The sequence below is a fragment of the Lethenteron reissneri genome, unplaced genomic scaffold (assembly GCF_015708825.2).
Source record: "Lethenteron reissneri isolate LAM-NWPU_2019-01 unplaced genomic scaffold, ASM1570882v1 scaffold_115, whole genome shotgun sequence".
In the NCBI taxonomy this organism is placed as follows: Eukaryota; Metazoa; Chordata; class Hyperoartia; order Petromyzontiformes; family Petromyzontidae; genus Lethenteron; species Lethenteron reissneri.
This window is the reverse complement of record NW_026890838.1, coordinates 1,721,551-1,865,729: the sequence shown is the minus strand read 5'-3', so window position 1 is coordinate 1,865,729 and position 144,179 is coordinate 1,721,551. Positions and strand designations below refer to the sequence as shown.

General features: G+C 46.6%; 2 protein-coding genes across 4 annotated transcripts; one reads left to right on the top strand and one right to left on the bottom strand.

Moving 5' to 3' along the window:
* Positions 1-24,252: 24,252 nt before the first annotated feature.
* LOC133361603 (zinc finger protein OZF-like) lies at positions 24,253-34,888 on the top strand. 3 transcript variants are annotated; one of them, XM_061580545.1, is made up of 3 exons: positions 24,295-24,312; positions 24,739-24,822; positions 29,660-34,888. In XM_061580545.1, exon 3 carries the CDS (start codon positions 29,670-29,672, stop codon positions 31,251-31,253), a length of 1,584 nt encoding a protein of 527 aa, XP_061436529.1. In that variant the 5' UTR covers positions 24,295-24,312; positions 24,739-24,822; positions 29,660-29,669; the 3' UTR covers positions 31,254-34,888. The 3 variants fall into 3 exon arrangements, with proteins under 3 accessions (XP_061436528.1, XP_061436530.1, XP_061436529.1); XM_061580544.1 differs by lacking the exon at positions 24,739-24,822 and having other exon boundaries at positions 24,253-24,312; XM_061580546.1 differs by lacking the exon at positions 24,739-24,822 and having other exon boundaries at positions 24,259-24,312; positions 29,630-34,888.
* A 45,098-nt stretch (positions 34,889-79,986) lies between these two features.
* On the bottom strand, positions 79,987-135,947 carry LOC133361588 (uncharacterized). Its single transcript, XM_061580512.1, has 14 exons — positions 134,352-135,947; positions 132,624-132,978; positions 132,037-132,533; positions 130,156-130,243; positions 129,693-129,717; positions 129,178-129,240; positions 127,990-128,251; positions 118,664-118,770; positions 117,951-118,100; positions 106,554-107,233; positions 91,050-91,153; positions 90,657-90,764; positions 84,036-84,205; positions 79,987-82,051 (listed from the first exon to the last, which is right to left on the bottom strand). The coding sequence occupies exons 1-14, from the start codon at positions 135,846-135,848 to the stop codon at positions 81,385-81,387; spliced, it is 4,773 nt and encodes a 1,590-aa protein (XP_061436496.1). The 5' UTR covers positions 135,849-135,947; the 3' UTR covers positions 79,987-81,384.
* Between the last annotated feature and the right edge of the window lie 8,232 nt (positions 135,948-144,179).

Below are 144,179 nucleotides of genomic sequence, written 5' to 3'. Positions count from 1 at the left end.
GCAGGAGGAGATTTCTGACTGTGAGGCAGAGCGAGGTAACTCCCAGCAGTTTGTGGAAGTGGAGGTGTGGGTGGACTTCTTCAACAGTACAAAGTGAAAGAGACCAGGTAGATGTGCAAGTTTGAGATAATGAAAATCCAATAGATGCACCTTTGTCACAGGGATTTCTAAAGAAAAGAATGAATTTGAACACTCAATTCAAGCTCCCAATCATTCACTATGTTATAATAATTGCATTGATACGGTGCTTGTTTAATTGCCTTAGCAACTCGAAGTTTTTTTTTTATCATATCTCATCTCAAACACTTGAAGAACATGTGTAGTGAGTCCAACTGAGTCGCAGACATTGTCTTGGGAGCAACACTATTTATTCCACCAACTCAACATAACATAACACAACCTACACTTGGGTGTTGAATCCCCATCTAGCCACTCTACGGCAGAACTAGACACTGTTCGCTATCCCGGCCCGGACCACAAGCTGGGTCCCGGACCGCGTGGCTAGAGGGTTCTTTAACCCGACGTGGATCTTCTTCACCAGCAACCCGAAAAAATCTGAGCCCCTCACGGGCCCCCCGTTATATCGGCCTGGGCTGGGGCTGGCTCCGCCCCTCGCCCCACCCACCTTCTAGATCTCTCGAGCTCTGACCCGAAGGCTCCGGAGAGCTATTTTACCACGTGATTGCCCAGCGGCCCCCGTCCAATATCATCCGGTCACGTGTCGGCAGGTCAACCAGCGTATTATGCCCCAACGTAACCCTGCCTGGCTGATGCTCCCTCTTGCTCCCTCACCGGGAGCCCGCACCGCACACTCTATGTGGTGCCTCCGCACTGACCAGCGCTCACCCAAGCCCCGCTTTGGCTCGTACTACGCCCAGTAAGCGGGCTACACGTAATGCCAACACATTATCTGCCGTGGCTTCGTAAGCCAGGCACCACACAGTGACATTCACAGTCACTACACATGGCCAGGAGTGGAAGTGGAAGACTCTACTCCAGGACGCGACCTCCATGTGGATGCAGGCAGCGTGAAGCAGGAGGAGCATTCGGACTGTGAAGGAGGGCGAGGCGACCCGCAGGAGTTTGTGAATGTGTGAGTGGGGCTTTTGGACACAGCAGAGTAGGATGGGCCTGCACGTGTGAAGTGGAGTCTGGGAAGATCGCCAACCAGGACTGACAAAAAACAAACTCATTCACAGGCTTTTCTCAATACAAGAATGGATGCAGCTGTAGGCGTCATCCAGTCAAGTTATGAGCTTTCAATAAATATGCAATCACAGTGTCGTGAAATATTTTCGAAATGCAAAGAGTGCCTTTTTTCGTAATCTAGTAGCATAATTTGATGGTTATGCATGAAGTGATGTTGATTCTATACGTTAACTGTTGGACATTACCATTAAATTGGCGGCCGTGTATCGTGTTGCCTTTCGGCAAAGCTCCCAATTTATTTCTTAATCGGTTTAATTATGATTTACTTCACACAGTGCGCTTGAATGCAATATACAAATCGCACTCGCATCATCTTTTCATCGACTGTGTTAAGCTGTGACGTAGTCAACAACCATATAAACAATTGCCGGGATCACTCATTAATGTTGGCCAGGTTACTAGTGCCTGTATGGTGGGTTAATTTGTGCGATTTGTTATACAACTTTTAACTTGAGGCGACAGTTTATTAACGTTGACTGTCTTTAATTATAGGCCAGTCACCAACAACATCAAGATCCGCCATTTAACACTAAGTGGTGGTGATGTCACCATGGCACTTGTGCCAGACCAGGTGCTTTTTGAAGACACGTGAAGTGTCAAAAGCTCACAGAGAGGAGGTAACGGGACGCCCAGGTGTCACGGGATGTCTGACTGAGATGACTTGGATCCACCACCTGTTCCTTTTATACATTTCCACATGATAGTGCAACTTCGAAGAGCATGTCACAAAACGTTGATTATGAATACAGTATCTTACAAGTAATAACCAAAAATATACATCCACTCAAACCTATGTCCGTGTCCGTTTCTGAACTCGTACACCTTTCGATAAGGCGACCTTAACCATCGTTAGCCATTCAGACTGTTTTCTATCTCCATCCTGATATGGGAATGTTCCCACTTCACCAATGGAGTGCGAGTCAAAGATTTTCGCACTTTAACCCTGCTCTCATTTCGTCTTCATGGTTCTGGGAGTGGTTGAGACCTCCGTAGGTCTTCCAAACATTTTATTTAAAGCAGACACTCCCCTACACCACACTACTCCTACTGGGTACTCGCACAGCAACCTCACGTGTCACCTTTGCACGAGAGTACATGCCACGCGCCATCGCTACACAATTTGGGTTTGAGATTACTCGCTAATGTTGCTTTCTACCACCTCGCCACAATTTAGTTCTTCAATCACAGACCATCACTTCTCAGCCACAATGACGACGCTCTGCAGAACTATCAAACTGAACGGCACGAGTTGGATAGTGAGAGCGGATTCCTGGCTTCTGTGGGCTCTGCTTAAATGCTTGCACCACTCCTTCCTACCGCTGGATGGCGCTAGAGGCCGCCTCCTTGCACTCGCCCCACTTATTAAATGTTCTGCGCAACAACCAGACAACCAAGTCTGGCTCTTCGCCATGGTCAACTCTCTTTGCTGCGAGCTGGATATTTGACAGATGCTCGTGGTTCGTTTCGTTATGCCGTGGTCTCTCCCCGCATCTCAAATGTGTGGGAGGGGGTTTCTTTACGAAATTTGGGCTGGGTTTTGGCAATTTTATTGGTTATTTTCCTAATGGAATTAAGCCCCGCACCCGTTCTGAATGCAACAATGCACGCACCTCTGCACATTCTAAATCAATCTCGGTGCACGTGGTTCCTGTGATAATTATGTAACTGAAAGCGCATGCTGCACCGCGAATGCAATGGTGGCATGAATGGAACTTATCAATTCCTTCATCACTTGACAAACCCAGGCGCTGCTCTTTCTGTGCCAGTTCACCATCCCCCTCTTGCAGACACGTGGCCGTGTGCCGCGTATTGATCCGAGGTGAAATTTGTAAATTATTGTTACGTTTACCGGAGAAAGCCTCGCTCCTCCTTTCCTTTTGAAGTGAATATCTATTGAGTAGTAACTGTGAATAGATTTCTAAGTTGTAATATTAAAACATCTCAACGAGGGGTCCCAGCCGTGCAGGACTAGTCTGTTAAGCTAGCCCGATGTGGTCTGGGTTCCCATGTAATTTGTCTCTGCCTGGCTTCTTGCTTTACCTCACTGAGTCAATACTCCTTTTCAGTAAAGAGGCGATTTTACCAAATGCATTTCGAATTCAATAATATCCAGGGACTTTTTCAGCATTGGGATATTTTGGCCAAAACAAGCTACGTTGTGTGTGTGTTTAGCCAGGAGAATATCCGAGAAAACCTGCGCAATTCCCATTCAACAAAGGGGAGAACATACAAAACCAACTCCCTCACACTCAAGATAAAGACAAAGATGCCCACTTAACAGACTGATGTTCGCGACTACAGATGAAGGCCAGGGTGGGTGGCCAGCACCACGCCCGACCGCGTTTGTCTTGTCTGTCTCTTGACTGAAGGTATCATTGTGTGCATGTGACAGTTTAAGACCAAACAAGGGAGAGGTGGCATACGCACCCCCCCCTTAGTTATATTTTTCAGAACAAGAGCCACTCCTTGTTTGGTCTTATCCTATGATTAGAGGACCGTCCACCCCTCGTGGTGACTAAAGCCAGATCCAGCCTCATTAGAACCCTATATATTCCACACATTCAGGCGTTATCCCAATATGAATGGCAGCCTCTTCTCCACTATGACTGTTAATAATTCCACGTGGCCAGCAACAATGCCTCTTATTTTTTCTGGAAATAAAGAGACATCAAAGACATTCGTCTCCTTGGAGCTGATGGTACATGCTGGCTTGCCCCAGTGGCAAGATGTTAACTACCTTGTCTGATAAGCAGGAAGTCGTGGGTTCGATTCCGACCTCCTTGGTCGTGAGGATTTTTCTCCGGGTCGTCCGGGTTTTTCCTCCATATTTAGAAACATGCATTTTTAGTATTTGGCTGCTCGACATTTCCAAGTGATAAGCCACTTGATTGAGCTATAATTGCTGGCCAGGTCGCTTCTGAAAAAGTGCTACATAGTTCAGTGGGCCTTACCTGGTAAAACAACATAGTATTAAATAGCTCACTTTGAAATATTTACATTGGTGTTTTAACTGACGTTTCTTGATGAAATAATGGACGAGTTTATCAGCTTGCCAAGAAGGTGTTGCACCGTGTCCAACAATCTATGTCGTAGAATGAGGAGGCTTAGGACAGCCGGTATCCGTCCAACACTGCAAGGATGCGGAGTGGTCATGAATTGTTGTGGTGATGGAAGCTGCTTCAGTAGCTCGCAATCACCAATAGCTGTTTAATTGAAATAAAGTAACTTGCAAACGTCGTGATTTGTTTTATTTTATTTCTAACTACGTGACTTTACCGAAAGAACAAGAGATTATAGGCTAAGACCAATTATATCAGACTCAAAAGGGATTGAAAACGAAAGTAAATGCCAAATCTATTAGTAACATTAAGAGAAATAACGGTGATGAAATGTGGCCTGATGAAACAAGTTTGTAGATTTACAGATTATTTGTGGGGTCTTCCATTTGGGAAAACCCTGTAGCCTAGGCAGCATCATGGTGCAAGATGAGGCTGTGCTGTCCCAGATTAGAATTAGTCACTCCACTTTACTTTGTCTTAAGTGTCACCTGTTGAGGTGTGAGGAGCCACCCAGAGCCTGCGAGCAGTTATAGTGCCGTGCATAAATGACTTACAAAACAAACTGCACAAGGAGGGTGGCAGTTTTTTCGCAGACTGCAGTACAGAATATTGCAAATGGGTGGATAAAATGATTGGCTTTCTGGGATAGGAAGAAGACCTAAAGACCACTTACTATGATGAGGATTATTCATCACTGGCTTGCCAGACCTGCTGAGACGAAGCTTGCAGACCATTGTGGCCAGGGCTTTGGGTTGCTCTTGTTATCATGGATTCTTCCCCTGTGCTCACTTGAATTAATCATTGTCATGATGGTGGACAGGGCTGGCCGCAGCTTTGTGACCAGGAGTCTGGGCTATTTCCTGTTCCACTTTGGGTGTAACAGGTATGTTCTCTAGCCCCTACATTGCATGATTTAACTAAATCATTAAATGGCACTATTAGAAGAATTCGCATTGTTGTCGTCAAGGGACCATTCCCTACTGGTCCACTATGATATGTATGCTCATGATGTGGTAATGGCTACTCACTGGAGTGTGCTACTAAGAAGTGGGACCTTTAATGTTCGACTTAAACAGAACATCTGCCTTGGTATTTCATGTCATTCAACACTCCACCACCTCAACTTTTCATGAGTAATCGGGCAGTTCTGCAGGTAGTGTAGAAGCTTCCATTGTTGGCTACTGTGCTCATGACCAGCTCTGGCTTGGCCACCAAAGACTAATTTCTAATTAGTCGAGAAAAATTACACTGTCTAACAATTTTTTTTTGCTCCTGGGTAGTAAGAATATGCCTCAAAAATACAGAAAATGGCTATTATTACCCACAAACTTTGCTTTTGTGACCAGGACAGGGATATTTTGAAATGTACCTATTTTCCAGAACATTCCAGATAGATTACGTGCCGAGTAAACTTGGAGTAACTTGGAAGTGTAAAAGGATGGGAAGCTACCATTCCTGGATGTTTTGATAGAGAAGAAACCTGATGGCTCGTTGGGACATTCGGTCTACAGGAAAGCCACCCACACGGATGCCTATTTAAAGCTGGACTCCCACCACCATCCAGCCCAGAAGAATTTCCTCATCAAAACACTACACCATAGGGCCCGTTGCATCTCCAACCAGCACCACCTAGCTAGTGAGTTGGAACACGTACACCAAGCCCTCAGGATGAACGGATACTCGGACCGTACAATCTGTAAAGCTGCTTCCCCAGCCATGGGGAGACAACCTTCTGAGGATCCAACCAAAACCATCACTTTGCAATACATAGCAGGGGTTACCAAAAAGATTTCCAAAATCTTAAACAAACACAGGGTCCAGGTTCCTTTCAACACAGTACACAAGATCCGTGATTTAATCCCATCTGTAAAGGATGTGATTCCTGATATGCAATACCCTGGTGTCTACAAACTGAGGTGTGGCTGCGGCAGCAGTTACATTGGGGAAACGAAACGATATGTCTCGGACCGCGTTCGTGAACACAAGGCGGATTTGAAACACGATAGGACTAATACCTCTGCCATTGCTGATCATTGTTTTAACGCTGTGGGCTCACAAGAAATAGATTTTTCTAAGACGGAGGTACTCTGCAAACCTCCCGACTACCTTCAGAGATTTGTTCATGAAGCCATCCAGATACATAAACACAGACACAACTTCAACCGAGAAGATGGGTACAAACTGAGCAATCACTGGAAGGACGTTATTAACCAGGTAAAGTCTTAACTGACTGATGTTTCCATCCTACCTGCCTACGTCAGCTGTTATTTCCGACTCTCTGTGTCTCTCTCTTTGGATTGCACTCTCATGGTGCTAATCTTTCATTAACACTGCTGTTTTGCGCATATGCGGGCATGATACTCTTATGCGGTGACTGAAGCTTATTCATGCTAATCTCCCTCTCTCTGTAATCCCTCTCTCCCTAAACCCCCATTAACACAACTGAGGTGCTTGCGTCCGGGGGTGAAATTCCTTTCCAGCTCAGACCCCGCCTGCTTGCCCATCGCCACATATATAACCTTGTTGTAACTGCTCTCTCGCTAGTTCAGCAGTTCCACTGCTAGATTATATTTTTTCTGCCTGAGGACGACCGCTTGTGTTGTAATGGAAACGTCGTGATTTATTTTATTTCATACCTACGTGACTTTACCAAAAGAACCAAAGAGTATGGATTCCTGCAGTCACGAAAGCTTAAAATCAAGATTGGAGTAACTTCTAGAACATTCTAAAACTTTCCAGTAATATGAATAGCAGTATAAAAACAGGGACCTTAAGCCCACCAGTTCAGTTAAGTTCCAGCTGCCTTAATGGATATATCTGCATTTTTTTTAGATAGCATCAAGAGGCTGCAAGCATCCAGCAGACGCATTTTACTATGTCTGCGACCAATTTATCAAGACAAGAGCGAAAACTTACTCTTTGGAAACATCTGCTAAGATGTGTGAGGCTTACATGGCATATTTCTGCATGACTGCTGGGGATTAAGACAAACCCTGGGCACCTCATTTCACCTGAGAGCAATGCAAAAAAACTCTGGAAGGTAAGATGGACAATTGTTGCTCAGAATTTTGTTATAAAATTTGTAAAACAATTTAAAATTGTAAAAGTTTGAATTTTTAAAAATATTTTTCAATTTTTAATATTGAAAAAATACATCATCTTTGAAAAATGTTGCGAGAATCTCTTTCACATTAGTCATGGGGGAAATAAATGTATTATTGTAGGATGTTACAGAGGGGAAAAGAGAGCCGTGAAGTTCGCTATCCCAAGAATTTGGCAGGAACCCACTGACCTCTCAAGCAACTGTTACGTCTGCATGGTGGACCCTTCCAAACGTCGGGCTGGAAAAAATGCACCTGCTACCACATATCCAGACCTTCCTTCATCCATCGCCCCGGTGCCACACTGCCATGAGCTCCCTGTACCCACTCCTCCGGAAATAGAGCAGCCATCTTTACAAGAGAGCAGCAAGTCAGAGAGCAAGCAAGACGTAAATCCAGATGACAATTTTAGAGGTGGAGCTGACGACAGAAACTACCCCAACCAAAAATACCTCAACGACTTGATCAGAGATCTTGGTCTCACCAAGTCCAATGCCGAGCTTTTGAAGTCTAAGCTCAAGCAGTGGAACTTGGATGAAAGTGTGCAAGTCGCAGATCAGAGGAAGTGTCATCAATCGAAGCAATCCGAAGTCATCGGAGACTTCGCAATGGTGGCATTCCTGATGGGTCTCCAAGGCAGTTTTACCAAGTTTCCCTGCTATCTTTGCCGTTGAGACAGCAGGGCCACAAAGGCGCACTACCACAAGCAGGACTGGCCACAGCAGACCGAGTTCTCTGTGGAGAAAAACAACGTCAGGTGTGAGCCACTGGTGGACCCCCGGAAGGTGCTGATGCCACCACTGCACGTCAAATTGGGCCTTATAACAATTTGTCAGAGCTGTAGATAAGAAATTGGCAGCCTTGAAGTACCTTCAAGACTTATTCCCTAAGCTGTCTGAAGCAAAGGTCAACACTGGTGTCTTTGTCGAACCAAAGATAAAGAAGATCCTGGAGTGCAATAAATTCTCCAAGAAGCTCACTGGTAACGAGAAAGATTCTTGGGATAGCTTTGTCGCAGTGGTTCGCGACTTCCTGTGCAATCACAAGGTCGAAAACTACGTGGAGCTGGTTGAGACTGGTGAAAAACTACGGCACAATGGGCTGTAGGATGTCCCTCAAAGTCTATATCCTTGATGCTCATCTTGATAAATTTAAGGAGAACATGGGAGCGTACTCGGAGGGGTAAGGCAACGCTTCCACCAGGATATACTGGACTTTAAACGCCGCTACCAAGGACAGTATGACGAGAATGATGGGAGACTACATTTGGGGGCTGATTCGTAAAAGTGATTTACAATATAATCGTAAATCTCGAAAAACGAATCACTTCTAAATCTTTTGTAGTCATTTTTGTAGTACTTTAGTATAAATACCTGTTAATTTTCATTCATATGTTTTTTTCTGACTTTATGTGAACGAAAATACACAAATTAGCTCGTTTTTTCAATGAAGATGGGTACATTTCTAAATATCACTGTCATGGTCACAAAAGCAAAGTTTGTAGGGAATAATAGCCATTTTCTATACTTTTTAGGCACAAGTATTTATGATAAACACTTACTACCCTGAAACAAATTGTGTTACATCGTGTTATCTTTGAGTTGTCTGCATCACACCATTTGGAATATTCCTGAACTGTTGGTCCATACCAAGCTCTGAGTCGTCTTGGCTAGTTGTCTTACCTTGCTTTATGAATGCGAAAGTAGACTGCTTTACATGAGCATTTGGGTTTACTTGGAAAAATAAGACTGGCTTGCCTACAATTCACCCTGGCTTTAACCAGGCTGGTTTGATCAGCCTGCATACCAAGATACAGCATGCTCAAGCAGAATCTTTTCATCTAGATAAGCAGTGGCTAAATGAGCGCAGAAACATGAAGAGAATATTTGTGCTAATGCCGTACATGAAACTTTGTAGCAGAGTCTACTTGCCCATGACTGGTATCAGAATTGTAAACATTTGCCTCTGGTGGAGCCTAATAAAAGATGCTACAGGACATTTGGAGATATTCACCCTGCCGCAACTATGATGGAGGAGCGATGTTCACATCAATTAGTCGAGCGACTGAGCTAAAGTGCAGTGAGGTGGCACAGTAGGGAGCACAAGTGGTGCATCAGCCAGACATCTCGGTCAGTCAATCCGTAACACCTAGGTCTGTCCAATGACGAGCTGACAAGTGTTAAAACACTTACATGGCCTCAATTTGCACCTACCTTGACACAAGCATTGTGATGTCACCACCTATTAGTGGAATGATGACTGTTATATTTGTTATGTCACTAACCGATGTGAAATGCCTATGTAAGAGTAAGTCTGCATGGGGAGCAGTGATGCAGTTGTTAGTGGACTGCATCATGAACCGAATAATTAGTTTTATTATTGCCGACAACAAACCAGACGTGATAGCTAAAAATATTCAACGAATTGGTGACGTGCAGGAACATTAGTTTTGAGCAGATGAAGGTGCCAGTATGTGACAATGTATAGTTGTTTTATTCTAACACGGATATTTTATCATAACCATTGCGCTTTTTGCCTCCCTGGCACTTTTTATCAGCATGGAAACAGTCAGGATAGGAACATGGCACATACCTAGCTGAAGTTACATCTGTTCCTCCGAGCATTCAAACAGTTCTAAACCTAGCTTCACACACAAGTTGCGATTGAACATGAATTTGTACATTTCGCAAAATGTGTGCACAGCACTAAGTTTTATTTTCAACACCCTTTGCTATGTGAGCTGAAATTGGCTTAAATTAACATTCCTTTCATAGCCAGACAACCGAAGTTATATGCTTGGAGTTTTTGGTTCACATAAATATTGAAGATACTAGGGCTACCAGGCATATTTCTCGCCACTTGCCTTCCCATTGTGTGCCTGAACAGCAAGTGTGATAAATTAGGGATGCTTTTTCAATATATCATGAATGTATGAATACGTATAGACGTGTAAGTCATGTGTGACTGTGTATATATGCATGCCAGGTGTGCTGCTATGCTGACGGAGATGGTGTGGATATTGAAATTATATATGCAGTTGATTCTTCCTGTGCCACTTTACTCTGCGGAATTGGTCTGATGGAGGAAAGACACTCAGCACAGCCCAGTACAATAAACAACCAGTGCGACCAGTGTCCTTACAGCACGGATCACACTGGAAACTTGAAGCAGCACCAGAGAACACACACAGGAGAGAAACCCTTCAAGTGCACTGTGTGCGGCAAGGCGTTTGCATGGCCATCTGTTCTTCAGAGCCACCAGAGAACACACACCGGAGAGAAATTCTTCAAGTGCACTGTGCGGGAAGGCATTTGGACAGTCATCAATTCTTCAGACCCACCAGATAACACACACAGGAAATAAACCCTTCAATTGTAGTGTGTGTGGGAAGTAATTTTCAACTTCATCTATTCTTAAACAACACCAGAGAACACACACAGGAGAGAAACATTTCAAGTGCACTGTGTGTGAGAAGGGATTTGCACGGTCATCAGTTCTTCAGAGGTACCAGAGGAGAACACACACAGGAGAGAAACCTTTCAAGTGCACTCAGTGCGGAAAGGCGTTTGCACATCCATCATCACATCTTCAAAGACACCAGAAAACACACAGGCATTAGAAGATCCCCAAGGAGCGGAGTCTCAAATCGGCTTATCAAAGTCAAAGGTATCAAGGTGAAATATAATGAGGCAAAGGTGAAATGTGAAGTGACAGTGAAGAGCGAAAATTTGAAGGTAAAATGTGAAGATGAAGGTTCAACTACAAAATTAGATGTTCACATCGATGGAGGCAACGTGAAGCAAGAGGAGAATTCTTACTCTGAGGCAGAGCGAGGCAACTTCCAGTAGTTTGTGGATGTGGGGGTGTGAGTGGACTTCTTAAGACAATACAAAGTCAAGTGGAGACCCAGTAGATGCGTAATCTCCAATAGATTCACCTTTTTCACAGGCCTTTAATGAAACTAATGTGAAGTTGAAAACTCATTTCCTAGGTTCAACCTGCAGAGTAAGAGCGGCCAGTATTTGTGGACCTATGGGATTTGGTACATGCCTAACCAGGAGCGAGAACCAATAAGCTCCCAAGCATTCACTATGTTATAAATATAATATTAGCATTTATATGGTGCTAGCTTAATTGCCTCAGCAACTCGGAGTTGGTTATCATATCTCATCACATACACTCGAAGAGCACCCCCAATTGGCAGCTGCCCCTGTGTGGCATAAGGTGGCCCTGTACCAGCCTGCATCTGGCCATAAGTCTGTCAGTAGGGGGCGATAATTGATGTGTAATCTCCGTCATGTAATATTTGGAATTACCCAAATTTTGACTGACACCAACATGCAATTACCTATGCATTTTCTTGGTTCTTTGGGTAAAGTCACGTAGAAGGGAAGTAATAAAATAATACAAATAAAACATAATAAAATAATTCTCACGACGTTTCGGCCACAACGCAAGCAGCCATCCTCAGGTGAAGAATGAAATTCTTCACCTGAGGACGGCTGCTTGCCGAAACGTCGTGAGAATTATTTTATTGTTTTATTTTTATTATTTTATGACTTCCCTTCTACGTGACTTTACCGAAAGAACCAAGAAGATGTATCTCTGCAGTCACGAAAGCTTTAAATCGAAATTTACATATGCATTTTAAATGCTACAATAGTATGTTTTACATCCACTGTTAAACAGACTGCATATTTTGGTTAATGTTACTGGAGTAACCAGGTTTGTTTTGAACCTTTAAACTCTGCAATAAATAGAGAATACGCTATCACTTGGCTTCCTTCAATCTGTAGGCTTGCCAGCCTAAATGTTTCGAACCAGTGAAGATGTTCCATTCGTGGGGTCCACGTTTCGCAAGCATAAAGAAGGGAGGGAATGACTCTTGCCGAGACGATCCGAAGCTCCGTGCAGAGCGACAGACCAGGTAGTTTCCACACAGCGTTACGCAACCAATGAAAAGACTGATTCGGAGTGACACCTTTGCTGTCAAACCGGAGCCAGTCATGAGCACACTGCCCAGGTATGGGAAACTCCACAACTGCCCCATCACCAATTGGGAGTTGTGTGGGTGGAATGTCCGATGGTACAAAATACCCAGGCAAGTGCTTAGTCTTGGTGGGGCTGATGGTAAGGCCTCACCTCTTCGTGGCAAGCGTCAGGTTCAGCAGCAGCGCCTCCAACGCCTCCTCTGAGTGAGCAGCAATTACCAGATCATCGGCATATATAACATGCTTGATCAATAGGGAGCCATCCCTTGACCGCACCGGGCATCGATCAACCTCCCATTGTATCTGTACTAGATGTAAATTACCCTGGTACAACTATTGAAGGCTTCACGAACTACGTGGTCGAAATAGATGTTAAATAATGTGGGAGCCAGAGGTCAGGGACTCCGAAAGCACGAAGAACAATCCAGAGACCATGCCTACTGATGGTATCATAGGCCTTGACCAGGTCAATAAATCAGAGATGTAAACACACCACAGTGTACACATACACAGAGTGTACACACACAGTTTTAGGCAAAGGGATCCCAAGACTAGCTGAACACTGTTAAAAGAACACTTACTAATTGTGGCAAGGTGACTTCTATAAACAAAAAGAAGGAGAAGCAATGGGCTCTCCTTTGTCTCCTGTGATAACGGATTTGTACATGGAAGACTTTGAAACAAAAGCAATTGCTTCAATTCTAGATTTGAAGCTTTCGTGACTGCAAGGATTCATACTCTTAGGTTTTTCGGTATAGTCACGTAGGTAAAAAATTAAAATTAATAAAAGTAAAATAAAATGAGAATCACGACGTTTCGGAGGCAACGAAGACGGAGGCTTGTGTTGCCTCCGAAACGTCGTGATTTTTATTTTATTTTGCTTTTATTAATTTTAATATTTTACCTACGTGAGTATACCGAAAAACCTAAGAGTATCAATTGCTTCAAGCACACTAAAACCATCTGCTTGGTTTAGATTTATGGATGACACATTGGTGGTCTGGCCACACGGCAAAGATACACTGAACGCATTTCTAAATCATCTCAACTCGCAAAACCTATCCATCCTATTCACCATGGAAGTGGAAGCTGACAGAACTCCACCATTTCTGGATATTCTGCTCCGACAGGGTCGAAATGGTAAAATAACACAGTGTTTACCGAAATAAAACACATACTGACGCCTATCTGAATGCAGAGTCACACCATCACCCCGCACATAAATCTTCTCTTATCGAGACGCTCATTCATCGAGCTAAGAAAGTGTCAGATGGTGACAGTCTGAGAAGTGAAATTCAACATGTTAAAGCGCTGCAAATTAACGTTTATAATTATGCACAACTCAACAGGGCATTGAATACCAAAACCAAATCAAATAACAAGAGCATTGAAACTGCTCAAGTAATTAAAACGATAAAAAGACCGTATATTGCACGAGTAACTGATAAACTAGCCAGATGTTTGGAAAAACAAAACATCCGAGTCAGATTTGGCACGGTACATAAAATGCAGAAATTTATATCTGGTACAAAAAATGTATTATCGAAGCTATCAACAGAAGATGTGCACAGGATTAACTGCACGTGTGGTAAATGTTATGCTGGGCAAACAGGACGAATGATGAGCACGAGACTAACAGAACATGAGAGACTCTATAAAATTATTCCAAATACAACTGTCAGTAGTAGCAGAACACGCTTGTCAACAAGGACACTCAATTGATTTTCATAAAGTTTAAATTTTGTGCAAAACTAGCTACTACTGGCCAAGACTATTTAGAGAATCTATCTAAATTGAAGGAAATAAAAATAACTTTAACCGTTTGGATAGCTACCGCCTTAGCGCTGCGTGGAAGCGAATCATCAAATAATACATTATCTAAATGCATGCCTACAAAGGGCAGTGTACTTCAATAGGGATTACCGTTGGTAGGGCTATTTTAATAAACACAATAGAAAGGAAGGACAAGTTCAAAGTGCTCACATAATGAGCATGCATAATATACCTTGCCTCAGTAATCCCCCCCCCTCCCCACATTGTGCAAGAGCGCAAAAGCGTGTCCACCACATCTACGCCTCCATTTAAGAAACTAAACAGTAAGACTTCTCCACAAATCTGGCTGTCGCCTGATGAAGCTACTTGTAATTACTGGCGAAACATCGTATTCAGATTTTATATGTGACTTGGCTCTCCAACACACCGATGTGCTGTGTGGGCGCCGGCGTCCACCCCACCCCCCTCGCTGGGCAGGTGGGGTGCGACGTCCGTCCCCTCCACTCCCTCCTCCACCGTGTCGATCAGCTCCCGCCGGAGCCCCGCCGACCGGGTGATCGGCCACCCCGCGCTAGCACCCTCTCTAATCCACACGGGATTACTTCACACGTGTCCGCGTACACACCACCACTAATGCTAACGCGGCAGCGAGCACGCGCGCGCACCTGCAGGCGATTATACCCTACCACGCACACACACCACAGCGCTCAAGCAGGGGTTGCGAACACGCCCTCCTGCTGGCAATTATATCTTACCACGCACACATACCACAGTTAATGCTCAAGAAACTAAATTCTAATATTATCTTGGGTTCTTTCGGTAAAGTCACGTCGGTATAAAATAAAATAAATCACTAAGTTTCAGGCGCAACACAAGCGTCCGTCATCAGGTGGGAAAGCAGGGTCTGCTGCTGAGGCAGACTTTTAAAAAGGTTTGAAATGGGTGTAGCCTAAGAGTCATAAAGATGTGACGGGGCTAGTTATGTTAATGTGAGAAATTAGCATGTAACTGTAAGATAGGAGAGCGGCCTCCTAGTCGAGAACTTGGAAGTGGCTATGTTAATGTGAGAGATTAACATGTTAATGTAAAATCAAAGAGTGGGGCAATCCAAAGGCATGAGTGCAACCCAACAGGTGCAATCCAAAGGGCATGTGAACATGAGAGTGAATTCCAAAGGCATGAGAGTGCAATGCAATGGACATGTGAGCATGAGAGAGGCATCGAGAAAGAGACACATAGAGTCGAAATAACAGCTGACATGGGCAGGTAGGATGGAAACATCACAATCAGTTAAGACTTTACCTGGTTAATAACGTCCTTCCAATGATTGCTCAGTTTATACCCATCCTCTCGGTTGAAGTTGTGTCTGTGTTTATATATCTGGATGGATTCATGAACAAATCTCTGAAGGTAGCCGGTAGGTTACACAGTACCTCCGTCGAGGAAAAATACATTTCATGTGAGCCCACAGTGTTAAAACAATGATCGGCAATGGCAAATGTATTGGTCCTACCATGTTTCAGATCTGCCTTGCGTTCACGGATGCGGTCTGACACATGCCGTAACCACAGCTCAGTTTGTAGACACCAGGGAATTGCATGTCAGGAATCGCATCTTTTACAGCTGGGATTAAATCACGGATTTTGTGTACTGTATTGAAACGAACCTGGATATTGTGTTTGTTTAAGATTTTGGATATCTTTTTGGTAACCCCTGCTATGTACGGTAAAGTGATGGTTTTGGTTGGATCCTCAGAATGTTGTCTCCGCATGGCTGGGGATACAGCTTTGCGGATTGTACAGTCCGAGTATCCGTTCATCCTGAGGGTTTGGTGTACGTGCTCCAACTAACTGGCTAGGTGGTGCTGGTCGGAGATGCAATGGGCCCTATGGTGTAGTGTTTTGATGAGGAAATTATTCTTGGCTGGATGGTGGTGGGAGTCAGGCTTTAGATAGGCATCTGTGTGGGTGGCTTTCCTGTAGACCGAATGTCCCAACGAGCCATCAGGTTTCTTCTCGGTCAAAACATCCAGGAATGGTAGCTTGCTATCCTTTTCCACTTCCATGGTGAATTTAATAGACGGGTGTATGGAATTGATGTGGTTGAAAAATTGGTTCAGTGCTGGCAGGCCATGCGGCCAGATGACAAACGTGTCATCTACGTATCTCTTCCACAAGGAAGGACGTTGGGTGGATGTCTGGATGGCATCTGTCTCAAATTTCTCCATGAAAACATTCTGTAGAAGGTACCATTCCAGGTGAAGTATGTGTTGGTAAGACAGTGCCTTACCAAAGTTGGTATATCTGGATTCAGTCTTTGTTGGACCAAGTCTTCAATGATTGCAATGGTGTCAAGTACAGGTACATTGGTGAACAGAGAGAGTACATAAAAACTGACAAGCAAATCATCCGGAGACAGTGAGATGTCCTTGATTAAAGAAACCAAGTGAGCTGAGTTAAGTACAGTTGAGGTGGTCTTGCCCGTGAAAGGAAGCAGGGTCTCAGACAGAAATCGGGCCAGTTTTTAGGTGGGTGAGTTAATGGATTTGAACACGGCAAAACTAACTCCTCAACCGTTGCCGACCATTGCTATAATGCTGTGGGCTCTCGTGATATTGTTTTCTCCGAGACCAAGGTGCTCTGCAAACCTTCTGGCTACTATGAAACGTTTGTTCATGAAGCCATCCAGATATATAAACATAACTTCAACTGAGAAGATGGATACAAATTGAGCAACCACTGGAATGATGTTATCAACCAGGTAAAGCCTTAACTGGTCGTGATTATTTCCAAGTTAAATGTCTTTACATTAGCAGACTATATCCCTCTGGCTAGCTCTCCTGTCGCCGCCGCAGATCTTACTCTGCCCCACCCCATCTCTAGCCCCGCCCATGTACCCTACCTATATAGTCTACTAGCAGGAAGTACCAGGCATTGCCCGGGGGAAAATATATTTCAAAACCTCTCTTAAAAACCTTACATATACATACACAGATACTAAGGTATTGTGAAAGCCCGGTGGGCCGTTTGTCCATTTCTCCACCAACAAAATTAGAAGAGGCTTGCACAAGTCCAAAAAGTTATTGAAAGTGTGGGGTAAATAGTTGATGTAAAAGGTTTCCAAAAATTATGGACCCCCCGCCTCAAAAAAGTATCTTTACCCTCGCGTAGGTATATATACCTACACACCCTACATACAACAGAGGAATTAGTATCTACTGACTCTGTAGTTGTATCTATGGACTGTACAGTAGTATCTACTGAGCCAGTAGTAGCTACAGACTGTGTAGTAGTATTTAGTGACTGTAGTAACTACTGGCCGTAGTCGTATCTACTGGCCCTACAGTCGTATCTACCGACTCGATAGTAGTGTAATAAAGGACTTCGCTGACACACTGCTTGGTCTCCATTACTCTTTATTCTGGTTGACACTCGCACCCCGCTGGTCCCGACAGCGGACCAGTTGCTCTTCGCGCGCGCCCCGCACGCGCTCTCCCGTCAGTCGCTCCGCTCCTCCGCCCCGCACACCGCTGGCCAACGGTGTGCCCGAAGCTCCTCCAGCCACGTGGCTGATGGCGCGGATCCCCTCCAGCCACCCAACGTGGTCCAGCTTCGTGACTCTACCAACTGACCCGGAGCCCTTCCGGGCTCCCATCTATATTCCCTTCACCACGTGATCCTGTCTCCTCCCAGATCTGGCCTCTGCATAGCGCCTTGCTGGCTCCGCCTTTAGGTTGGCCTCTGCTCACCTCGCATCTGATTGGACCCGAGGTGAGCGGCGGACCTTCACATACGCCCCCATACTGGGCCCAGCCCCCCAATACCCTGGGCCGTATGATTGGCCCAGAGCCGAGCAGCGAACCCCGCTTACGCTCGCATTACAATAGTAACGACTAACTGTAAAGTAGTATCTGCTGACTCTATAGTAGTATCCACTGACTATAGTAGTAACTACTAACTCTATAGCAGTATCTACTCACTCTATAGTAGTATCTACTGACTCTAGTAGCTACTCACCGTAGTAGTATGTACTGACTGTATAGTACTATATACTGACTGTAGCAGTATTGACTGACTGTTGTGGTATATACTGACTGTTTTAGTATCTACTAACTCTATATAGCAGTATCTACCAACTCGATAGCAGTATCTACTATCACTGCAGCAGTGCATACCGACTGAGGTGGTACCTGCTATCACTACAACAGTGCATACTGACAGTGGTGGCACCTGCTATGACTACAGCAGTGCATACCGACTTTGGTGGTACCTGCTTTCACTACAGCAGTGCATACTGACTGTGGTGGTACATGCTATGATAACAGCAGTGCATACTGTGGTGGAACCTGCTTTCACTACAGCAGTGTATACTGTGGTCGTACCTACTATGATTACAGCAGTGGATACTGACTGTGGTGGTATCCTATGACTACCGCTGTGCATACTGACTGTGGTGGTACCTGCTTTCACGACAGCAGTGCATACTGACTGTGGTGGTTCCTGCTATGATTACAGCAGTGCATCTTCTGGTGGTACCTGAAAAGATTACAGCAGTGCATCCTGACTGTGGTGGTACCTGCTATGATTACAGCAGTGCAAACTGATGTGGTGGTACCTGCTATGATTACAGCAGTGCATATTGTGGTGGTACCTGCTATGATTACAACAGTGCATACTGCTGTGGTGGTATGTTGTATATGTTGTAATTATTACATTTTTATGAAAATAATACAATTTAATGAAAAGTCCAAAAAATGCGCAAATCGCATAAATTATGTTAATGTGTGTAATTATATGCATTATGATAATCACGGAGATAATCGTAGTAATTTATGCGGATGCTTGCGATTATGTTAATGTGTGCAGTTATGATAATTAGGCTTAGCTTCGTTATCCAGAGTTGTATCAATCCGCCTCATCAGATTGATATTGTGGTCAAGAAATCCGCCGAGTGCGTCTTCGATGGCAGCTGGGTGAAGATCGTGTACGACTTTTTGGTGTACCTCCGCGCCCAAAACAACCTGATCATCAAGATGAAGGTCAAGTGCCCCAGGAAGGCTAACCGATGGGCCAATCTCGGGAGCGTGCTCAAGTTCTACAAGCAGTACCGCCGAGCATTGATCGAGTACACTACTGAGAACAACCCCGCGAAGCTGCCCACCGCCGATTGGTGGGTTCTTACCTACGCGCTCGCGCCCGCCATCGACGCCATCAACGTCACTATCGTCCAGCTCCAGAGCCAGTCGCTGCTCATCGCGTAGCAGGAGGAGCATATTCAGTCACTTATCGGGTCGCTCACCGTTTTGTTCAGTGTTGAGATTGTTGATGGCGTCAACAATCATGATGAGGCGTACGTGTCGTATCATGATCAGTCGATGCGCATCGCGTCTGCCGCGATCATTGCCCACATTGAGGACCAGGGATTGTTTGCGCAGGAGAGCTACGAGGGTCTCAATGAGGTCGACAAGACAAGGATCGTCAAGGAGATCTCGATATATGCGATGACGCTGATCGCGGGTCTCAACGACGTCAAAGCAGAGCGTAACGACGCCAATCGAGCTCTCGACCAGGATGCGGCGCCCGTGATGCCCGCTCAGCTCGTGAAGATGCGTCCTGGTGTGTTCGTGAAGGACGTGCTGGCAGTGTGTCGCGTGCATGTTACGAAATTCTGGTCAGCTGTGAAGGTCGACATGGTCGAGGAGGAGCATCGCCAACTGGTCAAGCTCTACAAGGAGGACACGATCATTCACGACGCCATGAACAAGCACACCAACACGACGACATTCAACGACGCGTGGGATGTGCTGCCGAGTGGTTTCGACAACCTCCGCGCTTTCAGCGGCGGGTTGGCATCGGTGCTCGCCAACACGACGGCGGTCGAGTCGGACTTCTCGATACTCAAGTGAGAACTCGACGAGTTCCGCAGTTCTATGATGCATCTGTCCCTTGAGGGCATCTTCCAGACAAAGCAGCGTCGCCTCCTGGTGTCGTTGCTTCGTTAGCGAGCGTAAATCAATGAAATAATGGGGCTCTATAGATGATCTACATTTATTCTACAAACTAATCCTGGCGGTGTCTACAAACTAAGCTAGTCTGTATAGTTTGTAGATATGCACAGTTTTAGGAGGCCTGATCAATCGGGATAAAACGATTATCTTTGATTGAACATTTACTGATTATCTTAGTGTGTTTATGTTATGTTAGGTCTCTAATTTCATATCTCATCGCAGGATACAGTTCTTAGGAATAAGACAGTTTTGCATGGACTGGGAAAGAAGCACTCGAACATTTGGTGTTAAGCAATTTTTATTCTAAACAAACATATGACCTCTAAGATGCAAAGGCAAAGTATACGTCAGTAGATTCATCGGCAAGATTATGCAATTAACGAAAATAAATGACTAAAACATTTCTTATTCTTGTAACTCGACGGCAGCAACTGCTTTGCACGATCAGTTGATATTGAACGCACCACCTTGAAATGGCAACCCTTTTTGAAACGCAAGATAACTTTTTGAAAGTCTTATTCGTGTGCGTGTTGTGTGTGCGTTGTCCCTTTGTAAAATTAATTACATTTTTCTTAGAGCCGGGAGTTGTGTCGTTAGCTTGTGGGGTGGGGGAGATACAACCAGCTCTTTAGAGGTTCCTCTCGCTTGGGCGTGGCCGCAGCGAGCCCGTGCTGTCTCCCTTTCTCCACTGCTCGATTGAGCGGCGTTGGCACGATGTCCACCGTCGTGGTGCGCGATGATTCCGTAGTCGGATAGCGCGCAGCTCCTCCACGAGTCGGCACGACGCTCGGTGACGCCCGAGTCGTGCTGCTCGTGCGCGCTCTCTCTCTCTACTGCTAGATGAGTGGCGTCGCACGATGCTCGCCGTCATGGTGCGCGATGATATCGTCGTCACTCTCTCCTTGATCGCTGCCCGCTTCACACGGACACTCGCCCTTACTTCAGGCTGTGTTGGCTCAGGCTCTGGACGACGCGGCTGTGCGCGCTCACTGGCTTGGAGCGCTCTGGCGATGAACGATGGCTCTTGTTGCTCATCCGCTGCTGCTCGTCCTTTGCGATGCTCGCTTGGTTGACGCTTGGCGATCTCCGCCCTTTCTACAGGTTGTTCGCTGGTCGTCACTCTGGCGATGAACGATGCTTCGTTCGTTGCTGGGTGGACGTTGGGTGTCTTTGTTGGCTCGAGAGTGATAGCTGGAATCTCCGTCAGCTTCACTCGCAGCTCGGCGACTCAGGGTAGCGATTCTTTTTAGGTGGTGCAGACCTCAGCTTGTCGATGCACGTCGCTACCCCGCGAACATCGTCATTCTGGATGACGGAAGAGCTTCTTCGTTGTCGGCGTTGAGATGAGATGGGGCCGTAGCCCTGGAGATCTCTGGTGGGGGCCGTAGCCCCGGAGACGAGATGTCTTGAATGGATTTTGCCTCGGCTTATATTGAGAAAATCCACTCGGTTTCCCGAGTTGTTCAAAGGCCGGGTCATATATCTTTTGTGGGGGTGAACACATCTGCGTCCGTGTGTGTCGTGTGCGTGTCCGTCCGTATGTGTTGCGTGTGTTTATTTGCTTTAAAGACACAGCTGTGTAATCATTCTGGAAGGAGGGGTGGGGGCTTCTTCACGAACTGGTGCCCCACACGAGTTATCCATTAAACCAGACCGACGATTCGCGTTCGCACCAAGGTTACATAATCACAATAATAATACACGTTTTTGATTATGAATAATATTTGTCGCGAAAACATACGCGTTAAGCGAGCTTAATGATCCCCTCCCTCGCTCTGGGCGTTATATCCTTTGTCTCACACAGCTTAAGTTGTTTTTGGTTTGGAAGTTAAAATGCGACTCATTTGGCTGTTTAGTATTATTGTGATTTGATTGTAAGTGACTCAAGGCGTGCTGTAACCGTGTTCACTGTATTTCATCGTGGTTTGATCTCCCTACGGGGAAGTGTTATTTGCTCGCGTGTGTTTAACTCAAAACGTGAACACCCTCTCCTCTCTCAGCAAACAAGAGAAACAGATGCCCTAGGAATGTCAGGCACAGACCCCCCCCCCCCCATCGCGACCCTTTGACTCCCTCCTTGCTCCCCTGCGTGGGTCTTCCCGAGGCCAGACCCCGCCATACGTACTTTATGGCACGCGTGTGTTTGTGCCAAACCGCGTTTAATGGCCCTCCCCGTTTCATAGATTCCTGGTGTGCTTGTGAGGAGTAGTGGGTTGTTTTCATTATTTAACTTAAAAATATAAAAAAAATGTTTTATTGTTCTTAATATTAATTTAAAAAAAGAGGTATAGACACAACAGGTACCTGCTATTATAGCAGTGCATACTGTTGTGGTGGTACCTGCTATGATTACAGCAGTGCATAGTGCTGTGGTGGTACCTGCTATTACAGCTGTGCATATTGTGGTGGTACTTGCTTTCACTACAGCAGTGCATACCGACTGTGGTGGGACCTGGTTTCACTACAGCAGTGCATACCGACTGTGGCGGTACCTGCTATGATTACAGCAGTGCATATTGTGGTGGTACCTGCTATGATATGTACTGACTTATAGTAGTATATACTGACTGTAGCAGTATTGACTGACTGTAGTGATACATACTGACTGTTTTAGTATCTACTAACTCTATATAACAGTATCTACCAACTCGATAGCAGTATCTACTATCACTACAGCAGTGCATACCCACTGAGGTGGTACCTGCTTTCACGACAGCAGTGCATACTGACTGTGGTGGTTCCTGCTATGATTACAGCAGTGCATACAGACTATGGTGGTACCTGCTATGATTACAGCAGTACATCTTTTGGTGGTACCTGCTATGATTACAGCAGTGCATCCTGACTGTGGTGGTACCTGCTATGATTACAGCAGTGCATATTGTGGTGGTACTTGCTATGATATGTACTGACTGTATAGTAGTGTATATACTGACTGTAGCAGTATTGACTGACTGTAGTGGTATATACTGACTGTTTTAGTATCTACTAACTCTATATAACAGTATCTACCAACTCGATAGCAGTATCTACTATCACTACAGCAGTGCATACCCACTGAGGTGGTATCTGCTATCACTACAGCAGTGTATACTGACAGTGGTGGCACCTGCTATGACTACAGCTGTGCATACCGACTTTGGTTGTACCTGCTTTCACAACAGCAGTGCATACTGACTGTGGTGATATCCTATGACTACCGCAGTGCATACTGATGTGGTGGTACCTGATATGATTACAGCAGTGCATATTGTGGTGATATCCTATGACTACCGCTGTGCATACTGACTGTGGTGGTACCTGCTATGATTACAGCAGTGCATAGTGACTGTGGTGGTACCTGCTATGATTACAGCAGTGCATATTGTGGTGGTACCTGCAATGATTACAGCAGTGGATACCGACTGTGGTGGTACCTGCTTACACTACAGTAGTACATCCTGACTCTATCTATCTTATACATAAAAGGCAAATTTTTAAATATGTGTGTTTGTTCGAAATGTTTAGCATACCGTGATGGCGGGTTGAGGCCGTGATGGCGTGGAGGATGCCGTGATACACTCACGCATCTTACACTGACTCACTCACACATCATACACTGACTCACTCACACATCATACACTCACTCCCACATCATACACTACTTACTCACTCATCATACGCTGACTCACTCACTCATCATACACTCACTCACACAACCACTGACCCATTCACTCATCATACTCACTCATCATACGCTGACTCACTCATCATACACTGAGTCACTCACACATCATACACTCACTCACTCACACATCATACACGGACTCACTCTTCATACGCTGACTCACTCACACATCATACACTCACTCACACAACCACTGACCCATTCACTCATCATACACAAATTAATTCATCATACACTAACTCATCATACGTTGACTCACTCGTCATACGCTGACCCATTCACTCATCATACACTCACTCATCATACACTCACTCATCATACGCTGACTGACTCGTACTTAAACTCTTATCCCGCTCTCTGACGTCACCACTGCATTACCTAATCGGCGTTAGACTCGAGGGGGAGGTGTACCCCGCGAGTGACGTCATGTCACCTGCTGCTGCCGCGTGACGTCATGCGATACCAGGAAGCTGCCGATCCTCGCGCGCGCTTACTGAGATCCGAGGTGAGAAGTTCACATTGTGATTGTTGTCGTGGTGGTTGTTGTTGTTTACCCAGGTAGAGCCTCGCTCCTTCTCCCCCTTGTAGGGATATCAATTGAGTAGCAGCGAGTATGAAAACCATGTCCAGGTTGGAACATTACAACGCGGGGCCTAGCCATGCGGGGCCTTGCCTCCTGCTTTCGCCTGATTGAATTTGCTTTAATTCTCGGCTTAAGTTTAATTTGTCTTCACCTGGCTCACTACTTTGAAACTGTTTTTTCTTTAAAATATTAAAAAAAATTGTTTTATCTTACCAGGCCAAGCCCACTTGAGCTACACCGCTCTTTTTCAGAAGCGACCTGTCCACAACAAAGTGGCTTATCAACGTGTGGAAATGTATATCCGTCAAATACTCTAAACGCGTGGTGATGTTGACTCTAAATGTGGAGGGAAAAACCGGAGGACCCAGAAGAAAATCCACGCGACCACGGGGAGAGAGACACGCAAACTAGAAATATACATCCTTAATTCAGGTTTGTTTGGGTTAGATCGCGTACATATATAAAGTTAAATCTGCCACCACCCAACAGCCAATTAGTAAGGTTTGTTAAGTAAACAACGTGGCCAAATCGTCACTAGTACAGCACACCGGTTGTGTGTTGGAGAGCCAAGCCACAACATTACAATCTGAGTAAGACGTTGGCCAGTATTTACAACCAGCTTAATCAGGCGACAGCCAAATGTTGTGGCTTGGCTCTGGGAATATAAATCAGGTCGCTGGGTTTATAGTGCAGCACGCGAACCATTGCACTGCCACTTTTCACTCATGCACAAACATCATCGGAAGTATTGTATTCAGTAATAACTAAGTTACCCGGCTTCGCACAAGTCTGAGTAATTAAACGTTACGAGTAATGTTTTGCAATGCTGGCTTTGTTAGAATTATTGGAATATGCCAATGAGGTCTGTAAATATGTGTATTGTCACGGTGTTTTGGTTGTGTTATACAATCGCAGGGCTTGTTTGTTTAATAATTATGACAGCTTTTAAATTCGTTGCCCTTGAAGAGCTTCAGGATAGACAATGTTGGATGTTTTGCCATCTAGTGGGTTTAATCGAATGAAGCTTCTATTTTGGCATAAATGTCGACAGCAAAATTAGTCTGGCAGCATCTCAAGAAGAGATTGAAGCTGCCTTTTCGCACCATGATCCTGAAGGCAAATAAGTCTCTATATAAGGAACGAAACAGTAAGATTCTTGATTTGAAGCTTTCGTGAATGCAGGCATCCATACTCTTTGGTTCTTTTGGTAAAGTCACGTACGTGAACCAAAGAGTATGAAACAGTAAGACTTCTCCACAAATCTGGCTGTCGCCTGATGAAGCTAGTTGTAATTACTGGCGAAATGTCGTACTCAGTTGGTAAATGTTGTGTCTTGGCTCTCCAACACACAACCGGTGTGCTGTACTAGTGAGGAATTGGCCACGTTCTGTTTACGTGACAAACCTTACTAGTTGGCTACGTCGGATGGTGGCGGGTTTTAACGACGCATATTTACACGATCTAACCCAAAAACCTCTTATGAACGAAGTAATTGTTTGTAGCGCTTGATGTAGGTATTCATAGTATGTGAGTGGTGGTGCGTGTACTTGTATAATTATTTTAACGCTAGTGCGTGTATATTCATGCTTTTTATTCCTTACCAGGCGATGTAGATTTGATGTATTTAGTCGTAGCTGTTGTTTCGCATCTATGTTGTGTCGAAGGAGGTCTGTAGTGTTGGCACATAGATGTAAATATTTTAGAATAGTACGTTTTTTATAAAAAACATTGCTGTGTGTTAGAGGTGAGCCGTGCACGTGCAGAGAGGACAGTAAGGAGCCGGAAGGGGATGAATTTGGCGGCAAAAACGCAGGGCTGATAATAGGGAAGGATAACGTGGTAAATATGAGATCAAATATAGCAGTGCAGTGGAGACACTCGTGATATGGTGAGTGCTTGGAATTGTAGTATATGTCATAATGTGTTTACATGTGTCGCAAACCGGAAGTAGTGAGAATGCCCAGGGCTTTAACACATGGTAAGAGAAAGAGAAGTGGGGAGGTGAGGAGCAGGGGGTGTGTGCAGGTGGTACAGATCTTGTAGGTGTTTAGTTAAGATTACAATTAGTGTGAACAACACACTAACACACCCGTGAGTATGCATGGAAAGTTTGGAGTGTGTTAGCACAATTTGATTCGCTAAAAAATATACACAAGCGCCAAGTTTGCTTTATCTTTATAGATTTATACTATTTTTTGTCTGGGAACATTTTTTGTGTTCGGTTTCTCCATGTTTATTTCAATTGTTTAGTTTATTTGGAATACAGTACAGTACTTATTTCAATTGTGATGGTGTAAATTTTAGTTGACGTTTACCCAACACCATTACTTAGGAAAGGCTTAAGTATTGAATATCGCGCTTTTAGCTTTCGCGCGGGAATTTCCAAGAATGTACCCTCAGCGATATGCAAGCGGCTGCTGTCTTTTTTGTCTATTGACTACAGCAGAGGCGTATGTATTTTCAACAGAAATTAGATCTCTGCATTCTTGATTTAATTAAGCCCTATAGTACCATGAAGAGGCTTGGGGCTTTGGATTGTTATTTGTTTTCAAATCTATGCCTCTGCTCACATTATTTGAGGATTTGTATGATTTTGGGCAGGATGATCTTAAGCTGTGTGACCAGGAGTCGGAGCCATTTCCTGTTCATCTTGGCTTGTGACCGAAATTCACTCTGGCCCCATGCATTACATTACATTGCATCTTCAATAAATATGTAGTTTGAGAAGCTCCCAATGGTCATATAAAAACTATTGCATTTGTTACGGTTACAATGATATGCTAATTGATGCCTGGTTATAGTTCAAGGATCGTTCCATGCTGGTCGACCATGTTACATCTGCTGATGATCTGGTAATGGCTACTTAAGGAGATGGAATTAGGGAATCTTGTTCTGTGGCTTGATAATTCCAATCATGAAATGGGGCCTTGAAAATGTTCCATAAAAATAAATCACCTGCCTGGGAATTTAATGTCATACAACACTGCACCTGCTCAACTCTCCATGAATAATAAGGCAGTTCTACAAGTGGTGGAGGAGCTCCCATACCTGTTTAATTAATTCATGACCAGCTCTGGTTTGGCAGCCAAAATCTCACTTAAAATTAGTCGGGCAGCATTCCTTCATTAGACTGTGTAACTCTGTGTGCAAGGTGCCTGGACTTTTGCTCTATACAAAGCTGTGAGTGTCCATCGCGTAGGTCGAGTCCATATGAGACCATCCCTCTCCCTGCCATACTGGCATCGCACCCGCCCCTCACCCTTAATCCTGCGGATGTTCAGTGCACAGGATGGTACCACGTAGCCATTTCGAGCTGGCCCGACTGGGTTACATGGGTCACGCGGCCACAAGTCGCTTGTTGGCAAACAACCCCTGGACCTGGCTCTAGCGGTGATATCAATATAGAATATATGTAAGGATGCACCCCAATAGACTCTCCCTGGAACTGTACCATGCACGTCCCACTGGGCGAAGACCTCGGGGCTGGCCCAAGACACGCTGGCCTGGGAACGCTTTGGAATTTCCCAGGTTGAGCTAGTCTGTCGCCAGGGAAAGGGAGGCCTGGACCGCCCGAATCTGTGTGCTGCCCCCACGAGCATCACCAGGACAAGCGTTTTTAGAAACGAACGAACAAACCTGTGATTCTTCTTGGCCACAGATATTACTCTATGGATGCAAAATATGAACTTATTTAAATGACCATCTGTGCTGGCTTCTACAATGAAGGCTAGCCTGCCTATGATTCATCCTTAATTCAACCAGACTATTTTGTATTCGAAGCTTACAGATCCTTAATATATCAATATAGAATATAATAATGAGTCTCTTTGACAGGCGAGGCTGCATTGGTTCATTCGTGAATCCTGCATTTCCAGTTACCACATGCTCAGGCAGCTTCTGTTAGTCCAGATATTAGGGGCTAAACAGGTGTGGCATTGGCGAGAGAAGAGATTGTAGGATGTGGCGGTGATCGTCACGGCCGATGACTGGTATAAGTAGTGTCAATATTGGCCTCTCGAGGAGGCCCGTTATCTATGCTGCAGGGCATTTAAGAGATTATTGCTCTGGAACAACGATTAGGTCAGAGGAGCGACACTCACATGAATGGGTGGAATGCTGGGTTCCTAAAACCCAGTAAGACAGTGGGGTGTGCAGCTGGTTCATCTGTCAGTCATCCCTTGACACCTGGATCATTCCCAATACATTCTGACAAGGAATCCACACGTACATGGCCTGGAATTGCAGCTATCATGGCATTACCACTGCGATAAGGTTACTTCCAATTCGTCATGAATGGTGGATGTTTTGTTTATACAATGTTAATGATCCTTGTGAAATGTATGTGTATTTAAGAGTTTATCTTTGTGGGGAGCTGTGGCGTAGTTATTTCACTGCATTTTGAACTCAACAATTAGTTTGATTATTGCCAACAGCAAACATGATTGATAAATGAAAGCTGAACTTATTGTGGGCCTCTGCTATGTTGATTGATCTTAAATGAATTACATGGTGAAGTGAGGAAGCATTAATACTGAGCAGATGAAGGTGGCCAGGCATGGTTCTGGACACACCACCACCACCTTTATACCATGCGGGTGTGTGACAGTGTCAAGTTTGTATTTTCAGTAAAGCATATTAACAATTGAACGTGGAGGTTAAATCAAAATAATAGTTTATTTTAGTTTTCCTCTGGAACTTTTTATAAGAATGGAAACAGTAAGGAAAGCATCTCAACACATGCAGCTGAAGTTAGATCTGTTCATCCGAGCATTCAAGCAAATCAGAGTCTGGCTTCACTTGTAAGTTTTGATCTTGATTTGAAGCTTTCGTGACTGCAGGAATCCATACTCTTTGGTTCTTTTGGTATCTAAGTTTTCATTGAACATTAATGTATGCATTTCTGCATAATACAAATAGTGTATTCAACACACTTTGCTATGTTGGCTGAATTTTACTGAAATAAATATTCCTTTCATACCTAAACAGCCGAAAGTGTGTGCTTGGAGTTTTGGTTAAACATTAATTTTGAAGATACTAGGGAATCCATTCATATTTTTGACCATTTGCCCTCTCATTGTGTGGCTTAACAGCCCGTGTGCTGAATTGGGGAATCTTTTTCACTATATCTTGAATATATGAATAAGTATAGACGTGTAAGTCATGTGTGACTGCGTATATATTAATTCTTCTGTGCCTCGATACTGACGTAGATGGTGTGGATATGTTTTTCTGTCTGCAGCTGATGCTTCCTCTGACGCTTTCTCTGCAGAATTGGTCTGATGGAGCAAAGGCACTCAGCGCTGCTCGGTACAAAAATGAAACAATGCGACCATTATGCAAACAGCACGGATCGTACTGGAAATTTGACACAGCACCAGAGAACACAAACAGGAGAGAAACCCTTCAAGTGCACTGTATGTGAGAAGGCATTTGCATGGTCATCATATCTTAAAAAACACCAGAGAACGCACACAGGAGAGAAACCCTTCAAGTGCAGTGTGTGCGGGGATGCATTTGCACAGTCATCAGATCTTCAGAACCACCAGAGAACACACACGGGAGAGAAACCCTTCAGGTGCCCTCTGTGCGGGAAGGCATTTGCACAGTCATCAGATCTTCAGAGCCACCAGAGAACACACACGGGAGAGAAACCCTTCAAGTGCAGTGTGTGTGAAAAGGCATTTGCACAGTCATCATATCTTAAAAAACACCAGAGAACACACACGGGAGAGACACCCTTCAAGTGCAGTGTGTGTGAAAAGGCATTTGCACATTCAGCAAATCTTAAAAAACACCAGAGAACACACACAGGAGAGAAACCTTTCAAGTGCACTGTGTGTGAGAAGGCATTTGCACAGTCATCACATCTTAAAAAACACCAGAGAACGCACACAGGAGACAAACCCTTCAAGTGCAGTGTGTGCGGGAAGGCATTTTCAAGTGCATTTTATCTTAAAATACACCAGAGAACACACACAGGAGAGAAACCTTTCAAGTGTACTGTGTGCGGGAAGGCCTTTGCACGGTCATCACTTCTTCAAAAGCACCAGAGAAAACATACGGGAGAGACACCCTTCAAGTGCAGTGTGTGTGAAAAGGCATTTGCACAGTCAGCAAATCTTAAAAAACACCAGAGAACACACACAGGAGAGAAACCTTTCAAGTGCACTGTGTGTGAGAAGGCATTTGCACAGTCATCAAATCTTAAAAAACACCAGAGAACGCACACAGGAGACAAACCCTTCAAGTGCAGTGTGTGCGGGAAGGCATTTTCAAGTGCATTTTATCTTAAAATACACCAGAGAACGCACACAGGAGAGAAACCTTTCAAGTGTACTGTGTGCGGGAAGGCCTTTGCACGGTCATCACTTCTTCAAAAGCACCAGAGAAAACATACAGGAGAGAAACCCTTCAAGTGCACTGTGTTGTGTGGGAAGGCATTTGCACAGTCACCATATCTTCATAGACACCAGAGAACACACAGGCATCAGAAGATCCCCAAGGAGTGTAGTCTGAAATCGACTTGTGGAAGTCAAAGTGCTGTAATGAGCTTATCCCTCCTGAAAAAAGAGCCAGAAGTAAATTCCAGCTTGGACACTACGAAATGTATAAAAGTGAAATGTGAAGAGGTGAAAGTGAAATTTGAAGAGGCGACAGTGAAGAGCAATGAAGTGAAGGTAAAATGTGAAGATGAAGATTCAACTACAAAATCGAACCTTCACATCGGTGGAGGAAACGTGAAGCAGGAGGACAATTCTGACTATGAGGCAGAGCGAGGCAACTCCCAGAAGTTTGTTGAAGTGGAGGTGTGGGTGGACTTCTTAAACAATACAAAGTCAAATAGAGACCCGGTAGATGTGTAGGCTTGAGATGGTGAAGCTCCATTATTAAAGGCCTGTGACACAGGTCTTGTATCTATACCCTTTTTTTTTTATTAATATTAAGAATAATTCTGCCAATACTATATTTCTTTTTAACAGCCACCGGTGGCAACTTGGGAGCAAACAAAGACGAGCGAAAAACCCGTTTCCCAACTCCACAGCAGATGCGTGCACACCTCGCTTCAAAGGCCAGAAAGCATGAAAGAGACAGCCATCAAATGTCATAAAACCTCCCCGACTTTCACACGAGAGGAAAAGGGGTCGCAAGAGGGTGTTAGAATAACACCCACACTTCCAAAAGCCCCCCTCACAATACAAGAACAGGCGCCACGAGGAATATATAATTATATTCTTTACGGCTAAAAAAATATATAGAATTAGGCCGTAAGGTGAACAAGGAAAAAGTGGCTAGAAAATAATTTTCGTTCCCACACCTGGGAACTACTTTTAAAATGAATTACAATTCTACCACAGATTCTTTACAGCTCAAAATCACCTTAAATTATAACACAGCGCATATTTACTCATCGGTATCATCCCTATCACTATCAGAGCCATCATCCCATGTAGGTCTTCTGTTTCCTGTGAAACATTTGCACAATTTTGGCACTGACATAAATCAGTACAAGACAGTCTTGCAGACATACAGTCTCACATTTGCTATGCTTGCAACTGCAGTGGACTGCCTGCAACACACTTTCAGGGGCAGGATTTCTAGTCATCCAGGTAACTGTTAACTCACCATCCTCGAGGTGCCATCCATTGCCGACGGGTGAAGGGGCACACATTATACCTTTCAGAGAATGTCTCATTATGGCTGCTTGGTAGTTTGCCCTTTTGCAGTGTTGGTACAGGGCGTCACTTGTAAGGGGCATGGATAGTTCTGGAAAAGCTGACGATGCCATACAGAATGCTTTGTATCTTGCATCGTTCACATTTTCGGCAGATGACTGGCCATACAGGTGGCACACATGTGTGTAAAGTAGCTCAAAGGTAGACTGGTCTAGGTTAAAACTGCTACCCAGATTTGTAAAAGCAGTCATATATTCCTCTTTCTCACAAGCAACAGAAAATGGCTTTCTTTGGCCTTTGCCATAAAAGGCACTTGTAGAGTCACAACCTGAGAAGGTATGGATCCCAATAAGTGCCAAACAGACACTTGTGCCAAGAGCTGACGACACCTTAGCTGAGTCAATGAGCCTTGTTTTGTTGCCAACCCCCGTGAAAAAATACAACCTACATGGTAAATCTGGCTGCAGACTTAAAGCAATCACTGCCACATCAGTATCAGGGCTCTTGATGACTACAGTTTGCTGTTCCTGTGCAGCATGTGCATGTAAAAACACCCTGGTGTCACATTCCTCATGATCACATGTCAGATCTTCAACAGCACTGAGAGTATGTAAATCCTCCGGTACAGTCACGCAGTGACACAGGTCTCCGTGTGCTATGTACAAGCTTAAGTCCTTTCCCACAGTGGTAAGATCAGCCTCTCGCCACACAACACAGAGGGATTCTGCCAGTGCTTCTTTGTTTGTTCCATCTGATATACACTTTTTCCATTGTGTTGATGCCTTATGATCCCGTCCATAAATTTTCACCAGTTGTGTACCACCACCAGCTCTACGTGACCGTTCTAGGTTTTTAATACTAATTTTTGGGATACTGGTCAATCACAAAGTCTATCCGTGTACAGTTTGTTTCAGAGAAAGTTTTACTATGTACTGCAGTATGGTCTCTGCAAGCTCTCCAAAGGTACTTGGTATTGACCGAATGGCTTGAATGACTGCCATGCCATCAAAGAAAATAGCTCTACTGATCACTCCATTGATGGATCCTGGGGCAACAACTTTGGACTCAATGAGTATGTCTTGCAGTCCTGCATCTCCAAACCTTTTTCCTAGAATGCTCAGGTAGGACATGCATGTGTGAAATTCACCTAGTCTAATCACTTTACGCTGAGTAAAGTCATCTTTCCAGCAGATTTGCTGAGCTTTGGCATATATAGCTTTGTCAAAAACTAACACTATATGGTCCAGTTCTAGCTGATTATGAATTTGGACACTTCGCTTCAGAATTGTGTTTACTGTTGACATCTGTCGGTGAAGCCTCAATGACTGGAAGATAATACAGTGCTGACTTTTGCAGAGTGCCATCACCTTGAATTAATGTATGTAAACCTGTCCAGCTTGGTATTGTGCATCTTCAGCATCTATGGACTTTACAAAAACATATGCCAGTTCAGTTTGTACAGCAGACACCGTGTTCAATTTGTATGTGTCCGCCTGTAATGGAACACTTTCCTGATGAAACAAGTTATGTGGTCCTTGTCTATTAGACTGATGGTACTGTTCGACAGGGATGCTAGGGGGTACTTTCAATGAGGTTTTTCCCTTCTGTAGTGGTTGTCTGTTTGTTGTTGACACAGGTTCAACTACAGAACTTTTCAGCATAATCCCATTTGTGTGGTGGGTAGTTCTACGACCTGACAGTGTCTCCTCCCCAAAGTCAATATTGTCCCACACAAGTACTGTAGGAACCTTCTTTGAGAATCCCTTTGGTATTTTGTCTCTGCCCTCTATTAGTTGAAGTTGGGCAAGGCTAGTGTCTAGACTGACAACTGTGTCCCATGCTGCACAATGTCCTAGTCTATTTAGAAGTGACACAATTTGTGATGAACCTGTTAAATGGCGAACCGTTAGACCAAGACAATGATTTAGGGGTCTGCCTCCAACCCTTAGATGCAAGATACACAATGTCTTGACAGATACATATCACTTTTAGGTTAAAATCATCTGGAATATCAACATAATGGGCCAGTGTTGGTTCCTCAGTTGCACCAATAATCCAGGAAATCAGATTGTACAGTTCAATTGGAACGACAGATTTTGCCTCGCTCACATTTAGATCATCTGATGTGGGTGGCCACGGGCATTTCATACCGGGAGAATCGCACAGAAGCATCTTTAATATTAATGCCGCACTGTAAAGTGTCCTCGTGTCCTCTGAAATATTGTTGGAGGCCATTGAACTTGGTCTAGCCCTGTTTTCACAGTCACTTTCGCTAGTTACCTCAGTTGACTGTTGTTTCTGTACCTGATGGATGTCTCAACGAAAACCATCTCACTTATGTTGCGCTTCTTGGGGTAGTGAAACACCAGCTGGGGGAAATCACGGGCCAACCTACTTTTGAAATGTGAAAATGTGAGGGAATTATTAATTAATATTTATTAATATAAAATATTGCTGACTCACTTCTTCTGAGGTCACAGTAACTGATGCACTAGACTTTGTCAAGAACCTGGTGTACGGTCTATAACAGGCCTTGTGGTATCGCACCTCCAGAGACACACAGTCTTTCTCTCGAATATGCACAAGAATGCTAGTGTCTTCCTTCATCTCAGCAGCTTTCAGCAAATTGCCTGTAAATAAATAAATACTAATTAAACTAATAAAAAACTGTGTTAAGAGTTAAACAATATTGAGTGTTCTGGCTGTAGCTGTATGCAAAACAATGCAAATCTGTCTCTGACTAAAATAAACATTACATAAATTATGTAATTGTAATTGAAAGTTAGCCATGGTACCCAGTATAAGGGAATAAAAGTTCAAACGTGTGTGTTTGTGTGTGTTTTGTTTTTACCTACGTGCTGACGTTTCTGCCTGTGAAAGATGGTCCTTCTGGCGTTTGCCTCCCACAGTAATGTACTTGTCCGTTTTCTTACAAATTATGCACAAGGCAGAAAGCACAGGACCAGCACAAGCTACTGGCAGGCCGGTCCTGGACCTAAGTTTTTTTGCGGGACAATCAACTGCAGCGATACTAATGTTACTACCCGATGGCACAAACTGGCCTTGATCTTGAGCTTCAGGACGCTGTGGCCCGTTTCTCGGCCGCATCCAAGCGCTTTTTGTCAATGAAACGCCTGTAGCAAGTGGAGTGAAACCCAGCGTCTTCGGGAACATTGTCAAACTCGATTTCTAGACAATGTTTGTATGTTTCTGCTATTCTCCGATTCTCACCTTGCAAAAAAAGCCACCGTTTGACGCAGTTTCTGAATGTATCCCACCGTGTGCGTGTAAAATCCTTTGCTTCTTCTTTTTTATGGACGTGATGTATGTAGCATTGTTTAAAATACTTTTTACAGACTTTTGAAGGAGGTCTGGCCGTAATTTTCTCCTCTTCACTACTCGATATTGACAACAAGGGCGCAGACATCTTGGACTAATGTTTACCTCTCGTCCCAAAAAAGCGGCCACCTTATTGGTCTAGCGGGAAGCACGTGACGCAAAGCCTCATCACTGACGATCAAAATATGATTACGCGAGGAAAGAAATATTGCCGACTTTAAACAATAATAAAAAATAAACTGCAGGATTAGACATGGAGAACTTTTATTTTCACGGCCAAAAGCAATAGATATTTTTATTAGAATGAAAAGAATGTAGTGCCCCATATATGGGAACGGGATTAAACGTAAAATGTCTTCACCTTACGGCCTAAATTGTCAACAAGAAGCAAACAAGACGGGTTTTAAACGAAGTTACCAACTTAACCATGAAGATTAAGCAAACATTATCTATCCTCGCTCCAATTGGAAACCAGACTACAGTCTGCACCAGGGTCGTGAATCCTCATTTGTTAATTTAATACTGACATTATTTACCTTTAATAATTTCTACGCGGCATAACCGAAGCATCAAAGAATAATTATGGCAGTCAAGGTCGCTCCTAAGCAACAAAAAAAAACATTCCCTAGCCCCGGGATATCAGATAAAATAATAACAGGCTAAGTCAAATAATAAGTACGAAATTAGAGTGGATCTCCTAGGAGAGTTAAGGGCAGAGAAGTCTATCATAATTAACAAACATGCAACACTCCAGGGTAAGCGAGCAGCTCACAGCCGTCTTTGTCTCCCCGCAGCACGGACAGCAAGATTTGCACACGCGAGCAAATAACATTTCCCCATAGGGAGATCAAACCACGATGGAAATACCGTGAACACGGCTACGGCATACCTTGAGTCGCTTGCAATCAAAGCAGCAAAGTGAGTCTCATTTTTTAATCCTTTATATTAAGTTCGCTTGCTTGCTTGCTTGCGTGCTTGCTTGCTTACGACCGTGCAAACCTTTCGGTCGTTTTTTAACCCACTTCCCGTGATCCAATCAAGCTGACATTTGGCACAGACTCGTTGTGCGAGACAATTAATGTTCGTGAAATTTTTTTTCCAAAATTTTACACTGTTTAGGGAAAACAAATTAAATATTTAATTACCAATTGTTTAATACTGCAGACAATCATCTGACCCATAGGTGGCAGCCATCTCAAGCCAGAGGACGAGAGGACTCTAGCCGCCACGCATATAAAGGATTTAGAGTGAAAAACTTTGTTTTTATGGGTTATACTTATTACTTCCAAACCAAACGAACAACTTACAAGGGATGAACGCCCAGAGCGAGGGAAGGGATTATAGAGCTCGCTTAACGCGTAGGCTTTCGCGACCAATATTATTCATAATCAAAACCCAAAACGTGGATTATGATTTTGCAACCTCGGTGGGAACGCGAGTCGTCGGTCTGGTTTGGTTTGTGTGGCGCCGGTTCGCGAAAACGTGGCCTGCTGCTGATGCAGACTGTTTCTACAGTGCATCAGCAGCAGGCCATGCTTTCCCACCTGATGACGGACGCTTGTGTTGCGCCCGAAACGTGATTTATCTTATTTTATACCTAAGTGACTTTACCGACGGAGACTTGTGTTGCCTCCGAAACGTCGTGATTTATAATTTTATTTCTATAATTTATTTTTACCTACTTGACTTTACCGAAAAAACCTAAGAGTATTTACCGAAAGAACCAAAGAATATACACACAATAATGTTAACGTTGTTGTTGAGCTCACGCACCCAAGGGGGTTCTGCTCAAGAGAGGGAGTAATGGAAAAGGAATATAAATTAACTTAAACTCAAACCCCGCGCTCTCTCGCTCCGCATTACCTCATCGGTGGAGACGCCTAGGGGAGGTGTACCCCTCTATTGACGTCATGTCACCAAAGTATTCCCCCTCCCCAATCGCTGCTCCACAGCGCTTTGATCGTGACGTCACATCCGGTTGGTCTGCCGATTCCGTTCCAATAAAAATCTTTATTTGGGCAAAGCTACGCACAGTCACTGGCTACAATTAACATAATTAATGCATAAATACTGTCGTTCATTGCGACTGGTTCAGCATCCGCGCCCCATCACCCGACATAGGCCTGGTTTACTACATTTGGCGAACAGCTCCAGAACTAACGAGTTCTTCACGTCGAGGCCTACTTCGAGGCCTACGTCGGGGCCTACGTGGGGGCTTGCGTTGAGGCCTACGTGGGGGCTTACATCGAGGCCTACTTCGAGGCCTACGTCGGGGCCTACGTCGGGGCTTACATCGAGGCCTACTTCGAGGCCTACGTCGGGGCTTACATCGAGGCCTACTTCGAGGCCTACGTCGGGGCCTACGTCGGGGCTTACATCGAGGCCTACTTCGAGGCCTACGTCGGGGCCTACGTCGGGGCTTACATCGAGGCCTACTTCGAGGCCTACGTCGGGGCCTACGTCGGGGCTTACATCGAGGCCTACTTCGAGGCCTACGTCGGGGCCTATGTCGGGGCTTACATCGAGGCCTACTTCGAGGCCTACTTCGAGGCCTACGTCGGGGCCTACGTCGGGGCTTACATCGAGGCCTACTTCGAGGCCTACGTCGGGGCCTACGTCGGGGCCTACGTGGGGGCTTACGTCGAGGCCTACGTTGAGGCCTACGTGTGGGCTTACATCGAGGCCTACGTCGGGGCCTACGTCGAGGCCTACGTGGAGGCCTACATAGAGGCCTACGTCGAGGCCTACGTCGGGGCCCACGGGGGCCTACATAGAGGCCTACGTCGAGGCCTACGTCGAGGCCTACGTCGGGGCCTACGTCGAGGCCTACGTGGAGGCCTACATAGAGGCCTACGTCGAGGCCTACGTCGGGGCCCACGGGGGCCTACATAGAGGCCTACGTCGGGGCCTACGTCGGGGCCTACGTCGAGGCCTACTTCGAGGCCTACGTCGGGGCCCACGTGGGGGCCTACGTCGAGGCCTACGTGGAGGGCGCTCGTAAATGGAAGCAGAACAATGAAGCTGATGGGCCAAACATCTCGTCTCTCCACGTCCACATCACGCAACTATTCAGCCTCGGCGCCTCCAGGCCGCACGGCCGCTGCTGCTCTGCTGTAGTACACACAGCTGCGGCTGCTTCGTGTATGACTCCTGTAACTGCAGTTGGGTCGGCTGCAGCTGCTACAGCAGCTACAACAACAACAGCAGCTGCAACAACAACAGCAGCTGCAACAACAACAGCAGCTGCAGCAACAACAGCAGCTGCAGCAGCAGCTGCAGCAGCAGCTGCAGCAACAGCAGCAGCAGCTGCAGCAACAGCAGCAGCAACAGCAGCAGCTGCAGCAGCAACAGCAGCAGCTGCAGCAGCAGCAGCTGCAGCAGCAACAGCAGCAGCTGCAGCAACAGCAGCTGCTGCAGCAGCAACAGCAGCTGCTGCAGCAGCAACAGCAGCTGCTGCAACAGCAGCTGCTGCAACAGCAGCTGCTGCAACAGCAGCTGCTGCAGCAGCAACAGCAGCTGCTGCAACAACAACAGCAGCTGCAACAACAACAGCAGCTGCAACAACAACAGCAGCTGCAACAACAACAGCAGCTGCAACAACAACAGCAGCTGCAACAACAACAGCAGCTGCAACAACAACAGCAGCAAGATGGCGGCGGCGTGTGCGGCCACGTGTGCGTTGTGCTGCATGGGTGTGGGCTGTGCGTGAGAGTGGGTGAGGGTGAGCTGCGTGTGAGTGAGCTGTGTGTGTGTTTAAATTTAGTGTTTTAAAGATGTCAATTCACCTGCTGTGTATCTTACTACTGTCCCTCCCGGCCATATCTAGTGCCACACTCAACTCTACAAACGGCTACCCGCGTTACTTCGCGTCAATACTTATTGCTAAATTTGCAACTACACCTGCTAATGAAACAACTTATAGACACTTCTACACTCCATCATTATATCCTTTTAAACCCTATCTTTGTCCCATTACTTCACCAGCACTCCTTCCAAACTTCATTCTGCTCTTAAAAATAACACCATCTGCGAGCTGCTGCTATTCGTCCAAGGTTCGTCGCTCTTCATCCTTTCACAGAAAATACCTGTGCAAACTATTAATTCTACTTTTCTTATTTCTGGGTGGTATTGAGCTTCATCCTGGACCAAATGTAAAGAACTCATATAATTCTGTAGATTTTTCTGGCAGAAAAGGTGTTGGTGTTCTACATGTCAACATCAGAGGGCTTTTGATTAAATTAAGTCAACTAAAACTAGAAGTAGCAAATCTTGACCCGGACATATTTTGCCTAACAGAAACATTTCTCACTCCTGCCGTCAATGACTTGCAGATTACGATTGACAACTACAATCTTTTTCGGCTTGACCGAGGATCTAAAGGAGGTGGAATTGCCATCTATGTTTGTAATACTATTGCATGTTCACCAGGTCACTCCTTGTTTAAAAAATGTTGCTTTGAAGGTCTGGCTCTCAGAATAACTCTCCCTAATAATCAACACATATTGGTAGTGTGCTGCTATAGACCGCCTAGTGGGAAGGATGTTGAAGCTGCATCTGCACTGAGAGAGCTTCTTGGGGGCCTCCCTAAAGGTGAAATAGTTTTAGTGGGTGATCTAAATTGGAATTGGCTAAACCCGCCGGCCGTGGCCACAAATTTTGCAGATGAATTTAACCTGTTTCAATTAATAAATGTCCCCACAAGACCCAACCTAAAAAATCCGGGACAGTCAACTCTGCTTGACGTCCTATTGACAAATGCCCCTCACAATTTCGCACTGACTGGTGTTCTAGGTAATAACCTTAGTGATCACTCCTTCATTTTTGGGGTGAGATCATCAGCCAGACCCAAAGCCCCCCCTAAATTGGTTGAGAAGCACTCCATGAGACACTTCAGCACTCAGGCATTTACTAATGATGTGCTTCACTCGGATATTGACAAGGTCTGTGATATTCCAAACCTGACTACGGCTTGGGAGACGTTCAGGTACACGTTTCTCCAAATTCTTAACAAACATGCTCCGTTGGTTAAATTTAAAACTAAAGGCAACCGTCCACCATGGTTTGATCCTTTGATTACAAAGCTCATGAAAACTAGGGACAAGGCTTGGGCATGTGCTCAGAAAAGTAATTTGGTCAATGACTGGCTAGAATACAGGATTTTAAGGAATAGATGCGTCAAAAAAATACGGCATGCAAAAAATAACTACTTCTCTTCCACTCTCCTTGAATCTCATGGAAATGCCAGGATTTTCTGGAAAACAATCAAATGTATCGAAAAGGCATCCAAAACAGATCATCTGCCCGTTCAGCTTAACCGAAATGGGGAATATTTTTCAGATCCCCAAAAAATAGTTGACAATTTTAACCTTCATTTTTCTGAAGCTGGTACCCTATTTGATAATGTATTGGGAGTCACCCCTGCTCATGCAAATTCCTACACTCCTGTCCAAACATTAAGCGAATTTAGTTTTCAGCCAATCCACGAAAGTAATGTTCTGAAACAACTGTCCTACCTCAAAGGGTCCTCCTCTACCGGAGCAGATAGTATTCCCGTCTTTGCTCTACTAACTGTTGGTCACCTAATATACAAACCTATAGCCCATATTTTCAACCTGTCCATCAAAGAAGCATCAGTTCCTCTAGAATGGAAACATTCCTATGTTCGTCCACTTCACAAAGGGGGCCCTAAAGATGATCCAAATAACTACCGACCTATCTCAATTTTGTCCCCGTTGATGAAAATTTTTGAAAAATTATTGACCTACCAAATTAGCAGTTTCCTATCCGCCAATAATCTATTACATCTAAAACAATCTGGGTTCCGAAAAAAATACAGCACCACATCTGCTGCATTAGACTCTCTGAATCACATTTACAGTAGCCTTGATAATAAGCAGTACTGCGCCTGTCTTTTTCTTGACTTGTCCAAAGCTTTTGATACAGTAGACCACAACATCCTGCTTAGTAAAATAAGTTGCCTCGGTTTTTCCGAAAACACAGTAAAATGGTTAAAAAATTACCTCTTTTCTCGCACCCAAACTGTATTCACAGAGGGTTGGAGGTCAAACAGTGTTAAGATAACAAAAGGGGTTCCACAGGGTTCCATTCTCGGCCCCCTCTTGTTCTCTCTTTATGTAAATGACTTGGGCACTGAACTGGATTATTCCAGGGTAAATCTTTTTGCAGATGACACAGTACTAATTACTGCTGGCCGCTCTCCGGATGACGTGATTGCTAAGCTCCAGAGTGATTTCAACAAACTACAACATCAGCTAGTTGCTCTTAAACTAGTCCTAAATCCTGCCAAAACCAAGGTGCTATGCTTCTCACCAGGACTAAAGCGGGAAGTTATTTTTCCCCAATTACATACCTTAAATAATGATCAAATAGAGCAAGTCAAGATCTATAAGTATCTTGGGGTCATCCTGGATTCAAAACTGAATTTTGAAGATCACATTGATTATATTGGGAAAAAGACAAAAATTAAAATTGGTTTTCTATATCGACACAAGCACTGCTTCCCCCCTATGTTCCGTTTGGAATTGATTAAAGCTACCATTCTGCCTCTACTTGATTACTGTGACATTGTGTATAAATCAGCCCCAAGTACTGTACTGAAGAAGCTTGACTCAATGTATCACTCGGCCTTAAGATTTGCATTGAACTGCCCATATAGGACTCACCACTGTGATCTCTACATTGGGTCAAACTTAACATCTCTGAATGTTCGACGGCTTGTGCACCAGATCTTATTTATTCATGATGTACTTGCAAAAAAATCTGCAGATTACCTGCTGGATCTCGTCTCTGTTTCAAAGAACAAATTTGACCTAAGGTCTACACTCATTTACCAGCTTAATATTCCCTATTGCCGTACATATACTGGAGGAATGGCCTTTGCTATTGATGCCCCCAGGGTCTGGAATGCTGTTGCAAATAAATTGAAACTTGAGTCACTACCTATGAGATCTTCACTCAAAACTGCTTTAGAGGAGTTGTACACCCCTAGCTGCCAGTGCTATTCAGTGACCTAAAATAAAATGTTTCGCTCTGGATGATCGCTACAAAGTATGACCTGTGTTTTGATTTAGTGTGCTGATCTTAAAGGTGCATTGAAAATTTACAATACTCCGATTGATGCTCCTGCTGTTGTGGAGTGACTCATGCAGCCAGCTATGGCTGCAGGGTTTTGGTAGTACATGTTGTTTATGCCATTTATTGTGAAAATTCCGTCACAGTTCCTATGATTGCTTTTTCATTGCTTTCATGGCTTTATTTTGGTGATTTCGAATAGTGTATTGGTTTAGCCATGTTTGTGTTGTTGTAGTACAGAGTTAGACTGATGGCCTTAATCTAAGTTGTCTTGTGGTTGTTGTTGTTTGACTTGCATCCCACTGGGATTTTTGCACACAGCGTTGGTGTACGGTGTTTTTTCTGCAATATTTTTGCTGTCTTTTCTTGGATTTTCTGTTTGCACTTAGTCACATATTCACTTTAAGATGTTTTTTTGTTCATGTTTTTTGTTTTTTGTTTGTTGCGGTTGCACCCGATTCAAGAGCTGAATGGCTCACAGGGCTATACCTAATAAATGAACTTGAACTTGGTTCATTAACATAATTTATTCAGTTACACTGCCGCTCGTTGGGGGAGGGGATTGTGTGTTGAACCCCGCAAGTGACGTCATGTCACCTGCTGCCGCGTGACGTCACGAGATACCAGGAAGCTGCCGCTCCGCGCGCGCTCACTGAGATCTGAGGTGAGAAGTTTACATCGTGGTGGTTGTTGTTGTTGTGGTGGTTGTCGTGGTTGTTGTCGTGGTGGTTGTTGTTGTTGTTTACCCAGGTAGAGCCTCGCTCCTCTCGTAGGGATATCAATTGAGGAGCAGCGAGTATGGAATTGATGTCCAGATTGGAACATTACAACGCGGGGCCTTGCCTCCTGCCCTCGCCTGATTGCATTTGCTTTAATTATCTTACCAGGCCAAGCCCACTTGAACTATACCGATCTTTTTCAGAGGCGACCTGCCCACAGCAAAGTGGCTTATCAACGTGTGGAAATGTATATCGGTCAAATACTCTAAACGCGTGGTAATGTTGACTCTAAATGTGGAGGGAAAACCCCTGAGGATCCGGAGGAAAATCCACGCGACCACGGGGAGAGAGAGAGAGAGACACGCAAACTTCAAATATACATCCATAATACAGGTTTGTTTGGGTTAGATCGCGTAAATCACTCGATTCAAGAGCCGAATGGCTCACAGGGCTTTACCAAATAAATGGAACTGAAAAGAAATAAATAAAACATGTGTAAAACACAAGGCCCGCGGGCCGAATCCGGCCCGCCAGGCCATTTTATGTAGCCCTCGCAGAGGTGCTGGCTGGGGAGATCCCAGCACCAGCTCTCTCTATACTTACAAGCAAGCAGGCGCGCCGCTCGCGCTACCTGCAGTTAGGAGCATCGGGGGTCACGTCTACACTGTCACTGTTTGAAAAATAAACAGTGAAGTCCCGCCGCTCCTCTCTCCAGAGCCGGCCCCTAGAATGTATTTTTTTTTTACCGCGCTAAGTCCCGGCACTCAAAGTGAAACCGTCGCGGGACACAGATGAAAATTTTGCTGATTTGTGTGGGTCGTTCCTTCGCCATATTCAAATAGAAAAAGTTTGGATTCATCTGCTACCAAAATAGTGGTATGTTTAAGGAGTTGTATTGTCTGTCAATATTCTGTCAATATTGTGTATATCTCTGAGTGAGTGTGTCTTTGAGTGTGTGTCAGTGAGTGTGTGTCTGTGGGGAGCGGTAGTGTAGCGGTTAGCGCACTGCGCTATGAACCTGGCGACCCGGGTTCGATTCCCGCTCACGGCCAACACCCAGTGACGATTATCTGAACCGGTCCCGGGCCTCCCCTAGGTCGACTCAGCCTCAAATGAGTACCTGGTGCGGTGTGTAAACATCGCCACTAGGGAGACAAAGGCGGTCGGGCGTGGTGCTGGCCACCCCCTCGTGTACCTTTCCGGCCTTCATAGGTGCTCGCTAACAGCACTTGCCCCTACAGTCTGTTAAGGCTATACGGGGGGATCTTTGTGTGTCTGTGAGTGACTGTGTGTGTATGAGTGTGTGTGTCTGTGAGTGACTGTATGAGTGTGTATCTGTGAGATAGTGTGTGTCTTAACTCCATCAAAAAAGTAACCTGCAGCGCCACACCTATTACCATCATTAGGAGAAAAAACGGTGATCCAATCTCTGACCCCCAGGAACAGGTTTGCAGATTTGCTGAACATTTCTGTGAGGTCCTGGGGGAGGGGAAATCCTTCAGCCAGAAAAACAAAGTGGGGATGACCCTGCTGAGGCTGCGGTGCCTCAAATATTGGAAAAAGAAGTCACCTCCTGTGAGTGGCTGGCAGAGGTGCCATCTGTTGAGAAAGGACTGAAGGCGATCCAGAGTCTGAGACCAGGAAAGGCACCGGGCAGAGATGATCTCCCAAGCAAAATGCGGAGGGAGGGTGGCTTTTGTGCACAGACTGCCCTACATGACATCATAACAACAGTCTGGACCACTGGATGTGTTCCGCAGGATTGGAATGATGCCCTGGTGGTCCTCTTTAAGAAGGGGGACCGCTCAGACTGTAACAACTACAGGGGCATCTCACTCCTCAGTGTGCTGGGAAAGGTCCTGGCAAGGATTATTCAACATCGCCTTGCTAGGCACGCTGAGGAGAGGCTTGCGGAGCTCCAATGCGGTTTCAGAAAAGGGTGGTCTTGCACAGATGCCATATTTTCTGTCCGTCTGTTACAGCAGAGGTGTAGGGAATTCCAACAAGACCTACAACTCTGCTTTATTGACCTATGATACCCAGGTAAAACTATGTGGCCGGGAGAGCCATTCCCTGTACACCTTGGGGTGCGACGGATGTTTTCTGGCTCCCACATTATTTAACATATTTTGACCACGTAGTTTGTGAAGCCTTCAATACCTGTACTGGGGAAATTTCCATTTGGTACAGATATAATGGGAGGCTGATCGATGCCCAGGTGCGGTCACAGGATGGCTCCCTATTGGTCAACCACGTTATGTATGCCGATGATTTTGTAATTTCTGCTCGTTCAGAGAAGGAGTTAAAGACGCTTCTGCTGAAACTGGAGGGTGCCACTAAGAGGTGTGGCCTTACCATCAGCCCCACCAAAACTAAGCACCTGTCTGGGTATTTTGTACCATCAGACACTCCACCCCCACAACTCCCAATCGGTGATGGGGCAGTTGTGGAGAGAGTGGAGAGTTTCCCATACCTGGGCAGTGTGCTCATGACCGGCTCCGGTTTGGCAGCGGAGGTCTCCGAATCAGTCGAGCGGCAATATCTTTTCATCAGTTGCATAACGCTGTGTGGAAGCTGCCTGGTCTGTCGCTCTGCACGAAGCTTCAGGTCTTCTCGGCCACAGTCATTCCCTCCCTTCTCTACGCTTGCGAAATGTGGACCCCCCCTAATAGAGCATCTTTGCTGGTTAGAAACATTTAGTCTGGCCTGCCTACGATCCATCCTGGGTTTAACCAGGCTGGATTGTGTGAGGAGCTCACAAATCCTTGAAAGATCTGGGCAAAGTCCCATCGGTGAGCTCCTCCGGCAGGCAAGGCTGCGTTGGCTGGGTCATGTAGCTCGCATGCCCAGCCAACGCATGCCTAAACAGCTTTTGTTCGGCCGGATCAAGGAGGCTAAACGGGCGCAGCACGGGCTAGAGAGAGATGGAGTGATGTGGTACAGGAGGACGTGGAGCGGAGTGGACGTGCCGATGACTGGTACCAGCGGTGTCAAGATCGGCCTCAGTGGAGGAGGCTCGTGAAGGACGCTACTGGGCACTTGGAGGCAGTCGGCCTCCAACAACAACGGAGGGCGGAGGAGCGACGCTCAACAACGAGCGGAACGCCGGGTGGCTAAAGCACAGCAAGTTGGCATAGTAGGGGGCACAGGCGGTGGATCAGCTAGTCATCTCGGTCATCTCAGTCAGTCGACCCGTGGCACCTGGGTCTGCCCCGTGACCTCCTGCCAGCGGGCGTTCGACACTTCACGTGGCCTCAAGGTACACATGGCCTGGCACAAACGTCGTGGTGACATCACCGCCACTTAGTGGCGAATGGCGGTTGTTGTTGTGGTTGTGTGTATTAGTGAGCGGGTATTAGTGTGTGTTTGTGTGTGTGTATTAGTGTGTATTAGTGTGAGTTTGTGTGTTAGTGACTGATATACACACAACACAACAACTGCCATTCGCCACTAAGTGGTGGTGACGTCACCACGACGCTTGTGCCAGGCCATGTGCACCTTGAGGCCACATGAAGTGTCGAAAGCCCGCTGGCAGGAGGTCACGGGGCAGACCCAGGTGCCACGGGTCGACTGACTGAGATGACCGAGATGACTGGCTGATGCACCATCTGTGCCCCCTACTGTACCAACTTGCTGTGCTTTAGCCACCCGGCGCTCCGCTCATTGTTGTGAGCGTCGCTCCTCCGCCCTCTGTTGTTGTTGGAGGGCGACTGCCTCCAACTGCCCAGTAGCGTCCTTCACGAGCCTCCTCCACAGAGGCCGATCTTGACACCACTGGTATCAGTCATCGGCAAGTCCACTCAGCTCCACGTCCTCCTGTACCACATCACTCCATCTCTTCTCTTTAGCCCGTGCCACGCCTGTTTAGCCCCCTCGATCCGGCCGAACCAAAGCTGTTTAGGCATGCGGTGGCTGGGCATGCGGGCTACATGACCCAGCCAATGCAGCCTTTCCTGCTTGAGGAGCTCACCGATGGGACTTTGCCCACACACAAACACACACACTAATACACGCTCACTAATACATATGTACAAACACACATTCACATAACGCTCACTAATACACACACTAATACACACATACAGTGGCGTAACTACCATGGTTGCTACTGGTGCTGTGGATGTATGGCATGTGGTGGTTGCACGTGGTTGCCTGGTAGTTTAGGGTGGCCCAGTGGTGTCTAGTTACACCTCTGGTCACATCACGTGACCTCCCGGCGCTCAGGTACCGTGACATGTGCGGTGACGTGCGGGAGCATGGCTGCACGAAATAGAGAGTCTGAGAGCAGCTCTGTCCTGCCTCCAACTGCCCAGTAGCGTCCTTCACGAGCCTCCTCCACAGAGGCCGATCTTGACACCACTGGTATCAGTCATCGGCAAGTCCACTCAGCTCCACGTCCTCCTGTACCACATCACTCCATCTCTTCTCTTTAGCCCGTGCCACGCCTGTTTAGCCCCCTCGATCCGGCCGAACCAAAGCTGTTTAGGCATGCGGTGGCTGGGCATGCGGGCTACATGACCCAGCCAATGCAGCCTTTCCTGCTTGAGGAGCTCACCGATGGGACTTTGCCCACACACAAACACACACACTAATACACGCTCACTAATACATATGTACAAACACACATTCACATAACGCTCACTAATACACACACTAATACACACATACAGTGGCGTAACTACCATGGTTGCTACTGGTGCTGTGGATGTATGGCATGTGGTGGTTGCACGTGGTTGCCTGGTAGTTTAGGGTGGCCCAGTGGTGTCTAGTTACACCTCTGGTCACATCACGTGACCTCCCGGCGCTCAGGTACCGTGACATGTGCGGTGACGTGCGGGAGCATGGCTGCACGAAATAGAGAGTCTGAGAGCAGCTCTGTCCTATCCTGTCTAGGAGAAGACATCAGGAGACGGATGAAGTACACATAAAGCATAGAAAAAGTAAGTGCTGCTGCATATATAAAAAGTCATTAAAAAATGTGCTGGGAGCCTTGGCAGTCCTGGGATGCATTGGCACGTCTGATGGTCAGATTGATAAGTCTGGGAATGCATTGGCAAGTCTGGGGGTGATGGTTACATTCCACGGCAGGTGGATCGGTACACATTGGATATACTGACCTATTCTGTCACTTTACAGAGGTATAGGGACCATAAACTACGATCAAACAGCATCAAAATGTCCAAGAAAAGAAAAGTTGATGCAGAGGGAAGACAATTTAATGAGAGATGGGAAAGCAAATACATGTTTGTGCTTAATGAAGACAAGCCAGTATGTCTTATTTGCTACGAGGCAGTGGCAGTGATGAAGGAATACAATTTACGTCGGCACTTTGAGACCAAACACGGAGCCAAGTATGCTAACCTTAACCACCAAGAAAAGCAACAAAAAGTCCAAGAATTAAAAGGCAGCCTGCATTCTCAACAGAATATTTCTGCAAACATTACAGCAAAAAATGATGCAGCAGTGAAAGCCAGCTTTGTTGTGGCTGAAGAAATCGCCCGAGCTTCAAAGTGCTTTTCAGAAGGTGCATTTGTAAAGCAGTGTATGCTGAAGGTATGCGAACTGGTGTGCCCTGAGCAGAGACAGGCTTTTAACAATATCAGCTTGTCAAGAAACACTATCACAGACCGAGTCAGGGAACTAGCAGGTAATCTGACAACACAGCTGGCTGAAGAAGCCCGCAGTTATCTCGCGTTTTCATTAGCTGTTGACGAAAGCACTGACAATACTGATACAGCTCATCTATCCATTTTTGTAAGAGGCGTGAAGGCAGACTTGTCTATCAGTGAGGAGCTCTTGGATGTGGTCGCCATGCACGGGAAAACAACTGGGAGGGACATATTCAATGCGGTGGAGGAGTCTGTAAGTAAAATAAAATTACCCTGGGAAAAGTTGGTGGGGCTTACTACTGATGGCGCACCTGCAATGTGTGAAGAGAGAACTGGCTTGGTTGGACTGTTGAAAAATAAAATGCAAAAACCGCTAATAACTTACCATTGCATTATCCACCAAGAAGCTCTGTGTGGCAAGATCCTGGAACTGGATAACATAATGGCCACAGTCACAATAGCTGTGAACTTCCTTCGTGCACGGGGCCTGAATTATCGTCAATTCCAACTATTTTTGAAGGAGGTGGGCACGGTCGTGCCATACCATACAGAAGTAAGGTGGCTGAGTAGAAGCACCGTTCTCAAGCAATTTTTTGAGCTTTTGGAAGAAATTGCTCTTTTCACGCAAAGTAAAGGGAAGCCCTTGCCCGAACTTTCAGATCCAAACTGGCTGTGCGATTTTGCCATGTTGTGTGATATAACAGAGCATCTCGCCCAACTGAATCAGAGGCTGCAGGGCCGCCAACAAGTCATAACGGCCATGTACGACGCAATCACAGCTTTTCAGGAGAAACTGCGCTTATGGAAGTCCCAGCTTGAACAAGACAGTCTTGCCCACTTTCCTATCTGTCAGAGCATCTCAGCCTCATTCCCGGGTGCTTTTTCATGTGCTCGATTGGCTACCAAAGTGAATCGGCTGATTAATGAATTCGATCGGCGCTTCTCTGACTTTAAAGAACAGCATTTAACTTTTACCAACTTTGCCAATCCTTTCACTATTGATGTTGACAGTGCACCACATCACCTTCAGATGGAATTAATAGAACTTCAGTGCAACAGTAGCCTGAGAGCAAAGTTCCAGGATACTTCAGTCGAGGACTTTTACCGTCTCATCCCCCCTGCTTTGATGCCACAGCTCCGACTTCAAGCTGCCCGTGTTCTGTCCATGTTTGGAAGCACCTACCTATGCGAACAGATGTTTTCAGTTATGAATCTGAACAAGACCAAGCACAGATCACGCATCACCGATGACAACCTCCATGCTGTTTTACGGATTGCTACTGCACAAGACCTAAAGCCAGACATCGACGGACTGACCTCAGGAAAACGGTGTCCGCTTTCCAAACAGAAAACAAATAAGTAAGTATTTTTTTTTTCAATATCACAAAATATATTTCAATCAAGAATATGTACAATGTGACAATGTTTGCATTCTAATGGTCACTCTTTCATTTCGTTTGTTTTGTGTTTGTTATATGCAGAAATTGATCAATGGATGAGGAAGGTGTTTGATATGGTGTCTCAAGGTGAGGTGGGATCTACCTGATCTGTACAGGGCCAGACAACATCACCTTATCAACTTTATATGCCACAGATTGCACATTAGATCAGAGCACAATTATTTGTTTTGCGACAGTTCTGCCTGTCACAATTGGGACCAAAAAGTTGAGCAAAGTTAATGTAATAAACAGTGCTTGTTAATATTTGTCTGTTTAAAAGAAATAACTTTCTGTTACCAAAACTCATTTTTCAATCAATTGTACAATAGTTGTACACTTGAATAGTGTGCTGATCTTTAAAGGTGTATTTTTAAAAAAATTGATACTATGACTGGATACTCCTGCTGTGATGGAGTGACTCATGCAGCCAGCTATGGCTGCAAAGTTTGGTTGTACATGTTATCTTTATCGTTTATTGTTAAATTTGAATCACAGTTCCTATGATCACTGTTACATTTCGATTTAAAGCTTTCGTGACTGCAGGGATTCATCTTCTTGGTTCTTTCGGTAAAGTCACGTAGAATGGAAATAATAAAATAATAAAAATAAAACATAATAAAATAATTCTCACGACGTTTCGGCCACAACGCAAGCAGCCGTCCTCAGGTGGAGAACACGTCTGTCGAGGAGACAGAGTCTGAATGACACGCCCCAGGCTTGGAGCGACTATTTAAGCTGGGATGGAGGGGCGAAGAGCGCCTTGACAAAATAATTTGCATATGGGAAATGCAGATATGCGATTAGTACTACTTGTGAAATGCGTAGGAGATTTGGCGAGGGGTTTAAAGTCATTATGCCCGTGCATTATGCAGGATTAGCAGCATCAAAGGGAGGGGATAGGGGTAACATTAATAAAGGGAAGGGATGTTAATAGTATGTAGCTGCAGTAAATAAACCACCACGTAAACAACTAAAGTATAAACTACATAGTATCATCAGTATACTGAATATACTCTCCCATTGACATATTTCGTTGCTTCCTTTCACGCGACGGTCAATGGTATATTGTATAGCTGATTGTATAATAATAAATAGTATACAATTGTAATGTTTTATACAATGTAAAAAGTAATATATAGTATCGTAATTGTATAGTGAATATACAGCAGTGTGATATACAGTAGGGTAGGTAGAATAATACATAGTGTAATATTACAATGTATAAGGTATAGGGTGGTGTATTATAATAATACAGTATATAATTTAATGTTGGGTTTGTCTATGGCAGTATATAGTACGGGGTTTCCTGTGTGATGTAAGAGAATAAAGTTTAGCTGGAAGCACATATTTTTTGCGACGTAGAATTGTAATGTATTACTTACTGTTAGTAGCTCAACTTATTGGAGAGTATATTTAGTATACTGATGATACTATGTAGTTAATACTTTAGTTGTTTACGTGGTGGTTTATTTACTGCAGCGACATACTATTAACATTCTTTCCCTTTATTAATGTTACCCCTATCCCCTCCCTTTGATGCTGCTAATCCTGCATAATGCACGGGCATAATAACTTTAAACCCCTCGCCAAATCTCCTACGCATTTCACAAGTAGTACTAATCGCATATCTGCATTTCCCATAAATATGCTAAATTTGTCTTGATATGCAAATTATTTTGTCAAAGCGCTCCTCGCCCCTCCATCCCAGCTTAAATAGTCGCTCCAAGCCTGGGGCGTGTCATTCAGACTGTCTCCTCGACAGACGTGTTCTCCACCTGAGGACGGCTGCTTGTGTTGTGGCCGAAACGTCGTGAGAATTATTTTCTTACTAGCGGTTAGTACCCGGCGTTGCCCGGGCGAAAAAGGCAGACACATGTAGTTACACACGCAAATCCATTGATACACACACATAGAGTTACATGCACAAATGGACTCACATACAGACATAGACTGAACAACACCATTCGCCACTAAGTGGCGGTGACATCACAACATTGCTTCTGCCAGGCTATGTGCACCTTGAGGGCACATGAAGTGTCGAACGGCCGCTGGCAAGAGGTCACGGGGCAAACCCAGATGGCACAGGTCGACTGACTGAGACGACTGGCTGATGCACCACCTGTGGCCCCTACTGTGGCAACTTTCTGTGCTTTAGCCACCCGGCGCTCCGCTCATTGTTGTGAGCGTCGCTCCTCCGCCCTTTTGGACGCTACTGGCCAGTAGCGTCCTTCAGGAGCCTCCTCCACAGAGGCCGATCTTGACACGGCTGGTACCAGTCATCCGCAAGTGGACTCAGCTCCAAGTCCTCCTGTAGCACATCACTCCATGTCTTCTCCAGCCCGTGCCATGCCCGTTTAGCCCCCTCGATGCGGCGGAACAAAAGCTGTTTAGGCATGCGGTGGCTGGCCATGCGGGCTACATGACTCGGGCAACGCAGCCTTGCCTGCCGGAGGTCACCGATGGGACTTTGTCTACATCTTTCAAGGATTTGTGAGCTCCTCACACAATGCAGCCTGGTTAAACCCAGGATGGATCGTAGGCAGGCCAGCCTAAATGTTTCTACCATTAGGGGAGTCCAAGTTTCGCAAGCGTAGAGAAGGGAGGGAATGACCGTGGCCGATAAGACCTGAAGCTTAGTACGGAGTGAAAAGATACTGCAGCTCGACTGATTCAGAGTGAGACCTCTGCTGTTAAACCGGAGCCGGTCATTAGTACACTGCCCAGGGAAACTCTCCACTGTGTCCACAACCACGCCATCACCAATTGGGAGTTGTGGGGGTGGTGTGTCCGATGGTACAAAATAGCGAGGCAGGTGCTTAGCTTTGGTTGGGCTGATGGTAAGGCCCCACCTGTTGGTGGCAAGCTCCAGGTTCAGCAGCAGCACCTCGAACTCCTCCTCCGAGTAAGCAGCCATTAGCAGATCATCGGCATACATAACGTGGTTGAGCAATAGGGAGCCATCCCTTGGCTGCACCCGGGCATCGATCAGCCTCCCATTGTATCTGTAGCAGATGGGAATTCTTCCGGTACAGGCATTGCAGGCTCGAGGAACTACGTGGACCAATGTGGGAGCCAGAGGACATCCCTGTTGCACCCCAAGGTGTAAAGGGAATGGCTCTGACTCACGGCCACGTAGTTAAGACGCGGGGCCGCTGACCATCATGAAGGTCCTTAAGGATGGTGATGAGTGGGTTCGGGACTCGGAAAGCACGAAGAGCAACCCAGAGGCCAGGCCTACTGATGGTATCATAGGCCTTGACCAGGTCAATAAAGCACACGCATGGACTAAGATGCACACCTGGACCTACAGACACGCAAAAAAATGGAGTTACACTGACTAACATGGAGCCATGCTCACACAGCGACTAACACACACACATATGGACTGACACACACAAACACATCGACTTACAGACACACACACATATGGACTCACACACACAGACATGCACTTGAGATATGCACACATGGAGTTACACAAACATATCGACGTACACATACAGCGACACACACATTGCCGTACACACACATAGACATGTGGACTGGCACACAGACATCCACTTGAGATATGCACACACATTGAGTTGCACACGCATATATGGACGTACACACATACAGCGACTCACACACACACACCGACTCGCACACAGCAATACGTGGACTAAAACACACATTGACGTAAACACACATATGTACTTTCACACACACATATGGACTAAACCACACACACATGAACTTAGACATACATAGACTGACACACACATAGCCCTACACACACATACACATATGGACTGTGAAACACATATGTACTTTAGATACACAGACATGGATTAACACACATGGACTCACACACAGACGCATTGACTTACACACATCGAGTGACACACACATGTATAGACTTACACACACATGTGGACTAACATACACATATGGACTAACATACACATCGACGTACACGCACACAGATCGACTGACACACACACATTGACTAACACACACACATAAACACTTTGACGTCCGTTCGAAAAAGACATCCACATGGAGTTAAAGACACGCATGGCTCTACACGCACACACACATGGACTCACACACACACATCGACGGGCACAGCAATCCCCGATGATGGCACAGCTATCAGTATCGCAGTACTACGTATGAGTAAATAGCGTGACGCGAGCGATGGAAACAATAGAAATGCATTGAAGAAATAAGCAGAAATCACAGACTGGCAGTAGACTGTGGCAGCGTTATAAAAGCGCAGCAAAAAAAGGGGAAATTGAGCAATCCAAAAATCCAAAAAGAGTTTGGCGTACACATACATAATTATTGTAACATGTTAACTTGTTTCATAATGGTAAACAATTAACCTGAGTTGTTATCTGCACACAAACATTATTATTGTAATGTTTGTCAACTAATGTGTTTAACAATAGTAAACAATGGGCTTGAGTTGTTAGCGTAAGAAGCAAGGAAATTTTCTCTTAGCATAGGCGTGTTGAGGCCTTGCGCCATGCGTAGCCTCCCGTCCTGGCCTACATTGGCGAGGCGGCGGAGTTGGCACGTTGGCAGGCTAGGGGCTGGGCCGCTATCCCCCCCCCTCCCCAGCATCCCCTGCCCTTGCAAGAATAATGCTATGTAAGCAGTAAAATATTATTATCTACGGAGTCTGTAGTAGAAACTGGACGCATCTTGTTGGGGGGGGGGGGGGTGCGAAGAGGACATGACACTGTGAAGAAATGTCCGCAGCGTTGTGTGTATGTGTTGGCTGTAAAACGCGTAAAATAAAATGTCCCCGTGAGCTCGAGTGAACGCGCAGCACTTGGTAGGGTCCGTCCCCCCCACGCAATTGGCGACACTTGGTACGGTCGACGTCACGCAATAAGTAAATAATGAATAATAGAAACGGCACAAATGTGTTAATTAAACTACTTTAAAGTTTACGGATGGGAAAACGGAATAGCCTATTCCCCCCACGGGGCTTAGGGCGTGCCGGCTGGCAAATTATTTCGGTCTTAAACCCCACCGTCCGAGAGCCAAATCCCCCGCAAGCGCGAACGCACGGAGACTTTTATATATAAGATTTTATTTTTATTATTTTATTATTTCCATTCTACGTGACTTTACACTGTTACATTGTTTTTATAGCTTTAGGTAATTTTGAAAACGTTTTGATTTAGCCATGTTTGTTGGAGTACAGAGTTAGCCTGATAACTTTAATCTAAATTGTATTATGGTTATTGTTTGACTTGCATCCCACCGGGATTTTTGCACACAGTGTTGATATACGGTGTTTTTTCTGGAAGACTTTGCTGTTTTTTCCTGGATTTTTGTGTTGCGTGAAGTCACATTAAGATATTCCTGTTCATGTTTTTGTTTGTTGCGGTTGCACCCGCGTCAAGAGCCGCATGGCTCACAGGGTTATACCTAATAAATGAAACTGAGAACTGAAATGAAAAAAAAAGAATATCTGCTTGCCATTATTTTTCCTAGACTTCTACTTTCAGAGTTAGTTATTACTTAAGTTATTACTAAAACCAGAAATTATCGAATGCAGAGGCAATTATTTAATATGATAAAGAGTAGATACATTTAAATAGTCTTACAGATACAACCGGCCCTTTGAGGGCACCCATAATGACGATGCGGCCCAAGATGAATTTGAGTTAGACACCCCTGGCGTAAATATACAAAGGTTTCGTTAAACCTGCCACCACCGACACAGCAAATTATGTTTGTTATGTAAAAAGAACGTGGCCAATTCATCACAAGTACAGCACATCGGTTGTGTGTTGGAGAGCCAAGCCATAACATTTACAATCTTGAGTACGACGTTTCACCAGTAATTACAACCAGCTTCATCAGGTGACAACCAAATTTTGTGGCTTGGCTCTGTGGGAATATGAATCGGGTCGCTGGGTTTATAGCGTAGCACGCTAACCATTGCACTACCGTTCTCCACTCATACACAAACATTACCATCGGAACTATAGTATTTATTTAGTACTAGCGAAGTTACCTGGCTTCGCACGGATCTCAGTAATCAAACACTAAGAGTAATGTCCTGCCATGCTGGTTTTATTAGAATAATTGAATTCTGCCAAAGAAGTCTGAATGTGTGTTTTGTCACGGTTTTTTGGTTGTGTTATACAATCACAGGGCTCGTTTGTTTTATGACAGCTTTTATATTCATTACCCTTGGAGAGCTTCAGGATAGACAATGTTGGATGTGTTTCCATCAGGTGGGTTTCATCGAATGATGCTTCAATTTTGGCATACATGTCGACAGCAAATTGGTGGAAAAGCTCTTTGCATCTCAAGAAGAAATTGAAGCTGCTGTTTCGCACCATGATCCTGAAGGCAAATAAGTCCATGGCGGAAATCTTCGTTTGTGTTGGCAAGCCTGTTGATGGGTCAGTTTGGCGAAGTAGGAAATGGTAGCCATCATCACCTTGCAGGATTTGCACCTTGGTGTTGGTGACATTGTTGCAGTGCTGTTGAGCCTGTCACCTATTGTCAGACTTGAAAGCAGATCTGTGGTAATGTAGGTAGGTCATTAGGTAGTGGCAGCAGACTGCCAATGTGAGTATGTACCTGGCCCTGCACTTTAAATGTGGGCATGTAGCCAGATGTCGGGATGAGTTGCTTGGTGTCAAAACATGTGCTTTGGAAGCACGAGTTCTATCTTCTATTGTTGTTTCAGAATTGGCTTGCATAGGCAGTTTTGGCAGCTATCAATACATGAATAGGCTCGGGATGGTCATTGTGGGGAGCTGAACCATGATACTGTTGCAGCATAGCCCTCGAGGGTCTCCTTTCAATGTCATTGTATGGCAGCAGCGGCAAGAAATAGACATGGAACCAATGGATCAGAAGTGCAAATGAAGTGAGGGATGTATGGAAAAGAAGACTTTTCCTTTTGGGGCCATCCATAAATGATAACACGCACCTGGGGGGGGGGAGGGGGGTTAGACATTTGTGACGATGTGTGATGGGGGGTGAGAAATGTGACGTCACATCAAAATGCGCAACTTTAAATAAATATAGACAACACATTATACTTAATTAAATATACTTTTTAATAAATGTTTTATCGTACAACATCAGAGTGCAGTGCCACATTAAATACGCACTATAATGACAATAGTTTAAAGCGATTTGAAGCATGTTTTTTTTTTGGGGGGGGGGGGTAGTGCTTTGTGACGTCATATTTGAGGGGGGAGTCTGCCTTTTTGTGCCGAATGAGGGGGGGGGTCAAAAATTGTCCAAAATCGCGTGACGTCATTTATGGACGGCCCCTTTGGCTGCAGAGTAGGCACCTGTTTGCAACTGTAGTGACATAAGAAGGGAGGGGCTGCTGGGGGCTCTGGGATCCCAGGCGAGTCCAGACGCTTAAGCCTCTGGGCGCCAGGCGCTGGGTTCCCAGGGGGTCCAGACGCTTAAGCCTCTGGGCGCCAGGCGTTGAGTTACCAGGCGCTTAATCCCCTGGACGCCGCCAACGGGGGGGGGCTGTGTGTGCTCTGTGGGATGTCTGGTGGCGCACACGGCCCCACCCCTCGTTGGACCAGGCATAAAAGGAGAGCTCCCTGGACGATCGGGGCCCAGTTGTAACTCAAGACCCAAGACCCACGACCAGCCATCTGAAGACCCTGGGACGCTGTGAGAGCGAGTGGTGGGACTCTGGAACTCCCGACGCTACGACCTTGTGAGGGCGAGTCCAGAGCGTAGCCAGAGTAGAGTATCTAGGCTGTGTACCTAGTCTGTGTACCTAGGCTGTAACAGAGTATCCGGACTGTTGGAGTGTTGTATTGTAATAAAGAAGTTACATCTACAAGTGTCTCCGGAACACGTTACATTTGGCGTCAGAAGTGGCAATGGAGACAAGAGGTGAACCACGTACCTTCAGTCCTGACGGCGATGAAGAGGAGCAGGCAGCGATGGGGCGGCCAACGCCGGCCGACAGCGACGCTGCACCGCCGGCCGACAGCGACGCTGCACCGCCGGCTGAGCAGCTGTCTGCTCCGCCAACCGTCCCCTTTCCAGCGTCGCGAGCAGAGATGGAGGAGGCGCTGCTTCGCCTCGCAGAGCTGCTCTGCGCCACCGCCTCCCTCCTGGGCGAGCTGCGGTGCTCGCGGCCGATGGCGGGAGGGAGAGAGGAGGCGCGGCGCTCGCCCGAGCCCGCCGCCGCCATTCCCCCCACGGATGTGAGGAATACTTCCGGGAATGACATCACTTCCATCAGAGGAGCAGTGACCGCTGGGAGCGACGTCACTTCCGGGCCCAGCGTGTGCCAACCCGACGACGCCGCGTCATCAGCGCTGCGTCCCTCACCGCCGGGTGACAGCTGTTGGCAACCTAGCACACCGCGTCATCAGCGCTGCGACCGGACAGTGAGGGCGCCATTGTTACTGTAACCGGCGCCGGGGCCGGCACATGGACCGACACGCAGGTCGCCGCCTTTGCTGCTCTGGCCAAAGGTTGTAGGTCGGGAGACCAGGCCCCTGACACTTCGTACATTTTACGCGCTCCGGATTAATGATTTTTTTGTTGATATTTTCTTCGTTGTCGTCGGGGAGTCGTGACTGTTGTTGGGTAAACTGTGTGGAGCTTCGCTCGTGAGTGTTGTCAATGTGTGTGCGAAACTTTGCTTGTGATTGTTAACAATGTATGGTTTGTATTGAGCTTTGTTCGGGATTGTTAATGTATAGCTTGTGCTGTCATTGTTAACGATATATATACTGTATGGGGCATTTATCTTGAGATGGTGACAATGGCCCAGCGGGCGTTGCGTGTCTAACACGAGAGTTGTGGTCCCGTCATGCTATGGCTGACGGCTTGACCTGACAGCCCGGAGATAGAGACACTCCGTGGCATGTCTAGCCTAGTGGGCTGTGTGCTCACATGGCTCGGAGAGTGTGGTCCCGTCATGCTATGGCTGACGGCTTGACCTGACAGCCCGGAGATTGAAACACTCCGAGGCGCGTTGAAACAGTGGGCTGGAGATTCGTGGTGTTCAGGTGTAGTTGTCCCGTTACGTTGGGACTGTATGTCCTCAGTTGTTAGGGTGCATGTTGTGCAGGGAGTGAACAATGGGTCGTCTCAGATCGGTCGGTACAGCTATATGCTGCGATGCGAGTCTTGGAGAGAGGTTGGGTCTCAGATCGGTCGGTACAGCTATATGCTGCGATGCGAGTCTTGGAGAGAGGTTGAGTCTCAGATCGGTCGGTACAGCTATATGCTGCGATGCGAGTCTTGGAGAGAGGTTGGGTCTCAGATCGGTCGGTACAGCTATATGCTGCGATGCGAGTCTTGGAGGTTGGGTCTCAGATCGGTCGGTACAGCTATATGCTGCGATGCGAGTCTTGGAGAGAGATTGGGTCTCAGATCGGTCAGTACAGCTATATGCTGCGATGCGAGTCTTGGAGAGAGACTGGGTTGAAGTCCTCCCCGATATGGCCGACGTGCGCGGTTTTAGGATGGAGACGCCACGTTGGAAAGGCGGGGGGTGCAAACGGTTGACATGTAATGTCGGTGGTGGTCCTCATTGAGGGCTGCTGGGACGCAAGCACGGGATGCCTTGGAGATGCGGTTCGCGTGTGCGGCCACCATTTATGGACAGGAGCAGGCAGATTTATTTTGGTTGTCATGTAAATATTATATATATATTTAAAAATGTAGATACTGGAGCAGCCCTGAAGTGCGACTTCTTTGCCCAGTACATGCGTCGGCCCTGAAGTACGACTTCTCGACCCGGGACGTAGACAGACGTCCGGATAAGTGTGTGTAGAGGGATGCTCGACATGTTGGTCTTCGCCTTCTCTCCACCTGACTGATGGGAGGCTGGCAGAGTGGTGTGGATCCCTGCCATCCATGCGGTGGTTGTGTGATTTCGGTTCGATTACCGGTGTTGGTTGTGCATCCAACGCGTCGGAATCTGTATATTTGTTGTTGTTAATTCCCCGTTTTCTATGCGGATCCCGAGGAGGGCTAGGTGTGCCGCGGGTCGTTTGTTCACGTGTCATTGCTTCACCTTTTTGTTGATTGATGCTTGTATATAGTGTAGAGTTGTACAGGTTGGTTATGGTTTTTATGGTTGCTTTCTTGTTCTCTTTTCTTTTCCTGTTGAGGCTCGCATATTTTTTTTCTCTCTCTCCCTTTCGTTAATTTAAACTTTCTAATTATTGACTGCCGGGACGGCTGGAGGCTACGTAGAGGGGGGTAATGTAGTGACATAAGAAGGGAGGGGCTGCTGGGGGCTCTGGGATCCCAGGCGAGTCCAGACGCTTAAGCCTCTGGGCGCCAGGCACTGGGTTCCCAGGGGGTCCAGACGCTTAAGCCTCTGGGCGCCAGGCGTTGAGTTCCCAGGCGCTTAATCCCCTGGGCGCCGCCAACGGGGGGGGCTGTGTGTGCTCTGTGGGATGTCTGGTGGCGCACACGGCCCCACCCCTCGTTGGACCAGGCATAAAAGGAGAGCTCCCTGGACGATCGGGGCCCAGTTGTAACTCAAGACCCAAGACCCACGACCAGCCATCTGAAGACCCTGGGACGCTGTGAGAGCGAGTGGTGGGACTCTGGAACTCCCGACGCTACGACCTTGTGAGGGCGAGTCCAGAGCGTAGCCAGAGTAGAGTATCTAGGCTGTGTACCTAGTCTGTGTACCTAGGCTGTAACAGAGTATCCGGACTGTTGGAGTGTTGTATTGTAATAAAGAAGTTACATCTACAAGTGTCTCTGGAACCCGTTACACAACCATTGTGCTGTTTTCAAGCTGCCTAGCTTGTTGGTGGACTGGAGTTTGATTAGTTGTGGCAGCAGCCATTTGTTCTGTGTTAGTATTCTGTGTATCTCATTGCTGTTGACTTGCATTCGATGTAGGTGCAGGCAAAGCAGCACTGGTCACATACTGTCTTGCTTCCTGCTGTACTGGAGTTTCATAAGCTGTAGGTGCAGCCATCGCAGAACTTGTACGAATGGCATAAATTATTATCGCGTTTGGTGAAGAGAAATGCACGTTTTCCGCAAGGCACATTTTCGGTGGAGGTAAAAGTTAGTGAGCAGAAAAAATGAGTAAATAGTGTGTGAGTGAAGGATGTGGTGAGATTGTGTGTAATCATTGTAGGAATGTGAATACATAGCCACAAAGGAGCGAAGTATAAAGGATGTAAGTTGTTGGAGGGAGTAATTGTTTGTAGTGTTTCAAGTGGATATGAATAGTATTTCTGTGGTGGTGTGTGTACATGTGTGTGGGAAGTCATTTTCAAAGGCATTTACTCTTAAAAGACACCAGAGAACACACACAAGAGAGAAACCTTTCAGGTGCACTCTCTGCAGGAAGCCGTTTACAGTGTCATCATCTTTTTAAAAACACCAGAGAACACACATGGGAGTGAAACCTTTCAAGTGCAGTGTGTGTGGGAATACATTTTCAGATTCATCAAATCTTCAAAGGCACCAGAGAACACACAGTCATCAGAAGATCCCCAATGAGCAGAGTCTGAAACCGGCTTGTGAAAGTCAAACTGCTGCATTGTGTCTATCCTTAATGATAAAAGAGCCACGAGAGAATCCCAGCTTGGACACTTTAAACGGCATCAAGGTGAAATATGAAGAGGTGAAATGTGAAGAAGTAACAGTGAAGAGCGAAGAAGTGAAGGTAAAATGTGAAGATGAAAATTCTACTCCAAAATTAGACCTTCACATCGATGGAGACAACGTGAAGCAGGAGGAGAATTGTGACTGAGGAAGAGCGAGGCAACTTCCAGCAGTTTGTGGAAGTGGAAGTGTGAGTGGACTTCTTAGATAGAGACCTGGTAGATGTGTAACGGGTTCCGGAGACACTTGTAGAGGTAACTTCTTTATTACAATACAACACTCCAACAGTCCAACTCTCCAACAGTCCTGATACTCTGTTACAGCCTAGGTACACAGCCTAGCTACACAGCCGAGATACTCTACTCTGGCTACGCTCCGGAACTCGCCCTCACAATGTCGTAGAGTCGGGAGTTCCAGAGTCCCAGCGCTGGCTCTCACAGCATCCCAGGGTCTTCAGATGGCTGGTTGTGGGTCTTGGGTCTTGAGTTACAACTGGGCCCCGATCGTCCAGGGAGCTCTCCTTTTATGCCTGGTCCAACGAGGGGTGGGGCCGTGTGCGCCACCAGACATCCCACAGAGCACACACAGCGCCCCCCCCCCCCCTGTTGGCGGCGCCCAGAGGCTTAAGCGTCTGGACCCCCTGGGAACCCAACGCCTGGCGCCCAGAGGCTTAAGCGTCTGGACCCCCTGGGAACCCAGCGCCTGGCGCCCAGAGGCTTAAGCGTCTGGACCCGCCCGGGAACCCAGAGCCCCCAGCAGCCCCTCCCTTCTTATGTCACTACATTACCCCCCTCTACGTAGCCTCCAGCCGTCCCGGCTGTCAATAATTAGAAAGTTTAAATTAACGAAAGGGAGAGAGAGAAAAAAAAATACGCGAGCCTCAACAAGAAAAGAAAAGAGAACAAGAAAGCAACCATAAATACCATAACCAACCTGTACAACTCTACACTATATACAAGCATCAATCAACAAAAAGGTGAAGCAATGACACGTGAACAAACGACCCGCGGCACAACTAGCCCTCCTCGGGATCCGCATAGAAAACGGGGAATTAACAACAACAAATATACAGATTCCGACGCGTTGGATGCACAACCAACACCGGTAATCGAACCGAAATCACACAACCACCGCATGGATGGCAGGGATCCACACCACTCTGCCAGCCTCCCATCCGTCAGGTGGAGAGAGGCGAAGACCAACATGTCGAGCATCCCTCTACACACACTTATCCGGACGTCTGTCTACGTCCCGGGTCGAGAAGTCGTACTTCAGGGCCGACCCATGTACTGGGCAAAGAAGTCGCACTTCAGGGCTGCTCCAGTATCTACATTTTTAAATATATATATAAAATTTACATGACACAACCAAAATAAATCTGCCTGCTCCTGTCCATAAATGGTGGCCGCACGCGCGAACCGCATCTCCAAGGCATCCCGTGCTTGCGTCCCAGCAGCCCTCAATGAGGACCACCACCGGACATTATATGTCAACCGTTTGCACCCCCCGCCTTTCCAACGTGGCGTCTCCATCCTAAAACCGCGCACGTCGGCCATTTCGGGGGGGACTTCAACCCAGTCTCTCTCCAAGACTCGCATCGCAGCATATAGCTGTACCGACCGATCTGAGACCCCATCTCTCTCCAAGACTCGCATCGCAGCATATAGCTGTACCGACCGATCTGAGACCCAATCTCTCTCCAAGACTCGCATCGCAGCATATAGCTGTACCGACCGATCTGAGACCCAACCTCTCTCCAAGACTCGCATCGCAGCATATAGCTGTACCGACCGATCTGAGACCCAACCTCTCTCCAAGACTCGCATCGCAGCATATAGCTGTACCGACCGATGTGAGACCCAACCTCTCTCCAAGACTCGCATCGCAGCATATAGCTGTACCGACCGATCTGAGACGACCCATTGTTCACTCCCTGCACAACATGCACCCTAACAACTGAGGGATACAGTCCCAACATAACGGGACAACTACACCTGAACAGCACGAATCTCCAGCCCACTGTTTCAGCGCGCCTCGGAGTGTTTCAATCTCCGGGCCGTCAGGGCGAGCCTACTGCTCCAGACGTACCACGGAGGGTCTCAACCTCCGGGCCGTCAGGTCAAGCCGTCAGCTATTCCATGACGGGACCACACTCTCCGAGCCCTGTGAGCGCACAGCCCACTAGGCTAGACATGCCACGGAGTGTTTCAATCTCCGGGCTGTCAGGTCAAGCCGTCAGCCATAGCATGACGGGACCACACTCTCCGAGCCATGTGACCACACAGCCCACTAGGCTAGATATGCCACGGAGTGTCTCTATCTCCGGGCTGTCAGGTCAAGCCGTCAGCCATAGCATGACGGGACCACAACTCTCGTGTTAGACACGCAACACCCGCTGGGCCATTGTCACCATCTCAAGATAAATACCCCATACAGTATATACATCGTTAACAATGACAGCACAAGCTATACATTAACAATCCCGAACAAAGCTCAATACAAACCATACATTGTTAACAATCACAAGCAAAGTTTCGCACACACATTGACAACACTCACAAGCGAAGCTCCACACAGTTTACCCAACAACAGTCACGACTCCCCGACGACAACGAAGAAAATGTCAACAAAAAAATCATTAATCCGGAGCGCGTAAATGTACGAAGTGTCAGGGGCCTGGTCTCCCGACCTCCAACCTTTGGCCAGAGCAGCAAAGGCGGCGACCAGCGTGTCGGTCCATGTGCCGGCCCCGGCGCCGGTTACAGTAAGAATAGCGCCCTCACTGTCCGGTCGCAGCGCTGATGACGCGGTATGCTAGGTTGCAAACAGCTGTCACCCGGTGGTGAGGGACGCAGCGCTGATGACGCAGAGTCGTTTGGTTGGCAGACGCTGGGCCCGGAAGTGACGTCGCTCCCAGTGGTCATTGCTCCTTCGGCAGAAGTGACAACATACCCGGATGTATTTGCGGCGGGAACGGCTGCCATCTTTGTGTGGGAGCCGGCGGAATGGCGCGGCCGCTGCGCCGCCTCTCTCCCTCCTGCCTCCGCCTGTGAGCGACGCATGTCGTCCAGGATGGAGACGGTGGCGTGGAGCAGCTCGGTGAGGCGAAGCAGCGTTTCCTCCATTGCTGCTCCCGACGCTGGAGGAGGATCGGCAAGTGTGGTGGACGACTGCTCAGCCGGCGGTGCGGCGTCGTTGTCGGCCCGAGTTGGCTGCCCCGTCGCCGCTTGCTCTTCAACATCGCCGTCAGGACTGAAGGTATGTGGCTCACTTCTTGTCTCCATTGCCACTTCTGACGCCAAATGTAACGGGTTCCGGAGACACTTGTAGAGGTAACTTCTTTATTACAATACAACACTCCAACAGTCCAACTCTCCAACAGTCCTGATACTCTGTTACAGCCTAGGTACACAGCCTAGCTACACAGCCTAGATACTCTATTCTGGCTACGCTCCGGAACTCGCCCTCACAAGGTCGTAGAGTTGGGAGTTCCAGAGTCCCAGCGCTGGCTCTCACAGCATCCCAGGGTCTTCAGATGGCTGGTTGTGGGTCTTGGGTCTTGAGTTACAACTGGGCCCCGATCGTCCAGGGAGCTCTCCTTTTATGCCTGGTCCAACGAGGGGTGGGGCCGTGTGCGCCACCAGACATCCCACAGAGCACACACAGCGCCCTCCCCCCCCCCCCCCCCCCCCGTTGGCGGCGCCCAGAGGCTTAAGCGTCTGGACCCCCTGGGAACCCAACGCCTGGCGCCCAGAGGCTTAAGCGTCTGGACCCGCCCGGGAACCCAGAGCCCCCAGCAGCCCCTCCCTTCTTATGTCACTACAGATGTATAAGCTTGAGACACTGAAGGTCCAATAGATTCACCTGTGTCACAGGCTTTTAACGAAAATAATATTGAAGTTGAACACTCAATTCCTCAGTTCAACCTGGAGAGTAAGAGCGGCCAGTATTTGTGAACCTGTGGGTTGGGTAGATGTCTAACCAGGAGTGAGAGCCAATAAGCTCCCAAGCATTCACTATATTATGATAATAATGTTTGCATTTATATTTTGCTTAATTTCCCATAATGGGGTTTTTTTTTGGGTTCGATCGCGTAAATATCAATGTTTCGTGAAACCCGCCACTAGGCCTCGGCAAGGTAGGGTAAAAGTTAAAAGGTAAAAACAACGAGCCTACCTTTACTCTACCTTTCACCTTACCACAATACAATCACTCTACCCTTACCTTTTACCCTTTAGCACAGCGGTCGGGAACCTATGGCTCGCGAGCCATATATGGCTCTTTCAGTGACGGCATATGGCTCCCAGACAATTTTGAGTTGGAAAAAAAAATAAAAAATCAGTTTGGAACTGATTTTAAAATACTTGTGATATTGTTTAATAATACTGTGTCATTTTAAAGTAAACAGAAATTAGTTTTGAAGATAAATTTCACGGGTCACGCCTGCATGAAGCTCAACCTCACCACGTATGAACCAGACTACAAGGCTATCAGCAAAACCATGCAGCACCAGAAGTTGCATTAAAAGTAAGACATATTTAATTTATTATACGTTAAAAATACTATATGGCTCTCAATGAAATATATTTAGAAATATTTGGCTTTTATGGCTCTCCCAGTCAAAAAGGTTCCCGACCCCTGCTTTAGCAGGTAAGGTATGTTGTATTTATCCCCCTTTTTCCAAAAATTATGTTAAGAATAATTAGGCCAATTTTTTTGTTAAATTAAATAATGAAAATAACCCGCTACTCACAGCACCAAGCATCTGGAAAACGTGGAATGCCATTAAACAGCAAACCTCAGGACCTCCCCGGCCACCTGTCTTCCAAAATGCCAGCCATAAATACGTATGGCGGGGTCTGGCCTCGAGATGACCCACTCAGAGGGAGTGGGGGGTCAGGGCGGTCGCGAGGAGAGTTCGGGAGGGTGTCTGTTTTTTTTTCTCGCAAGAGATGCGCAAGGAGGGTGTGAGGGGGTTTCACGTTTTTGGGTTTAAGCACAAACACACATCACGCAGTTCTGTCTGGGTCGAGGCTGGGTTTCAGCCGGTGTCCGGCTGGCGGTGCCGTTGCGAGGGAGCAAACACCGATACCGATGGCCGGTGTCGCTTCTCGCAGAACGAAGTGAACCTGAACCAGCGCAGCCCTGAAGTGAGGGCGGGAGGGGCATCAGCAGGTGCCCGTGTGAAGCTGTCAGCTGCACGCCAAAGGCAAAAGCAAGGAGAGAGAACGGAGCAGTAGAAAGAGCCTGACCGGCCACCCGTGAGGAAGAGGAGAGTGCCATCGAATGCGCCGTGTGTTTAATACACACACACATCGACCAGCACCCGCTGAGAACAGACAAGACATCCAGCAGCGGAGGAGCTACGCGCTATTCGACGATGGAATCATCGCGCACCACGACGGCGAGCATCGTGCCGACTCGTCATCCGGCTGTGGTGAAACAGCTGCAACGGCCATAGAGCACAAAGGTGCCAGCCACCAGCGCACAAGTGCACGAGCGCAGCCAGCCGCCAGCGCACGAGTGCACGAGCAGCACCACCCGGGCGCCACCGAGCGTCAAGCGACCCAACCTCTTCAAGGACAACATCGGGCCAACGCCGCTCAATCTAGCTGCGGAGAGAGAAAGCCGGCGACGGACTCGCTACTGCCACGCCCGAGAGATGGAGCAGGGTGTGAAGCCTCTGGTTGTATACCCCTCCCCACCCCGCAAGCTCACAACACAACTCCCGGCTCCAAAAAAAAAAATTTAACAAGGGGATAACACACGCACACAACACGCACATCGGGACGAATAAGATTAGAACAATAGTTATATTTGTGTTTCGAAAAGGGTTGACATTTCAAGGTGGTGCGTTCAATATCAACTGATCGTGAAAAGCAGTTGCTGCCTGTCGAGTTACATGAATACGGTTGTTAGAAGTGTTTCAGTCATTCATTTTCGTTAATTGCATAATCTTGCCGATGAATCTATTGACGTATACTTTTGCCTTCGGGATAATAATTTGCTTATCGCCTTTCATATGAAATCATTGCATGCATGCTTAAGGACTTTTTCCTATCACAGTATATGGTCGCGTTACTCTGGAATTAACTGATTGCCATGATTACCCAGTTTGACAACATGGTCACTGAGGGTAAATGTGCAGATCAAGAAGAAATCTTCAGGAGTACTGTGTTAACAATTCCCAGCATGAGAGTTCGCATATTAGAGTGTCATATTTTTGTTTAGAATTAAAATTGCATAACACAGAAGTGTTGAGTGTTTCTTTCCAAGTCCATGCATAACCATCTTAATTATAAGAACTGTATCCTGCATTGAGATATGAATGTGGAGACCTAACATAACAAACACACTAAGATAATCAATAAATGTTTAATCAAAGATAATTGTTTTATCCCTATTGATACAATTATCTTTGATTAAAAGCCTAATTATCATAACTGCCCACATTAACATAAGCGCAAGCATTCGCATAAATTAATACGATGATTATCATAATTTATGCATATAATTACATAGTATAATTTCCACGATTTACACATTTTTATTAATTTTTTTTATTTTCATCAAAATTTCATAACCCGACATATACAACAGGTAAAAGGTTAAAGGTAAAAAGCAACGAGCCTACCTTTTACCCTACCTTTTATCCTTACCCCATGCAAATTACCCGATTACAGGGTCATTACTGGGGTACTACTACACATGACAAAGGTTTATAATGGTAAATACTAGGTAGAGTGCTTTATTCATATAGAATACTCTCGATTTCAATTTTACACGCTTGTTGTCGTCGTCGTATCCTCAAATTTTGTAACTCAATTTTAACCCACTTCCTAATGTGGTATCGACTGCAAACTTGGTATACTTATGTCATACTGATGACAATACTATATTCTATCATAAAATATATATTTTTTAAACATTCTTTTTTATATGTTATGTTTCGGCTTGGGTCTAATTCTCCACGCTCAATTGACGTTGGCTATAATTGGCCACGGTGCCTTACATTATGGCAAGCTTCGGGGCCACTTCCTGGAGGCGTGGAGTTCCGCCAATACTAGTACATTTAATAAAAGCATGTTTTTAAAAAAGTTTTTTTTAATATTACTTATTCAATGGAGGCCACGGATTGTGCCACGTAGCTTTTAGCGGTAAACAATGCACCGTATTTACCGGGTAACACTTCGCGCTACCTTTACCCTACCGGGTAATTCTTCCGAGCTACCTTTACCCTACCCTTTAGCTTACCCCTTGGCATGTCGACACCTTTACCCTTTTACCCGGTAAAAAGGGTAAATTACCTTACCTTGCCGAGGCCTACCCGCCACCACACGATTTGTTCTCCAACACATCAGTGTGCTGTACTAGTGTAGTGTAATAACGCGACTGTTGTCCAGCAACGGCAACTGCGGTGGACAAATAGGACACGCCAGTGAGCATATACATGGGTGTGTCGGCAGGGCAGAGGAACTGGGGCAATGGTCACGGAAGACCCCATCTGGAAGCCCCTGAAACCTGCTCGTTGATTCGAGACGAAAGGTGTGACCAAGGCAAAGCCAGACCCTGCTGGGTAGCATAAATGCAGCTGAGAGCGGGAGCTCAGGGCTGCCGGTTCCGGAAGTGCACTTGTCTCGTCGTCGCTGTCATCTTCGCCGCCTTCATCGCTGCCGTCCTCGCTAGATATTGTGCGGCCGGATAGTTGTTGGCTGTCCCGGTCAGCGTCATCAGTGTTACACGGTCAGGGTTGTGTTTAAGCTCGGCTAGACAACTTGAGAGAGTGTGATGGCGAACCTGTGAACCTGTGAAGGTGTTAATAAAGAAGGTGTGCCCCCTTAGAAACCTTGTCTCCCGCTATGACAGGGGTGTCGAACTCAATTTCATCTTGGGCCGCATCGTTATGGGTGCCCTCAAAGGGCCGGTTGTATCTGTAAGACTATATAAATGTATTTACTCTTTCATATTAAATAATTGCCTCTGCATTCGATTATTACTGGTTTTAGTAATAACTTAAGTAATAACTAACTGAAAGTAGAAGTCTAGGAAAAATGGCAAGCAGATATTTTTTTCATTTCAGTTTTGAGGTTCCTTTATTCGGTATAACCCTGTGAGCCATGCGGCTCTTGACTCGGGCGCAACTGCAACAAACAGAAACATGAACAAGGAACATCTTAAAGTGACTACACGCAACAGAAAAATCCAGGAAAAAACAGCAAAGTCTTCCAGAATAACACCGTATATCAACACTGCAAAAATCCTGGTGGGATGCAAGTCAAACAATAACCATAATATAATTTAGATTAAAGTTATCAGACTAACTCTGTACCCCAACAAACAAACATGGATAAACAATAACATTTAAAAAATCACCAAAATAAATCTATAAGAACAATGTACCAGTGATCATAGGAACTGTGATTCAAATTTAACAATAAACGATATACATACATGTACGACCAAACTTTGCAGCCATAGCTGGCTGCACGAGGCACTCCATAACAGCAGGAGTATCAGTCGCAGTATCAAAAACAATTCAATACACCTTAAAAGATCACACAATTCAAGTGTACAACTATTGTACAATTGATTTAAAAATGAGTTTTGGTAACAGAAAGTTATTTATTTTAAACAACAGACAAATATTAACAAGTACTGTTTATTACATTAACTTAGTTTAACTTTTTGGTCCCAGTTGAGGCAGGCAGAACTATGGCAAAACAAATAATTGTGCTCTGATCTAATGTGCAATCTGTGGCACATGTAGTTGATAAGGTGATGTTGTCTGGTCCTGTACATATCAAGTCCATCCCACCTCACCTTGAGACACTAAATCAAACACCTTCCTCATCCATTGATCAATTTCTGCATCTAACAAACACAAAACAAACGAAATGAAAGAGTGACTATTAGAGTGCAAACATTGTTACATTGTACACATTCTTGATTGAAATATATTTCGTGATATTGAATATACCTGAATGTTTTTAAAAATACTTATTTGTTTTCTGGTTAGATATGGGACACCGTTTTCCTGAGGTCAGTCCGTCGATGTCTGGCTTTAGGTCTTGTGCAGTAGCAATCCGTAAAACAGCGTGGAGGTTGTCATCGGTGATGCGTGATCTGTGCTTGGTCTTGTTCAGATTCATAACTGAAAACATCTGTTCGCATAGGTAGGTGCTTCCAAACATGGACAGAACACGGGCAGCTTGAAGTCGGAGCTGTGGCATCAAAGCAGGGGGGATGAGACGGTAAAAGTCCTCGACTGCAGTATCTTGGAACTTTGCTCTCAGGCTACTGTTGCACTGAAGTTCTATTAATTCCATCTGAAGGTGATGTGGTGCAATGTCAACATCAATATAAGGATTGGGAAAGTTGGTAAAGGTTAAATGCTGTTCTTTAAATTAATTAATCAGCCGATTCACTTTGGTAGCCAATCTCCACAGTGAGTGTTCGAACATCCCACGTGGCCACACGTAGTGGCTTTTTATTGTTTCTGGAGGAGCCCCGAGGGTAAAGATCAATCTCCTGGCTCCGCCAGATGGGGTTTGGCCAGGAGACGTCATAGACGCTTATTCGATATTTTTCACGTAGTTAAGTTGTAATTTATTGAAGGTGGAGGGGTTACCAGCCCCTCGCACCCGTCCAGAGCCCCAATTTAGCCAATGTGGTGGTGTCGTGCGATTGTGTGAGGATGGATGAGACATCCGCTACATATGTATGGTGAACTTTTTTCACAACGTACGCAGCCAACCCTTCTAATCGGAGTAGTGTATAGCGTTGTATACAGTGGTGTAGAGTATAGTGTATAAGGGTAGTATATATTTGGAACTTTTTTCACACCGTTTGTAGCCAAATTTGCTATTCGGAGTATTGTATCATGTGTGTATATTGATGGAGTGTGTTGTATGGTGTAGTATATATGTAACGGTGTTTGGCAAAGATGCGCTGTTCCCATGCAGTTGCCTGCAGCAATGGCCACACGCCGATAGGGGGCAATCGAGGCGCTGAGGTCCAGTATGAGAGACGATGGGCCTTGGGACCCAACGGATACTCTATGGATCGTTTAGGTTAAGGGTCAGACCGTAGACCCCAGGAGGGGGGCTGGGGGATGACATCACTACCAGATCCTTCTCGAAGGTGTGGCTAGGGCGGAGCGAGCCACGGGCCAAGGATAAAAGCCGGACCCTGAACGGTCCGAGTCAGTCGTCGTCCAGCGGAAGACAAGAAGCTCCTGAAGATTGAAGAGTCCAAGGGCAGAGCCGTACCTCTGGCAAGGGACGGCTCAGTTTATATACCAGTGGAGATCCAAGCTTCACTCAAAGAGGACTTATAGATTAGCCAGTGAGATATATATATTCGTAGGTTTTCGGTAAAGTCACGTAGGTAAAAAATTAAAATTAATAAAAGTAAAATAAAATAAAAATCACGACGTTTCGGAGGCAACACAAGTAAATGAGAGATTACAAGAGATACTACCACGTATATATACTGGTTGAGGGGGGGGGGGGGCCAGGAACGGCCCACTTTTTATTAGTATGGTTAAGGTGCGGCTTGAGACTACGGTTAGTCTACATAACAAAGGACAGAGCCTTTATTATGGTAAGGTGCCGCTTGACACTACGGTTAGTCTACATAACAAAGGACAGAGCCTTTATTATGGTAAGGTGCGGCTTGATACTACGGTTAGTCTACATAACAAAGGACTGAGCCTGAGAGGGGGGTTTGCTCTGCAAACCTCCTGGCTACCATTAGAGATTTGTACACGAAGCCATACAAATATACAAACACAGACATAATTTCAACCGTGATGATGGTTACAAACTGAGTAATCATTGGAAAGATGTGATTAACCATGCAAAAAAGATTTAACTACACATATTTGGACCATCTTATTTGACAGACAACTATTCTTGAGTTACTGTACAGGTTACTGATAGACAGCCAGTTTTGTTTTACCATGTTTAGCTTCATATTTCACACACTGGTTTCCTGCTATAAGTTTTACCCACCAAACAACATAGCAGGAGGCCGTTTCTTCCTGACCTGCTTTTGTGCTTTCACCATCTACATGGCAGAGGCTCGGTCTCATTAGCAGCAGTTGCACTTTGAACAACTCTGGCACCCCCCCCCCCCCCTCTCAGGCTCAGTCCTTTGTTATGTAGACTAACCGTAGTGTCAAGCCGCACCTTACCATAATAAAGGCTCTGTCCTTTGTTATGTAGACTAACCGTAGTGTCAAGCCGCACCTTACCATAATAAAGGCTCAGTCCTTTGTTATGTAGACTAACCGTAGTCTCAAGCCGCACCTTACCATAATAATAAAAAGTGGGCCGTTCCTGGCCCATCCCCCCCCCCTCAACCAGTATATATACGTGGTAGTATCTCTTGTAATCTCTCATTTACTTGATACAGTTATCGTGCTGTGACGGTTCCACCTGAAGACGGAAGCTTGTGTTGCCTCCGAAACATCGTGATTTTTTTTACTTTTATTAATTTAAATTTTTTACCTACGTGACTTTACCGAAAACCTAAGAATATGAATACTTGCAGTCACGAAAGCTTCAAATCTAGAATTAGCCAGTGAGAGGCGTATTAGTCTGAAGGGTACACTCTCCATAGTGTATCGGGTATGAGGGGCCGTACCCCTCTGTGTTAACTGTTGTTAAAATAAACCTGTGTTGCCTCAGATAAGTTTCCTCTCTGTCATTGAACCCACTACATATATTTAAGAGTGTTTTTGCACCGTACATAGCCAATCGTGCAAATCAGAGGTGCACGGTAATGCATTTGCACTCATATGGAACCTTCTCTTCGCGAGTCCCGGGCACAGAAATATATCTTCCAAAATACGTTCAGTAGAATAGCACAATCACCCTCCTGAGGGAAAATGTCTAAAAGTCTGAGCAGGTGGCTTTGGTGATACTTGTGGTGTGCGCCCATTGGCCAGTTGATCCCATGGAGGGACTGGAAAAGACTATACAAGGGACCAGCACTTGTGAAATGGAGTCTAGACAGGTTTGTAATCAGGAGTGTAAGAATGCGGTTGTATAGAATTCAGGTTATTCACAGGCTTCACTCATGACATGAATGCATACGGGCTTGGCATCATCCAATCAGAGAAGAGCTTGCTGTACATATGAAGTATTGAGTGCAGAAGTGTAATAGTTGCAATGCAAAGTATTTTGCTGCCTTTACAAATATATATTTAGGATCGTGTTTTAAAGGGGACATTTGAAATTACATAGTATAAATGTCAATTGTTGTACATTGCTTTAACAGTGGCTGTCAGGTATGACGGCGCCTCTCTGTATGCTCTCAAGATGTTTTTAGAATAGTTTTTTGTAACGCACTTTCTTTTTTAAATCAATGGAACATTTATATTAGGCGGGGCTTAAGGTGGAATTTGCATGTTAATGTAAGATCGGTATTGTACCTCGACAACGCAGCTATGGAGGTGGCCATTGTATTGTGAGAGATTAGCATGTCATTTGTACCTGATGATGATTGCTTGTGTTGCAATCGAAACGTCGTATTCTATTATTTTATTTTTTTCTACGTGACTTTACCGAAAGAACCAAGGAGTAGTAGTGCTCCAGTTTACTGTCTAGGTGGTGATGGTCGGAAATACAATGAGCTCTATGGTGTAGAGTTTTGATGAGGGAATTCTTCTGGGATGGATGGTGGTGGGAGTCAGGTTTTAGGTAGACATCTGTATGGGTGGCTTTCCTGTAGACTGAGTGTCCCATTGAGCCATCCTTTTCCACCTCCATGGTGAATTTGATGGCTGGGTGTATGGAATTGATGTGGTTGAAAAATTGGCCCAGCGCTGATAGGCCATGTGGCCAGATAACAAACGTGTCATCTACGTATTTCTTCCACAAGGAAGGACGTAGTGTGGATGCCTGGATGGCATGTCTCAAAATTTTCCATGAAAACATTGGCTACAACTGGAGATAAGGGAAACCCCATTGGGGTACCTTCAACTTGTTTGTAGAATGTTCCATTCCAGGTGAAGTAAGTGTTGGTGAGGCAGTGTCTATCCAGGGTCAGTACATCAGCATTCAGTCCTTGTTGGACCAAATCTTCAATGATTGCAATGGTGTCAGGCACAGGGACTTTGGTAAGCAAAGAAACTACATCGAAACTCACAAGCAAATCACCTGAAGATAGTGAGAAGTCCCTAATTAGCGATACCAAGTGAGCTGAGTTAAGTACAGCTGAGGTCTTACCAGAAGCTCTCTCGCTATAATTTTTCACCTGATGAAGATTGCTTGTGTTGCGATCGAAACGTCGTGATAACTTTATTATTTTTCTATCTACATGGCTTTACCCAAAGACCCAAAGAATATGAATTCCTGCAGTCACGAAAGCTTTTAGTCAAGATTTAACCGCCTCTACGGGGAGGGTTTCCACACAACTATTAGATATTTTAACAGACTTCGAGACAAGAAGGCTCATCTGATCGAGTCGCTCACTTTTCTGAAGAAATGCCGCGACACTAAGGTAATACCAATCAACTTTACACTGACATCTGCTACTGTCACTTATCCTAATGCTAAACGAATCTTGTTCAGGGCCGGCTTAGCCCTGATCTCAGAGATAATAAGATTTCTCCGATTTGAACAAGACAATTTAGACAAGACTCTCTTGCAATCACACTTAACATTGACAGAAAATTTTCTACATCAGATTCGGACCATGTAGATAGCATGACAGCTTCTTCAGCCGGCTCAATGTCAGATAAATGCAAAGATAACCTGATTTGCAAGTTCAACCTCCTGTCCAAGAATAAGCCAGATCCACATATTAAAAAGTTAGATGGTGACAAGGTTAAATCTTGACTTAAAGCTTTCGTAACTGCAGGAATTCATATTCTTTGGGTCTTTCGGTAAAGTCACATAGAAAAAAATAATACAAAATAATAAACATCACGACGTTTCGATCGCAACACAAGCATTCGTCATCAAGTGAGAAATATCGCGGGAGAGCTGCTGAGATTATATGGTGGGAGCACTGCTATGGTAAAGAGTTATAAAGGTTTGGGATGGGTGTAGCCCAAGGGTCAGTGGGAGGGGCTAGAGATGAAATTTGCATGCAAATGTAAGATCGGGTATATGTTGACAAACGAAGCTGTGGGGGTGGCCATTGTATTGTGAGGGATTAGCATGTAAATGTAAGCTCGGAGAGAGCTCGGCAAGAGCATCGCCACATGGAGGTGGAAATGGATGGCAAGCCGCCATTTACTAATACAGCTAACGGTGCCTGTGTTAATGAATTTAACTCAGAGAGTTGGAAATAACTACTAACATGGGTAAGTAGGCAGGGAACATCACAGCCAGTTATGACATAAACGGGTTAATAACGTCCTTCCAATGATTGCTCAGTTTGTACCCATCTTCTCGGTTGAAATCGTGTCTGTGTTTTGATATATATCTGGATGGCTTCATGAACGAATTTTGCTGATAGCCAGTGGGCTTGCAGAGTACCCTCGTCTTGGCAAAATCAATTTCGTGTGTCCACAGCGTTAATATAATGATCAGGCACAGCTGAGGTATTGGTCCTACCGTGTTTCAGATCTGCCTTATGTTCACGAACCCGGTCCGAGACATGTCGCTTAGTTTCCGCAATGTAATAGCTGCTGCAGACATAGCTTAGTTTATTGACACCGGAGTATTGCATGTCAGGGATCACATCCTTCACAGATGGGATGAAATCATGAATGTTATGTACTGTGTTGTACTTAACTCAGCTCACTTGATATCTTAAATTAAAGACATCTCACTATCTCCAGGTGATTTGTGTGTCAGATTCGATGTGGTATTTCTGTTTACCAAAGTTCCTGTGCCTGACACCATTGCAATCATTTAAGATTTGGTCCAACAAGGACTGAATGCTGATGTACCGGCCCTGGATAGACACTGCCTCACCAACACTTACTTCACCTGGAATGGAACATTCTACAAACAAGTTGAAGGTACCCCAATGAGTTATCATTTATCTCCAGTTCAAGCCAATGTTTTCATGGAGAAATTTGAGACAGATGCCATCCAGGCATCCACCCTCCGTCCTTCCTTGTGGAAGAGATATGTAGATGATACGTTCGTCATCTGGCCACATGGCCTACCAGCTCTGGACCAATTCTTCAACCACATAAATTCCATACACCCAGCCATCACATTCACCATGGAGGTGGAAAAGGATGGCAAGTTACCATTCTTGGATGTGTTAATCGAAAAAAGAGCAGATGTCTCAATGGGACACTCTGTCTACAGGAAAGCCAACCATACGGATGCCTACCTAAAACCTGACTCCCACCACCATCCATCCCTTCATCAAAACTCTACACAATAGAGCTCGTTATATTTCCGACCATCACCACCGAGCCAGTGAACTGGAACACGTACACCAAGCCCTCAAGATGAATGGATATTCAGACTACACAATCCTTAAAGCTATCACCCAAACCGTTGGGAAAAAACCATCTGAGGACCCAATCAAAACCATCACCTTGCCATACATAGCAGGTGTTACCAAAAAGATTTCCAAAATCATGAGCAAACACAAGATCCAGGTTCGATTCAACGCAGTACATAAAATGCGTGATCTGATCCCATCTGTGAAGGATGTGATCCCTGGCAGGCAATACCCCGGTGGTCTACAAAGCTAAGCTGTGGCTGCGGCAGTAGATACATTGGGGAAACTAAGCGACATATGTCGGACTGTGTTCGTGAACATAAGGCAGATCTGAAACACGGTAGAACTAATACTTCAGCCGTGGCTGATTATTGTTTCAACGCTGTGGGCACACACACAATTGATTTTTTCAAGACAAAGGTACTCTGAAAGCCCACTGGCTATCAACAAAGATTCGTTCATGAAGCCATCCAGATATTTTAACAGACACAATTTCAACCGAGAAGATGGATACAAACTGAGCAATCATTGGAAGGACGTTATTAACCATTTTAAGTTATAACTGGCTGTGATGTTTCCATCCTACCTGCCGATGCTAGCAGTTATTTCCATCTCTCTGAGTTACATACACGCTAAATGACTAACAGCCACCGTTGCTCCTTTCATCGATGTGGTGTTGTCCCTCGTTTTCTAACAAGCTGGATGTCTCACTAGCACAGCCACCGTTGCGTTGGTTCGTTTACATTGAGATGCTAATCTCTCACAATACAATGGCCACCTCCACAGCTGCGTCGTCGTCGTAGAGGTACATCACCGATCTTACATTTACATACAAATTCCACCTCTAGCCCCGCCCACTTACCCTTGGGCTGAGCCCATCTCAAGCCTATATAACTTTGTGTTTCAGCAGCTCTCCCGCTGTATTTTCTCCTGCCTCGGCAGCTCTCTCGCTATATTTTTCACCTAATGACAATTGCTTGTGTTGCGATCGAAACGTCGTGATAATTGTATTATTTTTCTATCTACGTGGCTTTACCAAAAGACCCAAAGAAAATTAATTCCTGCAGTCACGAAAGCTTTAAGTTAAGATTTATATTAGGTTTAACACTTGTTACAATTGCATTTTCATAATGCAAAAACATGTTTAATGTTGGGCGTGCCTACTGCCCTTTTGTTTTTAATCCCTTTTGAGTCTGATTTAATTGGTCTTAGCCTGACATTACTTTTTGAATTTTACATAATGGCAGGTTTCTGTGCAAGCCTACTGTACATCCCACCTGCTGGCTGTACACACAGAAACAGTACAAGTAGTGTAGTGCTTTTGATTCATAGTGCAGTGTATTGTGCCTGCATAGATTAAGCTCCAGATTGAGGCGAAGTAATCAGACAGACGAAGGCAAACTATACGAGAAACAAATACAATAACAGCGGTGTTGCAGGCCAGTCCTGCATGGCGAGTCGCCACGTTGCAAAATGGTAATGTAAAAATCTGGACATGGATTTCATAGATTAGCTGGATTATCAGGAGGAAGTGAGAGTTCATTAGGAATATTAGTAATCGGCCGTCTTTAGTTCATTTGGGTCAGTTTGAGAATAAATTCATTATGATGGTGGCTATGGAAGCGGTGTAGTTGAGCAAGGTACAAAACATGATGAAAGAGGATTTGTTCAGGAAGTGTTTTTTCAGGTCATGAATTGTAAAAGTTATCTCCCTTTGAAGAGGTTCAAGGTTCAATCCGACAAGCAGCTCTGGTTATGACTGCGGCTAGATTAGCCTAAAAAGAATATGCACCATCTGCTTCAAAGTGGATGTTAAAATTCCTCCGATGTCATTAAAATATTTCGTGCTGGTGTAATTGTTAACATTTACCAAATTTGCACAAAGTATCCAAAAGCTACCCACCCGAGATTACACACCAATCATCGATCCCTACCTGGTTGACGAATGTCCACTTACAGACCGTTACTTAGCCAACTTGCGCAGCACAAGGACAGTTAAACCATGGGGGTGGCCATCGACTGTTTGACATGAGATATGATACAAGCCACTTTAAGTTGCTTAGGCAAATAAGCAAGTGCCATATAAATGCTAATATTAATATCCTAAGGTGCATGCTCTGGAGTGTCCGTGTCTCATGCTCTTGGTTACAGATCGACCCAACACTTATGGTCACATATACTGGCTGCTCTCCTACGTTACAGTCCAAAAAGTCCTCCTAAACCTCCACATCCACAAATGGCTGGGATTTGTCTCGGGCTCCATTAACGACCTGGAAGTCAAACCCGAGAGCCTTCACAGGTCACCTTCACAAATGGTAACGTTTCTTAGCTGCCATCTTCTTCTGGTCCTTGCATCACAAAAGATGGGCTTATGGAACTTCGAATTTCACACGTCAATTTCAGACTGCTCCTTGTACACCTCCTTATACGCGTTTCAGTTTCAAAACAATTTAAAAGGCGTTCCAAGTGTATTTTAAGTGGTTTTTAATGTGTGTTCCCTGGCAGTTGTGAAGATGTGATTTCTGTGCAAATGCATTCCAAGACACCGTGCAGTCGTTAGATTCTGGTGACGTCACAAGCTAGAGGGAGGGCCTGACGTAACCCACTCGTGGGAGCTTCTACATATTTAAGTAAACATAGTGGTGAACAAGGTGGGACATCAATGGACACATTAATATAACTTTTATTTAAACAGATTATAATTCAATAAAACCTAGGCTAGAATACAAATCTGTAACAAAAAAACCCGTGGTGCATTCAAATGTGCTCTTAATATTATCTCCTTGCTAAGAAAAACAGCTAACATCTTTCATTCATCGGTCTCTAACGAAACAAAGGAATGTTTTACACAAAATATAAATACCACGGCCTTCTGGGAGGGCATGTCTGCTGCACTGATTCAGTGCAAGCCATCTATGGACCGGTTTTGGTGTAGTGTCAACAGTATTCGGGCTTGCTTCAACGAATGTTAATCAGCAAGGTGCATTTCAAGATCAGTTCGACAAAAGCTATAAAAAACGTAATACAAAATTAGAATTAGTGTTGTTGTGGAGAATGTATCTCCTATACGTAACTTGAAATTTGTATGACTTGTAACTGATGAATGATCCGTCTATGTTCCCTATTTTTAAGACAATGAGTTGACCAGGGGCAAATTCTTACTGAATCACAAAGAAACTGCTCTCACACGAATTATCTGCACAGGTTACTACCAAAACAGATACTATGTCCTGACATCACATATTCTATGTTTGACATTAATACACAACGTTGCATTTACGTTCTAAATCAGACAAGTATTCATACAATTATTATTCTAAATTATTGATAGGCACATTGACATATCATTACGACAGTGAATTGTACTGCATCTCCTTGCATCGTATTTACAAGTTGATCTCTGACTAGATGAGTCCTATATCTGCAGCATTCCGATATTCAGGGAAGCCAAGGGGTAGTACATTCTCTATTTGTTGCAGAGGTTCAAGGTCTAAATCCAACTGGCATATCAATCATTACCCCCTACTTACAAACTATATGTCCATATGCAGGCCAGTGCAGGGTCACCTTGTGGCACACAGTGGCAGCTGCCACTTGGGGGTGCCCTTCCAGTGTGTAAGATGAGATATGATACAAAATACTGAGTCGCTCCTGGTTAGAGATCTACCCAACCCACAGGTCCAAATACTGGCCGCTCAAACTCTGCAGGTTGAATCTAGGAATTGAGTGTTCAACCTCACATTATTTTTCATTAAAGGCCTGTGACAAATGTGAATATATTGGAGCTTCATTGTCTCAAGCGTGCATACCTACCTGGTCTACATTTGACTTTGTATTGTCGAAGAAGTCCACCCACACCTCCACATCCACAAACTGCTGGGAGTTGCCTCGCTTTGCCTCAGAGTCAGAATTCTGTTCCTGCTTCATGCTGCCTCCATCGATGTGAAGGCCCGATTTTGGAGTTGAATCATCTTCAAATTTAACCTTCACTGTCACTTCTTCACATTTCACATTCGCTTCTTCATAGTTCACCTTGATACCTTTCAAAGTGCCAAAGTGGTGATTTTCTTCTGGTTCTTGTTTCATGAGGGATGGGCTCATTGCAGCACTTTTACTTTCACAAGCCGATTTTAGACTCCACTTCTTGTAGATTTTCTGTTGCGTGTGTTCTCTGGTGTGTTTTAAGATTTGATGACTGTCCAAACGCCTTCTGGCACAGACTGCACTTGAAGGGTTTCTCTCCTGTGTGTGTTCTCTGGTGTATTACAAGCGCAGATGACTGTGAAAACGCATTCCCGCACAGAGTGCACTTGAAGGGTTTCTCTCCTGTGTGTGTTCTCTGGTGGGTCTGAAGAATTGATGACTGTGCAAACGCCTTCCGGCACAGAGTGCACTTGAAGGGTTTCTCTCCTGTGTGTGTTCTCTGGTGTGTTACAAGAGCAGATGACTGTGAAAATGCGCTCCCGCAAAGAGTGCACTTGAAGGGTTTCTCTCCTGTGTGTGTTCTCTGGTGGGTCTGAAGAATTGATGACTGTGCAAATGCCTTCCCACACAGAGTGCACTTGAAGGGTTTCTCTCCTGTGTGTGTTCTCTGGTGGGTTTGAAGAAGTGATGACCGTACAAATGCCTTCTCACACACAGTGCACTGGAAGGGTTTCTCTCCTGTGTGTGTTCTCTGGTGCTGCTTCAAGTTTCCAGTGTGATCCGTGCTGTAAGGACACTGGTCACACTGGTGGTTTTTTGTACTGAGCTGTGTTGAGTGTCTTTCTTCCATCAGACCAATTCTGCAGAGTAAAGTGGCAGAGGGAGAGTTAACGGCATAGCTAATTTAAATATCCACACCATCTAAGCCAGCATCATGGCACACAGGCATGCATATATACACAGTCACACATAACTTACACATCTACACATTCATATATTCATGATATATTGAAAAAGCTTCTCTAATTCACCACACTGGCTGTTCAGGCACACAGTGGGAGTGGCAAATTGCAATAAATATGCCTGGAAGGCCTAGTAAAGTAGGTGTGAAGCCAGGCTTAGAATTGCTTGAATGCTCCGAGGAACAGATGTAACTTCAGCTCGATATGTGCCATGTTCTTATCCTGTTTCCATGCTGATAAAAAAAAGTTCCAGGGAGACAAACATCCCTATGGTTTTGATTAAACCACCATGTTAGAATCAAAATACTTTACAATTAAAACAAACGTTACAATCTCACACACTGCCATTGTGAACAATGTGGTGGTGTGGGCAGAACCGTGCCAGGCCACCATCTGATCACTACTGATTCCTCACTTCACCAATTAGATTGAGGATCAATCAACTCAGCGGAGGCCCACAATACGTTTAGTTGTCATGTTTGCTGTTGGCAATAAAACTCTAATCGGGATTTTCATAATGCAATCACCGCTACCTATACAGACACACAATTACATATACATTTCAAATGGATCAATAACAGATAATATAAACAGAACAGTCATTCCACTAATTGGTGGTGACATGGTCAAAATGCTTGTGCGAGGCTAGGTGCAAATTGAGGGCATGTAATTGTGGAACACTAGTCATCAGGTCATTGGACAGAACGAGGTGGTTTCAGTTGCTCCACTAACTGATGTGTACATCGCTCCTCCACCCTCATTGTTAGGGCAGGGTAAACACATTCCTACGGAGGGAGCTGGTAGGAACTTTGGGTTGCTCGGTCAATGGCCAGGGTCAACGGCGACGTGGTGTATTCCGCAAATATGGCCGACTGTGAGGGCGGGCATAAGTCGGCGTGAGTAGGTTAAACGTTGAGTTTTATAAGGGCACCACGGGGTGCCCTTATAAAAGACTTGAAAAGGTTGAACATATATAGCTGAAGCAGTCTCCAGTGTGATCAAGAGCTTTGACGAATTGCTTCATTAACGCAAGTTTTATGTGCAGTGGGGGAAATACAATTTTATTCCTATCAACCAGAGGCTCATTCTTAATGTTCTTGTCACCAGGCGTCAAACTGATTCTTGGTGGCCAGATCTTTTTAACCCAGTGTTCTAATGTAGTCCTACTGTCCCAGTAGCACAGGAAACAAGGGTATTTGGTGTGACCTCCTTGCTGACCCAGCAGAAAATTAACCATTTTCAAATCAACAGAAATTAGCCATCCATGAACATGGTATTCCAATCTATCCAGAACAATCTTGATGTTGGCATACTCTTCATTCATTTTTACAGTGTCCTATTGGGATTGAACCATATATATTTCCGTTGTGAAGTAACACACATTTCAAACTCCTTTTACTACTGTCAATAAAAGGAGACACTAGTGCCAGGTCTGAGTAGTCCTTTCTCTTGTAGCCTGGAAGCCAACAATTCAGCAGACTGCTTTGGCAAATACAAATCTCTTATAAGATCATTCAATTCAGGCTGACTAAACAGAGACATTTTATCACAATCTGTATCAGATGGTGTATATTCGATCTGAGCATCATCATCATCTGTAAAAGCAGGTAAACTGAGGGATTCAACATCAATCTCTGGTAGCTCAGTAAATACAGGCACAGGTATTTCCTCACAGTGCTAAACTGGTAGTCTGGCAGATGGGATATCTGGGTATTGTAAGTGTTTTGTTTTTCTTATTGAAACCTTTTACATTGACAAGGCAGAAGTAGCAGTTATCCAAATGGTTTGTAGGTTCTCTCCAAACCATTGGCACACCAAACTTCAGCTTAACATTCTTTCCTTTAGACCATGATCGCAAAGTTTCAACACAGGTTTTACACACTTTGTGAGGAGCCCAATTTTTGTCTTGGTCTCCAAGTCGTACTTTAAAGTAGGTAAGATAAACCTTCTTGACAAAGGCATTGATGTTGCGCCTTTGATCCTGCAAAGTGAAGCTGCCACAGATGTAGCAGAAGATATCTGGGTCATTACTGCATTTCCTTCTTTCGGATGTTGTAGTCATTGTTAGATCACGCCCTGCAGAATAAAAATATTAAATAAATGTGGATATCCACATAAAATTATATTATAAACACACTATCCTAAAAATACAGCACCATATTTTAACACTAAAGCAGTCACTGACTCGCAACAACTTGCAATCACAAGTGACAGAGTTAATTTCGGGTAAAATCAATGAAAATGGGGTATGCCGATAGCATAAAAATGAGATGTGATAGAGCAAATCTGAGATCAGATTTAGAATCAGCACCCTGAAATTAGTCTAATACTGCTGCAAAAGTCCAGGCCAGAATTTTTTTTGTTGCTCGACTAATTTGAAGTGAGTCTATCGCAGCGACGTGAGATCTGGTCATCAGTACAGTAGCTTCGAATGGAAGCTCCTGCAATAGCTGCAGAACTGCTGGATTACTCAGGGAGAGTTGAGGTGGAGTGTTGGATGACGTGAAATACCAAGACGGATGCTTTTTTGTGTGGCACATATGCAAGACCCCACCTCTTAATAGCACACTCCAGTGAGTGGCCATTACCAGGTCATGAGCATACATAACATGGTGAACCAGTAGGCAACAATCTTTTGACTACAACCAGCCATCCATGAGCTTCTCAATGTAACTGCACCTAATGCAAATTCTTCTCATAGTGCCATTGAACGCATCTCAGACAACATAAGCAAATAATGTAATGTAGGGGCTCGAGAGCATACCTGTCACACCCTAAGTTGAACAGGAAATTGTCCAGACTCCAGTCATGAAGCAGTACCCAGTCCTGCCAACCATCATGACAATCATTAATTAAAGTGAGTACAGGGGAATGGCCCCTGAAAACATAAACAGCCCAAAGCCCCGGCCTTGTGATGGTCCTGTATGCGTTGATTAAGTCTAGAAAACAGGAATCTAGTGTCTACTGAAAATTCGTATATATGTGCTCTCGCACATGGACAGAGAGTATGACATTTGTGTAGGACTGCTCTGGCCTGAAACCACAATGTGGCTCTGCAATCTTCTTCTCAGCAGGTATGGCAAGCCAATTCCTACTATAATGAGCCAAGAATGTCTGTTTGTGTGTAACGTGCGTGAAGTCATTAATATTCATGAGCGGGTGGATATTTGCACTCACGCAGAAAGTCGAGCGGAAATAACATTTTTTTCGCAAATTCGCTTTAAGTTTGATATTTCTTTATATGAAAGTAAATCAAATAAATAATTATACGCATCAACAGTGGATTTGGTGTTTTTATTTCTTCACCACTTGAGACAAACGGTAAGTCTAATTTACACTTCTACATTATGGTAGAATAGACATTTCTCGGTGATTTTCCAGATATTGTATCGAATTCCAATTTATTTAAACCCCAGCGACCGAAAGCAGAAGAGAATAAAGTATCAGAGCAGTGAATTTGTATAAATTCAAGGTCAGTTATATACAGTGCTACAGTGACATGAAGTGCGGTATTTTATGACGTAGTTTTGTGCAAGAATCACTGCCATTAATATTGTGCTACAGTGAACTGCAGTGAAGTGTTTTATGACTTTGTTTTGTGCCACATTCACTGCCATTAATAGTGCTACACTGAAATGCAGTGAAGTGTTTGATGACATACTTTTGTGCAAGATTCACTGCCATTAAATTTACACAAGATACAATTATGCTAAAAAAAATTCGTTAATATTACAGCTTCCGTCTTAGGATGGGCAAACAACAAGCTAGTTATGCATAATACTTATCTAACAAGCAGTGGTCTTGAAAGGTATTCTTCTAATCCCAGAGATCCCATTATTTGATCCACGCAGTGGTAATAATCTTCTGTTTTGCAGCCTTTGAAAACTGCTACCCTCCTAGAAGAGTTTATTTTTTTAAAGTCATTTATGCCCGGCGCTATAATTGCTCACAGGCTCTGGATGGCTCCTCCATCCAGATATCTGAGACTACACAGCCTCATCCTGCCCCATGATGCTGCCTGGGCTGAGGGGTTTTCCCAACTAGAATACCTCACAATTACTCTCTAAATCTACAAATGTTTCTTTGGGCCAGAAAATCTGACCACCATTCATTTCCTTAATGATGCTAATAGTTTCGGGCCTGCAAGTTACGTTTTTGATTAAATTAAGTGGTAATTTGTGATTGCGAGCTGCTGAAGCAGCTTCCATCTCTTCAACAACCCACAATCACCCCTCATCTTTGCAGTACCGCACGGCTCTTGGCTGCTGTAAGCCTCCTCATTCTGACATGGATTGTTTGACAACGTGAAACACCTCAGCTTGCCAATAAACCTCGTCCATCATTTCCATCTTGAACCTAATTACCAAAACAATGAAAGGAATTTCAAAGTAAGCATGTGCCATCGGCCCCAAGGGGACAGATGTCTGTGATGTCTTGGTTTCGAGAAATGAGGCAATGTTGCTCACCACATAGAATTGCATAAGGTCATAGGGGAGGAGATGCTGCCAAACCTGTGTTGGGAGTTGGACTAATAACGCCTGGATCTCTGTGCAATGCAGGAGGTCTAATGGCCTGAATCTGGCTCCAGTCACCTCGAAGTTTGGACAAAATAGATGTGTACATGACACATTTTAAACATGTGTGGAACATTTCGATTTAAAGCTTTCGTGACTGCAGGGATTCATCTTCTTGGTTCTTTCGGTAAAGTCACGTAGAAGGGAAGTAATAAAATAATAAAAATAAAACATAATAAAACAATTCTCACGACGTTTCGGCCACAACGCAAGCAGCCGTCCTCAGGTGAAAACCAGGTCCGTCGAGGCGACAGAGTCTGAATGAAACAGCACACGGGCTTGGAGCATATATATAAGCTGGGCGCATTGACAAAGGAATTTGCATATCAACAGGAATTTAGCATATTTATGGGAAATGCAGGAATGTAATTAGTACTGCATATGCATGTGCATTATGCAGGATTAACAGCATCAAAGGGAGCTGTAGTTACTGCTGCTGCAGTAGTTGCTGCTGCTGCTGCAGTTTCTGCTGCTGCTGCAGTTGCTGCTGCTGCAGTTGCTGCTGCTGCTGCACTTGCTGCTGCTGCACTTGCTTCTGCTGCTGCACTTGCTGCTGCTGCTGCAGTTGCTGCCTTATCCATTTTAATATAACACTATGTATTATTCTACCCACCCTAATGTGTATCATACTGCTATATGTTTACTGTACAATTACGACACCATACATTACTCTGCACACTGCACCATGCCAGTGAGTGGAACGCGGTCTGAAAGTCACCGTTAACGTGAACACAATCAGTTAAGATCCGAAATGGTTTATTACGTCCTTCCAATGATTGCTAAGCCAGAATCCATCTTCTCGGTTGAAATTGTCTCTGTGTTTGTATATGTGGATCGCCTCATGAACGAATCTCTCATGATAGCCAGATGGCTTGCAGAGAACCTCTGTCTTGGAGAAGTCAATGTCATGTGAGCCCACTGAATTGTAACAGTGATCTGCCACGGCTGAGGTGTTTGTCCTACCGTGTTTCAGGTCTGCCTTATGTTCACGGATGCGGTCCGAGACATGTCGTTTGGTTTCTCCAATGTAACTGCTACCACAGAGGCAACTTAGTTTGTAGACGCCAGGGTACTGTATGTCTGGAACCACATCTTTTACAGACGGGACCAGATCACGGATTTTATGTACTGTGTTGAATCGGACCTGGATCTTGTGTTTAATCAGGATTTTGGAGATCTTTTTTGTGACCCCAGCAATGTAGGGTAAGGTGATGGTCTTGAAAGGCTCCTCAACAGGATCCTTCTTGATGGTTGGAGTGATGGCTTTGCGGATTGTGTAGTCGGAGTAACCATTAGCCTTAAGAGCTTGGCGTACGTGTTTGAGTTCACTGGAAATGTGTTCATGGTCGGAGATGCATTGGGCTCTATGATATAGAGTCTTGATGAGGGAATTCTTCTGGGATGGATGGTGGTGGGAATCCGGTTTTAGATAAGCATCCGTGTGGGTGGCTTTCCTGTAGACAGAGTGGCTCATTGAACCATCAGGTCTCCTTTTGATTAGGACATCCAAAAAGGGTAGCTTGCCATCATTTTCGACTTCCATGGTGAATCTGATGGCTGGGTGTATGGAATTGATTGAATTTCTCGACCACATCAATTCCATACACCCAGCCATCAGATTCACCATGGAAGTCGAAAATGATGGCAAGCTACCCTTTTTGGATGTCCTAATGAAAAGGAGACCTGATGGTTCAATGAGCCACTCTGTCTACAGGAAAGCCACCCACACGGATGCTTATCTAAAACCGGATTCCCACCACCATCCATCCCAGAAGAATTCCCTCATCAAGACTCTATATCATAGAGCCCAATGCATCTCCGACCAGGAACACATTTCCAGTGAACTCAAACACGTACGCCAAGCTCTTAAGGCTAATGGTTACTCCGACTACACAATCCGCAAAGCCATCACTCCAACCATCAAGAAGGATCCTGTTGAGGAGCCTTTCAAGACCATCACCTTACCCTACATTGCTGGGGTCACAAAAAAGATCTCCAAAATCCTGATTAAACACAAGATCCAGGTCCGATTCAACACAGTACATAAAATCCGTGATCTGGTCCCGTCTGTAAAAGATGTGGTTCCAGACATACAGTACCCTGGCGTCTACAAACTAAGTTGCCTCTGTGGTAGCAGTTACATTGGAGAAACCAAACGACATGTCTCGGACCGCATCCGTGAACATAAGGCAGACCTGAAACACGGTAGGACAAACACCTCAGCCGTGGCAGATCACTGTTACAATTCAGTGGGCTCACATGACATTGACTTCTCCAAGACAGAGGTTCTCTGCAAGCCATCTGGCTATCATGAGAGATTCGTTCATGAGGCGATCCACATATACAAACACAGAGACAATTTCAACCGAGAAGATGGATTCTGGCTTAGCAATCATTGGAAGGACGTAATAAACCATTTCGGATCTTAACTGATTGTGTTCACGTTAACGGTGACTTTCAGACCGCGTTCCACTCACTGGCATGGTGCAGTGTGCAGAGTAATGTATGGTGTCGTAATTGTACAGTAAACATATAGCAGTATGATACACATTAGGGTGGGTAGAATAATACATAGTGTTATATTAAAATGGATAAGGCAGCAACTGCAGCAGCAGCAGCAAGTGCAGCAGCAGCAGCAAGTGCAGCAGCAGCAGCAAGTGCAGCAGCAGCAGCAACTGCAGCAGCAGCAGCAACTGCAGCAGCAGCAGAAACTGCAGCAGCAGCAGCAACTACTGCAGCAGCAGTAACTACAGCTCCCTTTGATGCTGTTAATCCTGCATAATGCACATGCATATGCAGTACTAATTACATTCCTGCATTTCCCATAAATATGCTAAATTCCTGTTGATATGCAAATTCCTTTGTCAATGCGCCCAGCTTATATATATGCTCCAAGCCCGTGTGCTGTTTCATTCAGACTCTGTCGCCTCGACGGACCTGGTTTTCACCTGAGGACGGCTGCTTGCGTTGTGGCCGAAACGTCGTGAGAATTGTTTTATTATGTTTTATTTTTATTATTTTATTACTTCCCTTCTACGTGACTTTACCGAAAGAACCAAGAAGATGTGTGGAACAGTGATGAATATTGTGCTTGGGTTCGATTCTTGACTGGGGTTACTTGCTGTATGAGGTTTGTAATTTCTCCCCTTCTTCTGCATTGGTGTTCCACTGGGGTTTTCCGTTTTTCTCCTGGTAGTCAAACATAATCTTTAACTGCTAAATAAGAAATTAAATTGGAAAACCCTCAAAACACAGAATACAAACTATTATTATTTTACCAGGTGAGGCCCACTGAGCTGTATAGCCTTTTTTTCAGAATAGACCTGGACTCAAATGAGAGCTCACCTCAGTGGCTTATGATATGGAAATGTATTGCAGCCAAATTCTCTAAATGCATGTTTCTAAATGTGGAGAAAAATCAATGCCACTACGTGGAGAGAATTTTTTTTTAACTCCAATTATAAATGCGTCAGGGTTGGAATTGAACCCACGACATTCTGCATACCATGTGAGGTAGTTAACATCTCGCCACCACAACACAATATATCACACAAACAAATTACAATGAACACACTCACTCCCTTGCTCTGTACACACTCTACACGCGTTACTCACTCTCAAACACTCGCCCCAAGCGCACCTCTCGCTGCTGTCCTCAACTCCTCTCTCCGGTCTGCTCTTGGTGACGTCACCCGCCTGACAGAGGGGGAGGCGCCGACTCTGAAGGTGACGTCAACGCGCGACACTCCCGCTCCCCACACTAGGCCTCGGCAAGGTAAGGTAAATTACTTTTTTTACCGGGTAAAAGGGGTAAACGGAAAATGTTTCGACATGCCAAGGGGTAAAGTAAAGGGTAGGGTAAAGGTAGCTCAGAAGAATTACCCGGTACGATAAATGTAGCGCGAATAATTACCCGGTAACTACAGTACCTTGTTAACCGCTAAAAGCTCTGTGGCGCAGTCCGTGGCCTCCATTTTAAATTGCGATAATTGATGTCGGACCAGACGGAGACGGTCCACGTTCTTGAGGCAGAGATACTAGAGGACGAGGTCGAGGATGCCAGCAATGGCATTTTTGGGGTTGCTGCGAACAGCAATCGAAAGAGGCAGCGGCATGCGTTCCCGTGGGAGCACACACATGATTGGATGGAGGGTGATCCCCATGTACAGCAAGGGAAGCGGCAGTGCGTGCACTGTCACAAGTGGTTTTCCACCCACACGAACGCGTCGGGATGGAAAGCCCACCTCAAGAAGCACAACGTGCTCACCCCAGGCAGCGAGGTCAGGGACGTCGGCGTCGGCTGCCTGAAGGTTCCGTCTTACTGGGCCGGAGCGCCGTAGGATCTTATTGCCTATCGTTTGTCCGAGTACGATGTCAATGACAAACTTGATCAGGTTGTTGATGAGATCGCCATCGACCAAGACGACTGGGACAAGGAGGTTATAGAGGACAGTGTCGTCGACAGCCTCAACGCCCGATTCGAGAGTATTCTATATGTATAAAGCGCTCTAGCTAGCATGGATCGTTATAAACCTTTTTCATGTGTTGTATCCCTGTAATTTCCCTGTAATCGGGTAATTTGTATGGGACAAGGGTAAAAGGTAGGGTAAAGGTAGACTCGTTGCTTTTTACCTTACCTGCTAAAAGGTAAAAGGTAGGGTAGAGCGATGACACACACACACGCAGATGGCACACACACGCAGAGTATGCTCACGCGCAGAGTACCCTCACGGAGTACAGACTCACACACGAAGAGTGCACTCACACACATAGAGTACGCTCACGGAGTACACTCACACAAATTAGTACACTCACTCGGAGTATTTTTCTCCGGGTCCTTCGATTTTGCCCTCCACATTTAGAAACATGCATTTAGATTATCGGGCTGCTATAATCTTCCACGTTTCGATTTAAAGCTTTCGTGACTGCAGGGATTCATCTTCGTGGTTCTTTCGGTAAAGTCACGTCGAAGGGAAGTAATAAAATAATAAAAATAAAACATAATAAAACTTGCGTTGTGGCCGAAACGTCGTGAGAATTGTTTTATTTTTATTATTTTATTACTTCCCTTCTACGTGACTTTACCGAAAGAACCAAGAAGATGAATCTTCCACGTGATAAGTCATTTCGTTGAGCTATCATCTATGGCCAGGTGGCTTCTGAAAAAGATCTAATAGCTCAGTGAGCCTTGGTTGGTAATATTAAAAAAAAGTTGTTCATCGGTCTAAAGGGTGCATCAGCAAAACCAACTCGGCAGAACGCTCCTGAATTAGAGTGCTGAGACTCATTGTGGTCATGTACTCGAGTGAGCACCATGGTGGCTGGGAGATGTTAACTGCCTCTCCTGGAATACAGGAGGTGGTGGGTTCGATCCCGACTCCTGCTGTATATTTGCAGTTTGCGTGTCTCTCTCCCCGTGGTCGCGTGGATCTTACCCCAGATCCTCCAGTTTTTCCCTCCACATTAAGAGTCAACATCGCCACGCGTTTAGAGTATTTGACCGATATACATTTCCACACGTTGATAAGCCACTTTGTTTTGGGCAGGTCGCTTCTGAAAAAGAGCGGTGTAGCTCAAGTGGGCATGGCCTGGTAAAATAAAAACTGTAGAAATATTTAAAAGAAACAAAATTTCAAAGTCGTGAGCCAGGTGAAGACAAATTAAACTTAAGCAGAGAATTAAAGCAAATGCAATCAGGCGAGGGCAGGAGGCAAGCCCCCACATCGCTAGGCCCCGCGCTGTAATGTTCCAACCTGGACACCGATTCAATACTCGCTGCTACTCAATTGATATCCCTACGAGACGGAGCGAGGCTCTACCTGGGTAAACAACAACAACCACCATGACACCAACAACCACCATGTGAACTTCTCACCTCGGTTCTCAGTGAGCGCGCGCAGAGCAGGAGCTTCCTCGTATATCGTGACGTCACGCGGCAGCAGAAGGTGACAAGACGTCATTTACGGGGTTCACACAATCCCCTCCCCCAAAGAGCGGCAGTGTAATTGATAAATTATGTTAATAAGCCGGGCCCATGTGGGCTCATTGGGCTTGGCTGCTGAACCCGTCGCAATGAAATAGCGACGGCATTCATGAATACACTATGTTAATGAACCGCCAGTCAAAAACCTTGGTCGCGAGGGGGGGTTGAATATCTTAATGAGTGGTGACGTCACTGTGTGTGTGTACACTGTGTATGTACAAACTGTGTGTGTACACTGTGTTGGCACAGTCGGGGGTACAGGTGGTGCATCGGCCAGTCAACTGAGTGAGTCGACCCATGGCACCTGGGTCTACCCCGTGCACATAGCCTGGCACAAGCGCCATGGTGCCGTGACCGCCACTTAGTGGCGAATGGCGGTTGTTATACGCTGTGCAGGGTACATTGTTTACGCTCGTTGTGTATGTGTATAAGAGCCGGTCTCCAGACCGGCTCTTATAAGAACGTCAGTCTGGCCTCTCGGGGCCACGCCACCGGCTTGCCCTGGTCGGCCCTGACAAGGACAGCGAGCCAGGGGAGCTCCGGGGCCTATTCTAGCTGGTCTTCAGTCTTCGCTGGTTTAAGCTAATACTCGACCTCGAGCCCTCCGGCTCACCACCTTTTATAGTACTCGGCCCCCGGGAGGGGCCCGTGGGGGATGCAGGTGCGAACGTCGGTGTGAGCACCTCCTCTGTGTACGGCCATAACCACGCCCCTTGTGTTTGTTAGCCATCCGTGCCCATACACAATTACACCTCTACATCACCCCCCCCCCCCTGTATAGCTCGCAGCCGTCCCCGGCTGCAAAAAAAATCAGAATAAAGGTGCATCCCTCCCCAAAACCGTGTGTGCCTCGCGTAATTTTAACAAGAACAATGACAACCATAACAACAACAACAGGAAACAGGAAGAAAAAAAATAACCCAACGCACCCCCCCGAATAAATACCCCATTCCGCAAAACCAACATATATACACACGCTCCGGACGCCTCCCCCCACCGTCCGCAAGGGCCCCCCAACGGCCGACCTCACAAAAGTCTGCGTGTTTTGGCGCGCGTTCTCGCGGCGGGCCCGTCACAAGGGCCCGTCCTGGCACGCTCAGTGGCGGTTGTTGACGGTCCGGGTGCGAGAGAGTCTGGCTTCGCTGCCGAGTGACCCCCGACCCCCCGGGAGGGGTTGGCGGTCGTGGACCCGTCACTCCTGTTGCACCTGGAGATGGAACAGTTGATGTCAGGTTAGGCGAAAGCAGCGACGTCGGGGAGTCGGCGGACCCCTCACACGTTTGGCCATGCGTGTGTGTGTGCGAACCACGGGGCGGCGCAATGAACGGTTTCAACCTCGAGGGGTGCACGTACCACCGACGCCTCCTCCATTTGACGCGAACACATTGCGGCCGCAAGACCTGTACGACCTCCACGGGCCCCCGCCACGGCCGTACCAACTTTGACGAGGTCGCCAGTGGCACCTGGGGACAGTGCAACCATGCCGTCCCCCGGTTTCCATTTGAACACATGTACCCGCCCCAGCCTAAGCCTCTCGTTCGCCTTCTGGCTGAGTTCAGAATTTTGCACGGCCGCTTCCCGCGCCTCAGATAATTTGCCGATGTTAAATTTAACGTGTTCGGACAATGTAGACTTCGCCTGAGGCGCCGACAGCTTCAGCTGGGTCGTCACAGGGGGGTTAGCCTCGCGGCCATACATTAAAAAGAAAGGGGAAAATCCGGTGGCCGCATGCGGGGCCATCCTGTAGGCTTGTAACACACCGGCAATGCGAAGGTCCCAATCTGTCTGGGATTACGATACCTGCTGGGACAGCATGGACGTGATAGTCCGATGCAGACGTTCCACCATCCCGTCAGTTTGTGGGTGATACGGGGAGGTCCGAATTTTCTCCGTACCCAAGAGGTCGCACACCTCGCGGAGGAGTTTCCCCAAAAAATTCTTACCCTGGTCAGTCAGCAGCCATTCCGGAGCACCCTTGTCGAGGACATAGCCCTGGACAAAGGCCTCCGCGATGGCTGCTGCCGACTGGTTGGCCAGGGGCCAGGCCATGGGCCATCTCGTGAAGTATTCGACCCCTGTCAATAAATACCTATTTCCCCTGGGTGTAGCGGGAAATGGCCCGAGAATATCCAGAGCAACGAGCTCGTTAAGCCGGGAAACCTTTATGGACTGCAGCGGAGGGTTGGACCCCCTCACTGGTGGCTTCCGCTGCGCGCATTGCGTGCACGACCCCAGGAAATCCCCCACGTCCTTTGCCATGCCCGGCCAGAAGAAATCGAGCTGGAGCATGGCAAAGGTCTTGTGAACCCCTAAGTGCAGGAGCCGCTCATGCGCAGCCCATACCACCTTACCCCTCAATGCTGCAGGCACCACGAGCCGTTGGCGGCTGGATTTTCCATCCCAGTGCATTAAAAGCCCCTGGAACAACCCCCATGAGTCAACGTTCGCCACCCCCTGACCAACCCCCCCGGTGCGACGGCGCAGAGCGAAGAGGAAGGTGTCCTCCATTTGGAGGCATCCCCACTCCGCAACCGACAACCCCAGCAACGAATCCCTCCCTTCTTGCTCGATAGGACCCGAAGCCGAAGGCGCATCGGCGGCGGCCACGAGGACCGAATCGGTGGTCACGTTCGGGGGCCTACAACGCCCCGAACCCAAGAGGCAAGCGCACTCCGAAGTGGGTGGCAACTGCGACAGGGCATCAGCGTTCGTGTGGCGGACGCCCTTACGATATGTGGTGACAAAGTCGTAGTCTTGGAGAATCTCCAACCATCGAGACAACTGCCCCGATGGTTGTTGAACCCGCAGGGCGTACTGCAGAGCCGCATGATCTGTACGGACGGTGAAACGTCGACCGTACAGATACGGGCGGTACTGCTGAACGAAATAAACAATTGCCAATAATTCCCGACGGGTAACGCAGTACCGTTGTTCCGCCGGAGACAGTACCCGACTACCGTAAGCCACCACATGCTCTACGCCACCAATGAGCTGGGACAGCACGCCCCCCAATGCCCGTGTTACTTGCGTCTGTATCGAGCAAGAAGGGTTGTGAGAAATCGGGGTAATTCAACGGCGGAGCCCCCACCAGGGCATTCCGGAGGGCGCGAAAAGCAGCCTCCTCCTCCGGCCCCCAATGAAACCTGACTCCCTTGGACGTCAAGGCATGCAATGGTTTCGCGATCGTAGCGAAGTCAGCCACAAACCGTTGGTAGTACGACGCGAACCCAATGCAACTCCTGACCTCTCCCACCGAGGTGGGAGTTGGCCAGGAGCTGACGCATTCCGTTTTGGCGGGATCAGTGGATATCCCCGAGCGTCCAACAATATGACCCAAATACCGCACTGATTCACGAAGCAAATGGCACTTCTGCGGTTTAAATTTCAAATTGGCAGCCCGCATTTTGAGAAAAACAGCACGCAACCTCTGGAGGTGTTCCTCGAATGATTTGCTAAAGACGATGACATCGTCCAAGTAAATTAAACACGAATCCCATTGCAAGCCCGCCAAGACCAGTTCCATTAACCGCTGAAAAGTTGCTGGTGCAGAATGTAAGCCCATCGGCAAGCGGTTAAATTGGAAGAGGCCTTGCGGTGCACGGAAAGCAATCTTAGGTTTGGATTCGTCATCCAGAGGAAGCTGCCAGAATCCAGAAAGTAAATCCAGGGTGGAAAAGAATCACGCCCCCGCCAAGGCATCGAGCGACTCATCCATTCGAAGAAGCGGGTATGCATCTGCCACAGAAATTTTGTTCAATCGCCGAAAGTCGACACAAAACCACAGTGAGCCGTCGTGTTTTTTCACCAAAACGATCGGCGCGCCCCACGGGCTGTTGGAAGGGAAAATGATATCGGCGGCTAGCATGTCATCAACGGCCGATTTGACATGATCCTTTTCGGCGGGACTCAGCCGAAAGGGATTTTGGCGGATTGGCGCGCTGTCACCCGTGTCAATATGGTGTCGCAGCAATTTAGTACAACCAATATCAAATTTGTGTTGGCTAAAAACGTCGGCAAATTCTTTCAGGAGAACTTGCAGCTGCGCACGCTGCGAGTCGGACAGGTCCACTGATCCCGCGCAAAGCGCATCCAGCCATCCATCATACACAGTCCGAATGCGGTCGCAACGGAGGATCGGTGGTTACCTGACCCACGAGTGGTTCCTCATAGGGTGCCGGCATTGCATGTGCAAGCACGGTCCCTTGAGGAACCACGGCCGTTCGCGATCCTACATTAAGGACTGCAATGAAGGGGTCCCCATCCCCTTTCACCATGGTCTGAGCCGCTAGCAAATCGGGGCCATTGACCCCGGCCCGAGATGGTCCCAACAAGACCCCCCGATCCGCAACCCCCTCAGCAAACGGCCGACGCAACCTAAGAGGGACGAGCATCTGAGCCCCCGGGGGTACGCGCACAGTTTTTGCCACTGAGCGCCTGCACGGTCGCAAACGCCCGACGCTCCGTGGCGGGGGAAGACAAAAATGTTACACGTCGGCCCGACGGGAGCTCGATGCACCCCTGGTCGATCAAGATACGAATGGGCATTTTGGCCAAGAAATCCGTCCCCAACAGGCACGGAACCGCCAGTGAGGAGGAAACCAAAACAGGGCCGGATAATTTAATGTCTCCAATGGAAATTTTGGCGCGGATTTGCCCAATGATGCCTAGCGAGCCCCCGTTAGCAGCATAGCATGGCACGTCAACGGGGAGCAAAGGACGACTTTGAACGGGAAGAATGTTATAAATCAAATCAGATATAATGGTCGCCGACGCTCCTGTGTCAATTAAAATCCGCACCTCTACCCCATCAATATGACCGACCACGACCGACGATCCCGCCGACGCTGCAACGACACGATGGGCAAGCTCCGACCACTGACCCGGTTGGAGCGCTCGCCGCATTTCAGAACAATCGGACGCAACGGGCGTCGATTTGCGAGCCCTGTTCGGTTGAGCGCGTGAGTGTGTGTCGGATGTGTGCATGGGCCAAACGTGTGAGGTGCCACGACTCGCCGTATTTCTCTGCTGGAGCTTGGGTGGAGACGGCGCGGCGTCCTGACGAGGTGTCGCCCCGCGCTGACGGGGAGCCCGGCATCCTGAAGCAACGTGGCCTTGAAGGCCACAGTTGTAGCAGTGTGTGAGCGCCCCAGATGGCCTGGGCTGCTCCTGGCGGCTCGGTCCGTTCCGAGCCTGTGGTGCCGCCGATCTCCATTCCCCCTGCCGCTCCACCCCGCAGACCTCCTCCGATGGGAGGGTGGTGGCCGCCCTGGCATGGCCGGCCACCCCCTTGGCGGCCTTGCGACGCAGGGACCGCAAGCCCCCGTGGATGTGGCGCGCGACCAGCAAGGACGACATCTCTGCGTCGTCTTGAGCCAAGACGGCGACGTCCAGCTCGTCCGCGAGTAGCAGCAGCTTTTTAGCCACCATAGCGTCCACTCCCTCCTCGTCCATCCGCGGGAAAGCTGCCTTCGCCAGGGCCAGGAGAGCCGTCCGGAAGGCCAGAGGCGATTCGTTGGCGCCCCGATGACGATCGTAGAATAGCTGCCTGCGGTCCGAAGGCGGGCCGTAGACAGCTGACAGCAGCTGCAGCGCCAAGTGCAGCGTGGCGCGCTTTTCCTTAGGCGCCGAGGTGAGAGTAGCCAGGGCGTCGTTATCCAGCATCGCCGGCAGCGTGCTTCGGCGTCCGTCCAGTTCGCCATCTCCTGATGAGCGATGAACCGTCTTTTGAAGCCGCCCCAGTCCCCGTCCGCGCCCACGAATTCTTTGAGAGGCGGCAGTCGCTGCTGTAACGCGACGTTACAGTGTGGGCGGGCTGCGAGCATGGCATCGCCGGTCGCTCCGTTGTTGACGCGCTGGCCGGTGTTGATGATGTCACGGCTTGTGCTTGGCCCTCAGCAGTCACCTGACGTGGGCCGGCCCCGCCCTCTGCTCGCACTGTAGTGATGGCGGGAAATTTAACCGCGAGCCGCGTCGGGGTGGCGGGAAATGTTGCCGCGCGTCGGCTGCCGTCGTCGTCCCGCGCAGCCCCTCCAGCCCCCAGCCGCGTGATCTCCTCCAACGTGGCGGCCGCAGCGTAGAGCAGCTCCGCCAGGCGGGAGTGAGCCAGCCGAAGTCCCTCGGCCGACGCATCCCCCCCTTCCTGTCATAGCAGCGCGGGTGTACTCGGCCCCGGCTGCTCCGATCCGACCTCGGCTATCTCTGGTGGCGATTCGGCCGCGATGTCCTCCATCTCCGACTCTCTGGTACGTGTCGTCCCTCGTGTGTCCATCGTTGAACGTTCACTTCTGATCCCAGATGTAGTAAGTATTCAGGAGGCTTGACGACGGGGTCGGAGGCACACTTATTTATTAACACCAACTTGTGCACAGTAACGGGTACACACAGTACTTAAAGGGGTATCGTCCCCTTCACTCATCTAACAGGGAGACACAACATCTAACCCCGCTAACCTACGCCCGAGTCCTCCACTACGGAGCTAGGGGAGGCTACCTATCCCAGCCCTGGTCAAGCTGGGATCCCGGCACCCTGAGTCTCCAGACCGGCTCTTATAAGAACATCAGTCTGGGCTCTCGGGGCCACGCCACCGGCTTGCCCTGGTCGGCCCTGACAAGGACAGCGAGCCAGGGGAGCTCCGGGGCCTATTCTAGCTGGTCTTCAGTCTTCGCTGGTTTAAGCTAATACTCGACCTCGAGCCCTCCGGCTCACCACCTTTTATAGTACTCGGCCCCCGGGAGGGGCCCGTGGGGGATGCAGGTGCGGACGTCGGTGTGAGCACCTCCTCTGTGTACGGCCCTAACCACGCCCCTTGTGTTTGTTAGCCATCCGTGCCCATACACAATTACACCTCTACATATGTACATGGTGTGTGTCCACCTCGTGGGTACACTGTGTATACTGTGAGGGTACACTGTGTGTGTTGCCGCTGTGCATGTACATAATACATGTCTACATTGCGTATGTGTGTACACAGTGTGTGGGTGGTCCGAATCAGCCGGGCGGCATTATAATTTCATCAAGCTGCGCGATGCTGTGTGGAAGCTACCTGGTCTGTCCCTCCGCACGGTGCTTCGGGTCTTCTCGGCCACAGTCATACCCTCCCTTCTATAGGCATGTGAAACGTTGACCCCTCCAAATGGAACATCTGCGCCAGTAAGGAACATTCAGGCTGCCATGCCTACTCAGATTGAGGGAAGCCAGGTGGTAGCACATTCTCTATTTATTGCAGAAGTTCAAGGTTCAAATCAGACAGGCGCCCCTGTCTACTCCAGTAATATAACCAAAATATGCACCGTCTGCTTAACAGCGGATGTAAACATACTATTGTGTCATTCAAAACCCAGTCATTGCATGTTAATGTCATGGTCAATATTTGTGTAATTCCAAACATCCAGAAATTACATAATGGAGATTACACATCAAGCATCGTCCCCTCGTGACAGACTCATGCCCACATGCAGGCTGGTGCAGGGCCACCTTATGCCACACAGGGGCAGCTTCCACTTGGGGGTGCTCTTCGAGTGTTTGTGATGAGATATGATACAAAACTCAGAGTTGCCGAGGCAATTAAGCAAGCACCATATAAAACACATTCCTGCAGAGGGAGCTGGTAGTAACGTTGGGTTGTTCGGTCAATGGCCAGGGTCAACGGCGGCGTGGTGTATTCCGCAAATATGCCCGACTGTGAGGGCGGGCACAAGCCGGCGTGAGTAGATTAAACGTTGAGTTTTATAAGGGCACCACGGGGTGACCATCCCCTCCCCACCCAGCCCCACCCCTCCCACCCCCCACCCAGCCCCACCCTCCCCACCCAGCCCCTCCCCACCCAGCGCCTCCCCACCCAGCGCCTCCCCACCCAGCGCCTCCCCACCCTCCCCACCCAGCCCTACCCTCCCCACCCTCCCCACCCAGCCCTACCCTCCCCACCCAGCCCCTCCCCACCCTCCCCTCTCCACCCAGCCCCACCCCTCCCATTTTTGGATGCACGACAGACGGACGGACAGGATAATCCCCTGTGGGCTAGTGTAACCAGGAGGTTACTACCAGTATGACATTGGGAGCTTATTGGCTCTCGCTCCTGGTTATATATCTACCCAACCCACAGGTTCACAAACTCTGGCTGCTCTTACGCTGCAGGTTGAACCTAGAAATTGAGTGTTCAACTCCACATTCTTTCATTAAAGGCCTTACACATCTACCGGGTCTCCATTTGACTTGGTATTGTCTAAAAATTTCACCCACACCTCTACTTGAACATACTGCTTGGAGTTGCCTCGCTCTGCATCAATCAGAATTCCCCTCTGTTTCACGTTGCCTCCATCGATGTGAAGGTCGGATTTTGGAGTTGAATCTTCATCTACATATTTTATCTTCAATTATTCGCTATTCAAATCACTTCGATTTCAGACTCCACTCCTTGAGGATCTTCTGATGCCTGTGTGCTATCTGTTGTCTTTGAAGATGTGATCATGAATGTGCAAACGCCTTCCCTTACAGATTGCACTTGAAAGATGTATCTCCTGTGTGTGTTCTCTGGTGTTTATTAAGAGCAGATTAAACTGAAAATGCTTTGCCACACACAGTACACTTAAAGGGCTTTTTCCGGTGTGTGTTCTCTGGTGGCTCTAAATAACTGATGACCATGAAAATTTCTTCTCACACACAGTGCGCTTAAAAGGTTTCTTTCCTGTGTGTGTTCTCTGATGCTGTGTCAAATTTCCAGTACAATCCATGCTGTTTGCATTCTGGTCGCATTGTTTGCATTCTGGTCGCATTGTTTGAATATATGAATAAGTATGTTTCCATACTTATTCATATATTCAGGGTATAATAAAAAAGATTCCCGAATTCATCACACGGGCTGTTAAGTCATATAATGAGGGCTAATATGCCTGAAAACCCTATTATGTTCAAAATGAATGTCAACCCAAAATTTCAAGCACACAATTTTGATTGTCTGGCTACCAAAAGAATATTTATAAAATTAAAATTCAGCAAATATATCAAAGGATGTTGAAAATAATACTATTTGTATTATGCAGAAATGTATAAATTAATGTTCAATCGCAACTTCGAGGCGTGAAGCCAGGCTCAGACTTGTTTGAATGCTTTGATGAACAGATCTAACTTTAGCTGGAAATGTGCTGTCTTAATATATTTTACAGCAGATACAAACTTGACACTGTCACACACTGGCATGGTAAAATGTGATGGTGTGTCCAGAACCATGCCTGGCCGCCTTCATCTGCTCAGTATTAATGTTTCCTCACTTCACTATGTAATTATTTGAGGATCAATCAACATAGAAGTCCATAATAAGTTCAGCTTTCACTTATCAATGATGTTTGCTGTCGACGATTATCAAACTCTAATTGTTGAATTCATACTGCAGTGATATAACTGCGCCACCGCTCCTCACATAGATAAAGTCTTACATACACATGCATTGCACGTGAATCATTAACATATGCTATAAAAAACAGCCACATTTATGACGAATTGGAATTAATCTCATCAGTGCTCATGCCATGATAGGTGCAATTTAAGGCCATGTAAGTGTGGATCACTTGTCAGTAGAGCATGCGAATGGTCCAGGTGTCAAGAGATGACTGACAGATGCACCAGCTGTGCTCCCAGCTTTCTTTCTGCATTTTAAGCACCCAGCGTTCCACCCATTCATGTGAGCGTCGCTCATTCGACCTCATCATTGTTGCAGAGCAAATACCTCCAACTGCCCTGCAGCATACCTTACGGGCCTCCTCCAGAGACCGATCTTCACTGGCACCAGTCATCGGCAGGTCCGATCACCTCCACATCCTCTAATCTCTTCTCTAGCCAATGCCATGCCTGTTTAGCCCATAATATCTGGACTAACAGAAGCTGCTTGAGCATGCGGTGTCTGGGAATGTGGGATTCATGGTCAAACCAATTGAGCCTTGCCTGCCAAATAGACTCACTGATTATATTCTATATTAATATCTTTTGGATCTGTAAGCTTCTAATACAATATAGTCTGGTTCAATAGCGGATTGATCATAAGCAGGCCAGCCTTCATTGTATAGGCCAGCACAGACGGTGATTTAATAATAATAATAGTTCAATTTGTAACGCGCGCAAATTTGCAGACGTAGTGGCCGCAACTCAGAGGCGCGGAACCAAGCTCAGAGTCGCTCGAAAGCATGATTGTAGAGGTGTTTTTAAGTCTCTCTTGAAAGAGGCGATTGAGGTGATGCTGCGAATATGCAGAGGGATATCGTTCCAGACTGTTGGGGCTGCCACCGAGAAGCGGCGCATAGACATGACCATCCTGGATCTTGGTATCAAGAGGAGGTCGTGAGTCGCGCTGCGCAGGCATCTGCCTTGTGCTGAGCTGCAAGTTGTCAATAATGAAGAAAGGTACGGCGGGCAGGCGGATATGAAGGCATTGTGGCAGAGGCAGGCGGTCTTGTATGTGACCCTACTGGCGATGGGTAGCCAGTTGAGAGCACGGGGACAAGCTAGTGAGTCAAGACTGGATGAGTGTGGGAAATGACGACGCGTGCTAGGTTGTTTTGTAGTCTTTGAAGTTTCTTTAGGTTGCCAGCTGAGGTCCGGACTAGGACGGAGTTGCAATAGTCAAGGCGAGACCCAACTATGCAACATGCCAATGTGTTGGCAATTTCAGTAGATATTTAAATAAGTTAATATTTGCATCCACAGAGAAAGGAGTAATATCTGTAGCCAAGAAGACTCCCAGCAGCTTTGTTCTTTCGTTCCTTTCTAAAGCTGCTTGTCCTGGTGAGGGTCGCAGTGGCAGCACGTTGAGTATGGCGGTCCAGGCCTCCCTTTCCCTGGCGACAGACTCGAGCTCTTTGTTGGGAATTCCTAAGCGTTCCCAGGCCAGCCGAGTGACAGTCCCACCAGCGTGTCCTGGGCCAGCCCCGAGGTGTTCACCCAGTGGCACATGCCTGGTAGAGTTCCAGGGGGAGTCCAATGGGGGGGCATCCTTACATATATTCTGTATTGATATCATCCCTGGGGCCCGGCCCAGGGGTTGTGTTCGCCAACAAGCACCTTGTGGCCGGGTGACCCACGTATCCCGGTCTGGCCCAGCCTGAAATGGCTACGTTGCACCATCCAGTGCGCCCACCATCCGCAGAACGAAAAATTAGGGGCGGGTGTGATGCTAGTATGGGAGGGAGAGAGATGGTCTCAGATGGACTTGATCTTGGCGATGGACACTCACAGATTTGTATGCAGCAAAGGTCCAGGCAGCAAAGGTCCAGGCAGCAAAAGTCCAGGCAGCTTCCACACAGTGTTACAGTATAATAAAAGAATGCTGCTCGACACATGAACCAGGTATGGGAACTTATCCACCACTTGTAGAACTGCCTGATTAATGGAGAGCTGAGCAGGTGCAGTGTTGTATGACATGGATTCCCAAGCAGGTGATTTATTTTTGTGGAACATATGCAAGGCCGCATTTCATGATGGAATTATCCAGGCATCAGAACAAGATTCCCTTACTCCCATCTCATTGAGTAGCCATTACCAGATCATCAGCAGATGCAACAGGGCTGACCAGCAGGGAATGATCCCTTAACTATAACCAGTCATCGATAAGCATAGTATTGTAACCGCGATGAATGCAATTTATTTATATGGCCATTGTGAGCTTCTCAAACTACATAATTATTGAAGATGCTATGTAATGTAATGTTTTGGGCCAGAGTGAATTTCTGTCACAAGCCGAGTTGAACAGGAAATGGCTCCAACTCCTGGTCACGCAGCTTTAGATGGGCCTGCCCAAAATCATAAAAATCCTCAACGAATGTGAGCAGAGGCAGAGAGATCGAAATCAAGGAACCCAAAGCACCAAGCCTCTTTATGGTACCATAGGCCTTAATTACATCAATAAAGAAGAGATCTAGTTTCTAGTAAAAATCCGTACTCCCCTGCTGTCCTCGATCGACAGAAAATGCAGCCGCCTCTTCAATATCGGAGGTTACGTTCTTGGAAAGTGCCACGCGACAGCTAAAAACGCGATATTCAATACTTAAGCCTTACCCAAGTAATGGCGTTAGGTAAACGTCAACTAAAATTTACAACACAATTGAAATAAGTACTGTATTCCTAATCAACTAAAAACTAAACCATTGAAACATTGGGAAACCGTGTCTCATGCTTTTGGTTACAGGTCTACCCAACATTTATGGTCACACATGCTGTTTGCTTCTACTCTACATTGTCCGAAAAGTCCTCCTAAACCTCCACATCCATAAATGGCTGTGATTTGTCTCGGGCTCCATTAGCGACCTGGAAGTCAAACCCGAGAGCCTTCACAAGTCACCTTCACAAATTGTGACGTTTCCAAGCTGCCATCTTTATTGGGTCCTTGCATCACAAACGATGGGCTTATGGAACATCGAATTTCACACGTCAATATCAGACTCTGCTCCTTGTAGACCTCCTTACGCGCGTTTCAGTTTCAAAACAATTCTAAAGGCCTTCCAAGTGTACTTGAAGTGGTTTTTAATGTGTGTTCCCTGGCAGTTGTGAAGATTTGATTACTGTGTAAATGCATTCCAAGACAGTGCAGTCGTTAGATTCCGTGGAGGTGAGTTCTGCTCTTGGTGACATCACAAGCCAGAGAGAGGGGGAGGCCCTGACGTAACCCACTACATATTTAAGTAAACATGTGGTAAACAAGGTGGGATATCAATGGACACATATATAAAGTTTTATTTAAATGAAAGTAAACATTCAATAAAATCTAGGCTAGAATACAAATCTGTAACAAAAATCCGCGATGCCTTCAAATGTGCTCTTTAAAGTACCTCCTTGCGAAAAAACATATCAACAGACATTTTTCATTCACCGTTCTCTACACGAAACAAAGGAATGTATTACACAAACTATAAATACCACGGCCTTCTAGGAATGCATGGTTTTGGTGCACAATGTCTCAACAACAATCGGGCTTGCTTCAACTGATGTTCATCAGCAAGGTCCATTTCAAGTCTCAGTTCGACAAAATTTATATACGTAATACAAAATGATAATTAGTGTTCTTGTGGAGAATGTATCTCCTATACGTAACTTTTAAGTGGCATGCCTTATAACTGATGAATGATCCGACTTATGCTCCCGATTTCAAAGACAATGAGTTTCCCCAGTCAGATGCGTCCTAATTCACAAAAATACCCTTTGACCCATATCACAAAAACAGCTCTCATGTGAGTGATATGTAGAGGTTACCACCAAAACAGATATTTTGTCCTGACATCACATATTCCATGTTTGAAATTAATACACAAAATGTTGCATGTACGTAGAGAATCAGACAGGTATTCTTTCAATTATGATTCAAAAGAATCAAAAGGCACATTGGCAACATTTTATTACTCAACTGAAATGTACTGCGTCACGTTGCAACATATTTACAAGTTGATCTCTGACTAGATGAGGCCTATACGTGCAGCACTCTCAGAGGGAAGTCAAGTAGTAGTAAATTCTCTATTTGTTGCAGAGGTTCAAGGTTCAAATCCGAATGGCATATCAATCATCACCCCCAACTAACAAACTCATATCCACATGCAGGCCAGTGAACGGTCACCTTGTGGCAAACAGGGGCAGATGCCCATTATGGGCACCCTTCGAGTGTTTAAGATGAGATATGATACAAAACACTTGAGTCGCTCTTGGTTAGAGATCGACCCAACCCACAGGTCCACAAATACTGGCCACTCTTACTCTGCAGTTTGAACCTAGAAATTGAGTGTTCAACTTCACATTATTTTCATTAGAAAGGCCTGTGACAAAGGTGCATCCATTGGAGCTTAATTGTCTCAAGCTTGCACATCTACCTAGTCTGCATTTGACTTTGTATTGTCTAAGTCCACCCACACATCCACATACTCCTGGAAGTTGCCTCGCTCTGCCTCACAGTCAGAATTTAGTTCCTGCTTCACACTGCCTCCATCTATGTGAAGGTCCGATTTTGGAGTTGAATCATCTTCAAATGTAACCTTCACTTCTACGCTCTTCACTGTTACTTCTTCACATTTCACCTTGATACCTTTCAAAGTGTCCAGGCTGGGATTGTTTTCTTGACTTTCACAAGCTGATTTCAGATTACACTTCTTGTGGATTTTCTGATGCTTGTGCATTCTCTGGTGTGTCTGAAGAATTGATGACTGTGCAAATGCTTTCCCACAATCACTGCACTTGAAGGGTTTCTCGCCTGTGTGTGTACTCTTGTGCTTTTGAAGAGTAGATGAACCTGAAAATGCCTTCCTACACACACTACACTTGAAGGGTTTCTCTCCTGTGTGTGTTCTCTGGTGCTTTTTAAGAGTAGATGACAGTGCAAACGCCTTCCCACACACAGTGCACTTGTAGGGTTTCTCTCCTGTGTGTGTTCTCTGGTGCTGCATCAAATTTCCAGTACAATCCATGCTGTTTGCATTCTGGTCGCATTGTTTCCTCCTTGTACCGAGCTGCGCTGAGTGCCTTTGCTCCATCAGAACAACTCTGCAGAGCAAGCGTCAGCTGCAGACATTTCCACACCATCTCCGTGAGTATTGAGGCACAGAGGAATGCATATATACACAGTCACACATGACTTACACGTTTATACATATTCATATTTTCATGATATAGTGAAAGAGATTCCCCAATTCATCACACGGGCTGTTAAGGCACACAATGAGAGGGCAAATGGTCAAAATATGCCTGGACACCCGAGTATCTTCAAATTGAATGTTTACCAAAAACTCCAAGCACACAATTTCGGTTGTCTAGCTACGACAGGAATATTTATTTAAGAAAAATTAGCTAACATAGCAAAGGCTGTTGAAAAGAATAATATTTGTATTATGCAGAAATGTATAAATTAATGTTCATTTGCAACTTAGAGGTCTGAAGCCAGGCTCAGATGAACTTGAATGCGAGGATTAACAGATCTAACTTCAGCTGCATATGTGCAGTGTTAATTTCCTGTTTCCATTCTTATAAAACCTTGTTCTGTACCTGTTGAATTCCATGGCGAAATGGGGCCTTGCATATGTTCTACAAAAAGATCACCTCCCTGGGAAAATCTTGACTTAAAACTTTTGTCACAGCAGGAATTCCTATTCTTTGGTTATTTCGGAAAAGTCACGTAGATAGAAAATAATAATACAAATAAAGTGAATAGAAGAAAAACACGACTAATGTAGACTGTAGCCTGGTTATTAACCTCAGTGAGCATACTGGCCGTCTATAATGTAGACTGTAGCCTGGTTCTTAACCTCCGTTAGTGTATTGGCAGTCTATAATGTAGACTATTGCCTGTTTTTTGATGAGACCTTTGCAATGGACGAGACCTTGGCGATGGACACTCACAGCTTTGTATAGAAAAAAAGTCCAGGCAGCTCCAACATAGTGTTACAGAAACTAATGAAAGAATGCTGCTAGACTAATTTGAAGTGAGACTTTGGATGCCAAACCAGAGCTGGTCGTGAACACATTAACCAGGTATAGGAGCTCCTCCACCACGTGTAGAACTACCTGATTATTCATGGAGAGCTGAGCAGGTGCAGTGTTGTATGACATTACATTCCCAGTGAGGTGTTCTTTGGGTCTTTCGGTAAAGTCACGTCACTTTACCGAAAGACCCAAAGAATATGAATTCCTGCAGTTACGAAAGCTATAAGTCAAGATTTTCCCAGGGAGGTGATCTTTTTGTAGAACATATGCAAGGTCCCATTTCGTCATAGAATTCTCCATGTACAGAACACGATTTTACAACTCAATATCATTGAGTAGCCATGACTAGATCATCAACATGCGTAACATGGTTGACCAGCAGGGGACGATCCCTTGACGACAGCCAGGCATCGATTAGCATATCATTGTTACTGTATGAAATGCAATTTTTTATAGGGCCATTGTGAGCTTCTCAAAAAACATCATTATTTGAAAATGCTACGTAATGTAATGCATGGGGCCAGAGGGAATTTCAGCCACAAGCCAAATTGAACAAGAAAGGGATCCGACTCCTGGTCACGCAGCTTTAGATGGGTCAGCCAAAAATCATAAAAATCCTCAACGAATGTGAGCAGAGGCAGAGACACCGAAAACGAAAAACAATCCAAAACCCCAAGCCTATTTATGGTACTATAGGCCGTAATTACACCAAGAAAGCAGAGATCTAGTTTCTGCAGAAAATCCGTACCCCTGTGTTATAGCTAATGGACAGAAAATACAACAGCTCTTTGAATAGCGCGGAGGTTACATTCTTGAAAAGTGCCGTGTGAAAGCTAAAATGCCGATATTCAATACTAAAGCCTTACCTAAATAATGGGGTTAGGTAAACGGCAACTAAACTATACAGCACAATTGAAATACGTACTGTACTGTATTCCAAATAAACTAAATTACTCAAATAAATGTGGAGAAACTGTATACAAAACATTCCAAGATGAGTATAAATGTATATAAATAAAGCAGACTGTGTGTTTTTTTGAGAACCAAATTGCGCCAACACTATGAAACATACATACATCAAAAATTCCATACGTACTCAAGGAAGGTTATTATGTTTTTCACGCAATTTTTAGCTTACCTGTTCACCTTCAACACCTGTAACCTGCACACTCCAACACCCCGCCGCTACTATATTTTTTCTCATTTACCACATTATCCTTACATATTATCAGGCCAGCATTTTTGCCACAAAATTCATTAACTTCCAGCTCCTTACTGTCCTCTCTGCACACGCACAGCTCACCTCTAATATACTGCAATATTTCATCATGGAACCTTTGCCAGTACCAAAATATGAGAATAGGGTTTCCACGTTTTTCTGGCAACAAAACAGGTGTTAAGATGTTAAAACACCAAACTGAAACCTTTTACAAGTGTAATGGGTTCTGGAGACACTTGTAGAGGTAACTTCTTTATTACAATCCAACACTCCAACAGTCCTTTTACTCTGTTACAGCCTAGGTACACAGCCTAGGTACACAGCTTAGATCCACTACTCTGGCTACGCTCTGGAACTCGCCCTCACAAGGACGTAGAGCCGGGAGTTCCACTGGCTCTCACAGCATCCCAGGGTCCTGAGATGGCTGGTCTTGGGTCTTGAGCTACAACTGGCCCTGATCGTCCAGAGATCTCCCCTTTTATGCCTAGTCCCCAACGAGGGGTGGGGCCGTGTGCGCCCCCAGATATCCCACAGAGCACACACAGCCCCCCCCCGTTGGTGGCGCCAAGGGGCTTAAGCGTCTGGGCCGCCCGGGAAGCCAGCGCCTGGCACCAAGAGGCTTAAGCGTCTGGGCCGCCTGGGAACCCAGTGCCCGGCGCCAAGGGGCCCAAGCGCCTGGGCCGCCCAGGGTCCCAGAGCCCCCAGCAGCCCCTCCCTTCTTATGTCACTACACAAGGAATCATGTGTGCATTAACCATAATACTTGTGGTCAGAATGCAAACAAAAACATACTCTGATAGAAAATGCATTCTTGATTTGAAGCTTTCGTAACTGTAGGAACTCATAATCTTTGGTTCTTTCGGGAAAGTCACATAGGTATAAAATAAAATAAATCACGACGTTTCGGGCGCAACACAAGCGTCCGTCATCAGGTGGGAAAGCATGGTCTGAGGCAGACTGTTTTAAAAGGTTTGAAATGGGTGTAGCCCAAGGGTCATAAAGAAGTGGCCGGGCTAGTGATGTTAATGTGATAAATTAGCATGTTAATGTGAAATCGAAGAGTCGTGCAATCCAAAGCGGCCTCCCTATGAGAGAAGGAGCGAGGCTCTACCTGGGTAAACAACTACCACCACGACAACAATAACCACGATGTGAACTTCTCACTTCGGATCTCAGTGAGCACGCACTAAAATAAATCACGCTTGCTAACAGAGAGCGCACGCCCGGGATACACTGCCGAGATCATCGATGACCTCGCTGCCGAGAAAGTTCAGCAGTATCTGACAAGCACAACGGGGTGGCAGCCAGATGCCAATTGCCCAAATCCCCCATTTAACATCCTTGCCGAGCACGCGCACATGTGTGTGTGAGATTTGCTTGCGATAGTGCGGAATTCCGACGGCTGGGACGGGATAGCACCATTGCAAGTATTCTTCTAGAGGAGGAGAAGCTCGCCAGGACGGTGAGGGGGGGGGGGGTCGAGGAAGCCTCCGGGATCCCGTGAGACAACCCCAGGATGGGTGGCAGGGATACAGACTGGTATAGGAGATATCGCAGGCCATGTGACTTAAGTACGCAAGGAGGTAACCCAAGTATGCGGGGAGGTAACCCAAGTACACCTGAATGTGACCAAGCTGCAGTCAACAGCGGAGATAGTCCAGTCCGAGGTGGGAGGGCTACGCTCCATGGTCGGGCGGCTACCCAGGCGAGTATCTCAATAAGAGGCAGAACTCGCACTGGGAGGGTAAGGGGGAGTGAGAAAGGGGCCTCTTATGGAGCCACCGCCCTTCCCCGTGCGTGCTATCTACAGTGAGGGAAAAAAGTATTTGATCCCCTGCTGATTTTGTACGTTTGCCCATTGACAAAGAAATGACCAGTCTATAATTTTAATGGTAGGTTTATTTGAACAGTGAGAGGCATAATAACAACAATAAAATCCAGAAAAACGCATGTTAAAATGTTATAAATTAATTTGCATTTTCATGAGGGAAATAAGTATTTGACCCCCTCTCAATCAGAAATATTTCTGGCTCCCAGGTGTCTTTTATACAGGTAAACAGCTGAGATTAGGAGCACACTCGTACAGGGAGTGCTCCTAATCTCAGCTTGTTATCTGTATAAAAGACACCTGTTCACAGAAGAAATCAATCAATCAGATTCCAAACTCTCTACCATGGCCAAGACCAAAGAGCTCTCCAAGGATGTCAGGGATGAGATTGTAGACCTACACAAGGCTGGAATGGGCTACAAGACCATCGCCAAGCAGCTTGGTAAGAAGGTGACAACAGTTGGTGCGATTATTCGCAAATGGAAGAAACACAAAAAAACTGTCAATCTCCCTCGGCCTGGGGCTCCATGCAAGATCTCACCTCGTGGAGTTGCAATGATCATGAGAACGGTGAGGAATCAGCCCAGAACTACACGGGAGGATTGTCAATGATCTCAAGGCAGCTGGGACCATAGTCACCAAGAAAACAGTTGGTAACACACTACGCCATTAAGGACTGAAATCCTGCAGCACCCGCAAGGTCCCCCTGCTCAAGAAAGCACATATACATGCCCGTCTGAAGTTTGCCAATGAATATCTGAATGATTCAGAGGACAACTGGGTGAAAGTGTTGTGGTCAGATGAGACCAAAATGGAGATCTTTGGCATCAACTCAACTCGCAGTGTTTGGAGGAGAAGGAATGCTGCCTATGACCCCAAGAACACCATCCCCACCGTCAAACATGGAGGTGCTAAGGGGACAGGACAATTTCACCGCATTAAAGGGACGATGGATGGGGCCATGTACCGTCAAATCTTGGGTGAGAACCTCCTTCCCTCAGCCAGGGCATTGAAAATGGGTCGTGGATGTGTATTCTAGCATGACAATGACCCAAAACACATGGCCAAGGCAACAAAGGAGTGGCTCAAGAAGAAGCACATTAAGGTCCTGGAGTGGCCTAGCCAATCTCCAGACCTTAATCCCAAAGAAAATCTGTGGAGGGAGCTGAAGGTTCGAGTTACCAAACGTCAGCCTCGAAACCTTAATGACTTGGAGAAGATCTGCAAAGAGTGGGACAAAATCCCTCCTGAGATGTGTGCAAACCTGGTGGCCAACTACAAGAAACGTCTGACCTCTGTGATTGCCAACAAGGGGTTTGCCACCAAGTACTAAGTCATGTTTCGCAGAGGGGTCAAATACTTATTTCCCTCATTAAAATGCAAATCAATTCATAAATTTTTGACATGCATTTTTCTGGATTTTTGTTGTTGTTATTCTGTCTCTCATTATTCAAATAAACCTACCATTAAAATTATAGACTGCTTATTTCTTTGTCAGTGGGCAAACGTACAAAATCAGCAGGGGATCAAATACTTTTTCCCTCACTGTATGCGACCAATGGGGGAATCTCGTGAGAGACTGTCCCCAGATCGCCTGCACGAGAGAAGCACCAGGGTTAAACACCAAGGCCTCCTTAAAGAGGGGACCACAAAGGGGTGCAATCGACGTGGTCCCAACACAAATAAACTGTCATGATAAAGATGAGCGAGTGACCCCCACGCAGATGCCGACAACAACACCCCAGAATGCGGCGACTGCGGGTGACTGGCTGTGGGAGCTGGTGGCAGGAATAATGGGGGCCACGTCGCTCGTGGAAGGGCAGGTGAACAGGTGGCGTACCCGTATTCTGCTGGACACGGAGGCGGTAACGTCACTCGTGAGTGCAACACACTGCAGCGTGGTCGGAGTTGAAGTGGGCCGCCTACAGGCCCCGGATCGTGCACTGCACACTGCAAGTGGAAGTGGGATGGGACTGCTGGGGAGGGTCACCCTTAAGGGTCGCCTCGTACACCAGGTGTGTAATCAGGAGTTATACGTGTCGAGCCTGTTATGCCACGAGTGTATTGCAGGTACCGACCTCCTGGAAAAGTTGGGGCTCAACGTGCAGCCCCGCCAACGATTCGCCACCGTGGAGGGCAGCGGGGAGCGGATTCCTTTCTTGGGACAAGAGCCGGGTTGCCCCCGCTTCGAGCCCGTGGCCGCTATCCTGGCGTCGGCCGTCACCGTCGGCATTGGTGTTCCACTGGGTTTTCCGTTTTTGTCCCAAACCTAAACTCAAAATATATTTGATGATGGTCAAACAGTTCAATGCAGGACCCACCTGAAACATAACCTTTAACTAAATAAGAAATTAAATTGGAAAACCCTCAAACACAGTACACTATTTAACACGTAGGCTTTCGCGACCAATATTATTCATAATATAGGTTTTTGGGTCAGATCGTCACCGCGCAACACGACCGCTCCCCACATTACACACACGGGGTACACTCACACAGAGTACTCTAACACACGGAGTACGCTCGCACACAGAGTACACTCACGCACGCAGAGTACGCTTGCGGAGTACACTCACACAAATGAGTACACTCACTCACAGTATTTTTTTATTAGGGTCCTTCGATTTTTCCCTCACACATTTAGTAACATGCATTTAGATTATCTGGCTGCTATAATCTTCCACGTGATAAGCTATTTCGTTGAGCTATCATCTATGGCCAGGTGGCTTCTGACAAAGATCTAACAGCTCAGTGAGCCTTGGTTGGTAATATAAAAAAAGTTGTTTATCGGTCTAAAGGGTGCATCAGCAAAACCAACTCGGCAGAACGCTCCTGAATTAGAGTGCCGAGACTCATTGTGGTAATGTACTCGAGTGTGCACCATGGTGGCTGGGAGATGTTAATTGTCTCTCCTGGTTTACAGGAGGTTGTGAGTTCGATCCCGACCCCTCCTGTATATTTGGAGTTTGCGTGTCTCTCTCTCTCCCCGTGGTCGCGTGGACTTTCCCTCCACATTTAGAGTCAACATCACCACGCGTTTAGAGTATTTGACCGATATTCATTCCCACACATTGATAAGCCACTTTGCTGTGGGCAGGTCGCTTCTGAAAACAAGCGCGGTATAGCAGCTGAAGTGGGCTTGGCCTGGTAAGATAAAAAAAAACTGTATAAATATTTAAAAGAAAAAAAGTTTGAAAGTAGTGAGCCAGATGAAGACAAATTAAACTTAAGCAGAGAATCAAAGCAAATGCAATCAGGCAAGAGGCAAGGCCCCGCGTTGTAATGTTCCAACCTGGACATCGATTCCATACTCGCTGCTACTCAATTGATATCTTTACGAGAGAGAAGGAGCGGGGCTCTACCTGGGCAAACAACAACAACCACCGCAACAACAACAATCACGATGTGAACTTCTCACCTCGGATCTCAGTGAGCGCGCGCGCGGATCGGCAGCTTCCTGGTGTCTCGTGACGTCACGCGGCAGCAGGTGACATGACGTCACTAGCGGGGTACACCTCCCCCTCACGCCTATGAGGTAATGCAGTGGTGAGGTCAGTGAGCGGGGTTAGAGTTTAAGTTCATTAAGATTCCTATTCCAATTTAAAGCTTTCGTGACTGCAGGGATTCATCTTATTGGTTCTTTCGGTTAAGTCACGTAGAAGGGAAGTAATAAAATAATAAAAATAAAACATAATAAAATAATTCTCACGACGTTTCGGCCACAACGCAAGGAGCCATCCTCAGGTGAAAACCAGGTCTGTCAGGGCGACAGTGTCTGAATGAAACAGCACCATGCTTGGAGCATATATTTAAGCTGGGTTGGAAGGGGGGGAAAGGGCGCCTTGACAAAATAATTTGTATATCAAGAGGAATTTAGCATATTTATGGGAAATGCAGGTATGTGATTAGTACTACTTATGCCCGTGCATTATGCAGGATTAGCAGCATCAAAGGGAGGGGATATGGGAAATGCAGGTATGTGATTAGTACTACTTATGCCCGTGCATTATGCAGGATTAGCAGCACCCCTATCCCCTCCCTTTGATGCTGATAATCCTGCATAATGCACGGGCATAAGTAGTACTAATCACATACCTGTATTTCCCATAAATATGCTAAATTCCTCTTGATATACAAATTATTTGTCAAGGCGCCCTTTCCCCCCCTTCCAACCCAGCTTAAATATATGCTCCAAGCATGGTGCTGTTTCATTCAGACGCTGTCACCCTGACAGACCTGGTTTTCATCTGAGGACGGCTGCTTGCGTTGTGGCCGAAACGTCGTGAGAATATTTTATTGTTTTATTTTTATTATTGTATTACTTCCCTTCTACGTGACTTTACCGAAAGAACCAAGAAGATGAATTCCTATTCCATTTATCCCTCTATTGAACATTGACCCTTTGGGTGCGTGAGCTCAACAACGTGAACATTGTGTGTACAAACTGTGTATACAGTGTATGTACAAACTGTGTATAGTGTGTGTGGGGCCGTCCATAAATGATGTCACGCAACTGGGGAGGGGACGGTCAGACATTTGTGACGATGTGTGACGATGGGGGGGGGTGATAAATGTGACGTCACATCAAAATGCGCAACTTAAATAATATAGACAACACGTTCTACTTGATTAAAGTCTTTTTAATAAATGTATTCTCCTACAATATCAGAGTGTAGCGCCACATTAAATACGCACTGCAATGGCAATAATTTAAAGCGATTTGAAGCATGTTTAAAATTTTTGGGGGAGGAGGGTGGGCAGAGCTTTGTGACGTCATATTTGAGGGGGGGGGGCTGACTTTTTGTGACGTCGTGTGACGAAGTAGGGGGGGTCAAAAATCGTCCAAAATCGCGTGAAGTCATTTATGGACAGCCCCTGTATACAAACTGTGTGTACACATGTTGGCACAGTAGGGGACACAGGTGGTGCATCGGCCAGTCATCTCAGTTGAACCATAGCACCTGTCTGCCCTGTGACCTCCTGCCGGCGGGAGTTCGACACTTCACGTGGCCTTAACGTGCACATAGCCTGGCACAAGCGCCATGGTGACATCACCACCACGTATTGGCGAATGGCAGTCGTTGTTTTTGTTAGTGTTTGTGTATACAGTGTATGTGCAGACCGTGTGTACGCTGTATATACATTGTGTGTACACAATACGTCTACACTGCGTATGTGTACAGTTTGTTGGTGGTCCGATTCAGTCGGGCGGCATTATCTTTCCATCAGCTCTGCAATGCTGTGTGGAAGCTACCTGGCCTGTCGCTCTGCATGAAGCTTCGGGTCTTCTCGGCAACTGTCATGCCCTCCGTTCTCTAGGCATGTGAAACGTGGACCCCCTCTAAATGGAACATCTGCGCTGGTTAGAAACATTGTCTGGCATGCCTACACTCAGATTGAGGGAAGCCAAGTGGTAGCGCATTCTATATTTATTGCAGAGGTTCAAGGTTCAAATCCGACAGGCACTCCTGGCTACTCCAGTAACATCAACCAAAATATGCACCATCTGCTTAAAGAGTGGATGTAAAACATATTGTGTCATTCAAAACACATAGGTCTTTGCATGTTGGTGTCATTGTCAAAATTTGAGAAATTCCAAATATTATCCAGAAATTGCACAACTGAGATTACACATCAATTATCGCCTATGACTGACAGACTCATGCCCACATGCAGGCTAGTGCTGGGCCACCTTATGCTACACAGAGGCAGCTGCCACTTAGGGGTGCTCTTCGAGTGTTTGTGATGAGATATGATACAAAACTCCGAATTGCTGATGCAATTAAGCAAGTTTAACCCGTAGGCTTTCGCGACCAATATCATCCATAAGATTTTTTTGGGGTTAGATCGCGTAAATATAAATGCGCTCTCTCTAGTCGTCTAGTCTAGCCTAAACCCAACTCTGACGGTGTAACACCGATGGCGCTGACCGAGACAGCCAACAACTATTCAGCCGCACAATATCTAGCGAAGATGACAGCGACGACGATACGAGCCCACTTCCCAGAACCGGCAGCGCTGAACTCCTACTCTCAGCTGCTTTTATTGTACCCAGCGCGGCCTGGCTCCGCCCTGGTCGCGCCTTTCTCCTTGAACCCTCTAGCAAGTTCCAGGGGCTTCCAGATAGGGTCTTCCATGACCCTTGCCCCAGTTCCTCTGCTCACTGGCGTGTGTATTATTTGTCCACAGCAGTTGCCGTTGCTTGACAACAGTCGGCGTTATTACACTACACTAGTGTGTTGGAAAACAAATCGCGTAGTAGCGGGTTTCACCAAACATTTAAATTAACGCGATCTAATTATGGGCAATTAAGCTCCACATGAATGCAAATATGATCATAATATAGTGAATGCTTGGGAGCTTATTGGCTCTTACTCCTGGTTAGAGATCTACCCAACCCACAGGTCCGCAAATACTGGCTGCTCTTACTCTGCAGTTTGAACCCAGGAATTGAGTGTTCAACTTCTCATTATTTCATAAAAGACCTGTGAAAAATCTGGTGGAGCTTCATTGTCTCAAGCTTACACATCTATCGGGTCTCCATTTGACTTTGTATTTTCTAAGAAGTCGAGCCACACCTCCACTTCCACAAACTGCTGGGAGTTGCCTCGCTCTGCCTCACAGTCAGAATTCTCCTCCTGCTTCACGTTGCCTCCACCGATGTGAAGGTCCTATTTTGGAGTTGAATCTTCATTTGCACATTTTACCGTCACTTCTTCGCTCTTCACTGCCGCATCTTCACATTTCACCTTCGCCTCTTCAAATTTCCCCTTGATACATTTGAATGTGTCCAAGCTGAGATTTTCTTGTAGTTCTTATCATTAAGGATGGGCGCCTTGCAGAACTTTTGACTTTCACAAGCCGATTTTAGACTCTGCTCCTTGGGGATCTTCTGATGCCTGTGTAATGGGTTCATATTAGGTGCACACATTTCTTGGGAGGCAACACTCATTTATTAATTAACACAACAGTGACTCAACAGTTACTCTTACTTTACCTCTTACTTTACACATAGGGTGGTGACCACCGACCTACCCTAGCTAATACACACTTCTCTCCTAGCTACTCTAGCGTGACCCAGCCAGGTGGGCTGCTGGCAGGTCTGCTCACTGGAGGCCTTCTCTTTTTGGCATCTTCATGAGGCGTCTTCATTCTCGGCACGGGCAGCCTCGAACCCCCTGAGGCTGCTTATATGGGCCTCGGCGTGCCCGGCCTCACCCCGGCCACGCCACCCTTCGAGCACCCTCTCGAAGCCCCCCTGCTGTCCACGTGCCCCCCGAGGTCCCCCTGGGCCCCCGGCCCCCCACTCGGATTCGGTCACATGTCCAGCACCAGCCCTGACGTCATTCCCGCCTCCAGCCAGGATGACGTCATGTGTGTAGACCCACGTGGTAGAAACGCTCCCGGCACAGTGACGTCACACGTGTACGTGTGTACACAGCAGCAACACCACAATCATTACACCTGTGTTCTCTGGTGATTTTTAAGAGCAGGTGAACCTGAAAATGCCTTCCCACACACACTGCACATGAAGGGTTTCTCCGTGTGTTCTCTAGTGGATCTGAAGAACTGATGACCGTGCAAATGTCTTTTCACAGACAGTACTTTCTTTGGTGTTCTTTTAGTCTTATTAAATAATCTCAAACACAACTGTCGGCAGTGGCAGAGCATGCTTGTCAAGGACACTCAATTGATTTTGATAATGTTGAAGTGTTGTGGAAAACTGATTATTACTGGCCAAGACTAATTATATAATCCATTGAAATTGAGCGAAATACAAGTAACTTGAATCGTTTTGAAAGCTACAGGCTTAGTGCGGCCTGGAAGCATATTCTATTACAATTCCCATTCCTTATAGGGGAAACAAATGGCAATGAACAACAATTGAATGATTACCAATTTCCATATACATATGTAGTGCCGTAGATGGGCCACGCTTACCGGCAGTGGTAGACGAGGTCCATCTGTAAGGGTGCCCCGTACCGCCAAGGGGGGGGCGGGGGCTGTGGGGGATCTACGATCCCACGCAACGCCACCCCACGATGGGCAAAGGGACATTAAAGGGGACCTCCCCAACTGATCGGGACCAGTCGCAGCTCTAGACCAAAGACCAGCTAACTTAGGACCCTGGACCCCCTCGCCCCGCTTGTCCTTGTAAGGGCCGGGATGCTGTGCGGGCCAGTGGTGGGACTCTGGGACTCGTGGCTCTACGTCCTTGTAAGGGCGAGTTCCGAGGAAGCCAGAGTCGAAACCCGCACCTTGGCTGGGTCAGGTCAGGTAGCCTCCCCTAGGGTAATTGTAGCCGGAGGACCCGAGAGCGTAGCCAGAGTAGGCTGTGTCTCTAGGCTGTGTCCCTAGGCTATAACAGAGGACTGTTGGAGTGTGGTATCGTAATAAAGAAGTTACCTCTACAAGTGTCTCCGGAACCCATTACACATAAAAGGCAAAGTTGTGATTATGTGACCGTTCAAAATGTTTCGCGTACTTCCCGACATGCAACAAACTTGCCATGTGGGTACTTTCCAGACTGTACACCATGTAAAAATTATAAAAATAAACTTTTTATGGGGGGGGGGGGGGGGAGCTGTGACGTGTTGTATCTATGCCCTGTTTTCCAAAAATTAATATTAAGAATAATTAGGCAAAAAAAACATTGTTTTTTTTTTACATCTATATATATTTTAATTAAATAATGAAAACAACCCACTAACCCTCGCATGCCACACAAAGAAAAAAAAACCGTGGAAGGTCATTCGGAGCACAGAGAGGTCAGAGACATCCAGATGGACAAAAGGTCGATGGCCTAACCTTCCCAAGACGTCTGGAGATGCACGGATATCGTGCAGAGCAGAGAAAAACAACTGTTGCAACTCGCGTTTTCTCTAACGTTTCCTTAACGAAAAGTAGAAACTTAACAAAAAGAATCAACCAGCCTACAATAGGGGCTTTTTATTAGTAATTCCCTCATTTTACTCGTATTCACCGCATATATATTATTTTGTATTGTATGTTTATATCTACATGACCTTACCAAAAACTAAAGAATACGAATTACAGCTGTCAAGAAAGTTTAAGTGGAAACTTAGTTACACTTAACCTCAGGACATTAAAATATAACTCAGAATAATACACCAATTCCTGGAGACAAACGCATAACCAAACTTGGCAAAGCCCTCAAAATAATGATGTAACGAGGATCATTACGAATATTCATTAAACATAGACCGAATAATAACCACGATAAACTAAGACCGAGGGAACTCATAAGAAATATCAAGAATAAATGTAACACACAGGACCACATAAATGTATTGCAAAAATCTCCTCAGCCACCTTTGTCTCCAACGGTCCGGCACAAACAGATGGCACTATAAATACTTAGGGGGTTAGAAAGGGTCACGAGGAGGGGTCGGGAGGGTGTCTGGTTTTTTTTTCTTCGGGTTGTTGTTTCTCTCACAAGAGATGCGCAGGGGGGTTCACGTTTTTGAGTTGTAAGCACAAACGGGCAGAAGAGTGAGTAGTCTGATTCGAGTCGTGCTCAGTCTCGGGACTCGGCTTGCGACGCAACGTTGCGACGGGGCTCGCAAGGGAGCTGGGGCGAGTCGTGCCTTGAGAATAGATGGGACGACGAGGGGTCGTTAGGGCAGAAATCTGAGTTCAACCTGGGTCGAGGCTGGGTTCAGCCATGCTCCAGCTGGCGGAGCGTCGTGAGGGAGCAAACACCGATACCGATGGCAGGTGTTGCTTCTCGCAGAACGAAGTGGCGAGGTGTGGTTAAGTGCGAGTGAAGCTGGCAGCTGCACGAACAAAGGAAAGCACGGAGAAGAGAGAGTGACGAGTGACAACAAGCAATCAACCTGTAGAAAGGGCGGAAATCGCCAAGCGTCGACCAAGCGAGCATCGAAAAGGACGAGCAGCAGCGGATGAGCAACAAGAATCATCGTTCATCGCCAGAGCGCTCCAAGCCGGTGAACGCGCACAGCCGCGTCGTCCAGAGCCTGAGCCAACACAGCCTGAAGTAAGGACAGGTGTCCGTGTGAAGTTGGCAGCGATCAAGGAGAGAGGGACAGCAGCAGCACCACCCGGGCGTCACCGAGCGTCGTGCCGACTCCTCATCCAGCAGCGGATGAGCTGTGCGCTATCCGACAACGATATCATCGCGCACCGCCGAAGGCGAGCATCGTGTCGACTCAACAATCACCCAGCAGTGGAGAGGCCTGGAGCTGCCACCAAGAGAGAGAGAGCGCCATCGAATGCGCCGTGTGTTTGATACACACACACACCGACCAACACCCAGTGAGAACAGACAAGACGTCCAGCAGCGACGACGGAATCATCTCGCACCACGTCGGCGAGCGTCGTGCCAACTCGTCATCCAGCAGCGGAGAGAGAGAGCGCACGAGCAGCACGACCCGGGTGTCACCGAGCGTCGTGCCGACTCGTCATCCAGCGGTGGAGGAGCTGCGCGCTATCCGACGACGGAATCATCGCGTACCACGACGGCGAACATCGTGCCAACGCCGCTCGATCGAGCAGTGGAGAGAGAAAGCAGGACGGGCTCGCTGCAGCCAAGCCCAAGCCGGAGAGAAACTGTCTGGCCGTTGTTTGTATATTCCCTCCCCCACCCCACAAGCTAACGACACAACTCCCGGCTCTAAAAAATTTTAAATTAATTTTACAAGGGGACAACGCACACACAACACGCACACGAATAAGACTTTCAAAAAGTTATCTTTGTGTTTCAAAAGGGTTGCCATTTCAAGGTGGTGCGTTCAATATCTACTGATCGTGCAAAACAGTTGCTGCCGTCGAGTTACATGAATAAGAAATGTTTTAGTCATTTATTTTCGTTAATTGCATAATCTTACCAATGAATCTATTGACGTATACTTTTGCCTTTGCATATTAGAGTGTCATATGTTTGTTTAGAATTAAAATTGCTTAACACCAAGAGTTCGAGTGCTTCTTTCCCAGTCCATGCAAAACTGTCTTATTCATAAAAACTGTATCCTGCGATGAGATATGAATTTGGAGACCTAACATAACATAACCACACTAAGATAATCAGTAAATGTTTAATCAAAGATAATCGTTTTATCCCGATTGATACAACTCTGGTTTAACGAAGCTAAGCCTAATTATTATAACTGCACACATTAAAATAATCGCAAGCATTTACATAAATTACTACGATTATATCCGTGATTATCAGAATTTATGCATATAATTACATACATTATCATAATTTATACGATTTACGTATTTTTAAAAATTTTATAAATTTTTACTAGCGGTTAGTACCCGGCGTTGCCCGGGCGAAAAGGGCAGACACATGTAGTTACACACGCAAATCCATTGATACACACACATAGAGTTACATGCACAAATGGACTCACATACAGACATAGACTGAACAACACCATTCGCCACTAAGTGGCGGTGACATCACAACAACGCTTCTGCCAGGCTATGTGCACCTTGAGGGCACGTGAAGTGTCGAACGGCCGCTGGCAAGAAGTCACGGGGCAAACCCAGATGGCACAGGTCGACTGACTGAGACGACTGGCTGATGCACCACCTGTGGCCCCTACTGTGGCAACTTTCTGTGCTTTAGCCACCCGGCGCTCCGCTCATTGTTGTGAGCGTCGCTCCTCCGCCCTTCAGGACGCTACTGGCCAGTAGCGTCCTTCAGGAGCCTCCTCCATAGAGGCTGATCTTGACACGGCTGGTACCAGTCATCCGCAAGTGGACTCAGCTCCAAGTCCTCCTGTAGCACATCACTCCATGTCTTCTCCAGCCCATGCCATGCCCGTTTAGCCCCCTCGATGCGGCGGAACAAAAGCTGTTTAGGCATGCGGTGGCTGGCCATGCGGGCTACATGACTCGGGCAACGCAGCCTTGCCTGCCGGAGGTCACCGATGGCACTTTGTCCACATCTTTCAAGGATTTGTGAGCTCCTCACACAATGCAGCCTGGTTAAACCCAGGATGGATCGTAGGCAGGCCAGCCTAAATGTTTCTAACCGGCGAAGATGTTCCATTAGGGGAGTCCAAGTTTCGCAAGCGTAGAGAAGGGAGGGAATGACCGTGGCCGATAAGACCTGAAGCTTAGTACGGAGTGAAAAGATACTGCAGCTCGACTGATTCAGAGTGAGACCTCTGCTGTTAAACCGGAGCCGGTCATTAGCACACTGCCCAGGGAAACTCTCCACTGTCTCCACAACCACGCCATCACCAATTGGGAGTTGTGGGGGTGGTGTGTCCGATGGTACAAAATAGCAAGGCAGGTGCTTAGCTTTGGTTGGGCTGATGGTAAGGCCCCACCTGTTGGTGGCAAGCTCCAGGTTCAGCAGCAGCACCTCGAACTCCTCCTCCGAGTAAGCAGCCATTAGCAGATCATCGGCACACATAACGTGGTTGAGCAATAGGGAGCCATCCCTTGGCCGCACCCGGGCATCGATCAGCCTCCCATTGTATCTGTAGCAGATGGGAATTCTTCCGGTACAGGCATTGAAGGCTCGAGGAACTACGTGGACCAATGTGGGAGCCAGAGGACATCCCTGTTGCACCCCAAGGTGTAAAGAGAATGGCTCTGACTCACGGCCACGTAGTTAAGACGCGGGGCCGCTGACCATCATGAAGATCCTTAAGGATGGTGATGAGTGGGTTCGGGACTCGGAAAGCACGAAGAGCAACCCAGAGGCCAGGCCTACTGATGGTATCATAGGCCTTGACCAGGTCAATAAAGCACACGCATGGACTAAGATGCACACCTGGACCTACAGACACGCAAAGAAATGGAGTTACACTGACTAACATGGAGCCATGCTCACACAGCGACTAACACACACACAGATGGACTGAGACACACACACACACATATGGACTGACACACACAAACACATCGACTTACAGACACACACACATATGGACTCACACACACAGACATGCACTTGAGATACGCACACATGGAGTTACACAAACATATCGACGTACACATACAGCGACACACACACATACATAGAGTGACACACACATTGCCGTACACACACATAGACATGTGGACTGGCACACAGACATCCACTTGAGACATACACACACATTGAGTTGCACACGCATATATGGACGTACACACATGCAGCGACTCACACACACACACACCGACTCGCACACAGCAATACGTGGACTAAAACACACATTGACGTAAACACACATATGTACTTACACACACACATATGGACTAAGACACACACACATGAACTTAGACATACATAGACTGACACACACATAGCCCTACACACACATACACATATGGACTGTGAAACATTATTTTTATCAAAATTTCATAATCCGACATACAAATCTGTCATGTGGCCCACGCATGTGGAACAGTAACGCATTGTAGTGTAGTGGTTAGCGCACTGCGCTATGAACCCGGCGACCCGAGTGCGATTCCCGCTCACGGCCATCACCGGTGACGATTATTTCAACCGGTCCTGGGCATTCCCTAGGTCAACTCAGCCTCAAACGAGTAACTGGTGTGGTGTGAACATCGCCACTGAGGAGACAAAGGCGGCCTGGCGTGGTGAATCCAAGTCCCGGGCGATGCCGGGTAGTAATGCTAGTCAATTATATAATTACAATACCCTCCCCGTCTCCGCCTCGAATCACTGCACCAGATTGAGATAAAAGATGACGTCACCCTGTTATTCTATTTAAGACCAGGAGCGAGTGGAGGGCCTCAACATTATGGCAAATTGCCCGATGATGCTGGATTTAATTACCAGCGAAACGTTGTACTCAATATTTTAAATGATGTTGAATCACTCAACACACCGGTGGTGGGCGAAAGTAGTGAACTATTTGTCTTGATCTTCTTGGTTCTTTCGGTAAAGTCACGCAGAAGGGAAGTAACAAAATAATAAAAAAACATAATAAAATAATTCTCACGACGTTTCGGCCACAACGCAAGCAGCCGTCCTCAGGTGAAGAAACAGGTCTGTCGAGAAGACAGTAGGTATAGTGTATAGCGGATTGTATAATAATAAATAGTATAAAATTGTAATGTTTAATACAATATATAAAGTAATATATAGTATCGTAATTGTATAGTGAATCTACAGCAGTGTGATATACATTAGGTTGGGTAGAATAATACAGTGTAATATTACAATGTATAAGTTGGTGTATAGTAATACAATTTAATGTTGGGTTTGTCTATGGCAGTATATAGCAGGGGGTAGACCCGTGTGATGTAAGAGAATAAAGTTTAGCTGGAAGCATATTATAATTTTGCGACATAGAATTATAATGTATTACTTACTGTTAGTAGATCAGCTTATTGGAGAGTATATTTAGTATACTGACGATACTATGTAGTTTATACTTTAGTTGTTTACGTGGTGGTTGAGTTACTGCAGCTACATACTATTAGCATTCCTTCACTTCATTAATGCTACTCCTACCCCCTCCCTTTGATTCTAATCCTGCATAATGCACGGGCATAATGACTTTAAACCCCCTTCCCACCTCCTACACACTTCACAAGTAGTACTAATCCCATATCTGCATTTCCCATACATATGCTAAATTCCGATTGATATGGAAATTCTTTTTCATATCAATCGGTCTACCCCCTGCTATATACTGCCATAGACAAACCCAACATTAAATTGTATTACTATACACCACCCTATACCTTATACATTGTAATATTACACTGTATTATTCTACCCACCCTAATGTATATCACACTGCTGTAGATTCACTATACAATTACGATACTATATATTACTTTATACATTGTATTAAACATTACAATTTTATACTATTTATTATTATACAATCCGCTATACACTATACCTACTGTCTTCGACAGACCTGTTTCTTGCAGGATTAGCAGCATCAAAGGGAGGGGATATGGGAAATGCAGGTATGTTATTAACTCAGCTTATTGTAGAGTATATTTAGTATACTGATGATACTATGTAGTTTATACTTTAGTTGTTTACGCGGTGGTTTTAGTTACTGCAGCTACATACTATTAACACTCCTTCCCTTTATTAATGCTAACCATATCCCCTCCCTTTGATGCTGCTAATCCTGCATAATGCACGGGCATAAGTAGTACTAATCACATACCTGCATTTCCCATATCCCCTCCCTTTGATGCTGCTAATCCTGCATAATGCACGGGCATAAGTAGTACTAATCACATACCTGCATTTCCCATAAATATGCGAAATTCCTCTTGATATACAGATTATTTTGTCAAGGCGCCCTTTCCCCCCCTTCCAACCCAGCTTAAATATATGCTCCAAGCATGGTGCTGTTTCATTCAGACGCTGTCGCCCTGACAGACCTGGTTTTCATCTGAGGACGGCTGCTTGCGTTGTGGCCGAAACGTCGTGAGAATAAATTTTATTATGTTTATTTTTATTATTTTGTTACTTCCCTTCTGCGTGACTTTACCGAAAGAACCAAGAAGATGAATCCCTGCAGTCACGAAAGCTTTAAATCGAAAATCTATTTGTCTTGGTAAACGCAACACAATTTTTACTGTTTGGCAGTGTCGGGTGGTGGAGGGTTACGACACATTTGACTAATATTGGTCGCGAAAGTCTACGTGTTAAACTGACCATGTACTGTGTTAGCTACTGGAAGACAAAGGCGGTTGGCGAGGCTCTGATCCTGTGGAATACATATTATCTTGGTCGTGTGTGATTGGCATATTTAGCATTATCTCTTCTGAATGACCCTAGGTCTAATACTTTCATAATTACTTGGTTCATGCTTAACCAAGATTTGTGGTATACCATGAGTTGTTACCAAGGATATTACGAGGGTTTAATTAACATTTGTTCCCAGTCTGTATTGCCAGGGATCCGTGCTTCTTATTCTCAAGTTATATTTTGATATCCTGAGGTTGAAGATATAGCTAAGCGTCAAACATTACTGTTGTATTTAAAAAAAAAACCCAGTTAACTCGCAATGATTAACTGCCCTTGGTTGAATTTCGCTGTCCAAGGGAGGTTCATTACCTCTGCTGTTTTCATCATTTGTTTCTCTTGAAGGCAACTGGAGATTTCCTGCAGAATCTCATTAGCTTGTCTTTTATTTAGGTTCTTCTCCGCACCCCGCTGGTCTCCTCCGCGGACCAGCGTCGTCTCGTACGCGCCCCGCACGTGCTCCCTCGTCAGCTCCTCCACTCTTCCTCACACCCCGCTGGTCCTGATAAGGGACCAGCGTCTCCTCTCGCGTGCCGCGCACGCTCCTTCGTTAGCTCCTCTACTCCCGCACTCCACACACCGCTGGCCGAAGGCGTGCTGAGGTCCTTCGGCCACGTGGCCGATGGCGCGGATCTCTCTCACCACCCAACGTGGCTCAGACTCTTATTTTCCCCAACTGACCCCGATCTCTTCCAGGCTCCCACTTATATCCTCTCCCCCCACGTGACCCTGACTCCTCCCCGTCCGGATCGTCAGATCCGGCCTTCTAATACTGCCCTGCTGGCTCCGCCCCCATTCACCTCGCCTCCCATTGGAGCCGAGGTGAACGGTGGCCCCTCCCACATGCCCCGCAGACCAAGCTCCGCCCCCCAATACCCTGGGCCGTGTGATTGGGCCAGAGCCCAGCAACAACCCGATTTACGCTCGCCAGCCGTCCCGGCTGCAATAGGATAAAATAATGCGAGCGACAGCATCACAATCAGGAATCACTAGACACAACGGAGAGTATAACGACAACACAATTAACGAAAGGGAAGAGATTTGGAACGAGTGCGGGTCACCGGCCCGTCCTTCACGAGAGGCGGCGCCCCCAAAGGTCGCAGTCCCGATAGAGATTTAGGAGCGGTGGAACCGGAATTATCCGCCGCTGGTGGAGGCTTGTCCGTCCCAGCATCCCGTTCCCCAGAGAGGTCCGTATTCGGGGCCCCTGCAACTGCAACCGCGGTGGGGTTGTAGGGGCAGCGGGGCAAAGTGTCCCCGTCGCCGTGGTAGGCCCACTCGGTGCAAGAATCCATGTGTCCGGCAGGATCACAGCCGGGCCATCTACAGGAGGCACGACAGGCGCGCTTGCAGGTCAAACAGGTAAAGTCAGTGGCGCGTCAGATGCGACAGACACCGGCAAGGCAACGTTAGGAGATGACATATCCACACATGGGACTACGTAGGGTTTCAATCGGGACGTGTGAACGTACCAACGTCGCGATCCGACCCGAACGCGCGCGGACTGCGGGCTAGGGACCTCAATGAGCACAACCGGCCCCTGCCAGGGTTTGTGCAACTTAGGGGAGGTCCCCACCGGTACCTGTGGGCAGTGGAGCTAGGCCATGTCCCCCACTCGCCAGGGGGACCCACGATGAGAGAGCCGGGCGCAACGTTCGTTCCCCGGAATGAACGTTGCGCCCGGCTCTCTCATCGTGGCCGTAGCCAATCGGGCCGCCTCCCGCGCCTCCGCCACGCGCCGAGCGGCGTCACAAATATATTTGGGGAGGGGCTTAACAGGACCCCTCGCCCGCGTGCCCAGTTTCACTTCCACAGGCGGCACATTCTTGCGGCCGTACATCAAAAAGAAAGATGAGTACCCCGTCGACGCATGTGGCGCCATCCGGTAAGCGGAGAGCACTCCAGGGATATGCAAATCCAAATCGGCCTTCTTCTCGCTAACCGTATGACAGAGCATGGCCGACAGGGTCCGGTTCAATCGTTCAACCATCCCATCAGTTTGTGGATGGTAGGGAGACGTCCGAACTTTCTTAGTCCCCAGTGTGTCGCACACATCCCGCAATAGGTTTGAAGAAAAATTTCGCCCTTGGTCTGTAAGCAACCTTTCCGGCGCCCCCTTGTCCATCACATATCCGAACAGAAATGCATCCGTGATAGACGCCGCCGACTGGTCGGGCAAAGGCCAGGCCATCGGCCAGCGGGAAAGATATTCAACCCCGACCAGCAAAAATTTGTTCCCCCGAGCGGACGGGGGAAAGGGCCCCAGAATATCCAACGCCACCAACTGGGGGAATATACGGTTGCTTTGGCGGCTTCCGCCGGGCACAATCGGAGAACGCCCGAATATGCCCGACGACGTCAGTCGTCATGCCGTGCCAAAAATAATCCCGCTGCAATGTCAATAAGGTTTTCTGCACCCCGAGATGTAACAACTTCTCAGCGTGCAGAATCCGAATCAACTCATATCGCAATGACGACAACACAACAAGACACCAGCGATCGTGCAAGCCTTCCCTCCACATCAACAAGCCATCACGGGGAGCCGCTCCCGGCATCCCATTGGACGACGGATATCCCCTTTCCTTCGCAGCCCGACTCCGCAAGGCCCCCAGCGAATCGTCGAGCAATTGCTCTCGAACCCACACGGAACGCGGCAAATTCAAAACCCCGTCGGCCGGTTCCGGACACGTGGAAGCCACGGGCATCTCCACAGCGGACATGACAGGACGCGGGGGCTGTGTAACCCGCGTGCACCTATTCGTGCCAGAGGCGCAGGCGCAGGTGGTTCCCTGCGGCAATCAGGAGAGCGCGTCCGCATTTACGTGACGCGACCCCTTACGATATTGAATCTCAAATGAAAATTCCTGCAAATTTTCCAACCATCGTGCCAATTGGCCAGACGGTTGGTCAACTTTCAGGGAATATTGTAAAGCCGCATGGTCCGTGCGCACAATGAATTTATGGCCATACAAATACGGGCGGTATTGACGGACAAAATGCACTGTCGCCAACCGTTCCCGGCGGGTAACGCAGTAGCGGGTCTCCGCCGGAGATAAAACGCGGCTCCTGTAAGCCACAACGCGCTCGACGCCATCCTTAAACTGCGATAGGACGGCCTCAATCCCCGTGTCACTAGCGTCGGTATCCAGAATAAAAGGCAGAGTGAAATAAGGGTAGTCCAGCGTCGGCGCTGACGCCATGCGATCACGTAGGCCATGAAACGCCACCTCCTCCGCCGGCCCCCAGCTGAACCTCCGGTTCTTTGCCGTAAGGAGGTGCAACGGCGTAGCGATTGTAGCAAAATTTGGAACGAACCTGCGATAATAGGAAGCGAACCCGACAAATTGACGCATATCACCCACCGTGGCCAGAATCGGCCAGTCCCGGACGCACGCCGTTTTCTCCGGGTCCGTGGCCACACCGTCAGAGCTGACAATGTGGCCCAAATAGCGCACGGATCATTGCAAAAGGTGACACTTCTTGGGCTTAAATTTCAAATTGGCGGAACGCACCCTAGCAAAAACAGTATCCAATCTCTGAAGATGCTCCTCAAACGTACGGCTGAAAACAATAACATCATCCAAATATATCAAGCACGTGTCCCACTGCAGACCGGTCAACACGAGTTCCATCAACCTCTGGAACATAGCAGGGGTGGCATTCAACCCCATGGGAAAACAATTAAACTGAAACAGGGCCCTCCGACGTACGGAAAGCCGTCTTTTCCCTCGAGGACTCGTCCAGGGGGAGCTGCCAGAACCCCGAAGAGAGGTCAAGAGTGGAAAAAAATTTCGGCCCAGACAAGGCATCGAGGGAATCATCCATATGCGGCAGGGGGTAAGCGTCCGCAACCGACACCTTGTTTAACCTCCGAAAATCAACACAAAACCGCAAATTACCATCCTTTTTCTTCACCAGGACCATCGGAGCGCCCCATGGGCTGTTGGACGGAGAAATAATGTCGGGGGCTAGCATATCATCCACTGCGCCGCGTACATGATTCCTCTCCACCGGGCTCAACCGATATGGATTCATCCGAATGGGAGCAGCATCCCCGGTATCAATATGGTGGGAGAGCAACGAGGTGCGTCCCAAATCGAAATCGTCTTTACTAAAGACGTCAAAATATTTATCCAATAGCACGCGAGGCGTGGACCGCTGGTCCGTAGTCAGAGACGCATTTTCCTGGCACAACCCGGTGATCCATCGATCGTCCTGCGACGTCGAGGTCGAAACCCCCCTTACGAGGCCCCGGTGAGCCAAGATCATCATGGGCCATGAAGGCGGTCGTGGCATGGGCCAGAACCGTTCCGGCCGGCACGACGACATTGTCCGCGCCTCAATTCAACACTTGCAAACACGGAGGCTGACCTGGCCGAACAATCGTCTGTGCCGCGACCAGTGCCAGGCCAGCCATAACCGCGTTGGATGGCGACAACAACACCCCCGCCGCCCCCTTTAACCCCAGGCACGGGCTTCCGATAACGCAGTAGAATGAGCATCTGCGAGCCAGGTGGAATGTCGACCGAAACATCGGACAGCGCCTGCACCTGGCGGTCTGGGGCGGACTGGCCCCACGGCGACGGCAAAAAGAAAATCTTCCGGCCCGCCGGTAACTCAATACAATTCTGATCTACCCTTATCTGAATGGGCATCTATGCCAGGAAATCGGTCCCCAATAAACACGGCACAGCGAGGGACCTGGAAATTAACACCGTCCCCGAAGCCGACGCACCCCCAACCGAAATACGCGCCTCCACCTGACCAACGATGCCGATACTCCCTCCGTTCGCCGCAACACATGAATCGTAAACCGGTCGTACCCGCGACGGCGGAATGGACAAGAGATGGAATATCACGTCCGAGATGATAGTGGAGGACGCACCCGAATCTACCAAAATCCGCATGTCGATCCCCTGTATCGAACCCGGTACGGTTGACGACCCAGTAGTGGCTGCGACCACCCTCAGTGCCAATTTTCGCCACTGTGTCAGCGAGCGATGCGGATCCCTTAGAGTCCCCCCGTTAGAACAGGCCCCCAGAACGCATACCGACGGTGATGAATGAGATGACAGGCCTTGCCGGGTGTCTGATGCGTACCGACTTGCCTGACACGGCTGACTCTCCGGCGTTGAAGGCGCGTCCCCTGGCCGGGGACTCCGGTTGAAGAGGCGGGCGAAGGCAACTCCGACAGTCCTGCGCGAAGTGTCCAATACGCCCGCAGCGGTAACACGACGAGTCGGCCCGCCGCCCGGCTCCCCCCACGTCTCGGCGATCCATCGGCGGTGGCCCGAAACGACACTGCTCCCCCTGGAGGAACCCACTGGCCCTGTCGCCGCAGTGAGATCGCCAGGCCCCCTCTCGTCCGGCACGAAGACGGCCTTCGACGGAGTCCACACGACGGCGTCTCCCTCCACGGTCGGGCTCCCCGTCCAGGCGGTCATCTCTGCCCAACGGCGCAAGTTGAACTGCATGTTGAGGTACTTGGCAGCCATCCGGGAGGTCAGCTGCTCATGGCCGCACACCGGCAGTGGAATGCCCAAGTCCTTGGACAGCTCCAACATCTGACCCAGTATCAAGGGCTCCAACAAGTCGGGCTCCGTCTCTGGATACGCAGCCATGGCTAGCTCAAGTACAGCGCCCCGGAAGGCCACAGGCGATTCCTCCGTTGCCCATTACCTCTGGACGAACCTGCGGTGTGCGTCGTCCTGAGGCTCGTACACTTCTGCCATTTCGTCGAACGCCCCTTTCAGCGTCGCCTTCTTCACGGCCGCGATGGAGCGGAAGAATTTCAAAGACTTGTCATCCAGGAGCGTCGGCAGAACTTCCAAGGCCTCCGCATCCGTCCACTTGACGGATCGGACGGCCGACTCAAAACGCCACACAAATGCGCTCCAATCTCCTCCAACTGAGAATTCTTTAATCGTCGTCAGGCGATGGCTGCGAGTCCCCGAGCTGCTGTCTTCCGATGCAGGCGTCCCATGTGGCGGCGACAAGATGGCGGCTTCCCGCCGTTCGGCCACGGCCACACCCAAGATGGCGGCGTCCTGCTGCGTATCGGGAAGGGCGGGAAGCCTCGCAGAGGCCCCAATGGCGGACGGCTCGGCCCCACCCGACGGCTCCCCGCTTGAAGGCCCAACGCGTGGCTGTCCCGGCTTCATCGCAGGCGCCACCAGGGTGACTAAATCCAGCAAAACGGCCCGTAGCGAATCAAGCTGGTCTGCCACGTGTCACCAGCCGTGCTCGGTGCTCGTTAACGCAGACGGCCCGGCCGCCGCGACGACATCTTGTACTCCTGTCGTGTCGCTCGCCGCCACTTCGCCCGCGCCCTCCATGGTCGGGATCGCCACCGCCGGAGGAAGGTCCTCTTCGTCTTCTGAAGATGGCGTAGGTATATTCTTTTTCTTGAGATGTTTTGACATCTCGAAGCACTTCTGACCCCAGTGTAATAAAAGACTCCGTCAGGCACTGTTGGTCTCCGCTTGTCTTTTATTTAGGTTCTTCTCCGCACCCCGCTGGTCTCCTCCGCGGACCAGCGACATCTCGCGCGCGCCCCGCACACGCTCCCTCGTCAGCTCCTCCACTCTTCCTCACACCCCGCTGGTCCTGATAAGGGACCAGTGTCTCCTCTCGCGTGCCACGCACGCTCCTCCGTTAGCTCCTCTACTCCCGTACTCCGCACACCGCTGGCCGACGGCGTGCTGAGGTCCTTCGGCCACGTGGCCGATGGCGCGGATCTCTCTCACCACCCAACGTGGCTCAAGACTCTTAACTTCCCCAACTGACCCCGATCTCTTCCGGGCTCCCACTTATATCCTCTCCCCCCACGTGACCCTGACTCCTCCCCTTCCGGATCGTTAGATCCGGCCTTCCCATACTGCCCTTGCTGGCTCCGCCCCCATTCACCTCGCCTCCCATTGGAGCCGAGGTGAACGGTGGCCCCTCTCACACGCCCCGCAGACCAGGCTCCGCCTCCCAATACTCCGGGCCGTGTGATTGGGCCAGAGCCCAGCAACAACCCGATTTACGCTCGCATTACATATACAACATGCTCTTCGAGTGTCTGTGATGAGATGATACAAAACAACTGAGTTGCTGAGGAGATTAAGCAAGCACCATATAAATGCTAAAATTATTATAACATAGTATAACATAGAGAATGCTTTGGAGCTTATTGGCTCTAACTCCTGGTTACAAATCTACCCAACCCACAGGTCCGCAAATACTGGCTGCTCTTACTCTGCAGGTTGAACCTAGGAATTGAGTGTGCAACTTCACGTTATTTTAATTAAAAGGCCTGTGACAAAGGTGCATCTATTGGAGCTTCATTGTCTCAAACTTACACATCTACCGGGTCTCCATTTGACTTTGCATTGCCTAAGAAGTCCACCCACACCTCCACTTCCACAAACTACTGGGAGTTGCCTCGCTCTGCCTCACAGTCAGAATTCTCCTCCTGCTTCACGTTGCCTCCATCGATGTGAAGGTCCGATTTTGGAGTTGAATCTTCATCTTCACATTTTACCATCGCTTCTTCGCTCTTCACCATCACTTCTTCACATTTCACCTTCACTTCTGCGCTCTTCACCTTGATACATTTAATTGTGTCCAAGCTGGAATTAAATTCTGGTTCTTTTTTCAGCAGGGATGGGCTCATTGCAGCACTTGGACTTTCACAAGCCAATTTCAGACTCCGCTCCTTGGGGATCTTCTGATGTATGTGTGTTCTCTGGTGTATTTGAAGATGTGATGACAGTGCAAATGCCTTCCTGCACAGAGTGCACTTGAAGGGTTTCTGTCCTGTGTGTGTTCTTTCGTGGTTGTGAAGATGTGATGACAGTGCAAATGCCTTCCCACACACAATGCACTTGAAGGGTTTCTCCCCTGTGTGTATTCTCTGGTGTCTTTTAAGAAGTGATGACTGTGCAAATGCCTTCCCACACAAAGTGCACTTGAAGGGTTTCTCCCCTGTGTGCATTCTCTGGTGTTTTTTAAGATTTGATGACTGTGCAAATGCCTTCTCACACACAGTGCACTTGAAGGGTTTCTCCCCTGTGTGCGTTCTCTGGTGACTCTGAAGATTTGATGATTTTGCAAATGCCTTCTCACACACAGTGCACTTGAAGGGTTTCTCTCCTGTGTGTATTCTCTGGTGTCTTTTAAGAAGTGATGAATCTGAAAATGCCTTCTCACACACAGTGCACATGAAGGGTTTCTCCCCTGTGTGCGTTCTCTGGTGACTCTGAAGATGTGATGACTTTGCAAATGCCTTCTCACACACAGTGCACTTGAAGGGTTTCTCTCCTGTGTGCGTTCTCTGGTGGTCGTGAAGAATTGATGACTGTGCAAATGCGCTTACACACACAGTGCACTTGAAGGGTTTATCTCCTGTGTGCGTTCTCTGGTGTGTTTTTAGATGTGATGACTGTGCAAATGCCTTCTCACACACAGTGCACTTGAAGGGTTTATCTCCTGTGTGTGTTCTCTGGTGGGTCTGAAGATTTGATAACGCTGCAAATGCACTTCCACACACAGTGCACTTGAAGGGTTTCTCCCCTGTGTGCGTTCTCTGGTCTATTTTAAAATGTGATGACTCTGTAAATGCCTTCTCACACACAGTGCACTTGAAGGGTTTTTCTCCCCTGTGTGTTATCTGGTGTCGTTTCAGAGGAGATGAACCTGAAAATACCTTTACACAGAAACTGCACTTGAAAGGTTTCTCTTCCGTGTGTGTTCTCTGGTGGATCTGAAGAGTTGATGACTGTGCATATGCCTTGTCACACACAGTGCACTTGAATGGTTTTTCTCCTGTGTGAGTTGTCTGGTGCTGTGTCAAACTTCCAGTACGATCCGTGCTGTTTGCACACTGGTCGCATTGTTTCCTTCTTGTACCGAGCTGCGCTGAGTCCCTTTGCTCCATCAGACCAATTTTGCAGAGGAAGAGTCAGAGGAAGCGTCAGCTGCAGACAGAAAAACATATCCACACCATCTACGTCAGTATCAAGGCACAGAGGAATGCATATATACACAGTCACACATGACTTACACGTTTATACATATTCATATTTTCATGATATAGTGAAAGAGATTCCCCAATTCATCACACGGGCTGTTAAGGCACACAATGAGAGGGCAAATGGTCAAAAATATGCCTGGACACCCGAGTATCTTCAAATTGAATGTTTACCAAAAACTCCAAGCACACAATTTCGGTTGTCTAGCTACGACAGGAATATTTTTTTTTTCCAATGATTAACCATGCAAAAAAGATTTAACTACACTTATTTGGACCATCTTATTTGACAGACAACTATTACAGGTTATTGATAGACAGCCAGTTTTGTTTTACCAGGTTTAGTTTTTTTCTTTTTTCACACTTTTGTTATGTAGACTAGGCGTAGTCACAAACCGCACCTCTCCATAACAAAGGCTCAATCTTTTGTTATGCAGTCTATTCTTAGTCTTAAGCCTCACCTTACCATATTAATAAAAAGTGTGCCGTACTTGGCCCTTCCCCTCTTCAACCATTATATATACGGAGTGGTAGCTCTTGTAATTTCTCATTTACTTGATACAGCTGTCGTGGCTGTGACGGTTCCACCTGAAGACGGAAGCTTGTGTTGCCTCCGAAACGTCGTGATTTTTATTTTACTTTTATTAATTTAAATTTTTTACCTACGTGACTTTACCGAAAAAACCTAAGAATATGAATCCTTGCAGTCACGAAAGCTTCAAATCTAGAATTCATGATATAGTGAAAATAATTCCCCAATTCATCACGCGGGCTGTTAAGGCACACAATGAGAGGGCCAATGGTCATAAATATGCCTGGATGCTCTAGTATCTTCAAAATGAATGTTTACCCAAAACTCCACGCACACAATTTCGGCTGTCTAGCTATGAAAAGAATATTTAAGAAAAATTCAGCTATAATAACAAAGTGTGTTGAAAATAATACTATTTGTATTATACCGAAATGCATAAATGAATGTTCAATCGAAACTTCCGAGGTGGATTTGCTTGAATGCTCGGATGAACAGATCTAACTTCAGCTGCATATGTGCTGAGATATTTTCCTGACTGTTTCCATTCTTACAAAAAGTCCTAGAGGAAAACTAAATTAAACTATTGTTTTGATTTAACCTCCATGTTCAATAGTTAATATACTTTACTGCAAATACAAACTTGACACTGTCACACACCCGCATGGTAAAAAGGTGGTGGTGGTGTGTCCAGAACCATGCCTGGCCACCTTCATCTGCTCAGTATTAATGCTTCCTCACTTCACCATGTAATTAATTCAAGATGAATCAACATAGCAGGGGCCCACAATAAGTTCAGCTTTCACTTACACTATGTAACACGATTTTTGTCTCTGGATGGCTAGTGTTATTTTTTTTATTGGTTATGCCCACAAACTTTCCTTTTGTGACCAGGACTTTACGTTAAGGAATGACACAAATGCACACATTTCCTCATTGAAAATAGGTACATTTCAAAATATCACTGTCTTGGTCGCAAAAGCAAAGTTTGTGGGAATAATAGCCATTTTCTGTACTTTTGAGGCATACGCAATTAGAAAATAACACTTACTACGCAGGGACAATTTTTTTTGTTACGCAGTGTTATCAATCATGTTTGCTGTCGGCGATAATCAAACTAATTGTTGAGTTCATAATGCAGTGAAATAACTGCGCTACAGCTCCCCACAAAGATAAACTCTTAAATACACATGCATTTCACATGGATCATTAACATCTGACCTATAAACGTCATTATTTCTGTCTGTGTGTGTGTCTGTGTACAAAACTTGCGAAGGATTTGGTTTAAAAAAAAAAGAACCCAGGTACCACGCCATAAGCCCTGTAAGTGAGCCAGTGCTATTCCATTTTCGCATCCGTCAACTTTAAAGAAAGTAGTTAAATAAAAATGTAGTGCTAAAGTCACGTACATAAAAAACTATTTACAAACTTATTTACTCTATATAAAAGTTCGTGTGTGCGTGGGTACGTCCATGTGGGTGTGAGTCCATATATGTATGTGCGTTGTGTCTGTGAGAGTCCGTGTGTGTGTGCGATGAGTCAGATGCCCTCTATGACCTCCTGTCACAGGTGCTAGCTCAAGTGGCCCCACAGGATAGAGTCATCTTGTTGGGTGACTTCCATGCCCGAGTTGGTCATGATGCTGGCACCTGGTCTGGAGTGATTGCAAGGCATGGGCCAGATCAGCTCAATAAGAACGGTAGGAGGCTGCTCAATTTTTGTGCAGCCCATGGGCTTGTAAATACCAACACGCTGTTCCAGCATCGGCACATCAACACAACATCATGGATGCATGCCGGGTCCAAGCAAGAACATCTTCTGGACTACATAGTGACGGAACAGCGGATGCGGACCCATGTCCTTGACACCAGGACCTACCGTGGAGCTGATCTGCCCATCGATGTCTCAAGATGGCGGCGGCGTGTGCAGCGGTGTGTGAGTGTGTGTGAGTGAGCTGAGTGTGTGCGAGTGAGCTGTGTGTGTGAGTGAACTGTGTGTGTGTCTAAATTGTGTTTAAATTGAGATTGACGGGTGCAGGGGGGTTTAATCGAGACGACGTGCCCTGTGCGTTGTGCTGTGAGGAAGGCCTGTTTGCGGACACGTCGCATCTATATATATTGCCAAACGTGTTTAAGTTTTTGTCTTGTGCACCACTGCCTAAGCAGCAGCATCACGCAACAGGCTGTTATGCGGCGTGTGTGGCTTACAGTTAACGACGAGTGAAAGAGCGAGGCCTTGCCTGGATTGGGCCGAGGCCTCCCCCTTCACCCCCCACCCCTCGCTGATTGGAAGCAGTGGCGCAGCATGGGGAAGGATAAACTCAATTTAAAGGGATACAGCTAAAGGATAAAGCCTACATGTTCGACAAACTAAACTTGTTCTTTGTTCTAATGTTCTAATGTTCACGCTGTCAACTCGCCGACATCTTCGAGATTTTAACTGAGGCTGCTTGGTTGAGGATTCGAAACAACCGCCTCACTCTTCACCACGATCACTGTGGGGGTATGAGTACAGCAGCAAAAACTACTGCAGCTGCAGCTGTGCCACGGGTGGGGCGGAGGCAGCGGCTGCAATCCGTCAGGGCTGACGCGTGGCGGTGTTCACTGCATGGAGAGAGACGCCACCACCCACACGGAGGTTGCGGCCTAGCTCACGCTCCCCACGCACCCCCCTGCTTGCCTGGATATCCCTGCCGGCGAAAGTGCGATGCATGGAGAGAGAGACACCACCTACACCGAGGTTGCGGCCTAGCTCTCTCCCTCAAGCTCCTGAAAAAACTCTAGCACACGGGCGAGAAGCCGTGTATGTGTGACGAGTGCGGCAAGACATTTCTCAACGCTCGGCCTACAAGTATATATATGTTTTTCTTTTCGCTTGTGTGTTAAAAACTGTGTGCAACCCTGATATTTTAAAGATGGCAATTCTCCTGCTGTGTATCCTACTGCTGTCCCTCCCAGCTATATCTAGTGCCACACTCAACTCTACAAACGGATAGCCGCCTAACTTCGCGTCCATACTTGTTGCTCAATTTTTCACTACACTTGCTAATGAAACAGCTTGTAGACACTTCTAACCTTATCTTTGTCCCATTACTTCACCAGTACTCCTTCCAAACTTCATTCTGCTCTTAAAAACATTACCAACTGCGAGCTGTTGCTATTTGTCCAAGGTTCGCCGCTCTTCATCCTTTCACAGAAAATACCTGTGCAGACTATTCATTCTACTTTTCTTGTTTCTGGGTGTTATTGAGCTTCATCCTGGCACAAATGTAAAGAACTTGTATAATCCTGTAGATTTTTCTGGCAGAAAAGGTGTCGGTGTTCTACATGTCAACATCAGAGGGCCTATGATTAAATGAAGTCAACTAAAACTTGAAGTGGCAAATTTGGACCGGGACATTTTTTGCCTAAAAGAAACATTCCTCACTCCTGCCGTTAATGACTTGCAAATTACGATTAACAACTACAACCTTTTTCGGCGTGACCGAGGATCTAAAGGAGGTGGAATTCCCATCTATGTTCATAATGCTATTGCATGTTCACCAGCTCACTCCTTGTTTAAAAAATGTTACTTTGAAGGTCTGGCTCTCAGAATAACTCTCCCAACTAATCAACAGATATTGGTAGTGTGCTGCTATAGACTGCCGAGTGGGAAGGATGTTGAAGCTGTGTCTGCACCGAGAGAGCTTCTTGGGGGCCTCCCGAAAGGTGAAATAGTTTTAGTGGGTGATTTAAATTGGAATTGGCTAAATCCGCCGGCCGTGGTCACAAATTTTGCAGATTAATTTAGCCTGTTTCCATTAATAAATATCCCCACAAGACCCAACCTAAAAAATCCGGGACAGTCATCTCTGCTAGACGTCCATATTGACAAATACCCCTCACAATTCGCACTGACTAGTGTTCTGGCTAATAACCTTAGTGATCACTCCCTCATATTTGGGGTGAGATCATCAGCCAGACCCAAAGCCCCCCCTAAATTGGTTGAGAAGCACTCTGAGAAAAACTTTAGCATTCAGGCATTTACTAATAATGTGCTTCACTCGGATATTGACAAGGTCTGTGATATCCCAAACCTGACTACGGCTTGGGAGACCTTCAGATACACGTTTCTCCAAATTATTAACAAACATGCTCCGTTTATATGATTACTAAGCTCATGAAAACTAGGGACAAGGCTTGGGCATGTGCTCAGAAAATGTGTTTGGTCAATGACTGGCTATAATGCAGGATTTTAAAAAACCACGGCATGCAAAAAATGCCTACTTTTCCTCCACTCTCCTGGAATCACGTGGAAGTGACAGGATCTTCTGGAAAACAAAAAAATATATCGAAAAGGCATCCAAAACAGATAATCTGCCCGTTGAGCTTAACCGAAATGGGAAATATTTTTCAGAGCCCAAAAAAATTGTTGACAATTTTAACCTTCATTTTTCTGAAGCTGGTAACCTTTTTGATAATGTACTGGGAGTCACCCCTGCTCATGCAAATTCCTATACCCCTGTCCAAACATTAAACGAATTTAGTTTCCAGCCAATCCACAAAAGTAATGTTCTGAAACAACTGTCCTCCCTCAAAGGGTCCTCCCCTCTAACGGAGAAGATAGTATTCTCGTCTTTGCTCTGACAACTGTTGGTCACATAATATATAAACCTATAGCCCATATTTTTAACCGGTCCATCAAAGAAGCATCAGTACCTCTAGAATGGAAACATTCTTATGTTCGTCCACTTTACAAAGGGGGCCCTAAAGATGATCCAAATAACTACCGACCTATCCCAATTTTGTCCCCGTTGACAAATGTTTTTAAAAAATTATTGAACTACCAAATTAACAGTTTTCTGTCCGACAACAATCTATTACATCGAAAACAATCTGGGTTACGAAAAAAATACAGCACCACATCTGCTGCATTAGTAGCCTTGATAATATGTATTACTGCGCCAGTCTTTTTCTTGACTTGTCCAAAGCCGTTGATACAGTCGACCACAACACCCTGCTTAGTAAACTAAGTTGCCTCGGTTTCTCCAAACACGCAGTAGAATGGTTAAAAATGTACCTCTTTTCTCGCACCCAAACTGTATTCACAGATGGTTGAAGGTCAGTGTTAAGATAACAAAAGGGATTCCACAGGGTTCCATCCTTCGGCCCCCTCTTGTTCTCTCTTTATGTCAATGACTTGGGCACTGATCTAAATCATTCCAGGGTAAATCTTTTGCAGATGACACGATACTGATTACTGCTGGCCGCTCTCCAGATGACGTGATTGCTAAGTTCCAGGGTGATTTCAACAAACTACAACATCAGCTAGTTGCTCTTAAACTAGTCCTGAATACCTCCAAAACCAAGGTGCTATGCTTCTCACCAGGACTAAAGCGGGAAGTTATTTTCCCCCAATTACATTCCTTAAATAATGATCAAATAAAGCAAGTCAAGATCTATAAGTATCTTGGGGTCATCCTGGATTCAAAACTTAATTTTGAAGATCACATTGATTATAGTGGTAAAAAGACAAAAATAACAATTGGTTTTCTGTATCGCCACAAGCACTGCTTCCCCCCATGTTCCGTTAGGAATTGATCAAATCTACCATACTGCCTCTACTTGATTACTGTGACATCGTATATAAATCAGCCCCACAGTACTGTACTGAAGAAGCTTGACTCAATTTATCACTCGGCCTTAGGATATGCATTTAACTGTCAATATAGGACTCACCACTGTGATCTCTACATTGGGTCAAACTTAACATCTCTTAACGTTCGACGGCTTGTGCACCAGATCTTATTTATTCACGATGTACTTACAAAAAAATCTGCAGACTACCTGCTGGTTCTCCTCTGTTTCGAAGAAAAAGTATGTGACCTAAGGTCTTAGCTCATTTACCAGCTTCACATTCCTTATTGCCGTACAAAAACTGGAGGAAGGGCCTTTGCTATTGATATCCCCAGGGTCTGGAATGCTATTGCCATGTTGTTTTATGTCATTGTGAAATTTCGGTCACAGTTCCTATGATCACTGTTACATTGCTTTTATGGCTTTATTTTGTGATTTCGAAAACGTTATTTGGTTTGACCATGTTTGTTGTAGTACCGTGATGATGGGTACAAACTTAGTAATCATTGGAAAAATGTTATTAACCACGCAAAAAAGACTTAATTACACTTTTTTGGACCATCTTATCTGACAGGTACTATTTTACTTTACTTTACCGAGTGTTTAACAGTAATCTCTTCATTGTTCAGCCAGCATTGGTATAAACAATGGCAGTTCCGTTCTTTTGTATCATGGGTATCAGGCCTCCCCCTCCCCCCCTCTCTGTCCAATGCGTTGGCGTGTGCAGCAGTTTGTCTCTTGTGCACAATCGCTTCCACGCCGTCGCCCACCCTTTTGGCCCCGCCCCCCTCCCTCCCGATACGTTCCATTCATTGGCTACCACATTCTGATGAGCTCCCCCCCCTCTCCTCCCCCCTCAACTCGCTTTTAAGGGATTACATCTTGAATCATTGCCTCACTTGATGCAGCTAATCTGGCTGTGACGGTCCCACCTGATGACGGAGACTTGTGTTGCCTCCGGAACGTCGTGATCTTTATTTTATTTTATTTTTATTAATTTTGATGTTTTACCTACGTGACTTTACCGAAAAAACCTAAGAATAGGAGTTAAGACTGATGGCTTTAATATAAGTTTTCCTGTGGTTGTTGTTTGACTTGCATCCCACTGGGATTTTTGCACACAACGTCGGTGTACGATGCTTTCTGGAAGATTTTGCTGTTCTTTACTGGATGTTTCTGTTTGCGCATAGTCACTTTAAGATGTTTTCTTGTTCGTAGTTTTTGTTTTTTGTTTGTTGCGGTTGCACCCGATTCAAGAGCTGAATGGCTCACAGGGAAATACCAAATAAATTAAACTGAAACTGACTTGTCATCTGTAAGATGCGCCTGCCATTCTTCCACTCCAGTGGTGGGTGTACACCCAGGACCCCATTCAAGCCCTTTGTGGCATTGTCTCAGCCAGCTGATGAAATTTGCAAGTGAGAAGTTCATCTTCCCTTGCGGTTGGGATTGGCATCGTCCCCCACTCTTCCTGATGTCGAGAGGAAATGGGCGAGGTTTAGGACTGTGGCTCATGCAGCTGCAATGGCTGCTTTGGGTACATGGTCCAGACCTCCCCAGAGATCCTGGCTGACAAAGGAGGTGTTCAAGCTGGCTGAGAAAAAGCGACAGGCCCACTCTCATCGCCTACAGCATCCCACGTTGGAGAATGAGGAGGCATACCGCAGCCTTCGCTCAGGGGTTTGGAGAGCCGTGAAGCACTGCAAGGATGGGTGGTGGTCGCAGGTTGCTGAGTAGATGGAGTCTGCCTCAATGGCCCCCGATCACAAATCGCTCTTTAATTCCATCAAAAAAGCAACCTGCAGCGCCACACCTATTACCCTCATTAGGGGAAAGAGTGGTGACCTAATCTCTGACCCCCAGGAACAGCTTTTCAAACTTGCTGAGCATTGTGGAGATGACCCTGCTGAGGCTGCGGTGCCTCAAATATTGGTAGAAGTCACCCCCTGTGAGTGGCTGGCAGAGGTGCCATCTGTTCAGGAAGTACTGAAGGCGATCCAGAGTCTGAAACCAGTAAAGGCACCAGGCAGAGATGATCTGCCAAGCAAAATGCTGAAGGTGGCGTTTGTGCAGACTGCCCTACAGTGAGGGAAA

What these genes read in the sequence shown, in the direction of transcription:
- LOC133361603 (XM_061580544.1), top strand. Translation starts at nt 29,670, where the DNA reads ATGGAGCAAAGGCACTCAGCGCTGCTCGGTACAAAAATGAAACAATGC.
- LOC133361588 (XM_061580512.1), bottom strand. Translation starts at nt 135,848, where the DNA reads ATGGAGCAAAGGGACTCAGCGCAGCTCGGTACAAGAAGGAAACAATGC. An exon ending in ACTGTGAGGCAGAGCGAGGC is followed by an intron (nt 132,979 to 134,351) that starts AACTCCCAGTAG and finishes CCCGATACGCAG; the next exon opens with CAGGACGCCGCCATCTTGGG. An exon ending in AATCACCAGAGAACACAGGT is followed by an intron (nt 118,101 to 118,663) that starts GTAATGATTGTG and finishes CCCATTACACAG; the next exon opens with GCATCAGAAGATCCCCAAGG.